This window comes from Bos taurus, chromosome 1 (assembly GCF_002263795.3).
Source record: "Bos taurus isolate L1 Dominette 01449 registration number 42190680 breed Hereford chromosome 1, ARS-UCD2.0, whole genome shotgun sequence".
NCBI classification, from domain to species: Eukaryota; Metazoa; Chordata; class Mammalia; order Artiodactyla; family Bovidae; genus Bos; species Bos taurus.
The window spans coordinates 117,654,953-117,799,131 of record NC_037328.1 but is presented as its reverse complement, the minus strand read 5'-3'; the positions used below and the strand labels follow the sequence as shown (position 1 = coordinate 117,799,131).

Sequence of the window (144,179 nt, the reverse complement as noted above, 5' to 3'; positions counted from 1 at the left end):
CGAATTTCATGTGTCAAAAGCATGGCATATCGCATATGTCACAACTGCTTTTAAATACACTGAAAGAAAAACAGAGGGAAATACACTCAAATGTTAACGGTGGTTCTCTTTGGGTGTTAAAATTATGAATAATTATTTTTTTTAACTCCCCCCTCCACATTTTCTTTAACAAGCAAGTAGTTCCTTTAAACAGAGAAGGCAATGACAATCCACTCCAGTGTTCTTGCCTGGAGAATCCAATGGACAGAGGAGCCTGGTAGGTTGCAGTCCATAGGGTCGCTAAGAGTCAGACACGACTGAGCAACTTCACTTTCACTTTTCACTTCCATGCATTGGAGAAGGAAATGGCACCCCACTCCAGTGTTCTTGCCTGGAGAATCCCAGGGACGGGGGAGCCTGGTGGGCTGCTGTCTATGGGGTCACACAGGGTCGGACACGACTGAGCAGCAGCAGCAGTTCCTTTAAATCAAAAAATGAACTTCAAAAAGTGTTTAGAAATAATGTGTTAGCTTTATATATATGTGTTTATATACATAAATACATGTATTCATTAATGCATGCAATGTACAGGAAACTAAAGGATTTAAAACTTCCCAAGATACTCAGTAAGAATATTTCATATGGCAGATATTACCAGGGTGATGTGAGAATAAGAGAATCAGTGACTCTCAGGTTTGAAATGGCCCAAGTATTGGTCATCTATTGCTGCATAACAAACTATCCCAAACTTAGCAGCTTAATCCAAGAAACACTTATTATTTCGCACAGTTTCTATGGGTTAGGCATCTGGGTGTGACTCAGCTGAGGGTTCTAGCTCAGGGTCTGTCATGAGGTTGCAGACAAGCTGTCAGCAGGGCCTGCAGTCATCTAAGGCTTAGGCAGGGCCAGAGGATCGACTTCCAAGATGGCTCGTTCATATGGCTATAGGCAGGAGGCCTCAGCACCTTGCCATATGATTCACAGGGCTGTCTGAGTGTCCTCACAAGCCAACAGCTTGTGTCCCTCAGAGGGAATGACCAGAGAGAGAGAGAAAGAGATCAAGAGGCAGAAGCCAGAATATCTTTATGATCTTGCCCAGCGAAGGACATACCATCACTTCTGCCAGATTCTTTGGTCACATAGGCCAATCCGGTTATAGCATGGGAGGGGAATACAGGGGGGCATAAATAACCTGGAGACAGAGAACACTAGGGGCCCTTTGTGCCCTCCCCATGGCGTCTTTGAGAGACTAGAAATGTCCAACTCAATGAGAAATATCAAAACTGTTAGAGTAATTTAAGCCTATCAGGGAAATAAGTGTCTTTCAGTCGCTCAATCGTGTCTGACTCTGAGACTCGGTGGACTGCAGCACACCAGGTTTCCCTGTCCTTCACCATCTCCTGGAGCTTGCTCAAACTCATGTCCATTGAATCGGTGATGCCATCCAACCATCTCCTCCTCTGTCATCCCCTTCTCCTCCTGTCTTCTACCTTTCGTAGCATCAGGGTCTTTCCGGGTCTGATCAGAAATGACTCTTTCAGGACTCCCCTGGTGGTCCAATGGTTAGGAGTCCGTCTGCCAATGCTGGGGACATGGGTTTGATCCCTGGTCCAGAAAGATTCTACATGAAGGGGCAACTAAGCCTACATGCCACAACTGTTGAAGCCTGCATGCTCTGCAACAAGAGAAGCCACCACCGTGAGAAGCCTGTGTACCACAACTAGAGAGTACCCCCGCCCCAACAGCTAGAGAAAGCCCACGCTCAGCAATGAGGACCCAGTGCAGCCAAGAATAAATTGAAAAAAAAGAGAAATGGCTCTTCTAAAAACTTACTATATTACTGGTAATAAGAGTAATGTGATTTTTAAACTTTTCATTGGCTTTCACTTCCTGGAAAGTTACAGAAGTTTTTCCCCCTCTCTTCAGAGAAGACTGGGTAGGACAAAATTGAGATTTTTTTAAATTTCTTTTGGTTGTATGGCTGTTAGTGAATTTTCTCAGAGGCAAAACCAACCAAACAATCCTATTGTGTGTTTTTTTTTAAGACTGTCTAGATGACTGTGTGCATGAGTGCTCCGTCCCTTCAGTCATATCTGACTGTTTACAACCCTTTGGACTGTAACTCCTCTGTCCATGGAATTCTCCAAGCAAGAATACTGGAGTGGGTTGCCATTTCCTTCTCCAGGGGATCTTTCCAACCCAGGGATCGAACCTGTGTCTCCTGCATTGCAGGGAGATTCTTTACCACTGAGCCCCTGGAGAAGCCCCATCTAGATGCCTAACTGATAAAAAATAATCCATCTACCTCAGCAGATCAAATCTCTAATACTATACATGGATTCCAACATGGAAGCTCATGAAATCAACACAGAAACCATATTGCTAAAAAACATTCAGAATGAAAGGTCTGTGACTTGGGGTTTTCTTTTCTAATGAATTAATTCATTTAGGTGAAAAAGTCTTATAAATAGCTAAAATTAAACGCCCTTGTCTACATTTAATGAACCACTTTTATTTAAAAGAGTAAAATGCTGTGAAATGGAAAATGCCTTGAAATTAGAGAGTTACAGAAACATGGGGCAGCACATCCCTCCTTCAGAACTGCTCCTCCTAATGGGAATGGGTACCTTTGGTCAGTATTTGAAATTATGTCCAGACTTCTTAAGAGGAAGAATTCTCCTGTATTCATCTTCAAATCCCAAATGCCCAGTAAAACGCCAGGCATAGAGAAGTCATGAAGTACTCGCTGAACGAATGAGGAAGAGAAAGCAATAAATGTTTGGGGGAACTGATACAACTACAAAGCCAGTTCTCACCCTAATTCCCATTCCCCACTTTGCCCGCTGTGTTCCCAACATCCCCTGACTTTAAAAAGAGTCCCCAGGAAGACAACTGGCCTTGGCATCAGTAAATCACCAGGTTCCCTGATGACTCCTGATTCGGCATTCCACCAAGTCCAGTGAATTCCCTGTTCAAATTGATATTTTAAATCCTCATCCACAGTACTAAAGGAAAATGAATCTTCCCAACTTCTTGTTTTGGCATCTATTTTCAACATATCCCATAATGTTCTCTGCATTTACTCTCTTCTGCTAGTATGAGAATGGAACATGGGTTCTTGAGTAGATGGATTCTGTTTCTTGCTTTTGTGTCCAGCTGGAAAGCTACTTAGTTCATCTTCTTTTAGTAACAGATTTTCTCCCAGGACTAAACTTCCCAGCAAGTTCAAAGGCACTCTCAGCTCCCCCAGATCTGCCAGTTAACTTACTGCAGCCACATAGTACTGCCTTTGATAATACAGCCCTGCTCAGAGTCAGGCTTGTCTCTATCTCAGGATAAAATAAGGTTTTATCATGCTGTCAAAGCCCTGGATTTTGGCATTGTTTCCAAAAGGGTGTTAAAACATTCCCAAAGGATGAACCCTCTTGAACTAAGGAATCACTGAGGGGAAAGGAATGCAAGCAGGTCTGACGGGCTCTGCAGCTCCCCCCTGATTTATTGCACGTTGCTTTATAGGGACAAAATGTTCTTTCTGCTGAGTTCAGTAAAGATGAGACACTCTCTGTGAATTGCGGGTTTCACCACGTGCAACTGGGTCATGTTTATCAAAACTCAGGTGTGCTCATCACTGAGTTAGTAGTCTCATTATTCACTTGCCTTCAGAATGTTTATCCCAGCACGTACTGTACCACTCCAGTGTTTTTTTCTTTTTAAAGCCGAGATTTTTATCAGCATTACATTTTCTGATGAGCTCTTTAGAGTTTAAAGTACATATTTTTTAAAAGTCAGAGCTCTACATCTGCAAGTACAAGCTGGTCCAGGATAAATCAGACCCACTCAAAATACAAGGATTATGGTTAATCTTTCTGTTATTGTTGTTGTTAGAAAAGTAGTTTCCCAAATTGCAGAAAGAAAAAAAGAGCAGAAGAAAAATACAAATTATTCTAGGCTGTTCTTTTGGTGTGTTTCTTTTTAGTCTTTTTTTTTTAATAAATAACATTTTGAATTTATTAACCTGTTATAAGTGTGCCCCCATTTTGCTACAGACTTGACTTTATTTATAACCATAGGTTTTATACAGGTGGCTTTTGACAAGGACAGGTTTTAGTGAACAAAATTACGCTAGGAATTACCAAAAAAAAGTAAAGAAAGAAATCCAGATCATCAACCATTTTTCATTACATTATTTTTCATCATTATAGTTCATCATCAAATTATTTTTCAAATGTATTTCAGAGTATTGCAGTTTCAAGCAACATTTGTTAGTACATTGTGTATATTCGAAGGGAAATTCTGAACTTGTTTTAAAGTTTATTTATTCAGCCAAATTTCAATGACTCTTTACCTTTTTTCTTAAAAACTAAAGAATCCAGTGAGAGCGAGGAGGGTGAACTCCCAGAATTCTGAGTTCTATGGGAAACTAGTTTGTTGGAATGTATTCCCCAAGGTATACAAACGTTTGGCCAGTCCCAATTTTTGTTTATTAAGATATAGTTGACTTACAATAGTATATGTTTCGGATGTACAACATAGTGAATCACAATTTTTAAAGGTTGACTCCATTTACAGTTATTATAAAATATTTGCTATATTCCCTGTACTGCACAATACATCCTTGTAGCTTATTTATTTTATACATAGTAGTTTGTATCTCTTAACCCCCTACCCCTATCTTACCCCTCCTTGCTTCCCTCTCCCCACGTTGGTAACCACTAGTTTGTTCTCTATATCTGTGAGTCTGTTTGTTTTCGGTTATATTCACTAATTTGTTTTATTTGTTAGATTCCACATATAAGGGGTATCATATAGTATTTGTCTTTTTCTGTATGACTTACTTCATTGAGCATAATACTCTCCATGATGTTGCAAATATCAAAATTTCATTCTTTTTTACAGCTGAGTAGCAGTCCATTGTCTTTGTGTGTGTACGTGTGTGAGTGTATGTGTGTGTTCCACATCTTCTTTATCCATTTATCTGTTGATGGACACTTAGCTTGGCTCCATATCTTGGCTATTATAAATAATACTGTTATGATCATTGGGGTCAGTTCAGTTCAGTTCAGTCGCTCAGTCGTGTCCGACTCCTTGTGACCCCATGAATCGCAGCATGCCAGGTCTCCCTGTCCATCACCAACTCCTGGAGTTCACTCAGACTCACGTCCATCGAGTCAGTGATGCCATCCAGCTATCTCATCCTCTGTCGTCCCCTTCTCCTCCTGCTCCCAACCCCTCCCAATATCAGAGTCCCTTTCCAATGAGTCAACTCTTCGCATGAGGTGGCCAAAGTACTGTAGCTTCAGCTTTAGCATCATTCCTTCCAAAGAAATCCCAGGGCTGTTCTCCTTCAGAATGGACTGGTTGGATCTCCTTGCAGTCCAAGGGACTCTCAAGAGTCTTCTCCAACACCACAGTTCAAAAGTATCAATTCTTCGGTGCTCAGCTTTCTTCACAGTCCAACTCTCACATCCATATGTGACCGCAGGAAAAACCATAGCCTTGACTAGATGGACCTTTGTTGGCAAAGTAATGTCTCTGCTTTTCAATATGCTATCTAGGTTGGTCATAACTTTACTTCCAAGGAGTAAGCGTCTTTTAATTTCATGGCTGCAGTCACCATCTGCAGTGATTTTGGAGCCCCCAAAAATAAAGTCTGACACTGTTTCCACTGTTTCCCCATCTATTTCCCATGAAGTGATGGGACCAGATGTCATGAACATTGGGGTGCATATATCTTACTGGGGTGCATATATCTTTTCAAATTGATGTTTTTTTCCTTCAAATTTATGCCCAGGAGTGGAATTGCTAGATCATATAGTTCTATTTTTAGTTTTTGTGGAACCTCCCTAATGTTTTCCACAGTGGCTACACCACTTTAAATTCCCACCAACAGTGTAACAAGGGTTTCCTTTTTCCCACACCCTCAGAAAAAGAAGATCTTATTAGAATCTAGTGAATGACACAATGCAGATAGCCTGTCCCAAGTCCCTTGTGCCCTCAAAATTCAAACGCAACATTCCACTTGCTCCACTTTAAAGTTTAAAGAAGAAAAATAAGGTGATATATTGGAAGATTTGGGAGAGTGAGCAAAGATGAAAGGAGCAGTGTTTTACGTTTGTGTTTCTTTTATATTTGATATCCTTCCATATTAAAGAGGGAAAGAAAACACACAAGAATATGAGGGGCAGTGTTTTTAATAAAACTTTGGCTGCTTTTCTGTAGGAATCAATGCAAGTAATTTTATCTCTTTGCGGGTCATTTCAAAGCAAGAGGGAAGAAATAAGTTGACAGGATCCCATAAGGTACTTGGAAAATGCACTCTTGTTGTGCCTTATTTAAGTCAGCTAGGAGAGAAAAGGAGGTGGCAACCCACTGCAGTGTTCTTGCCTGGAGAATCCCAGGGACGGGGGGAGCCTGGTGGGGCTGCTGTCTATGGGGTCGGACACAGAGTCGGACACGACTGAAGTGACTTAGCAGCAGCAGCAGCAGAAGCAGGAGAGAAAAAAAAAAAAAACTGAGTAAAAAGGCAAGATTCCACTCAGATCTAGTTCTGCTTCCTATTACTTTTAGGAAAGAGGGAAGGAAGGAAGTGAAGAAGAAAGGGAGGAAGGGAGGAGGGAGATGGGGGGAAAAAAAAAGAAACCCTCTCAAACCCCATACCCTGTATTACAGCATTCACAGTGGACTTCTAAAAGGGTAATAATATATCTCAGTATTTTTTTCAACTAACATTTGACTAATTGTACAAATTTGAGTTTCAGGTTTCTTTAGTGAAGAAAATTATAATTATAGTTTTCTGACATGATTTGAAAACTTAAGTCAGCATGGAGACCCTGCTGTCAAGCTGGGCTGCCATTTGAGCTCACAAGGAAGGAAATCATTGGAAAAGTATTTTATAGTCCTGCCCTCAGCAATTCAGCTGTGCTTCATTTCAAGATGCATTTCTGCCTCATGTGTCATAATAACCAGCTAAACTTCTTGCCCCTTGGAGGGGCACTTTTGGAAGATCAGTAGGAGAATGTACTTGGGCCACATTCTCTCCCAGGACAGCTACAAGGCAAGCTGCCATAGAAAAGGAAACAGGACACATTTGACTGGTTCTGGGTTTCCTCCTGAAAGCAGGATGTAGACAGAGCTTTCTGAAAGGGTCACAGAAGTTTGCAAAATCCTCTCTGCCCCTGGCTGATTGAGTGAAACAGAGCTCATTGCTCTGATTGGAAATCATGTGAAACTTATTTATGCCATTTTTTATTTTCTCTCTTTAACTTCCTATCAGACATTGAGCAGAGGTTGCATCTGAATCTGGAGCTAGTTACAATCATGCTGGAAGTAATATTCAATAGAGGGTGAGAAGCCAGGTGAACCGAAGTAAACACGGGTTCTTTGTGAACCAAATCACCACTGTACGCCCCTCTTTAAAGCCTATGAACTCCTGAGTAGTTCCCATAAATCCCAGCTGTGCTGAGAGGATTTGCGCCAAGCCTTCCACCAGTAGCTTGCATCCGCATGCATCGGATTCGGCTGTCTCTTAAATCTGCAAAGCGTTATCTGCCCCACCGTGCACAAACTACTGTCCCGGACTGTATTCAATCCAGATGGGCGGCTTTACGACTTCCTGACTTCCCTTCAATTGCAAGTATGAATATTTTGAAACCAGGCAACTAGGAGACCAGTATCCCAGCTAAATGGGAGGTGTATACTGTTCAGAGAAAGCTTTTTAAGTGGCCTCCTAAGAAATGAAAAAATGCCCCCTTTTCCTCCTGGATGTCTGGAATTTTCAACCCCTCAGAATGTCCACCAGATCACATTTACAAAATACATACTTTGGTAATGCTATGGGTCACACATACTTCTCAGTGAACCAGCTTGATCCCCATGCCTTTTGCTCTCACTCACAAAGGCAAATCAGAATGCAGATGAAGTTAATTGTCACAGGAATAAGCTCCAACCTATTTTTTAAAACAATTTACAAACACTGGCACTTCACTATTAGTAACAATAATTTACTTGTGACAGTTGATCAGGCTCAGAGATATTTAAACCCTGATCCACTCAGCCCACCACCACTCCCAGAAGTACCTCCAAATGGGCACATATCAATCAAATATAAGATAGCAGCTGGTTTCTGTGTCTACTTCTGCCCCAGGGATAGGGGCCAAGTCTTAACCATCACTTTGAACCAGTGATAGTCCAGTGCCCAGGCTGTAGCAAAGATTCAATAACAATTATGAAAACCAAAGGAAAGATACATTTATGCCTGGAATATCTCTAGAAAGATCCACAAAAGAAAAAACCTGATAATGGTGACTGTCTCTAAGCAAAGGAACTGGGAGACTGGGGATGAGAAACTTGCTTGTCACTGTTTATTATTTTACACTAATGGAAATTTTTACCCTGTATGTTGTATTTAATAGAGTAGATTCGGATAGATGTTTATTAAAGAAATAAACAATAGATGAATGAACAAGCTACAATCCAGAGTTGACGCCTGAATATTTTTAGCCGCAGCAACTTAATGGCAATGGCTTTTCCTAGCCCTGAGTTTCAGATCCTTCCAGTGACTCATGGTAAGCTGTGTGCCAGGTCAAGAGAATGCTGACACCCCGACTGACTCAGTGTCCAGACATTCTTGGCCGAGGAGGAGACAAAGAACTGTCACAAAGACTAGATTTCATTGGTCCCATTTTGATCCATTCAGCAGAAATGGAAATACTGTTTCTCTCAATATTAGATGTCCTTTGTCTGCAATGAACCGCTATAGTTAGTTCTTTAAAATAAAGCTCTAATCAAAGCTCAAGGAAACCTGGAACGCTTTAGGGAAGAAGCCCATTTGTTTCATGAGTTTGTGGCTCCTTTTAGCCCCCACAGAGGCATTTTTTAAAAACTTTTTATTTTATATTGGAGTTTAGCTGATTAACGGGGCTTCCCTGGTGGCTCAATGGTAAAGAAACTGCCTGCAGTGCAGAAGACCTGGGTTCAATCCCTGGATCATTAAGATTTCCTGGAAAAGTGCATGGCAACCCACTCCAGTATTCTTGCCTGGAGAATCCCCTGGACAGAGAAGTCTGGAGGCTACAGTTCCTGGGGTCGCAGAGTTGGACACAACTGAAGCGACTTCACATGCATACATAGCTGATTAACAATGTTTTGATAGTTTCAGGTGAACAACAAAGGGATTTAGCCATACGTAGACATGTGTCCATTTTCCCTCTAAACTCCCATCCCATCCAGGCTGCCACATAACATTGAGGTGAGTTCCCTGTGCTATACAGGAGGTCCTTGTTGGTTACCCATTTTAAATATAGCTATCCCACAGAGGCACTTGAATACAGTCAATCCAAAAGCACTGGCTTTGAGATCAAGTAGAACTTTCCTAACTGCCCGGGGCTCCAGAATCCTCAGTTTTATGTAAACTGGGAGACAATGATATCTATCTGACCAACTTCTATTAGGCCTAAATTAGCTAATGTGTTTAAAATCTAGGGACAGAGTGCTCCAAAAGTAGTCCCTATTATTTTTATCCTCACATAGTTCCATGGTCCCTTTTCCCCTTAAACTGGCTGGGATCAACGCCAGTCTTTGCTTTGAGACAAGCTCTGAGGCTCACCTCTGACATCCAACGATATTGCAAGTTGAAGAACAGGTCACTCCCTCCTCTAATGAACATACTGGGACTTGCCAGGTAGCACTAGTGGTAAAGAACCCACCTGCCAATGCAGGAGACATAAGAGATATGGGTTCCATCCCTGGGTCCAGAAGATCCCTAGAGGAAGGCCTGGCAACCAACTCCATTATTCTTGCCTGGAGAATCCTGTGGACAGAGGGGCCTGGCGGGCTACAGACATAGGGTTACAATGAGTTGGACACGACTGAAGCAACTTAACAGCACACACATAATGAATATACAGGAGTTTCCCTGGTGGCTCAGATGGTAAAGAATCTGCCTGCAATTCAGGAGACCTGGGTTCCATCCTTGGGTAGGGAAGATCCAGGAGATAGCAAAGGACAGCAAAGCCTGGCACGCTGCAGTCCATGGGGTCACAAAGAGTCAGACACAATTTAGTGACTGAACAACAATAACAACAATAATGAATATATGGGAAGCCTGGTGGCTCAGTGCTAAAGAATATGACTGCAATCCAGGAGATGCAGGTTTGATCCCCGGGTCAGGAAGGGCCCCTGGAGGAGAAAATGGCAACCCACTCCAGTATTCTTGCTGGGAAAGTCCCATGGACAGAAGAGCTTAGCAGGCTGCAGTCCACTGGGTCTCAAGGAATCAGACATAACTGAACAACTGACCACACACACACATAATGAATATATGTTGTGCATGGTGTTTTGACCTGTCACTGTTTTTTTCTTTGGCTGCACACTACAGCATGTGGAATCTTAGTTCCCCCACCAGGAGTGGAACCCACACCCCCCACACACCCTCACAGTGGAAGGTGGAGTCACAGCCACCACCAGGAAAGTCCCTGACATGTCACTTCTTTTGCCTAGAGTTGTAGAGTAGCAATACATCTGCTAGTTCTCATAACTCCCCATGTTATCTGTCTACCTATCATAATCCCCAATCAATCACCTTCCAGAGCGCCTCATTTTATTCAGCCGTGCCAAGATTATATAGTTTGGAAGGTGGAGCCGGGGGTGGGGGGGATTGAAAAAAAAAACAAAACAGAACTATATAGTTTGATGGCTGCCCCAGTACTGTTGGAAATTTGTCAGCTCTGCTGTTTGAAGGGTGTTAGAAAGATGTCAGCACTGGATCAGACTTTCTAGCAGTCTGTCGTGCCAAGAGCATTTTTAATGAGGGTTTTGTTTTGGGGGGGGTTTTGGAGTTGGGGGATAAGAGAACCGAGACTAGACTTTTCGAAACCACAATCCCAAATTCCTGAATGTTTGGCAAGTTTGCCAGGAGGTATAAGCTCTGCTCGAGCCTGTCTGGCCGCTGCTGTCATCTAGGCCATCTGATGACTGGCTGGGGCCACCAGGGGCCCTGCCTTTCCCAGCATGTAAGTGTGCAGCACTCCCCACACTCCCTTCCCTGACAATGCCAAGAATCAGAAACAAGGGCCCAGACTGTTAGCCGGCCCCGCATGAGTGGCAGCTTAGAGGGCCTTTATTGTGCCTGGTGCACCGAGAGCAGATTGTTATTCTGCAGGCATGGATTAGAGCCTGGGCAAAAGGCGCCACGCTCGCTGGTACCCAGGGCTGGGCCCTGTCCTGGGCCCTGTCCAGCTGCTTCTGGAGAGGGGAGGGGGCTGCTGTCCTACAGAAGTTCAGTGGGCCATGTTCCAAGAATTATCTCTAGAGAGCCCATTGGAAGGGGGAAACATTTGTTTTCTGAATTCAAAACACCCTCCAATTCCATTAGTCTGTTGTTTTCCCTCACCTTCCCTACCTCCCCTGCGGCAAAATAGCATCAACCCTATTTTAGTATAGTTATAGGCTCACTACTCCATTTATCATCACTTGAAACTTTATATTTTGCATGAAGCTTTATTAGATAAAGATTTCAGTTGGAAGCAGTTGTTCCCATTGTCTGTTGGATTGTCAGTGAGACAACACTCCCTGAAAGGTTAGCCCCTATAGATTTTAGCCCGGCTGCTGGAAGAATAAACATACTCTGTTTTTATGGTCCTTTTCCAGACTAGAGGATTCTGAGGCATCAGTCCATGAAATGACTCCCTCTTTCCTCCAGGTATTGAAATCCCTAGAGGAAGTTTGAAAGCTCTCTGTCGCTTTCTCATTGGCCTGAATGCCTAACAACTAGATTTGTGGAAAACTTTGAAGTCAGCTATGAAGGTCTACTGCAAAGTTAAATGATCACTGTTTTTAAAAATCTTCCTGATTTCTCTGCCAGCAGAGATGTGCTAGAATCAGCATCACACTTTTGGTGATGAGGTGCTGAAAGGCTTTGCAGCAATCAAAAAATGAAGGAAAACATCTGGGCAAAGTGAATGGCAGGACATGGTGACCAAGGAGATTGGCAGAAACCATTTTGGGGAAAAAAAATTGTAAAGGATTCCACATACACATATCACATCCTCTACTTCACCTGCCCCCCACCCTCTACCCTCATCCCCCCAAAATGGAATTCATCTCATTCATTGAAGGAACGGAAACATCAAGTGCAGAAGGATTGTTCAGGATGGAGTCTGCAGAATTTTCCACTTCTCTTCTCCCACTCACCCCCTTCTATCCTGAGCCTGGAATATCAAAGACACCAAAGGTCTTAACTCTCTTTTCCCACTGACTCAGCCTCACCATCGTGGGTGGGGACAGCAGGGAAGTGTGCATGAATTTTTCTAAGCCCTTTTGCTGGTTCAAGCAAAAGGCAAAGGAAGTGAAGGAATCTGTCTGATGCACAAAGCACAGACTATGATTCTCCTCTAAGACATGTGCTCGCAAGTAGGCTATCATTATTTGAGGCAACTGCGAGTGTAATTAAAAACCCTTCAGCACTCCAGTCATGTTTCCTGTCAGAAGGGCAAGATGACACACTGAGAACTGATCGAACTTAACTCTTTAGGCAATGCAAGCAGTGGGTCATGGAATGTGCACACACCCTCATACACATGCGTGTGTCAGCCAAGATGAACGCGCTTCACCCATTCTTGAAAACTATTACATTTTATTCAAATAATTTTTACAAGGAACAGAATTAGAGGGATGCAGAAACCTTTCATTCATTCATGCACTCACAATAAATATTTTTGATATATATAAAAGAGGGTGCATATTATTGAATAAATGAAACAAAGGTTTCTAGAACTCTTCGACTTTAGTCCTGAACTCATATACTTCAGTGGTACATTATTTTAGAATGATATTGAAAATCAGTCTCAGTTAAAGAGAATATAATGACAAGGTGGTAGGAAATGTAATCTCTAGGTAGGAGATTTTATTATTGTTCCCCTACTCAGCACAAGAAAAATTAACATGAATTAATAAAATAATAAAAATTAATATGAAGACTGGCGGGGGAGGGAAACTGTTCACTTCATGAAGCTTTTGCCTGGGAAGTCTGATGCCTGTTTTGGATAGTCTTCCCTCCAAAATAAGTTTGATAAAGGTACACGCTTCTGAGGAAAGCCGCTTTCTGGAGTTCCGATGCCTGAGCTTATAAAAGAAGAACATATCAGATGGAAGAGAATAGAAGAATGTGAGTAGGGGCACCAAGAGTCCAAAGCCCCTCTCCTCTTCTGCCAGTCTGGAATTCAACTCAAGACCAGCATGCCCATGCCCAGAGTGTCTTCTCTTCAACATATCAAAGTAAGATCTAGGAAATCTAGTTTTAAAAACAAATGAACTAATCACAGGTGAGATTTATTTATCCACCTCCAAAGTAAGGGGTAACAACAGTTCATTCCTTCAGAGTATGAAAAAGTGTATACAATTTTAAAAGGCCTCTTAGTTACCTCTTTTGTACTTCATCTAATTATTAGTGCCAAAACTTGTTAAATCTGGTAGCAAAGACTACTGCTGCTGTGTAATGTTCACTGAGCATTCAGTATTTTGCTAGCTGGAAATAGGATTTTTTAATTGAAATACAGATGATTTATAATGTTGTGTTAGTTTCTGATGTACAGCAAAGTGATTCAGATACACAGGTAATATATCCTTTTTTGCCATTATAGTTTATGAAAATATATTGAATATAGTTCCCTGTGCTATATTGTAGGTCCTTGTTATTTATTTTATATATAGTGGTGTGTATCTGCCAATTCCAAACTCCTAATTTATCCCTCTTTCACCCCCTTTCTCCTTTGGTAACAATACATTTGTTTTCTATGTGTGTGAGTCTGTTTGTATCTTGTAAATAAGTTCATTTGCGTCACATTTTTAGATTCCACATCTAAGTGACAGCATGTGGCATTTGTCTCTCCTTCTGACTCACTTCACTTAGTATGGTGATCTCTAGATCCATCCATGTTGCTGCAAATGGCATTAGGAAACAGCATTTTCAAAGCATGGCATCTACCTTGAGGAAGTTCACCTAATCAGGAAGAAAAAACTTTTGTTTGCTGTCTAGATGTGTGATTAATCACAATGACTCACTCTTCTATTTTGAGCTCTGCCAGTTTACCCTAGGCAGCCCTGGGAAAATCACTTAAATCTCTCCATGCATCAGTCTTCTCATCTGTAAAATAGAACTAAGAATACCAGTCTTCTACAGCCATTCAATGAGAAGTAATTAATATATGAGATCTTCAGATGAAAGACTCTCTGGATGTGCAGAGGGCTATACACAAACAATAAAACTGCACCTATACACAGCTGGGCTTGGTTCAAGTGAGAAGAGACAAATTCCTGTAAGTTCTACATTCCGTCAAGACCAGGATATATATCTACCTCTTGATGGTATAGGGCTTAGACTCTGTCCAGCAGAAATATAATGTGACCCACATATGTAATTTTAGATTTTCTAGTTGCCAAATTAAAAACATAAAATGGAATAATTATAATAAAAATAATTGTAATAATTTATTTGATTTCCCTTAATATATCCAAAATATCATTTCAACCTGTAATCCAGGTGAGCAAGTGCTAATGAGCTCTTTGACATACTTCTCCTTTTTTTTTAACTAAGTCACTGAAATCTGGTGTGTGTTTTGCATCTCTCGATTCAGATTAGCATAGTTTCAAGTGCTCATCAGTCACATGTGGCCAGTGGCTCCCATACTGGAGAGTTCGAGTCTAAGAGCTCCTGAAGCCCCAGGTTGTAAGTAATGTCCACTGATCCATGCAACTTTGGTTTCTCTTAGGTTATAGGTCAACACAAATATACTCCACTCTCTTCCTCTGTACTGTTGGGCTTCAGAGAGGTTGATGCTAGAACTTCTAGTAGCACTCAGGAGATTAGCAAGATGGTAGTGGAAGATGCTACAGAAAAAAGTAAATCCTTCCCACTTCTCCCATCCTCATATAAACGTGTCTTGAGACATTTGGGGGCAAGTTTCTTGTGTTTTCTATCATGATCGCCAAAATCATGGCATCCCACAGAGAGCACACAGAGTCACAGCATCATCTCTTCACCCCTAGTCTCAAAAGAACATTCAGAAATGATTCTCAGGATCATTGGGAATCATTTCGAAAATTGAAATGATTCCCAGTAAAGTTGATGAGAAGTTGAAGTGCAAAAAACAAAATCTGTTTTATTTTTGTTGTTGTTATTTCACATATTTGGAGGGAAATGACTATTGGATCTTTGGTTTCTTTGGTTCATATATATAAGAATAATCAACTAACCAAAGGAAGATACAAACTAATCGACCAAAGAGCGAGAGAGAATTGCATCAAATTATTAGGGACCTAAAACCATTACTGATTTTAAACTTGAAATATGTTTGTTTTAGATAAGTTCTAACTCAAAGGATTTTTCAGTCAATTTGAAACAACCAATCCACAATATAATACTACATAATGGCTTGAATAGTACAAAATGCTCAAGAAAAAAATATGTCTAATGTGGACATGTTAACCATTTCACTCTTTTCACTGATCTTTGGAAAACACTATCTTTTCTTTCTTATCTCCAAATATCATACTGAAACCTTTAGTTTCACCTAAACTCCAGTCTCGAATTTGCCCCAGGATTCTCCTTAGTACCCTGAGCACTAGCTCATTCTCTGTGACCCTCTTCATGCAAATTGCTGCCTGATCTTGAGTCTTTCCAAGCTGACCTCAAGTCATTAGATGTTTACTGAACATCTACCAGGGGTAAAACCTTGTGCAGGGCACTGCAGGGACCATAAATATGGCAGAGGACTTACTCAAGCTGCATATCTAAAAGAAGTAGTAGAAAACATACATTATTTCACCCATAGGAGAAATACAAAGAATCCTTTACACAAGAGTATTGTAATCAGCTCAGGCCGCATAACAAAATAGACTGAGTGGCTTAAACATTAAAAGTTTACTTTCTCACAATTCTGGAAGCTCTAAGTCCCAGATCAAGGTCTAGCAGGGTTGGTTTCTGGTGAGAGCTCTCTTCTTGTCTTGTAGACAGCTGTCTTGGCTCCCATGGCCTTTCCTGAGTACATGTGGAGACAGACAGCAAGCTACCGGGTATCTTTTCTTATAAGGGCACCAATTCCTCAGACCAGCACCCCACCTTCATGACCTCATCTAATCCTAATTACCTCTCAAAGGCCCCATCTGTAATACCATCACACTAAGGGGTTAGGACTTCTAGATATGAATGTTGAGGAGACATAAACATTCACTCCATAACAAGGGGTCTCAGAATAAAGAGACACTACCCGGTGGGTTGATCAGAAAAAGATTTTATAACGGAAGTTGCACCTGACATAGCTATCAAGGTGCCCTCCCTTCTGGGCACTAAAAAGTCATGCATCAGGGGTCAAGGGAATGAAATATCTTTTGTACATCAGTGCAGCTATTTCTGATTCATGGGTCTGTTACCCTGGATTCAGCTCATGTGGCCTTTACCCCTCCCTCTTGAGCTCCAGCCCTGGGTGTCCTTCTATTGTCTAGACATTTCTACCTTCTTGATCCATAAGTATCTAAAACTCAGCATCACCAAACCAGTATTCATTATCTTCTACAAAGGTCCGTCTAGTCAAGGCTATGGTTTTTCCTGTGGTCATGTATGGATGTGAGAGTTGGACTGTGAAGAAGGCTGAGCACTGAAGAATTGATGCTTTTGAACTGTGGTGTTGGAGAAGACTCTTGAGAGTCCCTTGGACTGCAAGGAGATCCAACCAGTCCATTCTGAAGGAGAGCAGCCCTGGGATTTCTTTGGAAGGAATGATGCTAAAGCTGAAACTCCAGTACTTTGGCCACCTCATGCGAAGAGTTGACTCATTGGAAAGGACTCTGATGCTGGGAGGGACTGGGGGCAGGAGGAGAAGGGGACGACAGAGGATGAGATGGCTGGATGGCATCACCGACTCGATGGACATGAATTTGACTGAACTCTGGGAGTTGGTGATGGACAGGGAGGCCTGGTGTGCTGCAATTCATGGAGTCGCAAAGAGTCGGACACAACTGAGCGACTGAACTGAACTGAACTGCACCACCCAACTTGTCCCTGCTCCTACCTTCCCCTACATTTTGGTTCCAACACCCTCCATTACATCATTCAGCTGTCAACCTCCCCCTTTCTTAACTAAAGTGTCATATCCACTGTCCCCCTTCTTATCTCTATCCCCTCCTCACAAATTCCACTGCCTATACTTTGGTTCAGACCATCATCATCTTTCTTATAAACTACTGAAGGACTGTCATTGTAATATTTTAATAATAATAGCTGCCATGAAGCAGGAGCTGTGCTTGCCCTTCTTTGCCAGGCATCACCACATGGTGAGCGGGCAGCCAAGGCAGGTGGCTTTGTATGTGCTGTTCATGGCTGTGATTGTAAAGTCTGGAGCTCTATCCAATACACAATAAAAACTCAATAAATATTTATTGAGGCCAAAAAAATAATAGCTGCCATGTATTGAGAGCTTTCTAGATGGCAGCTTCTGCCCTGAATACTTTATAGGTGTTGTTTCCTTTAAACTTCACAGCTATCACGATTTGCATTTTACAGATGAGGAAACCAGGTCAACAGAGAGGCCAAAAGAGCTTGCCCAAACACACAGCTGCTAAGATAGAAAGCAGGTGTTGGATCTCAGCAGTCTGAATCCAGAATTCTCTCTCTTATCATGACCCTAATGTATTAACATTCTACCTTCTCAGCAGTGAACCCCCTCCTTCCAGACTCTGCATGCGTGCTAAGTTGCTTCAGTAATGTCCAACTCTTTGCAATCCTATGCACCATAGCCTGCCAGGCTCCTCTGTCCATGGGATTCTGCAGGCAAGAATACTGGAATATGTTGCCACGCCCTTCTCCAGAGGATTTTCCCAACCCAGGGATCGAACTTGTGTCTCTTATGTCTCCGGCATTAGCAGGTGGGTTCTTTACCACTTCCCACCTGGGAAGCCCCCACCATCTGTTCTTCCTCTGTTGCCATAATGATCTGTCTAAAATACAAATCTAATGTTCTCATTCCTGGCTTCAAACCATTCAACAGCTTCTGTTTCCTATATGATAAAACTCCATGGAAACCCGAGGCCACAAAGCCCTCCAGACAGCGGCTCTTTCTTCCTCTCCAGCTCTGTCCACTCTTGCTTCCTCACCTCACTTCTAAATACTTACCATTCTCAGAAGATGTCTTTCCACTGCTTGCCTCCAAAAGGTCCCATGTACTGCTCCCTCTTCACAGGATATCTTTTTTCATCAATTCTCCAAGTTCCTTCCCCTTCAAGCTCCTATGCATTCTGAATAGAGCTTCCCCCTCAAGGAAGCGAGGCAGTTAGAAATCATTTGCCAAAAGGGAATTCCTGAATGATTACTCTGTCAAGTGACCAATTGACCAAATTTAACAAAAAATTTAAACTATTTAGAACGTTTACAACAATTTTATCTTGAATGGAATGGATTCTACACTTTTGAAGATTTCTGTGGAGTTATAGTTAGCCAGGTTAATCAACTGATCCAAGGACCCTGGCCTGCAGATTTTTTTTTTTCTTGTGTTGACTGATGCATGTTATTATGTTTGAGATCCCAGGAGACTGAGTGATTAGGGTCTGGCTATGTGTCTTTATCTCTTGTCCCTGTATCTAGTGGAGTGTGGAATATGCTAACACTTTAATAAATGCCATATTAAGCTGAATCTTATGTCATCAATAAGTGAGCACTTATAGGTACTACTATCATTAATCCATCAGAAAAGGTAATTGCTAAACAAAACAAATATACATCCTAGAAACTTTGAAGTCCTAGAATATGTATATTCAGGACTTTTCTTAACACGTTTGGGACCCACCTTGAGTACAAATGGAAGGCCACATACCTACCATATGCAGAATATTTTGATGTTATAAAAGCAAACACAAATATTAAATTAAATGTATTCTCTTTATCTAGAAAAAGGTAGCTTAAAAATTGTTTGGAACTCAGGATTGAATTCAGATTTGATTCAGATCCTTCCCATACCATTGATTGCCAATGGTAGTGTGGGGATATCCAACCCCAAATTCTGGCCCTTGGTACCTAGCCCCTGACCTGTGATCCATACCTCTTTCTGCTCTCTGCTCAGTTTCACATTGTGAAGTCTCACACACACACACACAAACACACACACACACTCACATGGACATCCAGCCACCTAAAACAACTGGCCCTGTGTCTACCTTATGATACCACAGTGGTGCAGCCCACTCCCCTCAGGAGATGAGGCCCTGGAGTGAGCTGACATCACTGGGGCAAGGAATTCCCAGTCCCATGGAGCTAGAATCCCCTTAGCTCACCATTATTAAATATTATGTTGGAAATGGAAACGTATCTATGGTATATTAAATTTCAAAAGTGGGGTTTGAAGCTTTTAAGACATCTGCTTGATAATCTATTTTTATAAAAATTATATATGTATATAAAGGCATAGTACATAAAAAAAATCTAAAGAAGTATACATCAAATTTATTATGGTTATTATTATCTCCAGATGCTGGGATCAAGTATGATATTATTTTATTATTGCTTACTTGGATTTTATGTTTTCACTATGAATATGCATGACATATGTCATTTTTTTAAATAATAAAAGTTAAAATCAAAAATATTAAAAAATAATTTACTTAACTTTGGGATCATTCCTACACTATTTAAGTGAAACATGGTATTTTTCAAAACCTCAGAAATTTAGTACTTCCTATCCAGTAATAGTAGAGGATTTATAAAACATACTGGAGAACCCACTGGCTGGTGAGCAAAATGCATGAGGCTATTGAGGGTCTCCTATTTATAGACATGTGCTCATGAGGCTATGAATGTATACATTTATACTAAGTCATAGAAAAATACTCAGAGTGTACAGTGCATACGTGTCCATCCTGGTACCCAGAATTCTTCGAACACAGAAGTACTCTGTTCTCCATAGAGCCTGTCACTAACTCACTGTCTGAATGTGGGAAAACTGCTGTGGGCCCCAAACAGTGGAGTCAAGCTATAAAACTAGTTGTTAGCAAGATGCTTGCAGAGTCTCATGGAATGATCATCCACCTGATTAATATTACTGCACTAACATGGAAGGGAAGGATATTATTTGTTAATAATCCAAATAATTTTAAGGAATGTTGTGTGTGTATGTGTGTGTTTGTGCTGGCACCCATGCACACACGCATGCACCATATCCCATATACATATGCAAACTGTAAATGGAGCATGGATGCTTATATGTCTGGCATTTCAATAACCTTAGATATTGTTGGGTATTTTTTTCCATTGAAAGTAACCTTTTGCCTAGAGATGGAATCAGAATAATCATATACATTTTCAACAGTTTCAGTGAATACAAGTTGACCCAAATATTCCCTCAAAGTGTTCAAGCTATAAATTAATTCTAAACTAAGCTTCTCTGAACTTATTTTTAAGAGTTAGTTTTAATTAGCATTTCCTGCCATTTGTAATGAAAAAGAGTGTCATATATAAACAAGAATGTGACAACATTTCTATTTTCAGGGTATTCTATCTAGACCAAAAATATTCACTTCAGGATAAACACCTGACGGGGAAAAAGTCCATTTCCAAAAGAACTGTTCTATTCCTTTCATATTCTAAAAAATTGATCTGTACAAAAATAAGAAAGTACTATACGTTCAGAAGTTTTATGATTGTATTTCTCACAGTACTAAAGTGGCAATGTAATTGCCTTCTTGAGCTATACTGATAGAAAGGAGAAAAAAAAATTATATTGTGAAAGAAAATGAAAAACATTGAACATATTGCCATAACAGGCCACATTCACAGTCAAATCTTGTATCTATTCATTGTATTTACTTGTCTAGGCAGCTCTCTGCTGATTGGAAGGATGCATCCCTTTGGGCTTTATGGAATGTGTGTGTGTGTGCGTGTGTACAATATTAAGCTTGGTACTTGGGTTTACAAGATAGCCTCAGAAGCCTATACCTAACCTAGAGCAGAATAGGCTAGTCTTGGAAATGCACCATGATTTATAATATTATTACCACAAGGAAATGAATTCTAAAACATAGCTCAGGAAATCATTTAACCATCCTCCTTCTCCACTTGCTTGCACTTTTAGACACAAGAAGAAAGAAGCACAGTGGCTGAGAATTGCTTCTGGCACCTCAGGGTTAGAGGTAGTCTGTGTCTCTGTTTGCTATTTGTTTATTAACTGTGTTTTGTTCTAATTATAAAAGAAATGTAGTCCATTATAAAAATTAACAAGGCGGAATATAGAACTTAAGAAACAAACACCCTATTTCTCAGCTATACCCACACTACCAGTTTGGTATAGTCTGGTGCTTCTCATATAGTTGTTTATGACTTGTGGTATCATACATAGTATTCTGCCAACAGGCCTGTGAAAAGACATTCAACATCATTAGCCGTTAAAAACTGAAAATCAAAATTACAGTGAAATACCACTTCATACTTATGAGTATAGCTATTACCAAAAAGACATAATAACAAGTAACATACTAGTATGGATGCAGAGAAGTTGGAACCCTTATACGCTGTTAGATGGAAGGCACATCCACTGTGGAAGATAGTCCGACAGTTTCTCCAAGTGTTGAAGTAGAGTTCTCATATGACATAGACATCTGTCTTACTGATGATCCCATTTATATGAAACGTCCAGAATTAGGGAAATTCAGATGGAAAGAAAGTAGAGATTAGCTGGGACAAGGAGGAATGAGGAGTGGAAGCTAATACGTACTGAATTTCCTTTGGGAGTGATGAAAAGGATCTAAAATCAGATATTAGAAGTTTATGACTCTGTGAATATACTAAAAACTACTGAACTATGTAGTTTAAAGAGCACACAATTTTTAATGAATTTTATGCTGTGTGAATTATATATCAATAATGTATTATTAAACCATATGTATTAGCTGTGTGACCTTATTTAATCTCTGAGTCTTAATTTCTTATCCCTGTAGGGTTATATGATGGTTTATATATATATAATTTACATATAAATTTAATAAATATTTATTTGTAATCATTCTTATATATGTAATCTGACGTTTATGCATATATATGGGTTTCTCCGATGGCTCAGTGGATAAAGAATCTGCCTGCAATGCAGGACACAGGAGACGCAGGTTTGATCCCTGGATTGGGAAGATTACCCAGAGTAGGAAATGGCAACCCACTCAAGTATTCTTGCCTGGGAAATCCCATGAACAGAGGAGCCTGGTGGGCTACAGTCTATGGGGTCACAAAGAGTCAGATATAAGCAACTAAGAACTCACTTACTCAAACATATATAATCACTATTTTAAGTTATATATATATATATACACACACACACACACACACACATATATATATACACATATATATAAATGTATATATATATATGTTTTATATATGCTTATACATAGAAAAGCAGAGACATTACTTTGTCAACAAAGGTCCATCTAGTCAAGGCTATGGTTTTTCCAGTGGTCATGTATGGATGTGAGAGTTGGACTATAAAGAAAGCTGAGCATAGAAGAATTGATGCTTTTGAACTGTGGTATTGAAGAAGACTCTTGAGAGTCCCTTGGACTGCAAGGAGATCCAACCAGTCCATCCTAAAGGAGATCAGTCCTGGGTGTTCTTTGGAAGGAATGATGCCAAAGCTGAAACTCCAATACTTTGGCTACCTGATGCAAAGAGCTGACTCATTGGAAAAGACCCTGATGCTGGGAAAGATTGAGGGCAGGAGGAGAAGGGGACAGAGGATGAGATGGTTGGATGGCATCACCAATTCAATGGACATGGATTTGGGTGAACTCCAGGAGTTGGTGATGGACAGGGAGGCCTGGCGTGCTGTGGTTCATGGGGTCGCAAAGAGTCAGACATGACTGAGCGACTGACCTGAACTATATATATACAGACATATAAATGTATATACATAGCTATACATCACTTAACACCTTGCTGGGCACAGAGCAGCCCCTTTGATAAAGATAGTTATTACATTAAATTCTTTATGTTACAGCAAATCTCCTTTGTAACATCAATTTTATGTATTTTCTCAATGTAAAATAGTTATCAAGTCTCCATATAATTTCTTCATCTTGTATTTGAAAATCCTAATTATTAAGCTACTCCTCAGTTCACCTCTCTTGTCAATGAGTAAATGGACATTTGTAACACTTACCTGACTGGTGATTTTACATTTATCTGCTTGATTTCATTAAAGTGTGTCTTGTACTAAACCATTCCAAGAAGGCAGGGCCCATGCCTGTTTTTGTTCAATCCTGAATCATCAGTGCTAGCCCAGGGCCAGACACATGTTAGAGCTTAAGAAATAGTTGTTGAATGAATGAATGGCTGGCTGGATGGATAGATATTATATCTGCTCAGTGAGTGGCCTTCCTGGAAATGGGTGGTTCTCAGCAAGAGTTGGGGTGTGGAGAGAAGGCAGGTTGTCATACAGGATACAGATTGTCATATCTGAATCACCTGGGGTGATTTTTTTGAAGTTACTGTCAGCTTCTCCCCAAGACATGCCATATCAGAGCTTACTGTGTGCTACTTCAGGGGCAGGAAGGCCCACTCCACCCAAGATATACCTCATACAGCCAGTCACTGGTGACAGAAATTTCTTTCATAGGATACAAAACCTTTCATTCATAATCAGAGATAAAGGTTAAGGTACAAACACCTTTGGCCTCTGTGCTATGATAGAAACACCACTGATTAGACATAAACACATCTGGTCTTAGGTTTGACTTGACTTTGGATATGAATATATGACAAGAAGGGCTTCTCAGGTGACTCAGTGATAAAGAATTCACCTGCCAATGCAGGAGACACAGGCTCAATCCCTGGGTTGGAAAGATCCCCTGAAGAAGGAAGTGGCAACCCACTCCAGAGAGAGGAGCTCCATGGAGAGAGGAGCCTGGTGGACTTCAGTACACAGGGTCACAGAAGAGTCGGACACAAACAACAATATAATGCACAAGTTTAAGACCTGCTTTGGCATCACCCAGTGATGCTTCTACACATAAGCTGCAAGAATAGTTTCTTGTCTACTTTATTCTTATTTTCCAACATGTGTTCATTTCTTTTAACGGAGCCCTAGTTGCTAGTTCATATTCACCTTTGATGCAGCCTTATTCCTAAGATCCTCTGCTGTACTCAAAGTCTGTTTTTACCTTTTTTAACTGTAAAATATAGCACCTATTTTGCATGGAACACAAATGTTTGGTTAAATGGATTATTATAAAGTCAACATCTGTATAACTAACATAAGTTTACATTATACATTACTTACATATATACATTATGCATATGTAAAGGGTTATATTAGTTTCATTAAATGTGAGTTAAACCGCAATAAGAATGATTTTTAAAGGAAAAGTAAAAAGAAATAATATACTATAAACACCTCAGAAAATCCCCACCCATGGTTCTTTTCTAATCACAACTCTTACATTCTTCACTAAAGAAAATTCTGACTCCTAAGGTATTTACTTTTTTTGCTTTTCTTAATGGATTTACCACTTAAATATGCATCTCTTAAAAATAGTTTAATTTTATCTACTTTTCAACTCTCCATAAATAGACTCATATAATCTGTGCTCCTTTTCATTATAGGGGACTGGAACGCAAAAGTAGAAAGTCAAGAATCACCTGGAGTAACAGGCAAATTTGGCCTTGGAGAACAGAATGAAGCAGGGCAACGGCTAATAGAGTCTTGCCAAGAGAACGCACTGGTCACAGCAAACACCCTCTTCCAACAACACAAGAGAAGACTCTACACATGGACATCACCAGATGGGCAACACCAAAACCAGATTGATTATATTCTTTGCAGCCAAAGGTGGAGAAGCTCTATACAGTCAGCAAAAACAAGACTGGGAGCTGACTGTGGCTCAGATCATGAACTCTTTATTTAACTCTTCTTAAATTGAAGAAAGTAGGGAAAACCACTAGACCATTCAGGTATGACCTAAATCAAATCCCTTATGATTATACAGTGGAAGTGAGAAACAGATTTAAGGGACTAGATCTGATAGATAGGGTGCCTGATGAACTATGGAATGAGGTTCGTGACATTGTACAGGAGACAGGGATCAAGACTATCCCCATGGAAAAGAAATGCAAAAAAGCAAAATGGCTGTCTGGGGAGGCCTTACAAATAGCTGTGAAAAGAAGAGAAGCAAAAAGCAAAGGAGAAAAGGAAAGATATAAGCATCTGAATGCAGAGTTCCAAAGAATAGCAAGAAGAGATAAGAAAGCCTTCTTCAGCGATCAATGCAAAGAAATAGAGGAAAACAACAGAATGGGAAAGACTAGAGATCTCTTCAAGAAAATTAGAGATACCAAGGGAACATTTCATGCAAAGATGGGCTCAATAAAGGACAGAAATGGTATGGACCTAACAGAAGCAGAAGATATTAAAAAGAGGTGGCAAGAATACACAGAAGAACTGTGCAAAAAAGATCTTCATGACCCAGATAATCACGATGGTGTGATCACTCACCTAGAGCCAGACATCCTGGAATGTGAAGTCAAATGGGCCTTAGAAAGCATCATCACGAACAAAGCTAGTGGAGGTGATGGAATTCCAGTGGAGCTCTTTCAAATCCTGAAAGATGATGCTGTGAAAGTGCTGCACTCAATACGCTAGCAAATTTGGAAAACTCAGCAGTGGCCACAGGACTGGAAAAGGTCAGTTTTCATTCCAATCCCAAAGAAAGGCAATGCCAAAGAATGCTCAAACTACCACACAATTGCACTCATCTCACATGCTAGTAAAGTAATGCTCAAAATTCTCCAAGCCAGGCTTCAGCAATATGTGAACCATGAACTTCCAGATGTTCAAGCTGGTTTTAGCAAAGGCAGAGGAACCAGAGACCAAATTGCCAACATCTGCTGGATCATCGAAAAAGCAAGAGAGTTCCAGAAAAACATCTATTTCTGCTTTATTGACTATGCCAAAGCTTTGTGTGGGTCACAATAAACTGTGGAAAATTCTGAAAGAGATGGGAATACCAGACCACCTGACCTGCCTCTTGAGAAATTTGTATGCAGGTCAGGAAGCAACAGTTAGAACTGGACATGGAACAACAGACTGGTTCCAAATAGGAAAAGGAGTCTGTCAAGGCTGTATATTGTCACCCTGCTTATTTAACTTATATGCAGAGTACATCATGAGAAACGCTGGGCTGGAAGAAGCACAAGCTGGAATCAAGATTGCTGGGAGAAATCTCAATAACCTCAGATATGCAGATGACACCACCCTTATGGCAGAAAGTGAAGAGGAACTCAAAAGCCTCTTGATGAAAGTGAAAGAGGAGAGTGAAAAAGTTGGCTTAAAGCTCAACATTCAGAAAACGAAGATCATGGCATCTGGTCCCAGCACTTCATGGGAAATAGATGGGGAAACAGTGGAAACAGTATCAGACTTTATTTTTGGGGGGCTCCAAAATCACTGCAGATGGTGAGTGCAGCCATGAAATTAAAAGACGCTTACTCCTTGGAAGGAAAGTTATGACAAACCTAGATAGCATATTGAAAAGCAGAGACATTACTTTGCCAACAAAGTTCTGTGTAGTCAGGGCTATGGTTTCTCCAGTGGTCACGTATGGATGTGAGAGTTGGACTGTGAAGAAAGCTAAGTGCCGAAGAATTGATGCTTTTGAACTGTGGTGTTGGAGAAGACTCTTGAGAGTCCCTTGGACTGCAAGGAGATCCAACCAGTCCATCCTAAAGGAGATCAGTCCTGGGTGTTCTTTGGAAGGAATGATGCCAAAGCTGAAACTCCAATACTTTGGCCACCTCATGCAAAGAGTTGACTCACTGGAAAAGACTCTGATGCTGGGAGGGATTTGGGGCAGGAGGAGAAGGGGATGACAGGGGATGAGATGGCTGGATGGCATCACGGACTCGATGGACGTGAGTCTGATTGAACTCCGGGAGATGGTGATGAACAGGGAGGTCTGGCGTGCTGCGATTCATGGGGTCGCAAAGAGTCGGACACGACTGAGCGACTGAAGTGAACTGAACTGAACTGAATCTGTGCTCCTTTGTGCTGGATCTCTTCCACTAGACATTGTTTTTTGGATTCAGTCACATTTTTGTCTGTAGATATAGTTTTTGATTTTTATTTATATCTAGTATTCTAGTGAATGAATGATGCATAATTTGTTTATATATTCTACTGTGAATGGATACTTGGGTTGTTTCCAGTTCCAGGCTATTATGAGTAATCCTGCTATTAACATTCGTGTACATGTCTTTCAGTATCCATGTGCACCTGTATCTTTTACATATATGTCTAGGAGTAGGATTATGATAACTTATCTGGTGGTATGTATATCTTCACCTTTATTAGATAATATAAAACTACTTTCTGAAATGACTATCAATGTACTTTATGACCAACAGTGTTTAATTCCCAATACCTGGCATTGTCAGACTTTAAAATTTTAGCTGATCTGGAGAGTGGTAGGCTTTCATTCCTATCCCATTTTGAGGGTATACTTTCTTTCCTAGTATTTACTCTTAACATTTTCTAATGATTTTTTCCTATCTACAAGCATGAATTCATCATTTACTTCTGTATAGCAACTTATACCCACAATTAGTGGCTTAAAACAAATACACTATCTCACACACACACATTTGTGTAGCTCAGGAAAGCAGAAGGGCCTTAGGATCTGACTTAGGGTCTCTTCTGTGGTTGTAGTCAAGAGGTCTACCAAGGCTGCAGTCATCTAAAGGCTTATCTGGGACCGGAGGATTCACTTCTAGGGTGCTCACTCATACTCCTTCCAAGTTAGTGCGGGCCATTGCAGAGGGCCTTGGTTCCTCTCCACATGGAGCCTCAATAGGGCAGCTTGAGTGCTTCACGACATGGCAGCTCACCTTCCCCAAAGCAAGTGATTCAAGAGAGTGAGAGCAGAGAGAAAATCACAGTGCATTTTACAAATTAGCCTTGGAAATCACCTCTGCCATTTTGTATTCATTGGAATAGAGGTGCTAAGAATACCCTACATACAAGAAGAGGGGAAGCAGGCTCCATTTCTTAAAGGATGAAATATCAAAAAACTTGTGGACATGTTTTAAAACCACCACACAACGCAATCTAAAATCTCTTGACTGTCACCTTTTGGCAAGCACTGGTTCAGTTGGTAAAGGATCTGCCTGTAATGCAGGAGACATGGGTTCAATGCCTGGGTCAGGAAGATCCCCTGGAGAAGGAAATAGCAACCCACTCCAGTATTCTTGCCTGGGAAATCCCATGGACAGAGGAACATGGCAGGCTACAGTCCATGGGGTCACAAGAGTCTGACATGACTTATCAACTAAACCACCGCCAAAGTTATTTGTTATTTTAGGCATCAAAAAAATGTTAAAATAACTGAAAGTATGATTAAGAAAACAAATAAGAGGGAGTTCCCTGGTGGTCTAGTGGTTTAGGATCTGGAACTTTCCCTGCCATGGCCCAGGTACAATCTCTGGTCAGGGAACTGAAATCCTGCAAGCTTTGTGGCATGGCAAAAAAACAACAACAAAAAAGAAATGTGTATAGTCTCAAAGTATCTTCTCATGAAACAACTTAATAATTACAAAGGGAATCATAATAACTTACAGTAGAAAGACTTAGCACTAACACGACCTTGACCAAGTTATCAGCACTAACATCATCAATAATGAGTCTCAATATCATGAGACTTCCAATATGAAGCACTTTCAGTGTTATTCTTGCCAAAAATGCATAACTTAGATTTAATAATGAGAGAACATCAGATAAGGTAAACCCAAGTTGGCAAACATTCTACAAAATAACTGGATAGTATTCTTCAGTAGTACCAAGGTCGTTAAAGACAAAGAAGGGCTGAAAAATTGTCCCAGATGAAAGGAAACTAAGGAAACATAACAACTAAAACCAAGGTGTGATTTTGAACCAGAAAAAAAAAAAAAAAACACTAACCAGAAAACTGGTGAAATTTGAACAAAGTTGGTAGACTAGTGTAAAGTGTTAGGTCAATGTTAATATCCTAATTTTGATATTTGCACTGTGGCTAAATAAAATGGTAACAGTTGCAAAAGCTGGATGAAGAGTATGTAAGAATTCCCTGTATTCATTTTTCAAACTTTTGGTAAATCTGAAATACTTCAAGATGAAAATAAAAATTTTTAATTATTATGAGAAAATATGTATCTAATTAAAGGATCAGTGAAAAACAATATGAATGACATAGTCGGTCAGAAGCTCACTAATCTTTAACAGGAGTAGCTACTGAAAAAGAACTAGTCATTTTCTTTATGGCCTCCATTTCTCCCTGCTTCTAGTTTTACTATGCCCGTTTGATGAAATCCTCAACAGCCACCTGTCTAAAACATGTATCTGATCATGTCAATTTCCTGCTTAAACTTTGTCAATAGCTTTCCATATCTTAGAATAAATCCATCTTTCCTAGCGAGGACTCCTCATACGAATGCTTGGCCAAAACTGTATGGAACTGAACACACTCCCTATGACATGACACAGGTCTCCCCACTCCAGGTCTTTGCATATGCCATTCCCTTTTCTTTGCTAGAAAAGTCCTGATTTTTCTGGTATATTAATCTCCAAATATCTGTTCGGAAAGCTTTTTGGACTCTTTTTCTCTTCAAATAGAGTTAATTGTTAATCTCCTCTTCCCTATGGCATTTGGTAAGGATCTCCCTTGCAGCATTGTGTTCTAAGTAGATGCTTACATATCTATTGTTATTGGCATTGCTGTGTTGTTTTTCTGAGAACTATGAGCTTCTAGAGGGCAAAAATTTAAGCCATCTTCATTCCCAGCAGAAACAAACAAATGGTAGGCTTATTAGTTATTTACTGCCATATAAAAAATTACTCTAAAAATTAGCATCTTAAAGTGACAGTTTCATACAGTTTCCAAGGGTCAGGAGTCCAAAAGCAGCTTAGATGAGTGGGTTCTGCCTGAGGGTCTCACAGGGCTCAAATCTAGGTGTCAGGCAGGGCTGCAGTCATCCAAAGACTTGACTGAGGCTGCTGAATCTTCCTCTCAGTTCAGTTCAGTTCAGTCACTCAGTCGTGTCCTACTCTTTGCGACCCCATGAATCACAGCACGCCAGGCCTCCCTGTCCATCACCAACTCCCAGAGTTCACTCAAACTCACGTCCATCGAGTCAGTGATGCCATCCAGCCATCTCATCCTCTGTCGTCCCCTTCTCCTCCTGCCCCCAATCCCTACCAGCATCAGAGTCTTTTCCAATGAGTCAACTCTTTGCATGAGGTGGCCAAAGTACTATAGCGTCAGCTTTAGCATCATTCCTTCCAAAGAAATCCCAGGGCTGTTCTCCTTCAGAATGGACTGGTTGGATCTCCTTGCAGTCCAAGGGACTCTCAAGAGTCTTCTCCAGCACCACAGTTCAAAAGCATCAATTCTTCGGCGCTCAGCCTTCTTCACAGTCCAACTCTCACATCCATACATGACCACAGGAAAAACCATAGCCTTGACTACATGAACCTTTGTTGGCAAAGTAATGTGTCTGCTTTTGAATATGCTATCTAGGTTGGTCATAACTTTCCTTCCAAGGAGTAAGCGTCTTTTAATTTCATGGCTGCAGTCACCATCTGCGGTGATTTTGGAGCCCCCCAAAAATAAAGTCTGACACTGTTTCCACTGTTTCCCCATCTATTTCCCATGAAGTGCTGGGACCAGATGCCATGATCTTCGTTTTCTGAATGTTGAGCTTTAAGCCAACTTTTTCACTCTCCTCTTTCACCTTCATCAAGAGGCTTTTGAGTTCCTCTTCACTTTCTGCCATAAGGGTGGTGTCATCTGCATATCTGAGGTTATTGAGATTTCTCCCAGCAATCTTGATTCCAGCTTGTGCTTCTTCCAGCCCAGCGTTTCTCATGATATACTCTGCATAGAAGTTAAATGAGCAGGATGACAATATACAGCTTTGACGTATTCCTTTTCCTATTTGGAACCAGTCTGTTGTTCCATGTCCAGTTCTAACTGTTGCTTCCTGACCTGCATACAAATTTCTCAAGAGGCAGGTCAGGTGGTCTGGTATTCCCATCTCTTTCAGAATTTTCCACAGTTTATTGTGATCCACACAGTCAAAGATAGATGACAGAAATAGATGTTTTTCTGGAACTCTCTTGCTTTTTCGATGATCCAGCAGATGTTGGCAATTTGGTCTCTGGTTCCTCTGCCTTTGCTAAAACCAGCTTAAACATCTGGAAGTTCATAGTTCATGTATTGCTGAAGCCTGGCTTGGAGAATTTTGAACATTACTTTACTAGCATGTGAGATGAGTGTAATTGTGCAGTAGTTTGAGCATTCTTTGGCATTGCTTTTCTTTGGGATTGGAATGAAAACTGACCTTTTCCAGTCCTGTGGCCACTGCTGAGTTTTCCAAACTTGCTGGCACATTGAGTGCAGCACTTTCACAGCATCATCTTTCAGGATTTGAAAGAGCTCAACTGGAATTCCATCACCTCCACTAGCTTTGTTCGTAGTGATGCTTTCTAAGGCCCACTTGACTTCACATTCCAGGATGTCTGGCTCTAGGTGAGTGATCACACCATCGTGATTATCTGGGTCGTGAAGGTCTTTTTTGTACAGTTCTTCTGTGTATTCTTGCCACCTCTTCTTAATATCTTCTGCTTCTGTTAGGTCCATACCATTTCTGTCCTTTATCGAGCCCGTCTTTGCATAAATGTTCCCCTGGTATCTCTAATTTTCTTGAAGAGATCTCTAGTCTTTCCCATTCTGTTGTTTTCCTCTATTTCTTTGCATTGATCGCTTAGAATCTTCCTCTAAGATGGCTTATTCACAAAACTGTGGATAGAAGATCTCAGTTCTTCTTCGGTTGTTGGCAGAGGGCCTCAGTTCCTCACATGGTCCTCTCCATAGAGTACTAACTATCCTCATAACGTGGCAAATGGCTTGCTTCAGAGAGAGTAGTCCAAGAGAGAAAGGAAGGCATATGTCACAACTTTTTTATAATCTATCTCAGAAGTGACATACCATTACTGTTGCTGTATTCTATTTGTCACAGAGAACAACCTTGGTAAATGTAGAAGAATCTATACAGGGCATGCATACCAAGATGCAGGGATCACTGGATTCCTTCTTAGAGGCTGACAGCCACAGTAGTACTTATTCAATGTCTAAAGGGATGAATCGATGAATGAATGAAGTGACCTCCTCTGGACTATATCCCAAAGTAATCGAAGAACCAAAATGAACTCATTTATCTTAAGGCAGTCTTAGCTATAATAAAGTCATCTCCAGATACTGACTAGGAACCACAAACAGCACTTGAAAAAGGTCCCCATGTGTAATTCACCCACTCTTTGAATAGAAGGACCTTGTCATATTTCAGGAAAATTAACTCAGACCAAAGAAGATGGGGTGATTGACCTGAGGTCACTGAGAAGGTCAGGAAGAGACTCCTTGTCTACTGAGAATAACCAGCATGAGTTTTAGAGGCTCACACATCTGAGTGTTGTCCAGTTGTTTAGAATACTGTGTTCTTTCTTCATTCAAAGGTGATTCATGGGTCCAAGAAATGGCCAACTCATAGCACATCGATATGTTAAAATTTTTCCTTTTTTAATTTTGTTATGAGACACACTTTCCCACTAAATCCTAATCTTTGATATAAAACCTACCATCTCTACAGATTTTTACAGAAGATTCTCACATTACTTAGAAGCTGTGTACCCTGAAGGAGGCCTAATGACCTTTTACCTTCATCTTATCCTTTTGTGTCACACCAGTTCCCTGTAGGGACTGTCCTTTCTTCAACTTCTCATATAAACTGATTGTAATTCTACCAGTTCTTCCAGTTTCAGCCAAAACTCTGCTCCTTCAAGAGGTTTCCCTGATTATTCTCATCTAGAGACTTCACTTCCTTATTGGACCAACCCTATCTGATAGTTTGTTTCACTATTTGTTTTATAAGTACTTAGATACATGCAGGACATGTCAGACATGCTGTTGTTCAATACACACACTTGATTTCCTTTAATAGAATACCATTTTTAAAAAGCCCTTTACCCTTAAAAACTCTGAGGTAAATATTTTTGCAGTATGCAAACTTTTTCAAACTTCTGTTGTTTTTTAGGTTGTTTGGTTTTTCTTTTTGTTGTGATTTCAGACTTTTTTCAAGTTATTATACTCTTGAATGCAGGACAGGTTACACGTGTGCAGTGTTGATACACTTCTCCTTTAACAAAATTGAACTCACTAATCACATTCATTTCTAAAGCCCTTTGAAAATGTGTGTCATGCTTATGAGTGGCCACATTCCAGAGAACTGAATATGTGCTGTGAAAGGAAAGGAGGCTGGGAGTGGGGAGGAAACCCTTACAAGGCAAGAGAACTGAGCATGTGCAAAGCTCTGTACAAAGAGAAGGGCAGAGAAGTGCAGTTTTGGAAACACTGAGGCTAATGGAAAGAGAAAGGGAATTTAAGGGAGAGAAGGGAGTTTGGCCACATTCAGGAGATCCCTCAGAACCCCCAAATGGAGAGAGTGCATTCAAGAAAGGGTACCTCTGACTGCCAGGCCCCTTCTGGCATCTCTTTATCAGTTCCCACCCATTGGGGATGCTCAGGCCCAGCTCTGGCTCCTCACCTTCAGTGACTCCTGAGATTCCAGCCTTTTCCCTGACATGTGATCTGTCACCCTGCATCAGACTTGCAGGTTTGAGTTTTGAGAGGTAGTGTGGGTTCTACCTTAGGGTCTCATGAAATTCAATGGACTTGGAAAACTCCTAGCTCTGCTATTTAGAAGCTGACAAGTTATGCAATCTCTTGTAGCCTCAATTTCCTCATCTATAAATTGGGGATAATAATACCTACAATACAGGTATTATTGTGGATCACAGGTCTTGCAGGATTATTGTGAAAATCACACATTAGTAGATAAATAGCAACAGTGAAAAGCAATGTAGCTTGGTGGTTAAAAGTTTGAAATTTGGATCTAGACTGTCTGGGTTTGAATTCTTGTTTCATTACCTACTCTCAGTGTGATTTATTTTCTCTATGCCTCAGTTAACAAATCTATCAAATGGGAATAATTTCTATCTGTGAGTTGATGAAAGGATATGGATAGTTATAATACAGTGCCTGTCACATCAAAAACATTCAGTTGATGGAAATAGTAGGAGCAGTTGTTTTGTTGTTGTTGTTATTATTATAAAAAATGCAGTGGAGGGCAACAGTTAAGACTGTGTCCTCTAGTGTTGAATGACCTGGGTTCGGATTATCATTCTGCTCTTTACCAGCTACACAATCCCATAGCCTTCATTCCCTCATCTGTAATTTGGGAATAATAGCATCTACTTCATAAGATGAAATAAATTCCTATATGCAAAATACATAGTGTTTATGCACCATAAAGAATAAATGAAGCCATCATTAGCATAAATTCCAGTAAGCCATAGATCCAGTTTTTATGCATGTCTGTGGGTAATATTAAAGCTGGATATTGTGTGCAATTTAATAGACAAAGTTTATGTGTTCTGTGGTGATTAACCTGAACTACTAGCTCCCTTGGAAATAAGCCAGGCTTTTCACTATCAAAGGTTTTCAACTGGATCCCAGCTGACCATCTTTTCAGCATCTATGTGTATAGCAGATGGTGAGCTGCATTTCTTTCAACTATTCCTCCCAAAGAGAAGACTGTAAAGTTCTCAGAAAAATTAAATGCCCTCATGACAAAAGCGTGCCAGGGTCTCAGTCCTCTCACTCCACTCTTTAGTGACTGGCACTGTGGAGTCTCACAGAAACGGACTACATCTCATAATTAGCCTTGTTGGAGAGTCTCCTCGTATGCTGCAGACTGTGCTTTTCAAAGAGACACCGAAAGCCTGCCACTTCAACTCACACTTTTTCTTTGCTCTCTGGCTGTACTGCAGTCACAGTACAAGTTGTTTGTTCAGATACCGGAAAGGCTGACAGTCCAGGAAACTTTTTTTTTTAATTCCTTCAGCCAATAATCTTGTAGCCTGGTGATGTCACTCAACAATTATGCAATATGACTTAACTGTTGGATAGGTGACAGGAATTCCACTGACACCAAGATCACAATGAAACTGCTTAGCTACTAAATTAGTCACATTGTATATTACCGATAAGTCACTTTTAAACTATGATTAACTGCCCTTTCAAACAGCACCATTGTCTAATGAGGGAAGTCAGGGGCCCATCACTCATAGTTTCAATGATTACATCCATTTATTTCAGCGTCTGAACAATGCAAATGAGGTGGTTATTAAACTCCACAAATTCAGAGGCTACTTAAAAAAGGAACATGTAAAAAGGAAACACTTTCTATCCTCTATTTTTAGGGGAAAATTTGTGCAATATTTCCTCAACTGTATTCTAAAGTTAGTCATTTCAATCTCTTGATTTCCCCAATCCAAATAGGATGAGAATAGGATCCTGTTTTTCGATGAAGACAGGAATTATTTACTGTTCTCTGTTCTAACACAAGTTGGCTTCTTTCCTACAATTCAGCTACACTATGAAAGCAGACTTTTTTACTGACCACAAGCCACAAGGTAGGCATCAGTTATTCTACAATATCAGTTGTTAAAATAATTTTAACAACTTTAAATTGTTAAATTTAATTCAATTTTCTCATTCAAAAAGTAGTAGATGCGTGTTAGAAAAAGTTTAGGAAATACTGAAAAATATAAAAAAAAGGAGACCCCACAATCTCACCCTCCCCCTAAAAAAAGCATAACTAAAACTCTAAATTTCTTCCAGTCTCAATAAAGAATGAATACAACAACCTAATGAACTCCTTGCCTGGCAGTGCGGTAGATGCTGAATGTAGAATGATACGTAAGATTCAATCCTTCTCCTTTAAGGGGCACACAACTTAATGTAATGAGGTATCTGAACACAAAAGAGGCATTGAGTGCAAGCTGGAGAGAACAGAATGTGGAGTGGAGGAGATGGAAGGGACTATCAGAACAGATTAGAAAAATTCTAGAGCAGAGCTACTCAAAATGTCGTCCACAAGGTAACACCAGATCTCACAAGCTACTTACAGAAAATAAGAGAAATCATGTGAAACTTTTAGAGCAATTTGACAGAGTGATTGTCTGATTTTAACCCAATAATAGTTTTTTAAATTGGACCTGTATTCTGTAGGTATTTTTTATTTCTCTTTTGTTGTATTTATTTTTGTTATATTTTTTAAAAATCAGTCCCTAAAATAGATAAGAAATTAAAAATGTATATCTCCTCTGGCACTATAAATAGTTTGAAAACCACTGTTCCCAGGGACACAATAGCTTAGCTAAGTATAGGGTAACCAACTGTCCTGGTTTGCACTAAACTTGGCAAAGCCCCAGGCATACCAGGTTGAGTTCACCACTTTATACAGGTTTAATTCCAAAAGTTAGCTCATGAGAGAATAGATGAAGGGGAAGCAATCATCAGAGAAACAAAAGAAGAAAATTTCTCTAGGGTGAGAGAAATTTTAGTCTTCAGGTCCAGAGGGTTCACTAATAGCCAGGTAAGATTATTGAAAATAGAATCACACTTAGCTACATCCTGTCACACTTTCTAAATTCCAAGGATCACAAGAAAAATCCTACAAGATTACATACACACAGCAAATTGAAATGAACAAAATAAATTAGTAAGGTGGCAAAACACAATATTTATATTACATTCCTTTAACAAAAAGATAGTTGCTTTAACTCCCTGGTCTAAAGAGAGAAAAGAAAGAATTGTCCTTTAAATACAAATATAACCCAAGGGTCACAAAATGGAAATAGAGAGCAATACCACAAAAGAGGAAAATGCAAACATGTTGACGTTATTAATATAATTTATTTGATTTGGCTCAAATTTGACTCTAAACTTCCTGGTTGGTGATGAGAAGGTCAGGAATTACAATCATTCAGATTGTTGTTATGATGACGAAGGAAGAAGCATATGAGTTTCTCAGCAAGTTTCTCAGTTTCTCAGCTGAAGCCTAAAACAAATTCTCTCAAATAGTTTAATATTGGAAGTATGAAGTAGGGTGGTAGACTGTATTTGACACTCAAGGACATTACTACAGCGAAAATAGGAGTGAATTTCACATACATGCTTCTTATAGGAATTCTCATTAAAGTCAATGAAAGACTTCAAGATATATAAATAGGGGATTTCCCTGGTGGTTCACTGGTTAAGACTCCACACTCTTGATGCAGGGGCACGTGTTCAATCCGTGGTTGGAGAACTAAGATCCCACAAGCTGCACACTGCAGCAAAAAAAAAAAAAGAGAGATACATAAATACATTATAGCCTAAAGATATTATTTGAGCCAAAGATAGAACTTTGAGTACTCTAGAGGAGAAGATGAATAGTATATTACTTACTGTTCTCTGAATATTATTTTTCTCAGCCAGACTAATGTAATAACATAATTTGAGGTTTCATAATGCCTGAAAAGAACTTAACTCTTGTGCTCTTCATTGCTGATTGAAGGTGTATAAAAATTGTAGTTTCAAAGGAAACATAGTTAGTTTTGTATACCCAATCCTTTCAGCACTGGTATTAGCATTGGACATCAAATTTGTGTGAGATTAGGCTATTGTGCTTCACATAATGAATGTTATTTCAGTGGATATAAATAGCATTAACACTCATTCATTTTACTCCTCCTCTGTCAGTCTTAATAAATTGAATATTGTAACACTTTCAGTAATGCAAATAGACGTGTTGATCAAAATATTGTTATAATAATAATAATTTTTCTATTAATTAAAATAGAAATTTTAATTAAATTTCCAGTCCTAATAATTTTAAGGTAAAGAAACTTCTTTCACATGCCATCTGTTGAGAGCAAAAATCAGGTTGCAAATCAACTATGTAATTATGATCACTTTTAATAAAATGTACATTTGTACAAATATAATATTTATAAATGCAGCTGCCCCTTGAACAACACAGGTTTGAATTGTGTGGGCCCACTTATATGCAGATTTTTTTCAATAGTAAATACTACGGTATTACACAATCCCAGGTTGTTTGAATCCATAGATGCAGAAGCTTCCATTGGGAGGGTGGACTGTCAAGTTACACATGGATTTTCAACTGCTCTGAGGGACGGGCCCCTAACCCCCAAGTTGTTAAAGATTAGCTGTACATAAGCACACAGAAAAGCATTAGAGAGATAAAAATATTAACTGTCAATCTCTGGGTGGCAGGATTTGGGTAACTATTTTTTTTTTTTTGCCCACGCCACTTAGCATGTGGGATCCTAGTTCTCCAACCAGGATGGAAACTGAGCTCCCTGCACTGGAAGCTCAGAATCTTAACCCCTGCACTGCCAGGAAAGTTCCTGGGTGACTTTTGTTTTCTTCTTTTTACTTTCCATAGGTGTGAATAACTTGTATTATCTTTGCAAGTAGAACAACAACAACAGCAAAACATTGTTGCTGTACTTAAGGCCAGGTAGAGGAGAAGCAAGTGATGTCTCTACTCACCCTTAAAGCACATCAGCCAGGTGACCTTTCTGTACCACCGTCTACATCTTGCATCATTAAAGTTGCCCTTTAAGGACTTACATGATGATTTTAAGGGTTGGCTAGTTTAAGAAGGGCTTCCCCAGTGGCTCAGTGGTAAAGAATCTGTCTGCAATGCAGGAGACACAGGTTCGATCCCTGGGTGGGAAAGTTACCTGGAGGAAGTAATGGTAACCCACTCCAGTATTCTTGCCTGGAAAAACCTATGGTCAGAGAAGCCTGGTGGGCTACAGTCCATGGGGTCACAAAGAGTCAGACGGGACTGAAGTGACTGAGTGCACACACAGTTTAAGAAGAGTGCAATTTGTATTGGAAACAATCTCCAACTTTACATCATAAGCAGCTATGTGACTTGGGGCAAATTTTCACACTTTTGATCTCTGGTTCCTCACCTTCAAAAGGGAGACTGGACTGTTGTGAGCACAAAATAAAATCACTGGGATGTAGTAAAGTGCCCGGAACAAAATAGGTGCTCAATAAATACTATATGCTAATTTGCTTGCCTCTGTCCTCAGAGAATTTATCCTGTTTCTACAGACACTATTTCTCTTCTCTGCAGTAATTTCACATGAACTTGGTTTCAGTTCAATAAAAGTGTTGGAAGAGTGAGGAAGTCTCTCTTTTCTCATGTTCACTAGTTGCTCAGATGCTGTCTGACTCTTTTACAACCCCGTGGATTGTAGTCCACCAGGCTCCTCTGCCCATTGGGTTTTCCAGGCCAGAATACTGGAGCGGGTTGCCATTTCCTACGCCAGCTCACTAGTTAGGGGTAGAGAAAATGAGAAAAAGGACGACTTACTGAGGATCTCCTGAGAATCAGGCACTATGTTGTCTGTGTTCCTTTGCTTAAGGAAGCCTTCACATTTTCCTAAATACTTGAACATCTGTGAAGTCTCAAGTTTCTCCCTTATTATTAATGCATTTGCCTCTTGAGAACTACTTATGTTATATCATCATTTACCCTAAAACAGCCTCTGTATTTCTATTTTAATCTTTCAGACTTCTAGTTGTGACACAGAACTTTGGTTGGTCACATTGTTATGACAGGTCATATTTTCAGAACATTTCATAGCATTTAAGATTCTAGAATTGTAAGTGATAATTTTCTATCACTTCACCTTGTGTCAAAATATCTCCAATTTTTATTTTTTACATTCATCAGTTTGTAAGCATCTCCTCTACTACATGTACAGCATACCTTACTTAAATGAGCCCTATTCTATAAGGCAAGGGTCCCCTACCTCTGGGTCATGGACCAGTACTGGTCAGTGGCATTTTAGGAGCCAGGCCACCTGGCAGGTGAGTGGCAGGTGAATGAGCAAATCTTCATCTAATACTTACCACATCTCCCCACTGCTTTCATTCCCCTCCATGGAAAAACTGTCTTCTGCAAAACTGGTCCCTGGTGCTAAAAAGGTTGGGGACCACTGCTACATGGAGAAAACAAGACCAAAAGATAATGGAATGCATGTGCAGTTGCTTCAGTCATGTCCGACTCTTTGTGACCCTATGGATTATAGTCCGCCATGCTCCTCTGTCCATGGGATTCTCCAGGCAAGAATCCTGGAGTGGATTGCCATTTCCTCCTCCAGGGGATCTTCCCCACCTAGGGGAAGAGTATCTCTAATCATCAGGCCCCAGTACTGAAAGTTTGATTAGCTTTATTCTTTTAAAAAGAACTGAATCTCATCACATTTTTGATGTAGAAGATTCCACAACAAGAATATTTCTGGGTCTATGACAACTTATTCTCTTCAACAAGAGAAGTTTTCTGCAATATTTCAGACAGAGACAGTTAAGCAATTGTAGAGAGGCCTGCAAGACTCGGGAATGGAGCCTCCTTCCTAATGATCTATTGCAGTTGTATTACCCAGGGATTGCACAATAAAGACTTCTATTTTCCTACTTTTTTTCTTTATCACATGCCAATTAAGCCTTCCCCCATCCCTTCACTCCCTTAAAGCCTCACCCTTTCTCATCTTTTACACTTCTGTTTTCCCTGATGTGAAAACTCTAAAAAGGCAAATTGCTAATTGCATTCCTTCAAAAACCCCACATATGTGTAACGAGCCAGGCAAACATGACCTGCATCTTTTCTCCTGAAAGATTTCCCAGCCATTGATCTACTAAAAACTCAAGTTTTCTCCAAACACATTTCCTAGGAAATGTCCCCAGATGGCATGTGATCTTTTCATTTTAGACAAGCTGCCTTGATCAGGTGTCACCCAACTGACTGGCTTTTCTCTACCTTTATTCTGAACACAATGTTGTCTCAACAGAGGATCCACTAAGTCCTGGTTTTTCTCCACTGAATTCCATTCTTACTTCTCTCTCTCCACCACACCGGCCACATGCAGTAGTTGCTAACATATCTTTGGTTATTCCCTCACCATTCTCACAGGGCCTCTGAGCAACCTTGACATTTTGTAACCATTTCCCCATTGTTTTCCTCCAATCTTTTGTCTGTATGGAGACTGCCTTCAGAAGGTTTTCATCTCAATTCTTTTTTTAGTTTCCAATTGGTTGGGAGCCAGCCCTCTGCTCTCTATCCTATGCTCACCTTGCAAGCTACCTAGCCAGGTCATCTGTATTCATATTTTTTCCTTTTCACTTATTTTTTGCCCATGCTGGGTCTTCACTGCAGCACAAGGGCTTCTCCACTTGTGGTGCTTGGCCTTCTCTTGTTGCAAAGCACGGACTCTAGAGCATGCAGGCTCAGTAGTTGAGGTTTGAGGGCTCTCTGGTTGTGGCACTCAGGCTTATATGCTCCACAGCGTGTGAGATCTTAGTTCCCCAACCAGGGATCAAGCCCACGTCCCTACACTGGAAGGTGGATTCTTAAGCACTGGACCACCAGGGAGGTCCTCATATTTCTTTCACTATTCAAAGGAGTAAATGCAACTCAAAGTGTTAAGCTGAGTAAAAGGGAAGAAATTAGTGAGAGCTCCTTGTAGATCACAGATCACAGAATGGAAAGGACTACAGATGTTGTCCAGTCCAATTCTGCCATTTCACAAATGACAGATCTGGGACCTCAGAGTCTAAAGTCACATATCATTCAAATGAATCACTACCAGAGCTGCCAGGAAGAGGATTTCCAAGTGGCTAAAACTGTTGACTTTGGAATCATATGGATCTGGGTTCAAATCCCAAGCCATGTGGCCTTGTACAAGTAATTTAAACACTCTAATACACAGTATCCTTACTATTAACATGGGGATGATAATACCTATTTTACTGGATTGTTGAGCTGGATATACGGTAACTATTAATTTTTAACTATAATCCTGCTCTGTTGACTTTTAGTCTAATGTTCCGTATAAGATAATGCTATTATGTTTCTAGTCCCAATCTTCCAAGATCCCACTTTTAATCTTGAATAATAGTGGTCTCTTTTGTTGACTATGATGGCTACTCCACTTCTTCTAATGGATTCTTGCCCACGGTAGTAGATATAATGGTCATCTGAGTTAAGTTCACCCATTCCAGTCCATTTCAGTTCGCTGATTCCTAGAATGTCAACGTTCACTCTTGCCATCTCCTATTTGACCACTTCCAATTTGCCTTGATTCATGGACCTGACATTCCAGGTTCCTATTTAATATTGCTCTTTACAGCATTGGACCTTGCTTCTATCACCAGTCACATCCACAACTGGGTGTTGTTTTTGCTTTGGCTCTATCCCTTCATTCTTTCTGGAGTTATTTTTCCACTGATCTCCAATAGCATATTGGGCACCTACCAACCTGGGGAGTTCCTCTTTCAGTGTCCTATCTTTTTGCCTTCTCTTACTGTTCATGGGGTTCTCAAGGCAAGAACACTGAAGTGGTTTGCCATTCCCTTCTCCAGTGGACCACATTCTGTCAGACCTCTCCACCATGACTCACCCGTCTTGGGTGGCCCCAAGTTAGAACTGGACATGGAACAACTGACTGGTTCCAAATAGGAAAAGGAGTAGGTCAAGGCTGTATATTGCCACCCTGCTTATTTAACTTATATGCAGAGTACATCATGAGAAACGCTGGGCTGGAGGAAGTACAAGCTGCAATCAAGATTGCCAGGAGAAATTACAATAACCTTAGATATGCAGATGACACCACCCTTATGGCAGAAAGTGAAGAAGAACTAAAGAGCCTCTTGATGAAAGTGAAAGAGGAGAGTGAAAAAGTTGGCTTAAGGCTCTACATTCAGAAAACTAAGATCATGGCATCCGGTCCCATCACTTCATGGGAAATAGATGGGGAAACAGTGGAAACAGTGTCAGACTTTATTTTTCTGGGCTCCAAAATCACTGCAGATGGTGACTGAAGCCATGAAATTAAAAGACGCTTACTCCTTGGCTGGAAAGTTATGACCAACCTAGACAGCATATTAAAAAGCAGAGACATTACTTTGTCAACAAAGGTCCATCTAGTCAAGGCTATGGTTTTTCCAGTGGTCATGTATGGATGTAAGAGTTGGACTGTGGAGAAAGCTGAGCGCTGAAGAATTGATGTTTTTGAACTGTGGTGTTGGAGAAGACTCTTGAGAGCTCCTTGGACTGCAAGGAGATCCAACCAGTTCATCCTAAAGGAGATCAGTCCTGGGTGTTCATTGGAAGGACTGATGTTGAAGCTGAAACTCCAATACTTTGGCCACCTGATGTGAAGAGCTGACTCATTGGAAAAGACCCTGATGCTGGGAAAGATTGAGGGCAGGAGGAGAAGAGGAAGACAGAGGATGAGATGGTTGGATGGCATCACCGACTCAGTGGACGTGGGTTTGGGTGGACTCCGGGAGTTGGTGATGGACAGGGAGGCCTGGCATGCTGTGGTTCATGGGGTCACAAAGAGTCAGACACGACTGAGCGACTGAACTGAACTGAATAGTGGTCTGACTTTGAACACCTTATTTACAAAGCTGTGCTTCGGTTGATTAATCCATAATGTAAAGCTAATCACAATGACTAGTGTACAAGTGGTTGTGTGGATTAAATAGATAATTCTTATAAATATAGCATTTCACACAGTATCTGCCATGTAGAAAACAATAAAATATTGAATGGGTCTATATAGTCCTAAATGCCCAGAATAATTGCATGAATGATCAGGATGATCTCTTGCCAATTGCTCTCAGGAACAAATTCAGGGTTGTATACTTGGTTTTCTTTGGCCCACAGTGTCAATATTCATTCATTCAAACTGAGCATTGAACAATAGGTAGCCTTAGATGTTGACGTATGGCAGAAATCAAACCAATATTATAAAGCAATTATTCTTCAAATAAAAATAAATAAATTTTTTTTTAATGTGACTATGAAAGAAAAAATGTTTTCCACCAAAGCAATAGCTATGAGCAAAAGAAGGAAAGGGCAACCTGTGTAGCAGGTCTCAAGTACTAATTAATTCTATTTGGTTTCTTTTATATATATATATATATATATATATAGTTATTTATTTACTTATTTATTTGGTTGCATCAGGTCTTAGTTGCATCATGTGGGATCTTTGTTGCAGCTCATGGGCTCAGTACTTGCAGCTCTTGGGTTTAGTTGCTCCAGCTTGTGAGATCTTAGTTCGTCAACCAGGGATTGAATCCACGTTCCCTGCATTGCAAGGCAGATTCTTAACCAGAGGACCACTAAGGAAGTCCCTCTATTTGGTTTCAAAGTGTTCCAACTGACCTCCCACCAGTGGCTTCATGCCTTCCTATCCATCAACCTCGCTGCTGCCAGAAATAAAACATTCATTCAAGCTTGATTATAATGTTTGCAATTTCACTATTGCACATCAAATTCAGAATAAAGATCCAACTCCTTAGCCCAACTTTCCAGTCGTGTTGTCACTTCTTCCTGCCATCTTTGTCAGCCTCAGTTCCCCGACTCTGCCAGTGGCCCTCCCTTAAACACGTGTACTTATCTGAATCATCTAACTCACTTTTGGCCCTTTGCATGGGCTATTTCCTTGGCTCAAAACAGTGATATGTCCTACTTGGCCTTTAAGATTCAGCTCAGCTGTTGCCTGTAAGAAGTCTTCTATGGCATGCTTTGCCCCTCTCACCACTGCTATCCAAGAGCAGAATTCCTTTTTGGAGGTCCCAGATCAGCCTATGTTTACCTCAAGCATGGTTGGTAGCACATGGGATTCCATATTTTGCCAACTTTCTCTTTAGAATGCGTGTTCCCTGACCTTGGGAAGAGGTCAGGCCCTTTCCAGGGTCCACTGTATATCAGGCACAATTGTAGGAACTGGGAACACAACGGACAAGAGAGAGAAACTCCCTGATATCTTGGGATTCCTGGTCCAGTGAGGTAAATCAAGCAGTTCACGAATACATAGGGTGTTCCCTGACAGCCCAGTGGTTAGGACTCCACACTTGCATTGCTGAGGGTGTGGGCGCCATCCCTTCTCAGGAAACCAACAGCCTGCAAGGACTGCAGCATGTCCAAAAAGTAATTTACATAAATGCATAAGTATTTTCAGATAATGACAGGTGCTATGAAGCCTAGGAAATGGCCTAATGTGCTGCATAGTGAGGAGGGAAGGGAAAGACAATATAAGAAAAAGTGGTCTAATCATGGTATTTGTGCAAAAAAAACTGATGAGGATCCAGTCATTCCTGGGAATATTGAGGGTAAGATTATTCCAGGTGGAGGGAAGAGTAAGAGCTTATAATCATTTTGTAGAAGAAAAGAAGGGATTGGTAGGGATCTACCTCAAGGATGTAAAGAGGACTCAAATTCCTCCCATATAGAAACCAGGATATACTAACTTTTTAGTACAGGAACAAAAGGCAAAAAAAGCATCAATATTATCACCTACAGCTTAGACAGGTTTTGTATTTTTTGTTGTTGTTGTTGATGAAGGGGTGGTAAGGGAGGAGTGATTAGGAGCTGGCTGAATTGGTGACCTTAGCATAAAGTAGGTCTCTATAAATCAACATTTCTGAAGAATGTTCCAGAAACATTGGACTAGATGCTGTAGTCAACCTAAAGTCACACTGAAGTCTCCAGTTTGGGAAACACTTTTCTTACACTGCTTCTCCCCACTCTCTACACCCCTACCACCTGGGCACTCACAATGCATGTTAGCACATTAAAGGCTCTGAAAAACTCAGCATTTGGAAAACTTGGTTAACTTTTGTTTCTCAAATTAATTTAACCACTATATCTGTTTTGTGGTTTTGTTTTAAGACAATACAAGTTAAATCCTGTGGACGAATATTTTGTAAAACAAATTCTGGGAAGCTCTGGTCTAAATCAGTCTCCACAACCCACAAGCCTTGCTGTGGTCATTCCTAGCTTCCAGTTTCATCCTGTTTAGTGGAAGCAGTAAATAAATAAAGGAATGTGATTTTTTAAAAGATACAACAGATAGTTCGGTTTACAAGTGTGAAAGTAAAAAATGCAAAAGTCTCAATTAATCTAATTTTACTACATTTATTTTAGAAAAGTCAGAGGAACCAGAGATCAAATTGCCAACATCCACTGGATCATGGAAAAAGCAAGAGAGTTCCAGAAAAACATCTATTTCTGCTTTATCGACTATGCCAAAGCCTTTGACTGTGTGGATCACAATAAACTGTGGAAAATTCTGAAAGAGATGGGAATACCAGACCACCTGACTTGCCTCTTGAGAAACCTGTATACAGGTCAGGAAGCAACAGTTAGAACTGGACATGGAACAAAAGACTGATTCCAAATAGGAAAAGGAGTATGTCAAGGCTGTGTGTGGTCACCCTGCTTATTTAACTTCTATGCAGAGTACATCATGAGAAACGCTGGGCTAGAGGAAGCACAGGCTGAAATCAAGATTGCCAGGAGAAATAGCAATAACCTTAGATATGCAGATGACACCACCCTTACGGCAGACAGTGAAGAACTAAAGAGCCTCTTGAAGAAAGTGAAAGAAGAGAGTGAAAAAGTTGGCTTAAAGTTCAACATTCAGAAAACTAAGATCATGGCATCTGGTCCCATCACTTCATGGCAAATAGATGGGGAAACAGTGTCTGACTTCATTTTTTGGGGCTCCAAAATCACTGCAGATGGTGATTGCAGCCATGAAATCAAAAGACGCTCACTCCTTGGAAGGAAAGTTATGACAAACCTAGACAGCATATTAAAAAACAGAGACATTACTTTGCCAACAAAGTTCTGTCTAGTCAAGGCTATGGTTTTTCCAGTGGTCATGTATAGATGTGAGAGTTGGACTATAAAGAAAGCTGAGCATAGAAGAATTGATGCTTTTGAACTGTGGTGTTGGAGAAGACTCTTGAGAGTCCCTTGGACTGCAAGGAGATCCAACCAGTCCATCCTAAAGGAGATCAGTCCTGGGTGTTCACTGGAAGGACTGATGTTGAAGCTGAAACTCCAATACTTTGGCCACCTGATGTGAAGAGCTGACTCATTGGAAAAGACCCTGATGCTGGAAAAGATTGAGGGCAGGAGGAGAAGGGGATGACAGAGGATAAGATGGTTGGATGGCATCACCGACTCAATCGACATGGTTTGGGTGGACTCCGGGAGTTGGTGATGGACAGGGAGGCCTGGCATGCTGCAGTTCATGGGGTCGCAAGGAGTCAGACATGACTGAGCAACTGGACTAAACTGAACGTTTATTTACCTTAAAATAATTTCAACAGAATTACAAATAGCTAATACATATAAATATAAATATGTGTGCTGCTGCTGCTGCTAAGTCGCTTCAGTTGTGTCCAACTCTGTGCGACCCCATAGACGGCAGCCCACCAGGCTCCTCTGTCCTTGGGATTCTCCAGGCAAGAATACTGGAGTGGGTTGCCATTCCTTCTCCAATGCATGAAAGTGAAAAGTAAAAGTGAAGTCGCTCAGTTGTGTCCAACTCTTAGCAACCCCATGGACTGTAGCCTACTATAAGTTTCATGAAAAATAAGAAGTTTAATTACTAAAGGTTAAAATCCGATTTGAATGCTCATTTATGCCCTGAGGCTGAGTAAGATGTTTTAAATTAAAATTAATTTCTGCTCAGCCAAGTGCAAAAAACATTAAGCCTATTCATCACAAATCCAACTTCCTTATTTTGATTACAACCATTTTAAATGACAGAATTATTAAGCATTTTAAGATTAATTTTTAAAAATCAAATACATCACACTTTATAATAATATAGATACTTAAAAGAGGGAGGGAAATTCCATATCAAAGGTTAATTAACAATGCTGACACTCTCTTGGTGGCTAAAAATAAGACTAATAGCATGTTTCTCTAATATCAGGCTGTATTATATTATATTTAAAGTCCATTTGGGAAACTGAATTTATATTTCCTGATTAGATTTATTCTAGTAAAGATAATTGTGTAAAATAATTATTACAAACATATGAAAATGTTAAATTTCAATCATACAGTTCACATATATATCATCAGAATATACAGAACCCACTTCCTATATATTATGGCTCTATTTGTCAAATAGCTTCTCGTTAAGTTTCCATTTTGTAATACCTTTAAAATTATGAGCTATCTCAAATAAAATGGAGACTTCAAAATAAGTCACTGAGGGAATGAATGCTAATAGTGTAATAACAATAAATATTAATAGTATAATTCCCTGGTGGCACAGTGGTAAAGAATCTGCCTGCCAATGCAGGAGATGTAAGAGACATGGGTTCAATTGCTGGATTGGGAAGATCCCCTGGAGTAGGAAAAGGCAACCCACTCCAGTATTATTGCCTGGGAAATTCCATGGACAGAGGAGCCTGGCAAGCTACAGTCCGTGGGGTCACAAAGAATTGGACGTGATTAATCACACACACACACACACATTCTCAAACTAAGTTTCCTCTGGTAAATATAAAATTTATTACATTCCCCAAACTGGTCTTCAAAATAATAAAAGAGAAGCTTAATTATTCAAAATAAGATCAGTACATTTTTAACTAAAATTAACCCAAGCCCCCGAAAATACTGATTTATACAAGCAGTCAAAATTCACTTTTTAAAGTTAACCTTTTATTGGCTCATAATGGTCAATTCAAAATTATAACTAAGAGATTTTAGCCATATTTTAACAAATGCTTGGCTGTTTTCAGCATCTTGATATTTTTTCTTTATAAGTACTCTAGCACTCACATCAGTATTTTTTTAAGTCACTCATGCTAAATATCAAGGAAGAATATGCAAGAAAATGCTCAATCAAAATGCTCTCCCAAGTGGTTAAATGGCATATTTAGATATGGCAGGCATGCTAAGCCACTTCAGTCATGTCTGACTCTGCAACCCTATGGACTGTAGCCCACCAGGCTCCTCTGTCCATGGATTCTCCAGGCAAGAATACTTGAGTGGGTTGCCATTTCCACCTCCAGAGGATCTTCCTGACCCAGAGACTGAACTCAGTTCTCTTATGTCTCCTGCACCAGCAGGCAAATTCTTTATCACTAGTGCCACCTGGGAAGTTCCTTGGCAGGCATGAACCCACGTAAAACTCACATTGTTTAGGGAAGGAACTGTACCTTCAATAAGGGACACTGGATGGATTAGATACATAGGTACATAATTATTTTTAAAAAGTCTTGATTCTCTACCTCAAACCACATGTAAAAATTACAGATGTAAATGTAAAGGTAGAATAATACAGCTTTTAGAAGAAAACATAAGAGAATATCTTCATGACCTTAAAATAGGCCAAGATTTCTCAAACAGAACACAGAAAGTACTAACCATAAAAGAAAAGATTGATAAATTGGATTATATTAAAGCTAAGGACTTCTATTCCATTAAAAAATCATCATTAAGAATGAAAAAGCAAGTCACAGAGAAGATATTTGTAGGACATATCAGCAAAGGACTCCTCCAAAGGTATAAGGAACTCCTAAAAGCCAACTTGAAAAAACAGACAACCCAAGAAAAAAGACAGGCAAAAGACTTGAACAATCATTTCACAAAACAGGGTATTCAAATGGCTGGTAAATATACGAAATGAAAATCAAAACTGCAGTAAGAGACTATTATCCACCCACCCAAGTGACCAAAATTTGCTTGGATTTCTTTAAGTGAACATATTGCCATTGTAATAATAATAATAATAAAATACTTATTGCTGTTATTGTTGTTCAGTTGCTACATTGTGTCTGACTCTGTGGCCCCATGGACGGCAGCACACCAGCCTCCCCTGTCCTTCACTGTCTCCTGCAGTTTGCTCAAATTCATGTCCATTGAGTCAGTGATGCTATCTATCTCATCCTCTGTTGCCCTCTTCTCCTTTTGCCTTCAATCTTTCCCAGCACCAGGGTCTTTTCCAATGAGTCAGCTCTTTGCATCAGGTGGCCAAAGTATTAGAACTTCAGCTTCACTGTCAGTTTTTCTAATGAATATTCAGGGTGGATTTCTTTCAGGATTGACTGGTTTGACCTCCTTGCCTTCCAAGGGAGGGACTCTATATGATTCTGGAGAATATACATAAAAAGAACAAATATATAGGCCTTATCTGTCTAGGCAAAAGAAGAGTTTCTAGTAATTAATTACCTTTGATGGCCTGGACTTTTTAAAATACCAAGTATTGGCAAGAATATGAAATAAGTGGACTCAGACATTACTGATGAGAGTGAAAAATTGAAAGTGCCACTTTGGAGAACTATTTGGCATTATCTAATAAAGCTAAACATATGCCTTACCTGTAAACCAACTATTTTTTTTTTTTTTGAGAGAAAAGAGTGCATATGTCACCTGTAGCTGTATACAAAGATGTTCAGAGCAACACTATTTATAATATCTCAGGAGGGGCAAATGCCCATCAAAAATAGAATGGGTCAATAAATTGTGGAATAGGCATACAAGGCAATACTATACAATAATTCAGATGTACATGTTACAGCCATACACAAAATGGAATAAATCTTGCAAGCATAATGATAAGAAAAGCTAGACAAAAACAAAAAAAGTACATACTGCAGTTCTTATAAATACTTTAAATATACCATATATTTTATAAATATATCATTTGTATAAAGTTCAAAAATGGGAGGGATGGGGAAGTCTATGTTTTAGCAGTCAAGATAGCAGTAACACTTGAGATGGAGCACAGTACTTGTAAGGGGGCTTTGAGAAGCTTTGGGGTGCTGGTATGTCCTGTTTCTGGGGTGCCTGTTGCATTCTGTTGGTTACATGGGTGTGTTCACTTTGTGAACATTCATCAAGCTGCACACTTACAATCTGTGAATTTTCTGCATGTTATACTGCAATAAAATTTATACTTTAAAAATCCTATAGTGTACATAGTAATGGGTCTGTGGTGTGTGTATATGTATGTATTTGTATGTGCTTAGTCATGTTCAACTCTTTGAGGCCTCATAAACTGTAGTCCACCAGGCTCCTATGTCCATGGAATTTTCCAGGCAAGAATACTGGAGGAAGGTAGCCCACTTTCTTTTCCAGGGGATATTCCTGACCCAAGGATCAAACCCATGTCTCCTGCATTGGCAGGCGGGTTCTTTACCACTGATCCACCTGGGCTGTGATGTAGTATTAAATAAAAAGAAGGGTTCAGAGTAGAACGATCACCATGATCCCTACTGGGGAAGAAAAGGAAAAGAAATACATATGTGGATAGAGCTGATTTGATGGATAAGCACCAAATACTAAGCAATTCTCTCTGAGGGTTGATCCTTGTTGGTTTTTTTTTTTTTTGGTAGTTTTTCTGAGTTTCCTTAAGTGAACGTATCATCAATGCAAAAAAAAAAAAAAAATATATATATATATATATATATATATATATATATAAATGTTATCTGTACACCCCTGCCTGGATTTATACAAAAAGAATAAATCAAATTTGTCAACACATAGACCTTGTCTATATAGGCAAAAGCAGGAGTCTTAGGCAACTGCTATTAAAAGCCTGGAAAATTGAGTCAAAACATCAATCTGATGGGAAATGTGTATTATATGAAATATATTATTGAGGAGTTTGGAAGTAAATGTGGATAAACGTAGTCAACAAATGACTGTCTCTTCAAAGTCAGGAACTTCTTGCGTTAGGGAGTATTTGAAAAATTGCCTCATTTTGCCCATAAACTCCTAGTATATCAATAGCTCCCCTACCATTTGGACATTTCAAATATCTCATCAGAGGTCCAGTGAAATGCATTTTTAATGCTGTAAGGCACAAGATAATTCAGCTTCATTCTAAAAGAAGAACTAAATGAAAGAGTAAATGTTTCCTCCTCCTCACCTTCTTCTTTCCCCTCCCCTACTGTCTCTTCTCCCATGGCCTGCTCCTTCTCTTCTCATTTTCCTGGGACTGCCTTGCAGTTTGGTCTCAGTCCTGGGGTGGGCGGGGGGCGGGGGGTGGGGAGTGTGCAAATGGGACTGACAGGTCCTAAGCTTTGTTATTCTAGTGTCCTTGAAATCCCAGCTGAATGGGAGATTTGCCTCTCCTCACTCTAAAATTGGAAGTGCAAAGAGAGAAGAGAAAGTGAACAATTATCAGTTTCTTCTCCCTCTCCCAGCTCCAGCCCTTCCCCCTCAGTTCCCCAACCCAGGCCCAGTATAAGGGGAGATGAATGCTGAGATGCTAGCTGTTCACACTGCCCAACACTTTTCACGTAGTAGGTCACGGGACATTAGGGGAAAGGGAAGTGGTGATGCAATATCCAATGGCCATGCTAGGGATGGGGGACCAGAAAGTTAAGAAGGAAATAAGATGCAGACAGTGGGATGGAGCGTGTACTCCAGTGGCTAAGAGTGGCGCTTCTCTGTATAGCAACAGAAAGTACAAAGCAGGTGCCCCGCACACTACAAAAACAAAGAACAGAAAAACAAACAAAAGACAATAGACACTCGTACATGTGAGATTACATATATCTAAGGTATTCAAAAAACCCTCCAAATATCAGGGATTCATTACAGTTATGAAAATAAATGCTTTAGGGACTTTCAGAGCAACTCATGTATTTAAAAAGAATATAAAAGCTCAGGAAAATAAATAGACATCCCAGAAATTCCCCCAGCAGAAACTATGAGAGCTGCCTCTAGACTTTCCATTTCACGGAGACAAGGAGTAGGGTGGTTTCCACTGGGCCTCAGAGAAAGGAACAGAAAGGTTGCCTCCTCCCAATCGGTAAATATCTGAAATCCCCCCGTGCAGGATTGTGATATGAGGCTGGAAGACACAGAGCCCACAGGGGAAGACTTCAGACCAGAGCCAAGAGATCAAGAATCCACTCACAGAAGACACAAGCAGAGCTACCTGATTGGCTCTGGTGTCACCCCAGCCAGGCAAGAAGAGAAAAATAGTAGAGAAAGATTGTGCTGTTGCCAGGCGGCCTGGCAAAACTAGGTGGTGGGGTGAGAAAATGACCTGAGGGCGCTGACTAGAGTGGAGGGAGTATTTGATGTCTGAGGCGGACTTGGGGTGAGGCAGAGAACCAAGTGATTTGATGGGAAAATCCTAAAGGCAGATGAAAAGGACAAGGTGGGAGTTAATGTTGTTTAGTCACTAAGTCCTGTCTGACTCTTTTGCGACCCCTTAGACTGTAGCCCACCAGGTTCCTCTGTCCACAGGATTTCCCAAGAAAGCATACTGGAGTGGGTTGTCATTTCCTTCTTCAGGGATCTTCCTGACCCAGGGATCAAACCCCCATCTTCTGCATTAGGAGGGGGATCCTCTACCACTGAGCCACCTTATTGTAGTTAAATATACTCTCATATTAGTTTAAAGCACATTCCATATACATTACATTGTTGTTCAGTCGCTAAGTCATCTCTGACTCTCTGCAACCCCATGGACTGCAGCACACCAGGCTTCTCTGTCCTCCACCATTTCCCTGGCGCTTGCTCAAACTCATGTCCATTGAGTCGGTGATGCCATCCAACCATCTCATCCTCTGTTGTCCCCTTCTCCTTTTGCCTTCAATTTTTCCCAGCATCAGGGTCTTTTCCAATGAGTTGGCTCTTCCTATCAAGTGGCCAAATTACTGGGGCTTCAGATTCAGCATCACTCCTTTCAATGAATATTCAGGATTGATTTCCTTTAGGATTGACTGGTTTGATCTTCTTGCAGTCCAAGGGACTTTCAAGATTACATACGTATCTCTAAAAAACAAAGATTCTTTTTATTCTTTTTAAATAACCACAATATCAATATATCTTAAAAACAATTCCCTAATATCAAGAGATATTTCGAAGGCATTTCTACATTAACATCTCTCCTGTTGCTGTATGTAAAGGCACTTGAGCATTTTAGAAGAGTTTAGAAGGACAAGAACAAGTTTTACCACAAGAAGGGACCAGGAAATGAAGTTGTAGCGGGAACTCTGGAAAGAGCTAAGATTCAGCAAGAGAAGACTGTGTTTGATAGGTTTTCATATAATACTGGCCTTTCTAGGCTATCAAGTAGGGGACAACCATCTTGCAGGACTTCATACATAGCTCTAGAAAACTCTGAAGCGATTGATAGACACATAAAAAACCAATATCTGAGCTGTTTCAGTGACCATAAAGAATCAAGAGACGTAAGTAATAGGGAAATGAGTCTTTTCTGTTCTGCCTATTTCTAAGGTTGTGAAGATTTTGATGGTACATCCCCAGACTTAAAAAAAAAAATTCTGTTGTATTAATATGTGCACCATAAAATATTTTTGAAACAGATTTTGTTAGAGGATGAGATTCAAAAATAAAGATAGAAGTTCTCATGTTTTCCCCATAGCCTAAGAAATCATCTCGGACTCCTCTCTTCTAGACCACTGCACTTGACTGTCAGTTTTCCCAGCAGCCATCTCTGAGCTGGTGATAAGGGAGTCAAGTTTAGCAGGTTAAAAATGAACCTGGAGATACCTGTACAAAGAAAAGTAGAAGTCAGTGGTCTCAACTCTGCTTATATTATTAGAGTGAGCCTGAGAGATTTTATGAAATGTGAACAGCCAGGCTCAACCCCATTCAGTAATTCTGGGGTGAAGTTTGTGTTTTTGTTTGTTCGTTTGTTTTAAGTACTCCAGGTGCTTTTCATGCACAGGCAGATCGAAAAACCACAGCTAAATATGTTTTTAAAAAGTTGCTTAATATGAGAATACTAACTGATTTTCAAGCATTCTATTCACTACTTCCCATTTCAAAGTGGGGGAAATATTTTACTCTACATTAAAGATTGGGTGCAGGATAGTGAGAAGAAAAGAAATGCAGAGAAATTTTAAAGTAAAAAACCATATCTAATAAAATAGCAGTAAGGTTCTCTCAGAAAAGGCTGGTTTCCGCTTCCATATCCCAGATTCTAATTTATTACATTTTAAACTGCTCCAAATTTGACAGACCTTATTTTCATTTAGCCCAAAAAACACTCATCCTATTAGATTAATAAAATTATCTAATGACTATTTCAAATTGCAATCACAGTTTTTCATATGTCAAAATTATTAATTCTGACTACTTAAATCTTTTCTGTTTAATCAAGTTTATCTCTCAATTGGGAAGGAAGAAAAAAACCTCTGACCTTAAAAAAAATAAAAAGACATTTTCTATCTCAGAGGAACTGACTTCATTGAATTATCCTGGAGGGAAAAGCAAGTACAAAAATGTGAACTACAGGCAGCTGGAAAGCAGAACTGTGTACAATGAATGACACACCAAATCCTGCAGGGAAATATGTACCACAATACATATTTCCTGTGGCTTCCTGCCTGAGGAGCACTGAAGAACAGTAAAAATTCTTCCAGAAATTTTTTCCTCAGCTGTCTCATTGATGGATTTAGCATAGGTGTTTGTCAAAATGTTAAATCATGGTCAGATCCAAATATGTATATTTACCAATGTTCATACATCTAATTACAAGGGCCAGTTGGTTCCTTAAAATGAAGGCTAAAAGAAACTTGAATTTCATTCTATCCCAAGTCTGGAATGCTGCAACAAGGCCATCAATTCATTCATCTGAGTGAAAAGCTTATAAAATCACAGGCCTTAACTTTTACCAATTACACAAAGTTCGCCATTTTACCAATTACACAAAGTTATACAGATATGATCATATGTGCTAGAAGTAAAATTAACTGTCTTCTGCAGGATCCTTAACAATCAAATAAGCAATCTAAGTTTATCTTAGGATGTTTAAAGAGACTAAAACGAGCTGGTTCCACACATAGCTTCCATGATAAACTCTGGGGAGTCAAGAGAGGACTGTTGGATGGTAGCACATACTTACTGTAGAAGGCATTGTGTATTAGATTGGTCACAGGAAATCTTCATTTAACTAGGGATAGCTTGTCACAACACATTCCTAGTTAGGACAGATAATAAATACCAATAATTAATATCTTTTTATAATATGACATAGTCTTTTACATTTTTAAAAATGTATTTATTTATTTGGCTGTATCAGGTCTTAGTTGCAGCATGTGGAATCTTTCTACAGTGCACAGATCCTTTAGTTGTGACATGCAGGCTCCAGAGCTTCCCGGCTTCAATTAATTGCAGCTCAGGGGCTTAGTTGCTCCAGCCAGGGATCAAACCCATGTCCCCTGCATTGCAAGGGGATTCTTTATCACTGGTCCACAGAGAAGTCCTAGTGCTTCACATTTTTAAATAACTTCTGATTCCTTACCATCCCCTCCTTGATAAATTTATTATCACACGTTCAAGAACTCTGTGTGTATCTCCCACTTGGGCAACCAACTACTCTCTTGCCTCACGCTAGCCCACCCTCATTGTCGTCAGTGTTTTCTTGACAATCCGTCTTGGAGCCTGTTACTCCTATTACATACTGTGGGATGTCCTACTTCTTATTTCTCCACCTCCCGTATTTACCTCCACCACCCTACCATATTTACTCCTTACCCTAACCACAAGGAGCCTCATGCCATTCCGCAAACACACTGTTTGGTTCTCGACTCTATTCCTTTCCCATATACCATTCTTTTGTCATCCTTAACAAATGTCTTCAGTCCCCTTTGCCTGACTGGCAAACTCGCCCAAAGCTTTCAGGACCAAACCAGAACTTCACCTCATCTGCGGGAGACTGTCTGAAAAGTCCCAGAGTTAGTCTGACTATTAATAGCTTTTGCGCTGTCTTAACCTTTGTATACAATTTTACAGTCATCATGGTCTATTTCCAAATCTAGGTTTCTCTGCCTCCACCATCATTCCTAAGTAGAAAATAAGACCTCCAGGCCAGCTACCTGTCACAGTCACCTGATGTCCCCAAAGTGTAGCAGGTGCTCAATTCAAGTGTGTTAGTTGCTCAGTCATGTCCAGCTCTTTGTGACCCCATGGACTGTAGCCCACCAGGCTCCTCTGTCTATGGGATTTTCCAGGCGAGAATAATGGAGTGGGTTGCCATTTCCTTCTCCAGGGGATATTCCTGACTCAGGGATCAAACCCAGCCCTCCTGCATTGCAGGCAGATTCTTTACAGTCTGAGCTACCAGGGAAGAATGGCTCCCAATTCAAGGGATTGATGAATCTAACTGATGAATGGTTAAAAGGAATTTTCTTTCTGTTTGAGGTAGGGAAAATGAAATAATACAATATAGAAACTCAATAATACAAAGTAGAAACTCTTTCACCTATATTAAAGGTGAGAAATCTATTTTACTGTGAGTCAATTCTGAAAAAATTAAAATAATTACTGGCTACATTTTAAAAATTTATTTCTTTATTGAATGGAAGCATTTCAATTGTGAAAATAGGCACTCCTATCATAGGCAGTGAGCTGTCAATATTTGTTAAGAGCACATTTGAGAGGCAGCAACAAAGAGATGGCTTTTGTTGTCATTTTTTAATCTTTTAACTGGAAGTCTATTTCAAGTGGAATCACAAAGCTGAGTAAGTGGCAAGTTGCTCTTCAACCAAGATCAGTTATTCTTGGCATCTAGATTATGGAGGACGACAGGACCACGTGGTCCTTATTCCTTAGGAAGACTTTTCTTCAAAGGCTGTCTTTTCTTTGCCATCCTCTCTCTGCAGTGGGCTTCTTCAGATTCTCTTTCGAAAGGGTTTCTTCTCCACCCTCCCTCCCCTGCCCTTGTGAGCCAGGTGCTAGAGTTAATACTTAGCAAGGAAAAAATAGTTGCTTTTTAGCTGCCTCACATAAATAATAGCCTAAGGAAAACACCTGTGTCTATGAATAGTTGTTTATAAACTCTGATTCACAGGGTCTCAAGGGGCTATACTGCAATTTGGGAGACTGGTTGGATGGGACATGTTTTGACTATTCCATCACCTACAGGCTGTCCTCTCACAGAACTAGGCCACATGCAACACATAAACACTCAAGTTGTATCTACAAGACATCAAAATGGGAACGTCCTCGGCAGTCCAGTGGTTAAGACTGTGCATCCAACGTGGCGGGTGCGAGTTTCATCCGTGGTCGGGGAACTAAAATCCCACATGTCATGCAGAGTGACCAAAAAAATTGAAAAAAAATTCAAGACATCAAAATAGCTATCTAATCTGAGCAAATCAGTTGTTTTCAAAGCATATTCATTCAGAGTGGGAGAACTAGTTTTTTTACATTATGTTAAAATTAAAACAAGCATATAGGCATAAAGGTAAAACAGAACACTGGCTTTGTAGACACACAGACCGGCTCAATCCTATGTTATTTATGTGACCTCAGAAGAAAAGTTACCTAACCTCTCTGAACTGTAATTTCCTCATCTGTAAAATGGGGCTATGTGATACCCACCTCAGCAGTGCTGAGTGATTAAATGAAATTATGTTTGTGAGGCACTTGGAAGATATTCAAAACATTTAAGTTCCTTCCTTTCAGAGGTAGTAATCTCCTCACAGATGCAGAGCAATAATAATTTGAATATTTGAGTGTGTGTATATATGTGTGTGTGTGTGTATATATATATACACACATACATATACATATACATACATATTTTTAAATTCTATTCTTGATTGTATGAGTTAAATAGATGCCATCATAATATGACTTAAATTACTATTGTTCTGTCCTTCACACCACACCTCTGCCAGAGGCCCACAGAGTTATAAGGAACCTAGAAGATGAGCCAAGGCAATGCAACTCGGACCTTACTCCATCACTGCATATAAGTCATGCCAGACCATTGAGTGTGGATTGTTAGTTCCATACAGCTCCAGGAAAGGAAACACCTCACTCATTTAGCAACTCCTTTAAATCAACCCTTACTAGAACAGAGCATTAGCCAAAATCTTAACTTCACAAATACAGCAACTAGTTACCACTCTAAGAAAACACGAATTTCCCCATATTTGGTAATATTATTAGGTAACTTCTTAACTATATTTTTATGTTAATGATTTTAATGTTAATTTGATTTCTTTTTTGGTTTGTTTTAATCCTCCAGGCAAGAATACTGGAGTGGGTAGCCATTTCCTTCTCCAAGGGATCTTCCCAACCCAGGGATCAAACTCTGGTCTCCTGTATTGCAGGCAGATTCTTTACCATCTGAGCCATCAGAGAAGCCAATCAAAATGATTGTTATTGTTCAGTTGTTAAGTTGTGTTCAACTCTTTGTGACCCCATGGACTGCAGCATGCCAGGCTTCCTGTCCTTCACTATCTTCCAAAGTTTGCTCAAACCCATGTCCATTGAGTTGGTGATGCCTTCCAACCATCTCATCCTCTGCCATCCTCTTCTCTTGGCTTCAATCTTGCCCAGCATCAGGGTCTTTTCCAATGAGTTGGCTCTTCTCATCAGGTGACCAAAATATTGGAGCTTCAGATTCAGCATCAGTTTTTCTAATGAATATTTAAGGTTGATTTCCTTTAGGATTGACTGGTTTGATCTCCTTGATGTCTAAGGGATTCTCAAGAGTCTTCTACAGCACCACAACTTGAAAACATCAGTTCTTTGGCACTCAGCCTTCTTTATGGTCCAATTCTCACATCTGTACATGACTACTGGAAAAACCATAGCTTTGACTATGTCGACCTTTGTTCGCAAAGTAATGTCTCTGCTTTTTAATATGCTATCTAGGTTTGTCATAGCTTTTTTTCCAAGGAGCAAGCATTTTTTTAATTTTGTGGCTGCAGTCACCATCTGCAGTGATTTTGGAGCCCAAGAAAATAAAATCTGCCACTGTTTCCACTTTTTATCCATCTAGTTGTCATGAAATGATGAGACTAGATGCCATGATCTTAGTTTTTTGAATGTTGAATTTTAAGCCAGCTTTTTCACTCTCCTCTTTCATCCTCACGTGCACATAATTTAAAGAATCCAATTTATATGTCTTGCTGTGAAAAACAGCAGTCCCTTTTGTGTCCCATCAATACCTTTCTCCTTACATTATATTCAATGTTTTTAGCTATTTTGTTTTATTTGTTTGAATTCATTGGTTGGTTGATGTTTTTGGTGTTTACTCCTACGATTTTGAGCTTCCCTGGTAGCTCAGTCGATAAAGAATCTGCCTGCAATGCAGGAGACTGGGGTTCAATCCCTGGGTTGGGAAGATCCCCTGGAGAAGGAAATGGCAACCCACTCCAGTATTCTTGCCTGGAAAATCCCATGGATAGAAGAGCCTGGAGGGCTACAGACCATGGGGTCGCAAGAGTTGGATATGACTTAGTGACTAAAACCACTGCCACCACCCACAATTTTAAGTATGCTATGACTGTCTATATGCAAATTTGATTTTTGAAGTGCAGGATTATGCTAAGACTTCTTACTGTGAAATCTAATGCAAAGCTTTCACCACCACCCTCTTCCTGACCATCACACACATTCTGCTCCTCATCTCTTCATCCACTCAATATCACCAGATCATAATCTTGGTTAGATTAATACTTAGTATCTATGTTAGTGTCAGTATGTAAGTGTTATTTTTATGTCAGTTTTGTCATCTATATACTATAATTCTTTCTTTTTGGCTCCAACTTGTTTCCTTGGAGTTGGTTTTTGTGTGTTTTGCCAAATATTCTGTGTACTATCACAAATTGAACCCCAAACTCTCCATCAGCTTGTTGAACTTTTTTTTTTTTGAAGATGTTCAAACAAGTTAGAAATTCTTTCATGTTTATCTTCTTAAAGAAGTCTTTCCTTGATCCTTGTAACCTGCATCAGTGAGAAGGATGGTCCTGGACCAAGTGCATACTGGCCACCCAGGCTGTCCCTTCCCTATCTTCTAGAAATTCCCTTTGCCTGTGTCCTGAATCCACTGTCTTCTCCTACCTTGATTCATCCCTTCATTTTGGTGAAGCACATCTGGAGAAGCTTCTGAGAGTGGGTTGTAAGGATGATACACATTTTTGAGAAATTACTTACATGACTAAAATTCAACTTGTTTTCTGTTTTTACATTTCTCAATTTCTAGTCTTTTGTTATTTTCTGTATCCTCTGAGTCTCATCCACCTTGTTAAAAAAAAATCTCTTCAACTGGTAGGCCCAAGACTGATGGGAGTATTCCAGTAATGGTCTGGAGAATGTAATGCAAGAATCACTTTGTGATTCCTGAATTTGTACTCTAAATTCCTTTCTGCCACAGTTGCACATTGCAGCTATTGTACATCTGTCTTTCCTACCTACATGTGTTCCTATTTAGGATTAACAACTCTCCATTTTGCCAAGGTCATTTGAATTCCATTCTTATAATCTGAAGTGTTAATAACCCTGTTTCTTAGCATCAACTATAAACTGAGCTTTGTAAATATCACCCATATTTATAACAAATAAAGTACACATAGTACTTCTAGACCTTCAAACTTGCAGCCATCTCTTCTAATGGCTAATTCCAAAAGATTTCTAAATAATTGGATTTGCCATCAACAATGGCAAAGTTTGATACATAATTGTTTCTTCATAAAGAATACTTTGAGGGTTGAGTTTTAAATCTGGGGGATTTGCAAGGGTATTCAGCTTCTGCTTTTCAAAGGAAATCTTCCCTTATTTAAAATATTAGGTGGTCCATGATTCTTTTTCCAGACCTGAAGCATTCATTCTGTTAATACTAAACAGATATAATTAAAGAGGTAGCAAGGCATAGTAAAAGAGTACTTACTTGAGGGAGAGGACTAATGTTACTAATGTTTCTCTACAATCCAATATTTGTTGGATATACTAATAATCCAGTATCTATTCATCCATCAAATGTGTACTGAGTACCTATTATGTTCAGGTACTATGGTAGGCACTGGAGCTGCAGAGAGAAAAGGACAGACATGGTCCCAGCCTCTGTTAAATAGAACCACAGATACTGAGCAAATAACATGTTGACCGTGACAATGACTTAATCTCCTTGAGACTCAGTCTCCTCATGAATAAAATAAAGATAATAATAGTACTACTTCACTAGTTCAAATGAGGTAATACTATAGAAAAACTTTATTAGCTCTCCTTTTCTCCAGACAAACTACAAATATCTACTAGTTATGATTTCCTAGGAGCAGGGAGTATATCTTACTCATCTACTCATCTTTGTAATGTTAGCAAGTAGGCAGCGCTCATTAAACGGGCAGGAAATCAACAGTGTGTGGAGCAAGCGACAATTCCGAAAGATGAATTTATATTTTCACACAATTTTAAGTCTTCTCATTTTCTTACCAAGGTTATCCACCCATTCATAAAATAACAAACTTTATGTCATTCAAAAGCAGAAGGTAATTTTATAGTAAAATGTTTCCATTTAGTATGTATTCATCATTAGTTACTGCTGCTAAGTTGCTTCAGTCGTGTCCGACTCTGTGCGACCCCATAGACGGCAGCCCACCAGGCTCCCGGTCCCTGGGATTCTCCAGGCAAGAACACTGGAGTGCGTTGCCACTTCCTTCTCCATCATTAAGGTATATATATTTGAATAACTAAAATAATATAACATTTAAATTTTCATTTTTTCCATTTGATAGAGCAAGAAATATTTCCTAAAATAATTTCTGAAGGTGCAGCACAGTTTTGGGAATGTTTGACAAAATTCTTTGAGATTTTAAAAGCACCTAAATAAGACACTCAAAACAAGTCAATTACATTTGAAATGTTAAAAAAAATTTTTTTTTTAATCTGACTCTATTCAGCCTACAGAAAAAAATGTTTAACTTCACTAAAACACATTCAAATAAGTGTATGGAAATGTCAACTGACCTGCTTCCCAGCAAGTCTTCAGGATTAATGGACTTTAAATCTTTGGACACTAAAATTTGTATAGCAGACAGAGATTTTTACCATGGAAGGTAATTCCTTCCATGTTGCTTTATTCCCCCAAAGGGACTAAGGGATAAACTGTGATTTCTGTTCTTTTCATGGAAACGCATGGAAGAAGCATAGGAAGGAGTTCTAGAAATTGTTCAGTTCAGTTCAGCCTACTTATTTTTCAGAGGAGGAAAAACAGAGGCCCAGAGAGGTAAGATGATTTGCCAGTTGCACAGCTGAGATTAGAACCAAAGTCTCCCCTTCTCCGGGACAGGAAGTAGCAGCAGCCTGCTGAAAACATTGCCTGGTATCCCGGGAATTTGCTTGTCTGCTGTGTGAGGATAGTCTGACCCTGGAGAGTCTAATTCCAAGACAGTTACACATACATTCCAGCTAAAGATGCATCTTCATTTTAATTGAAATAGAATGACAGACCAACACCTCCAGTTGTTTTGTTTAAGAATAGAAAAATAAAATTCTTTATCTGGTATCAGAAAAGCTCTACTCCTTAATATAACTGAACAGAAATAAGACATCTAGAGAGCTTTATTCAACCTCAGTATAGGTTCTCAACGCATCAGCCTAATTGACTGGCATACCCGAAAGCCTGTGCTGCTTCTTTCATTTGATAAGGAACTGCCTTCTCCCCACTTCCCTCCCCACTCAAGAACCTCACAACAGCAACCCTTCTCCTTAAATTCATCCGTAACAGATTTAACCACTTTCTCTTGGCCTCTTCCTTCACCATTATGAGATCTCCAAACAAAACAAAAATCCAGAAAGTAGTTTCTCTTCTCAAGTTTGGGAACATCTAATCTGGTGGTTGATAAATTATCAAATGGAGCCATGGCAAGAACATGGACCTGGGGGGCACTCAGATCCAGTTCAAATGTGGCTCTGATTCTAAACCCCTGAGGAAATCCTCAATCTCTCTCAGGCTCAACAGTTTCATCTCCGAACTAGAGGTGATAATGCTTATCCCATAGCGTTGTCGTAGAAATTCCATGAAGACACATTTAAGCATTTACCACACTGCCTGGCACATGCTAAAGACTTATTCTTTTCCATCTCTCTCTGTTCTCACTTTTTCTCCATTTTCAAGGAACCCTGCTAAATATGCAATTGTTGTCACTTGTTATATAATTCTTTCTACTTTTATATATACTGGAATTCTCCATTATAAAAAAGTTTTAAATAAAATAATTTAAAATGATCATTTGAGAATGTTAGCAATGTTTAGTAAATGCTAACAAGTAAATAATTTTTTAGGCCTGTAGTTTTGGGTAATAATATATTTTAAAGAGAATGATAATTTAGAAACTAGAGAATATCATATCATTCAAACTGAGACATAAATATCCAATGTTCTTAAGGGAGTTTTATTCCAATATGTAAACTCTTTGGTAAGGCTATACTCACAGATGAAGTTAACTATTACATATGAAATATTATTCTGATCATGTATATACAGACTGGTTCCAAATAGGAAAAGGAGTATGTCAAGGCTGTATATTGCCACCCTGCTTATTTAACTTATATGCAGAGTACATCATGAGAAACGCTGGGCTGGAGGAAGCACAAGCTGGAATCAAGATTGACTGGAAAAATATCAATAACCTCACATATGCAGAGGACACCACCCTTATGGCAGAAAGTAAAGAGGAGCTCAAAAGCCTCTTGATGAAAGTGAAAGAAGAGACTGAAAAAGTTGGCTTAAAGCTCAACACTCAGAAAACGAAGATCATGGCATCCGGTCCCATCACTTCATGGGAAATAGATGGGGAAACAGTAGAAACAGTGTCAGACTTTATTTTGGGGGGCTCCAAAATCACTGCAGATGGTGACTGCAGCCATGAAATTAAAAGACGCTTACTCCTTGGAAGAAAAGTTATGACCAAACTAGACAGCATATTGAAAAGCAGAGACATTAGTTTGTCAACAAAGTTCCATCTAGTCAAGGTTATGGTTTTTCCAGTGGTCATGTATGGATGTGAGAGTTGGACTATAAAGAGAGCTGAGCGCTGAAGATTTGATGCTTTTGAACTGTGGTGTTGGAGAAGACTCTTGAGAGTCCCTTGGACTGCAGGGAGATCCATCCAGTCCATCCTAAAGGAAATCAGTCCAGGGTGTTCATCGGAAGGACTGATGTTGAAGCCGAAACTCCAATTCTTTGGCCACCTGATGCAAAGAGCTGACTCACTTGAAAAGACCCTGTTGCTGGGAAAGATTGAGGGCAGGAGGAGAAGGGGATGACAGAGGATGAGATGGTTGGATGGCATCACTGACTCAATGGACATGGGTTTGGGTGGACTCCAGCATTTGGTGATGGACAGGGAGGCCTGGAATGCTGCAGTTCATGGGGTTGCAAAGAGTCAGACACAACTGAGCGACTGAACTTAACTGATATATATACATATTTGGAAAATACTATTTTTATCAAAAATATTACCTATTTCTCCTTTCAGTGTACGTAATTCAGAATAATTACAGGATAATTCTGTAATTATCTACAAATAATTTTGTCAGTGCTCAAATTGGGTATCTTTTCAAATAAATGGTTTTTTTTCCATACTTATTTTTAAAATTAATTTATTTATTTGGGTATGCAGGGTCTTAGGTGCAGAACACAGGATCTTTGCTCTTCATTGCAGCATGCAGGATCTAGGTCCCTGACCAGGGATCAAACCCAGGCCCCCTGCAGTGGGAGTGTGGAGTCTTAGTCACTGGACCACCAGGGAAGTCCCTCAAATAAACTGATTTTGTCATCAGCTGTCATATGTATGTAGCCTGAATGTTGATCAATAACTGATGAAATCATATTCAGTTTGATACATTTAAATAAAATTGGTTAGTTCATGGGTCAGAATAAGTATTTGTTTCTGTTTTTGGAAAGTACTATTTTCCACTTAAGAGCCAATATCTTGCCCTTTGTAATAAGAGCTCATGCTTTTTACCTAAGCTATAAAATATAAACATGTTAATCCTTGATTCTGTGTATTTCTTGGGACTAATGTGGTTAAATGCTTAAGGCCAACTCACTTGGTCTCTCTAAATTTTGGTTTCCCAAGTTAGATAAATAATATACTTTCCACTTATAATAGTACCTTTCTTTTAAAGGGTTCATAATGCATTGGACTATACTATTATTAATTCTGGAACATTCCTGTAGACTTAGTTAAGGATATCTATTAAATGCTGCCCATTTGGTAAAAACGGGAAGCATGGCCATAGGCTGAATGACTTGTCCCAAGTCATAGATATATGGTTATAAGGGTGAAATGATATGATACATGGCAAGAGTTTAACAACCATAAAGTGTAAAATGAGTGCAAGGTATGATCAGAGATGTGAACAGTTACACAATTAGTTCTTACAGTTATTGACTGCTATTCTCAATACTCTTTTCCCTTGATTTTCTAGCCAAAACTAAAATAATACTTGCCACCAAAAACCCTCTAAAACGGTAAGGAATACGGAGAAATGGGAAGTATACAAAACTCCTTGGGAATATGGTGCCATGTTATTTTTATGGATATTAATAGTGACCCTGCTATTGAAATAGCCTCCATGATTCATTATCCCCTGGTGGCTCAGACGGTAAAGCAACTGCCTACAATGCGGGAGACCGGGGTTTGATCCCTGGGCGGGGAAGATCCTCTGGAGAAGGGAATGGCAACCCACTCCAGTACTCTTGCCTGGAAAATCCCATGGGAGGAGCCTGGTCCATGGGGTCTCAAAGAGTCAGACACGACCGAACGACTTCACTTCAACTTCATTGAAATAGCCTCCATGATTTATCTACTTTTTTTTTTAAGACTAAAGCAATTCATATACTTCAACTTTTAAAAAAGAACAAAACAATTAAGTTTGGAATTCTGACCAAACTCTAACTTGGGACTTGACTTTCAGTACTTATTCTGAATGTCTCTTGCTGCATCTGCTCCATTTCCTACTTGACTAGAGAGTTACTGAGAAATCTCATAGTGCATTTTCAGTATTTGCTACGTGATGCCCTCTACACAGCTATAGAATATCAGCAAAACTTGTGGATTATTCTCTCTTATTCTCTGAACTGTTTCAGAGTATAATGAACTGCTTCAAAGAGATCTGAAGGCCTCTAATGAAAGGTGTTTAGGACATGCCAAATACCATGGTTGCTATGAAAATTATCAGCCAACTAGAAACATTAGCTATTTTATGCCCAAAACAGTGTTTTAACAATGATTCATTTTTGGTCATTACATGATTATTCTGAGTTCTCATTATGTTAAAACTATATTGGCACCGAGAAAAAGTGTTTTCAAATTTGCCTTCTTTTATGTGATGGTTCCATCTCTCGTGTACCAACCATAAATTCTTTGCCTCTGGGACTGCAAATGCTTCAAGATGTAATGGAAAGTTGGTATCACGTGGCAAGACATTTGTTCCCACTGCAGAGTGAGTCCAGCTCTGAAATTGAAACCCTAATGAGAACAAGTATGTAAATGAGAGCAGCCAAACCAAACATGAAGAAAACAAAGCCCAAGGAGTCTATAAAAAAGATATTTTTTTAGTCTAGGTATTCATTAATGCATAACACTTAGACTTTATGAATTCAAAATAGACTTGTTTTTCCAATGTTTGTTACTATAGTGACATATCTATAAGACCTATATTTTAAAAACTAAATAAGGTCTTTAACCCCTAGAGTGATTCTATTTATTAAATGTTCCTATGTAAAAGAAATGCTATTTAAACTAAACTATTACACAAAATATTTAAAATATTTCAATGTGCCTTGAGTTAAATATGATTAAGAATGACTAACGTCAAAGGAATGTGTATTCTTGATCAAAATTTCAACCTTCTGTTTTCTACAGAATACTACAGAATTCTCAAGGACTTCTACATATGATCCAATATATATAGCTTGCATATTTTCTGAAATTTCTGTAAAAATTAAAATTGCTTCAATAAAAATCTTTATCTAATTTAAATATTTTTTCTTTTAAAGATACATGTTACTGCAGTGAATTTCCCACTGTTCATGATTTTAGGCATATTGTTTTATTTTCATAATACTGAATGAAAATGTAGGATGTTATAAAAATGGAAAATTCATTTTTTATACACTATCTATTGAGAATCTAATATGTGCCAGGCTCTATTATAGATCTTGGAAATATAAGAATGAACAAGACAGGTTAAAAAGACTTTGCCCTCTCCCTTTTTAATTTTAGTGTGGGAAGATAGACAATAAATAAAAGAATAACATATTAGAAGGTAATAAGTACAATAGAGAAAAAGCAGGAAATAGGGATGGATGTGGGAGGAGCTTATGGTTTTAAATAGTCAGGGTAGTCACACTGAAAAGGTGATGTTTGAGCAAAGATTTGAAGAAGGTGAAGGAATTAGTCGTGCAAATATCTCAGAGAAGGAGCAGAAGGTACAGTAAGTGCAAAAGTCCTGATTCAGAAGGGTACCTTGAGGGAATCAGCCAATAACTAGCATATTCAAGTGTTCCCAAAGCTAAAGCACCCTTTAATGGATCATAGCCTTGTCTGAGCAAAGTGGCTCATGGAATTTAATAAAGTTATGAGCCATGCCATGCAGGGCCACACAGGACAGACAGGTCATAGTGAAGAGTTCTGACAAAATGTGGTCCACTGGAGGAGGGAATGGCAATCCACTCCAGTATTCTTGCCTGGAGAACACCATGAACAGTATGAAGAGGCAAAACATATGACATTGGAAGAGAAGTCCCCCAGGTCAGAAGGTGTCCAATATGCTACTGGCAAACAGCAGAGGGCAGTTACTGATAGCTCCAGAAAGAATGAATCGTATGGGCCAAAGCAGAAATGACGCTCGGTTGTGGGTGTGTCTGGTGGTAAAAAAGCAGAGAGACAGTGGAGGACAAAGGAACCTGGTGTGCTGCAGTCCACGGGATTGCAATGAGTCAGATACGACTTAGCAACTGAACAACAACACAAAAGCTAAAGCAAAAATGTTTTGTGGATCCATGTATATGTTGGCCGTTGCACGCAAAACCAAGGCTCCAATCTTGTTTTTTGGAAGTCTAGATTTATAAAATCTTAAAACCAAAAAGTCATCAAAACCATTCAACCATCAAAACTCTCATTCAACCTGATTATTTTACAGATAAAGAATATGAGACCCAAAGAGGTGATGACCTGTGCAAGGACACATAGCTAGACAGAAAGATAGCTGCAGTGCATACGATAACAAAGGTGTCCTGACACACCCGTTGTATTCAGCTTTACTTCTTGAATTTTAAATATTTTTCCATTCATGTCCTTTTAATTCCTTTTTGAATTCCTTTTTTATCTCGTAAGTTTGTTCTTTAAAATGTTTCTGCATTAATTTAATTCATCTGAAAAAGCACTAATCATTCCAACTATTATCTTCTGATGGCATTCAAATATATAGTGCTTATGACGGGCACTTTGTCTTTGGACAGCAATTATGAAGTGCCATCTAACACAAAAGTAAAATTGTAGTCTCATATCTTCTTATGACCTTTATGAAGTCTCTTTTGGTTTAGGTAGTGTGTGTGAATACATTTTAAAAATATGATACTAATACATTAGGTGAAAATTTTATGTGATCATTGCAGAAAATTTGGAAACTGTTTTTAAAAATTAAACAAAAAAGCCTATAATCTTATCACCCAGAGACAGTCACCAAGTGCAGATATATTTTCCCCCAAATTGTTATCCTATGTGTACATGTAATTTTATCCCAAAGATGAGATACAATTTTGTTTAATGTTTTTTAACTTGATTATTTTACCATCATTTTTTAAATATCAAATAATGCCAAATGTTCATCTTTAAATGTTTTTACGTCTCCTGCATTGGTAGACAGGTTATTAATCACCAGCTCCAGAAAACAACAAAATTCTGTAAAGCAATTATCCGTCAATTAAAAAATAAATAAATTTTTTAAATGGTTTTGATTTTTGGAAATAAAAGTAAACCAAACGTAAAATTCATTACTAGGGTAGGCTAAAGAGTCTGGGTGACTTTTTTCCACTAATAACACAGTGTTATTGTAGAGTAATTTGATCAATATGCAAGCTGGTTTTCGAAAAGGCAGAGGAACCAGAGATCAAATTGCCAACATCCGCTGGATCATGGAAAAAGCAAGAGAGTTCCAGAAAAAAACGTCTACTTCTGTTTTATTGACTATGCCAAAGCCTTTGACTGTGTGGATCACAATAAACTACGGAAAATTCTGAAAGAGATGGGAATACCAGACCACCTGACCTGACTCTTGAGAAACCTGTATGCAGGTCAGGAAGCAACAATTAGAACTGGACAGGGAACAACAGACTGGTTCCAAATAGGAAAAGGAGTATGTCAAGGCTGTATATTGTCACCCTGCTTATTTAACCTCTACGCAGAGTACATCATGAGAAACGCTGGGCTAGAGGAAGCCCAAGCTGGAATCAAGATTGCCGGGAGAAATATCAATAACCTCAGATATGCAGATGACACCACCCTTATGGCAGAAAGAACTAAAGAGCCTCCTGACAAAAGTGAAAGAAGAGAGTGAAAAAGTTGGCTTAAAGCTCAACATTCAGAAAACTAAGATCGTGGCATCTGGTCCCATCACTTCATGGCAAATAGATGGGGAAACAGTGGAAACAGTGGCTGACTTTATTTTTTTCGGCTCCAAAATCACTGCAGATGGTGATTGCAGCCATGAAATTAAAAGACACTTACTCCTTGGAAGGAAAGTTATGACCAACCTAGACCGCTTATTAAAAAGCAGAGACATTACTTCGCCAACAACAGTCCATCTAGTCAAGGCTATGGTTTTTCCAGTGGTCATGTATGGATGTGAGAGCTGCACTGTGAAGAAAGCTGAGCACCAAAGAATTGATGCTTTTGAACTGTGGTGCTGGAGAAGACTCTTGAGAGTCCCTTGGACTGCAAGGAGATCCAACGAGTCCATTCTAAAGGAGATCAGCCCTGGGTGTTCATTAGAAGCACTGATGCTAAAGCTGAAACTCCAATACTTTGGCCACCTCATGTGAAGAGTTGCCTCATTGGAAAAGACTCTGATGCTGGGAGAGATTGGGGGCAGGAGGAGAAGGGGACGACAGAGGATGAGATGGCTGGATGGCATCACCAACTCTATGGACATGAGTTTGAGTGAACTCTGGGAGTTGGTGATGGACAGGGAGGCCTGGCATGCTACGATTCATGGGGTCGCAAAGAGTTGGACACGGCTGAGCGACTGGACTGAACTGATGGTAAGAACTGGAGCATCCCAGGTGACGTTAGTGGTAGAGAACCCCCCTGCCAACAACACAGGAGATATAAGAGATGGGGGTGGGGTTAGCGGTGGGTTGGATCCCTGGACAGGAAGATCCCGTAGAAGAGGGCATGGCAACCCACTCCAGTATTCTTGCCTGGAGAATCCCATGGACAGAGAAGAGCCTGGAGGGCTACAGTTCATAACGTCGCAAAGAGTCAGACAAAACTGAAGCGATTTAGCACGCATGCATGCATAGTAAGGGGCTTCCCTTGTGGGTCAGCTGGTAAAGAATCAGTCTACGATGAGGAAGACCTGGGTTGGGAAGATCCCCTGGAGAAGGGAAAGGTTTACCTACTCCAGTATTCTGGCCTGGAGAATTCCATGGATTGTATAGTCCATGAGGTCGCAAAGAGTCGACACGACTGTGTAACTTTTCACATGCATGTAAGAATTAATTTAACCTTCTTACACAAAGGACTGGAATCAGGAGAAGACAAAGGAAGGGGTGAAGAAAGTGGCTAGGCCAGTTGTGGCCACTAATACACCAGAGTGAAACCTCTTTAAAGAATGCTATCTTAGTGTTCTCTTGCTAACAAAGAAATAGCCCATGAAACCAAGTAAAACTCCCGAAAGGGAAATTAGATAGTAATCTCGTAAAGAAAGTAAACCCAGCAATACCAAAATGTATGGCCTTGCCTCCTACCTCTTCCAGAACGGTTCCTCCTCTGTGGCTCTTTTACGACTCACTGAATGCTTCAAAGTGTCCCTAGATTTATCTATGGATATTTTTATCTCATTGGAAAAATGAGGCTCACTTCTGAGCCTCCCTAAAATTAGCTCTACTTGTTAGAAGTTCTTCTTGTCAGGGGGTTCTATCACACTCATCTAATGTTGCATTTAAGCAAAATGCAACTTTTTTCACCATTGTTTACAGGTTTCTTTTTCTTTATATGTGGCATTTTACATTCTTCTTGAGTAATCAAAATTACTGCAATTAAGTTAGTTAGGGTCTCATTGAGAAAAAGATTTATGAGTATTGATTTTGATTTAATCATTCATTTTGATTTTGATTTAACCTTTCATTTTGATATAAAGTTATTAAATCTCTATATAAGAACTGTCACATAGATTGTTAGATATTTCTACCACTTTGGTATGACACAATATGATAGCCCTATAAACTTGTCTTTGACTACATAATGAGAAGCTTAGCTTTGTCTAAACATAATACACAACATATTCTAAACTATGAGAGATTAAGAAAACAAAAAGGTTTCTTTTTAAATGTAAATCAGGTTACGTTAATCCTCTGCTTATAACCCTCCCGTGGCTTTCCATTATATTTAAAATAAAATACAAGTTTTTTTGCTTGGCCCCTGCTCCCTGCAGATGCTTCCAGCTCCCTCTCCACCACACACTGGTTTCCACCTCAGGGTCATTGTCTGCACCTGTCTCTCCTCCTTAAATGCTGGCTATTGACAATGAGCTTGCCCTTAACTCAAAAATGTCTTTCCATAGGCCCACCTGCCACACACCTAAGGTACCCTGCCTCCCATCTCCCATGATTGTTTTCTTTCTTCTTAACTCTTGTAAATATTTGAAATTACAACTTTTTTTTTTTTTGCTTTTCAGTGTCTGTTTCCCTATTAAAACATAAGACCTTTAGAACAAGGGACTTTCCTTTTCTAGTCTAATTCATAAGTGTTTTCCCAAGTCTAGAGAAGAGGCCAGCATATAGTGGGGCTTCTAAATATTTTTTGAATGAAGAAACAAATAGATATTTAAAGCTGTTTATTCAGGGATTTCCCTGGTGGTCCAAGGGTTAAGACTTCACCTTCCAATGCAGGGGGTGCAGGTTTCATCCCTGCTCAGGGAACTAAGATCCTACATGCCTAACAGCCATAAAAACCAAAACATAAGACAGAAGCAATGTTGCAACAAATTCACTGAAGGCTTTAAAAGATGGTCCACGTTAAAAAAAAAAATCTTTAAAGATGTTTGTTCAAAATATAAGGCTAATGTTACCAAGAGATTTTTTTCTTTCATCAAAACATAATATTTCCGATGAAAACGAAGTAAGCTGTAGTCAAGTTTTGATTTATGTTATTCACCTTTGTCTCTCTCTCTATAACATTCAGTAGTACCCTTAGCAATACACTTAGATGTTGTTAGATTATTCAATAATGCCAATAAAAATAAACAATAAGAATACAAAAAAAAAAAGCACAACTATTTAAGCATAGTAATTAAGCTGAAAGAAATTCAGTGGAGAATACTTGGATAATGTGAATGAATCATTACCACACAATTCCTCTTTCTTGGAAATATGCATTTTTGTGGAAAAGGTTGATTATCTTTTCTTTCAAGGGTAGAACTGCTGTATTGACAGAGTATCTATACAGCAAGTAAGAATGAAATTTTTATAAACAAAAAAATCTAGAATTAGATCAGTCAGTGAATGAACGTATGCAATATGCAAAAAAAGAAAAATTAGTATCAAAATCAAAAAAGACAGGCTGAAGATGGAGAAAATACCCTAAATGTTTGAAGATGAAAATATATTTGTAACTGGTCAATTTAGTTTAAAAATAGGTAAGTACCACAAAATGGATGCCACAATAATCACAATATGGTTATTCATTAGGGATTTGATGGCCATAACTGGAATGACCTTTCGGTTAGCATTTCACCTTAATTTTGCACTTTTCCCCTATTTCCCTTCTTTTCCAAAGATCCTAGGGAACAGATGGAAAGAGCAGTATTAATTTGCAGAGAAGCAGCTTGTTTCATGGACATTTTAAGTAACATACAAATCCTTGTACAAACATGGATCATGAGTTGAGCTTTTAATGAGAATGAATGCTGTCAGATTTGGATTTCAAGTATTCTAAAGTTAAATGCTAAAAGTGTTTTGTTCCCAATGACTAAAGAACTAGTTAGTTTTGAATTAAAACATAACTTCAAATACAAAGTAGTCAAGATTCCAGCTGTGCCTTTCAACTTTTTGTTCCTTTAAATTAAAAGTAGTCCCATCACCCAGGTTAGAATGACCATCAGATTATTAGCCAACCACACTTCAGTTCAGTTGCTTAGTCGTGTCCAACTCTTTGCGACCCTATGAACCACAGCATGCCAGTCCTCCCTGTCCATCACCAACTGCCAGAGTCTACCCAAAACCATGTCCATTGAGTCGGTGATGCCATCTAACCATCTCATCCTCTGTTGTCCCCTTCTCCTCCTGCCCTCAATCTTTCCCAGCATCAGGGTCATTTCCAACAAGTCAGCTCTTCATATCAGGTGGCCAAAGTATTGGAGTTTCAGCTTCAACGTCAGTCCTACCAATGAACACCCAGGACTCATCTGCTTTAGGATGGACTGGTTGGCTCTCCTTGCAGTCCAAGGGACTCTCAAGAGTCTTCTCCAACACCACAGTTCAAAAGCATCAATTCTTCGGCGCTCAGCTTTCTTTATAGTCCAACTCTCACATCCATACATGACCGCTGGAAACACTTAGACCATCCTTTACGTCCAAATAACATGTATATAAATTTCTACTCAAACATATTTAAAAAAAACTTTGTAAGATGATAATATTAACATACACAGGGAACTATAATCCAGAAGTCTAGAAACTGACAATGTCTTTCAATGTTCTTTTGTGAGTGCAAAGTCATAACTTAAAGTTATAGGTATATCATCACTTGAAATGATACATAATCACAACTGTGCGTATACCAACTTCATATACAAAGGACAGAATAGACAGTGATGATTCACATACCAAAGGATATGCTGTTAAATGTTTGTAAATAAATAGCTCATCTCTGACAGAATACGTCTTCTTCCTAAAATCATGTACACCTCATAACTTTGTTTTTAATTAACAAATTGTATTGAAAATTTTACTACCAATAGCATCACATTCCCAAAGATGCCAAAGATATTATCTTCCCAAAGATGCCAAAACAGTGCTACATGTATTATCTTTTTCCATCCATTCTTTCTCTGGGGTTGGAAGTTTAACACCCCTTTACCACAATGTTGTTTCTTTTTAGTAACAGGAAAACTGAGGGATTAATAAAGACTTGTCAGTGATCACAAAACAAAGTGATAGCAAAACTGGAGATGTAGATTAATTTTATTCCAAGTGGTAACATAATGTTTAAAAAAAATGGTGGGGGGGATATAGTCATTAATAGATTTTCTTATTTAAGCTAGATTTCAAAACCACAGAATTAATGTTTTGGATTCTAAATTAAGTTCCATAATAAAAGAAAGTAGGCTTTAATAGGATATTTATTATTTAGTTCAAGATGCACCCTTTTCTTTCATCAAATTGCTATATTTTGCCTGAACGTCAAAGATCTTTGGGACTCAAGGAAATCTTCAATATTAAAAAAGGACATCATTGTTTGCTAGTATATCACTTTAGAAGAGTATCTAATAGAACTTTTCTTAAATGTGAAAATTTTACATACTTTGTTCTCAAAGTTTGTACATCTCAATTATATTTTTCTTTATAAAAGTATTCATGGAATTTCACTAGCCTTAGTCCTTTTCTGTTACACTTCTTTCCCTTTTGGAAAATAGTATAAAATGGCTTCACTGTAAGGGGTTATTAATAAGACATTATTCCATAAATGAGACCAAAGGTAAATCATAGTAATAAATGAAGTACTTATTATTTAGACAACTGATATTTACTTCTAACAAATGCTCTTGGAACCTGAAAATTAGTCCTCCACTTTGTGTTTTTCTAACAATTTAGTGATAAAATTATAGAAAATAGGGACTTCCCTGGCAGTGCAGTAGTTAAGACTCCGTGCTTCCACTGTAGGAGGTGCAGGTTTGATCCCTAGTCAGGGAACTAAGGTATCACATGCTGCATGGTGCAGTCAAGAAAAAAAAAAAAACTTTTTTAGTATAGAAAATAAATACAAGTTATTTCTAAATTCCAGAAAAATTTCTTTGCTGGAATAAAAACCATCCAATTCCTAATTCACACAAGATAATGCTCAATAAATGTCACTGTCTGACTGGTAGTATTAATTCTAAAGAGTTACTTCTCTTTACCTAGGCAATTGCTTCATTTTTACTGAAAGTATAGCTTTCTTTTCTCTATCCCAGAGTGTTTAGATTATATACTATTACTATTTTAAATATCATATTCATTCATTGAGAAAAAAAAAAAAGTCAGGTTTTCTTGAGTATCTCTGGTTTACATCCCAGGATCTTGTGACTATAAAATAGTTTTCCATCTGGGAATCAATGCTTTCAAATTGTAGTGCTGGAGAAGACCCTTGAGAGTACCTTGGATTGGAAGGAGATCAAATCAGTCAATCCTAAAGGAAATCAACTCTGAATATTCATTGGAAGCATTCATGCTGAAGCTGAAACTCCAATACTTTGGCCACCTGATGTGAAGAGCCAATTCACTGGAAAAGACCCTGATGCTAGGAAAGACTGAAGGCAGGAGAAGAAGGGGATGACAGAGGATGAGATGGTTGGATGGCATCACTGATTCATTGGACATGAGTTTGAGCAAACTTGGGGAAACAGTGAAGGACAGGGAATCTTGGCATGCTGCAGTCCATGGGATCCCAAGGAGTCAGACATGACTTAGTGACTGAACAACAAATTGATAAGGGTAGATGATAACCTAGTAAAATTTGGGGGCATGATGCTCTCACGTGATGAAAAGATCTTTCTGCCATAATTGTTTTGTGTTTTGTTTTGTTTTTTCCCAATCAGTGGAAATATTCCTTAGTTTCTAAGTCATTTTTCCCCCTAAATTATGTCAGATTAAGTCTTTGAGGGAAGAATCAAGCACAGGACAGTCAAGTTGGAAGTGCTAGAGCAGTAACCAAGGAGTCCCACAGTTTCCACCTGCAGTTTCTGGGTCAGGCAAGAAACAAGGATAGTTGCCTTAATACAGCCAGCCTTGAGTTTTGGTACTCCAGGGAGCTTTCCAGTTCCAGTGAGTTATACTACCAAGTTACTTATTATGAACTTTATACACACACACACACACACACACACACACACACACACACACACACGTTGTTGTTTCTTCACTAAGTCGTGTCTGACTCTTTTGCAATCCAATGGACTGTAGCCCACCAGGCTCCTCTGTCCATGGGATTTCCCAAGCAAGAATACTAGATTGGTTTGCCATTTTCTTCTCCAGGGGATCTTCCCAAGCCAGGGATTGAACCCATGTGTCCTTCATTGGCAGGAAGATTCTTTACCACTGAGCCACTCAGGAAGCACCCCCCACCCCAACACACACATACATACTTGAATGTATATCCTGCTTTTAGTTACATGTTGGCTTTTAATTTTTTGTGGGCCAACCAGAAATTACATAGCTTTTTGTAGTTTCATCACAGTTATATGATTTTTTTGTTTGATATAAAATTTCAAACTTATTTACATAAAGCAAAGTTCTTATCATTTCTTAATAGAAATTTTATGCAATGAATTCCTTACATTTTTAAATAGAAAATGTATAAAAGAAGCTAGGGCCTTAAAAGCTTTTGAAAACTTACTTTCAAGATAACTATATTATTAGTTTAAACACACACAAATCCTTCAACAGATAAATAAAAATTCTAACTTTATAAATCTTATTTTTTGCTAAGATGCCTTTAACATCTTTAACTCTATCCTTACTAGAAGTATAGCCCATTACTGATGTCTTCTAAGTTACCTTTGTCATCACTTTCATTTCATAATATATCCTTTAAGGAGAAATAGTCTTATGGATTACTTAACATCTTAAATGTTTCCTTTAAATATAAGAGTAGCATAACAAGTAATCGAGAAATTGATGTGGGATTCCCCTGATGGTCCAGTGGTTAAGAATCCACCTTCCAATGCAGGGTACATGGGTTCAATCCCTGGTCCAGGAACTAAGAGTCTACATACCATGGGGCAACCAAGTCCAAGCACCACAACTAAGGCCTGACACAGCCAAATAAATAGTGGATCACAATAGACTGTGGAAAATTCTGAAGGAGATGGGAATACCAGACCACCTGACCTGCCTCTTGAGAAATCTGTATGCAGGTCAGGAAGCAACAGTTACAACTGGACATGGAACAACAGACTGGGTCCAAGTACGTCAAGGCTGTTAATTGTCACTCTGCTTATTTAACTTCTATGCAGAGTACATCATGAGAAATGCTGGGCTGGATGAAGCACAAGCTGGAATCAAGATTGCCAGGAGAAATATCAATAACCTCAGATATGCAGATGACACCACCCTTATGGCAGAAAGTGAAGAAGAACTAAAGAGCCTCTTGATGAAAGTGAAAGAGGAGAGTAAAAAAGTTGGCTTAAAGCTCAACATTCAGAAAACTAAGATCATGGCATCTGGTCCCATCACTTCATGGGAAATAGATGGAGAAACAGTGGAAACAGTGGCAGACCTTATTTTGGGGGGCTCCAAAATCACTGTAGATGGTGACTGAAGCCATGAAATTAAAAGACGCTTACTCCTTGGAAGGAAAGTTATGACCAACCTAGATAGCATATTAAAAAGCAGAGACATTACTTTGCCAACAAAGGTCCGTCTAGTCAAGGCTATGGTTTTTCCAGTGGTCATGTATGGATGTGAGAGTTGGACTATAAAGAAAGCTGAGCATAGAAGAATTGATGCTTTTGAACTGTGGTGTTGGAGAAGACTCTTGAGAGTCCCTTGGACTGCAAGGAGATCCAACCAGTCCATCCTAGAGGAGATCAGTCCTGAGTGTTCATTGGAAGGACTGATGTTGAAGCTGAAAATCCAATACTTTGGCCACCTGATGTGAAGAGCTGACTCACTTGAAAAAACCCTGAGGCTGGGAAAGACTGAAGGCGAGAGGAGAAGGGGACGACAGAGGATGAGATAGTGGGATGGCATCACCAACTCAATTGCCATGAGTCTGAATAAGCTCTGGGAGTTGGTGATGGACAGGGAGGCCTGGCATGCTGCAGTCCATGGGGTTGCAAAGGGTTGGACATGACTGAGTGACTGAACTGAAGTGACATATATGTATATATGAAGTTGATGTAATAATATAATGTAATTGGACAAGCAGGCATAAAATATTTATTTTCCAAAAGCTGCCCACATAATATCACCCATTGATCATCACTTTTAACAATCTAGTAAATCAATCCAAAATGAAGTTTTTATAAACTCATATTTGATGTAACCAGTTGATCTAACTTATTGATGGAAAACTGTCTCTAACAATTACTTAAATTACAGATTTAGTAATGAAACATTCCATTAGCTATTTTTGCCACAATAGCAGCATTATGTTACCCTTGGTTCCTTTACTCTCTCCCGCCCCCTTAAGAAGCAGGGATTTTATTATGTGGTCTTATTTCAAATCCTGACCTCAGTCATTTGGTTTGGAATACATAATTTCTCCTAAAGTTTAATGACATAGACATATCCTTGTATATTATTTTCAACTAATGACCTAAAAAGTTCTCTGAAATTTTAAATTATCAAAAGATCCTTTGGGATAAAAAATATTTCTATTCTTCAAAGATTAGAGAACTGAATACAATAATTACCTTGATTTATGTCAGTCATGATATGATTGCTAAAGCTGTAATAGATATTAAACTTTGAATTCCATCAAGACACTTTAGATTTTACCTAAACGATGTGTCAAAGAGCCACCTTCCTCTTTTTTTAAAAACTACTTAAAAGAACGACGTTACCATTTTCTTTTGCCAGAGAGTAACTAAATGATGGTAAATTCTCCAGTACTTGCATAGCTGCTTTCTGGACAGGAAAGAGTGCTTTCTAACTTGCTCTGATTGTTCATGGCCCAATCCAAGCCATCTAACACTCTGGCTCTAACTAAGAGTTTCAGAATAAACAGAAGAAAGAACTACAACTATTTAACGCAGTAGGTTCTACATTTATGGAGCCCATAAGCTGATTTCATGCTGAAAGTAAAAACAGTCTCAAGATGTTTAAACGAACTCTTCGATGCTGGAATCACAACAAACTCAGGAAAATTAGGAATATATTGGTAACCTCTAATCTTTTTTTAAACTGACCTCATCCTGGGCAAGTAACCATCTCCTGATGCCATTGTTGGAGACTAAAATTTCTGGCTGAAAGATCCTTTTTCTGACTCAATCTGGCTTGCTATTCTTGGTTAATCGTCCTCATTTCTCTCAATATTTCACTCTTCTGACTATAGTGGATAAAATTCATTTTCAGGAAAGGCTTTTTATAAGTGATTCGGTTCCTCCAGCCGTCTCCCTCTTTATCCTAGCTAAATCCCCCAACCTCCATTCCTATCGCCTTCTTTCACTAAGATTTTGCTAAACATTAGACACAGCAAGCACATGACCTCCAGTTTCCAATGTCTCCGAATAAACCGATATAAAAACCTTCAGTTGGCGCGGCTGTAAGTTTTCCTAGAGTTGGAATTTAAGAGTCTTTAGTTCTTCAACTCTTAAAGACGTACAGGGCAAAATTTAAATTTAAAAAATTTTTTAAATTAAAAAAAAAAAAACCGCTCCCCGTTTTAACCTTTAGCCCCGCCCACTACCCCCCAGCCTCCACGCGAAACTCTGCAGGAAACCGGAGGGGGCGGGGCGGTGACGTCACGACGCCGGTGCGTCACGGAACGGCGGCGGCTGCGGCGCTGGCGGTGGCTGCGGCAGCGGCGGCATTTTAGTCGGCAGCGGCGGCGGCAGCGGGGCTGCTGCTCCTCCCAGCATCCCTGGCGCGGCCATTTCAGCCCCATCTTGGCCGAGGGGAGGGAGCTGCAGCCGCCGCTTCAGCAGTTTGAATTTCAGTTTCTACACGGCCTGCGAACCGGGCGCACCGAGGAAGAGTGGAAGAAGCTACCGCAGCTACCTCACACAGCCGGCGCGCCGTCGCTTGCCGGCCTGCCGGCCGCCGCCCCTCACTCTCTCAGGAGCCGCGAGGGGAAGGCCGAGACCGCCGCCACCGCCCGCCCGCGGGGGTGGCTCCCCCTGTATAGGGGAGGACCGAGCCGGCTTTCCCCTCCCCCGGAGCAGGTTTCCGCCTGAGACAGTCGACATGTCCCTGGGACTGAGCTCCGGCTAGAGCCGGGGAGGGAGGGCCGCCCGCCCGCGCCGAAGCTCCGCCACCCGCCCGCAGCTCCTGGCTGAATCAGGAATCCCTGGCTCCGGACTCGCCACTCCTGCTTCCCTCGGCGTCCGAGAGCCCGGAGCTGACGCCGGCACTGGTTCGAAGAGCCGGAGCGGGGCAGCACCGCCCCTCACGCCGCCGCCGCCTCCCCTTCGCCCTCCCACTCCCACCCCCAGCCTAGGCCTGCTGACCGCGCGGAGCTGGATTGACCACGGCGGCCCGAAGACGCGAGGAGGAAGCAGCCGACCCGCCCCTGGGATAGTGCTCTCGCCGCCACGGGGGGGATTGAATTGAGGCGCCGCGACTGCGGGAGGCGAGAAGGAAGGAGGAGCCGCCGCACGAGTGAGACGGGGGCAGAGCCGTAGAGACCGACTCGGATAAGGAAACGGGAGGAGGATGTCTCACGGAGCGGCCGGCGCCCGGATCAGCCCGTGACTCTTAGAGCGGCGGGCCTCAGACCCCAGCACGGACGCGGACTTTGTCTTTGGGGGCCAGTGTTCTGCCCTTCCTGGTTTCTGGCAAGATCGCGGAGGAGCCGGGTGCCTCTCTGCCCTTCCAGCCTTCCTCACCATGTCCAAGATGCCGGCCAAGAAGAAGAGCTGCTTCCAGATCACCAGTGTCACTACGGCCCAGGTGGCTACTAGCATCACCGAGGACACCGAGAGCCTGGACGACCCGGATGAGTCACGCACGGAGGACGTTTCTTCCGAGATATTCGACGTTTCTCGGGCCACGGATTACGGCCCCGAGGAGGTCTGCGAGCGCAGCTCCTCCGAAGAGACGCTCAACAATGTTGGGGATGCGGAGACTCCCGGAACCGTCTCCCCCAACCTCCTCCTGGATGGACAGCTGGCGGCCGCTACAGCCGCTCCGGCGAACGGAGGAGGAGCCATTTCGGCCCGGAGCGTGGCCGGGGTGCTGGCCAGCACCCTGTCGCCGGCCGCCACCTCAGTCCCCTCCTCGGGGGCTCCCGGCGCCCCCCCGCTCACAGGGCCGTCCGCCACGCCAGGAACTGCCGCCTCATCACAGCCCCCCACCATTTGTAGTTCGCGTTTTCGCGTGATCAAGCTGGACCATGGCAGCGGGGAGCCTTATAGACGCGGCCGATGGACGTGTATGGAATACTATGAGCGGGATTCCGATAGCAGCGTCCTGACCCGGTCCGGGGATTGCATTAGGCACAGCAATACTTTTGACCAGACTGCGGAGCGAGACAGCGGCCTGGGCGCCACCGGAGGGTCGGTGGTGGTGGTGGTGGCCTCCGTGCCGGGCGCGCATGGGCCTGACTCGGGAACTGACAGCTCCTTGACTGCTGTGTCACAGCTACCCCAGTCGGAGAAAATGAGCCAACCCGCCCCGGCCCCGCCGCAGAGTTTTGGCGTTGGGCAGCCGCAGCCGCCGCCGCCGCCCGTAGGTGGGGCTGTGGCGCCAAGCTCGGCTTCGTTGCCGCTGTTCCCGGGAGCCGCGGCCGGGCCGCCGCAGAGGTTGGCAGCCCCGCCGCCCAGCCAGGCCCAGGGCGCCGGGCCCCCGGGGCCCAACGGACAGGGCCTGCCGCTGACGAATGTAACCCTGGCGCAGCCCGGCCTTGCCGTGGGCGCTGCCACCGCGCCCCCGCCCCAGCAGTTCGCGTATTCTCAGCCTCAGATGCCGCCGGGCCATCTGCTGCCCGTCCCGCCCGCCGCCCAGAGTGAGTACCTGCAGCCGCACGTGGCCGGCCTGCAGCCGCCCAGCCCGGCGCAGCCCTCTTCCGCGGGCGCAGCAGCGGGTCTCGCCGCGGTCGCCGGTCTCCCCGCGGGCACCGGCCAGAACGCCGCCTCCACTGGCGCGCAGGTGATGGGTGCGCCCTCCTTGCCCGGAGAAGCGGTGGCCCCTGGGCCGGGCCCCGCGACCGGAGGACCGGCCGCGCCGGGTCAGCAGGCCGGAGTGCCCGCGGCTGCCGTGGGAGGCACGGCGCCGTCGGGCCTGGTTCCCGCCGGGGTCGGGCAGCCGCAGGCCGCGCCTCCGCCGCAGATGAGTGGCAGCGGCGCGCCGTCGGTCGTGCCCAGCGGCCCTCTCGCCGTGGTGCCCGGAGTTGCCAACGTGCCTGCAGCCGCGCCCGCTCCCAGCGTGCCTAGTGTGTCGACGACTTCTGTTACTATGCCAAATGTTCCCGCGCCCCTGGGCCAGGCGCCGCAGCTTTGCAGCCAGCCTCCGGTCAGCAGGAGCGGCAGCAGCATCCAGCACGTGGGGCTGCCCTTAGTGCCCGGCACAGCCAGTGCCCCGACGAGTCTACCGCAGTCTGACCTGAGCCAGTTTCAGACTCAGACCCAGCCTTTAGTCGGGCAAGTTGACGATACTAGAAGAAAATCAGAACCCCTACCTCAACCACCACTTTCTCTCATTGCTGAAAATAAGCCTGTTGTGAAGCCTCCTGTTGCAGATGCCCTGGCAAACCCCCTTCAGTTAACACCCATGAACAGTCTCGCCACCTCTGTATTCAGCATAGCTATTCCTGTTGATGGTGATGAAGACAGGTATGGAAATCTTATTTGAAATATTTGATGGGAATGCTTGACCAAACATTGTAGTTTAGGATGCAATTGTGGGAGATTCTTTTGTTTCTTTTTTCCAATTTGAGGACCTTAACATTTCTAAATATAAAAGATAGTTTGTATTTAATAAAATTGATTTATCGGTTCTTGAAAAGACATTCGTTTTAAATTACTGATGTAAAAAATGGTAGAATTGATGTCATAGCTGTTTATAAGCACCAAAATGGATAGGAATGCAGCATTGTTGGTTCGAAAGGGTGGATATTAGTTTAATCTTCTCGTTTTGTAAGTGGTAGCTAGTAGGTTATGCCCCGTACGATTGTCCCTTTATTAGATGTCGATCACACTTGAACACTTAATGGCAGAGTGTTTTGTCAGTGTGAGTTTTGAGACTAAGACATAAAATGAGTTAAGACTCCCATTCTGGAAAACCAGGAGGCCCTGTAATAGAGAAATAACCATGTAAGATATCTCCAGTGTATCTGGAAAGGGTGGAGAGATAATGATGAAATGTCAAATTCGGCTTTGAAGATCCTGTCTTCGGCCCTTTAATAAAAGAGGACAGGCCAGGAGGCTTCCCAGTGACTTTTTTTAAGATGCCTTTTTTTTTTTTTTTAAAGGCAGAAAGTGTATTGAAAAGATGTTCTTATTTTCATCAATCTTTTTACTTTAGAAAGGGGAGATATGAGACTCTGACAGAAGGGAAAGCTGTAGTTCTTAAAAATTAGGGTGATTTTATAGTAAAAATACGAACGTTAACAACTGGTTCCCTCTAGGGGGGATGCTTTTTAAACAGTTCAAGGGCAGATTGGTGTACTGCCATACCAAGTCCACTACAGTTGATGTTTGGTTATGGTTTAATAAGGATTTCAAGTGGTTTTGAGGAAATGTCACATGAAAATTTGACGTAGTATGTATAATGCAAATTTTAAAAAACTAGCTTATTACCAAAAATTACATTTAAAAATCACAGAGAAAGTTTCAGGTACTTCACAGTTAGAAATTTATTTTCTGGGGTTTTTGTTTTGAGAAAGGTTTAATTTTATATGTGGTAAAGGATCAGAAGTACCTTTATAGATTTCTGGAGTAATTGGTATCTAGAATACGATGAGACCTGTTAAAACTTTTTCTTCTTATTTTCTTCTGAGTTTCTTCACATTCTTTTCATTTTGAATTACCCTTGTATTTTTGTTACATACTTCTGTAGGTTTGAAATGCTCACTGAAATTCATCCTCTCTTCAAAGTTCATCTTTTTTAATAGGAGATTTGCTTGTGGGGTGTCTTTATTTTGAGAACCCTTAGAGAATACCACATGTCCATAAATGAGCTCAGCTAGTCACTGAGAAATTTTATGTGGATGGGACTACCAAGTAAAGACTGATTCCACAAGCCACTCAGAAAAATCCTTCTCTACATTTTCTGCCATATTTCACTTTTCACACATTGGTGCACACCTGAAATGCCATATGAGTTTATTTGTTCACCTTTGGTAATAATCAGCATCTTCCCTTTTCTAGCTGCCAGAAACCAGTTTTTTTGATGAGTTGGTTAATAATCATTTGTTTACCTCTCTGTTCCTGTTGTACATCCCCCCACCTCATATCTCTTCAAGAAATAATGACTGGTTTCCCAGCCCCTCAGCACCCCAAAAAAACACATGCACACCTGTGAACTGAGTGTATTTTTCTGTCCTTCATACCTCTCAGTTTTTTTGCATTTATATTCGCCAGAACTTTAATGTGATGATATGGTATGAAGCAGAGAGATCTGTTGATAAATGGGAACTCTGGGTTGTATCCTTTAGGATATGACCTCAAGGATGCATTTATTTCTTCTCTTTATTAAAAGAGTTGGTAATTTCAAGAATTTGAAGAATCTTATTTCCAAACCTACCACTATCTGAATTACAGATACTACTGTATCAGAGTTCTTATCAATTTTAACAGTTAACCAGTGCTGGGGTTTTCCTGTGTGTATCCTCCTATTTTAAATGTGGCACTTCCCTCCCCCACCCAGTCTTTTAAAATCTTCATTGCTTATCAAATGTGCATTTCTAATTTTTGCTATAGTCTTTCATTGGTTTCTGATTTAACATGCCAGTTTCTAAGATGTAATCTTACACATTTGACTGTTTTGTCACTGGACCAACACACCTGGTGAAGGAATAAATCCATTAAGTAGAAATAGTTTTGGGGTCTTTTTATATTTGTTTTTTAATATGATTTTAAGTTGCCTTTAATTGAAATCTTCATACAGTTTTATTTGCAGTCATTCAGATGTAAACAAAATATTGGAGTGAGAGGTCTTGAGTAATTATTAATAGGTTGACAAATTTCAGATCCTTAAATATTTTTTTAAAAGATGTTTGCTTTTTAAAAAACCATTAAGATGTTAGTAAACACAATCTATTTCTTTGAGAAAAGGAAGGAAAATGGAAAATAAAAAGATTCAGGTGGTTTAAGTTGATATATTAAACACTCTATCTTGTAGATATTGGTTCTGTTACTTAATACAAGGATCTGTATTGGCTCATTTTGAGACCATTTATTTTAAAGAATCAGACCTTATGTACTATCCTATTTTTAAAGGGACTGATGGTTTTGTATGCCAAGTAAGAAAAGTCTTGAAGTTCTCAGTTAACATTGCCCATTGACCTTATATTGTTAATTAGCATAACATTTTATATCATTCTAGCTTAATGGTCAGTTGTTGAGATTATTTAAATTGATTTTGCGTAAACTGGAGGATGTAATAGTGGTTGAAAACATGATTCATAAAAAATACATAGACATTTCTACAGTAAAGGTTACAAAAAATTTTTAAACTACCTATAGGCTTAACAGACTCCAATTTGGTAAAAGGGGGTGGTGCAAAATCTTACTGGCCCTTTTGGAAAAGGAACACAGCACAGATCGTTTTCCATAGATAACTGACCAATGTGAACTCTGTAGGCCACATTCCAGAAACTCATGAATGGCTGCAATTGTGAACTGTCTACTGCAACCAGAAGACTGTTGAAAACCTGATTGTAAGGATCCTCTAGTGGCAGATATCTTTATATCTTGTTAATAGTTTTATTTGTGTAGTTTGCTAATGACTGCTGATAAAAGAGTATAAATTGTGAGTGTTAAGTGGTGTGTCCTGGTATGTGCTATAAACACAGATTTTGTTTGTATAGTTGTATACATAGATACGTGTATGAGATATACATATACTTTTTTAAATGAAGTTTTTTTTTTTTTACTTGACATTTAAGAGAATTACGTAAATGTGTATCAGGAGGCAAAACTGTCACTCTTACTGTGTTTTAAAAACCTGTAAGTAACTTTCCAGAGCTCTGAAAAAACTTAACTGCATTTAGTCTTTAAAAGTGAAAGCTCCTTACTTGAATCTGTATTTCTTTGGGAGCTTATGGTTCCTTATCGATATTGAATTTTGCCTTGTGGCTTTATAGTTGATGTTTAAACCACATACTAGATACCATCTTATGCCTAAGTACTCTTACTAAGGATTTTGTAGTCAAAGTTTGATTGACATCAAATGAGTGACATTGTTATTTAGTATAAAAACTGATATTGATGCATTCATCAGAGTGCCTCACTGGTATGCTTTAGTCATAAAACCTGGCTCTAAGTCAAGGACATTATCATACATTTCCAGAAAGGCCAATGATCAAAAAGTGTCTGAAATTCTTAAAACCAGGAATTGTATCAGCAGGCATATGGCCTTTTTTATTCACGGTGACACAGTTGTTTAAAATTTTCTGTGAACTAAATTGTATGGATTGAACATTGGTTAACTTCTTTGGAAAATATAAGGGCTTTTATGTGTGTGGGTAAGATACATTGCCAAGTTAACGAATTTATTAACAGTCTTTTTCTTGAAAGGGATGGAGGGTATTTTGAATTATAGTGAGAAGTTTTTCTTTTTTTTTTCAGTACTGGTAGTGGGGTATATATTTTCTCCCTTATGAGAATAAATGTAAGACCAGTCTGTTCTTTGGGAATTTTGATAGCACTAATTTGGAAATAATAAAACATGATACTAGATTTATGACCTGGTACTTGGTAATTCAGTTGGTAAAGAATCTGCCTGCAGTGCAGGAGACCTGGGTTCCATCCCTGGGTTGGGAAGATCCCCTGGAGAAGGAAATGGCAACCCACTCCAGTATCCTTGCCTGGAAAATCTCCTGGACAGAGGAGCCTGGTTGGCTGCAGTTCATGGGGTCGCAGAGAGTCGGGCATGACTGAGCACACTTAGTCTTTCTAAGCACCAGAAGTTGGAGGGCCTCTAGAGTCCTCTAGTAACAAAGAGCTGCCCCACCAATCAGATGGTAAAGAAATCAAAATGAATCTCTTTCCTGAGGAATGGTTTGATAGGGGAGTATAAAAGAACATTGACTTTTTTTTCCCTAAAATGGTAGATGCTGAGGGGTTTAGGGAGTAGGAAGTAATAGCAGATAACCAAGACAGAAGTAAATATAGTGAAATAATATGGAATATGGTCTCAAAAGGAATAGGAACCATACCATGTTACTAGTAAGGAACAATGGTCTAATTTCTTCTTTTAATAATTGTTTTAGACCAGTATGTATTTGCTTTTCCAGAAAGATACTATTTCTTAATTGAATTACTCTTTAAATAGAAGAGAGGCTTTACAAAAACAGGTATATCTGGTTAAATGTAGCCTGAATAATAATGTTCTAAGGAATCTTTTTATTAGTGGGAAGAGCAGATTTTTAATAAGTCTTAATTGTTGACAGTGTTGAAGGGATATGTGTAGCAAAATTTCTGAATTGTAATAAATCCCTTAAGTTTTTTTCTTTATACTAAATCAGTAGTCTTGTGATTTGAAGCTGTTCTTTTAAATCATGTAATACAAATTACTGCATCCACAAAGAATATGCATTCCTGAGTCATTTGTATAATTAGGTCTTTACCAGAATAATTCTTGAACATACCAGATGATTCAATATTTGTTATATTCTTAACCTGGCTTTGCTTAGGGTAAAAATTGGGACTCCTCTGTAAAGATTTAGGAACAGTAATTTGTATCATTCTTATACATTATTACATGATTTTTCATAATATATTTTAATGTATACTCTTCCGATTTTGACTGGTAACATTAAGGTATATTGATTATCTGCTCTACTTCTAAAAAGTATGTGATTGGTTCTCCTTTTAAATCAGGTGAATTAAATTTCATCTATGCTACTTTGGACTGCTTACCACTCAAATTTAAAGCATCAAGTCAGGTTAAAGTTTTTAGTTTTAGTTTTATGTCTTTGTACTCAAGCTACCTTTTGTTAAAAAAAAAAAACGAACTCATACTCTTTAAGTTGTACATTTATATATGACAGTTATGTGAAAATTTTGTAGATCATTGAGTTAATACTGTTCACCATGGACATAGACGATTAGTAAACGTCCTGATAATTAATACTCATCACAGTAGGCAAGACAAATAAGTGAAGTCTAAATGTTAAATTACTTAAAACGTCCTTTCCCATAAACTCTTACTAAAATCTGATTAAAGAATATAGATATCCAGAAGAGAAACTGATTAATTTGTCAATTATTGTAAATAATGCTAGTGTGTTTTAAATGTTATCTGTAAAGATTTAGGCTATCCATCTTCATTGTTACACAAGTAAATTGTTTAATCTGTGTATGAAGGATACTCAGTTTAAGGCTGACTAGTTTCTAAAATAGAACTAGAATTCAGTTTTAATAACTGGTATTATAAGTAAACCAAAACAAATCCATGTTATATGGTCTACCTAGCTTTTGAAAACAAAGGAGAGGGGGTTCTTGATCAAATAATCTATAGTGTGTTTAGTTATGTACCATACGGCATATCATGAGTGACCATTACAGATGATGGAATCAAGAGTCTTCGGTTTTGATCCAAAAATGAAATTGCATGGCATGGATATAATTAGAGAAAAGGAGACATTGGTTCGGGCCAGAAAAATTCATGATATAATAAGTGGTTCAGAAACTTGTGTTCTAATCCTGGCTTTTCCATCATTTAGCTGATTTATTTGGTCAAGTCATTTAATTTTCTTGGTTTTCCTCATTGGTAAAATTAAAATTTGAGCCTTTGGTCAGACTTTAAGATTCCCTAAGTCCATACATGAGAGAGCTGCCAACTTAAACCTTCCTCTTGGTAAAACCCTTTTCCTGCCCTTAGACTAGTGTGTGACCCCAAAAATGAAGTTTACAAATACTCTGTAAGCAGGTTGAATGCCCAGAAAAACATTTGAAGTGGCAGTATGTCAATCATTCAACTTTCTCTGCGTTCTCTGAGTAGTACAGACAGAGATACAGAAATAAGACTTATCTTCTCCTTTAAGATCTCAGGATTTATGGAAACAATTACCAATTGTATACTTCATTGTAGGCTGTGATGGAATATTTAAGTTATTAATGGGAACAATTTAGGACATCTAGTCAGATTTGTGTAGGGAGGGAATAGTTAGATTGATTTCTGTTTAAATTATTCTCTGCATAGGTAATACATTTACGCAGTTCAAAATTCAAAATATGCAAGTATAAATTGAAAGCCTTTCTGCCACCTCTGTCCTTCTACCCAATTTCTGTCCTCAGAAGCAACCCATTATTACTTTTGCATTCTATGGAAGCTAACTCTTGAACTGAATCTTAAAAGAGTCATTCAGGTTGGGTCACTGATGAAAGAAGCAGATGATTTTCCAAGTAGGAGGGCAGTTTTGTGTAACAATGTGGAAGAGTAAGACTGTCAGATGTGGAACATGATGTGATTAATTTGACAGTAACCAGAATGTTTAAGGGCTTAAATGTCACAGAAAGGAATTTAAGTTTGTGATTGCTGTTCTTGAAGTTTCTTAAAGCTTTTATTGTTTAAGTAGTATGTATCTTGGAACCATTCCAATACTCTTTATAGTGATTATTGTATTTTTAATTAAAATCTTGTGATAAAGTTGTATATAAGGAAATCCTGGGGGAGATCTGAATCCCAGAGGTAGAATTCTCCAATAGAATGGATTAAATAACTTGGTGTATACCTGGCTCCAGGTTCATGTATTCTGCTTGCCTTAAGTAGTCTGTTTGCCCCAGTAGTACCTTAATAATGGTAAAGTATTTGGTATATGTTAATATACTCTACCAAAAGTTGATTTTTATATAACACATTTAGAAATCATAACCCTGTATTAAACACAGACCAGGCTTAATTGTTTTAGAGCCTATGTATACATAATCTCATTTCATCTTTTCAGCAATTGTAGTGACTGTTTTTCTCCCCTTTTTTATGATTAAGGAAACTGAGGATTTGAGTCACATAGCTATTAAGTCAAACAAGGCACAAGGTCAGATTCAGGCTTTCTGACTCCACAGCCAGGGTTAATTTTATTACTTTCCTGGCTATGAGATAGGGTAAAGGAAAAGCATCTGTAGACACTGATCTGTTGTGTTGTAACCTTTTACCTAAAAGATGTTTTTTAAATCATTTAAAGTTTGTAGATGATAATGTTGGAGAGATGGCCCTTGTTCCTTTGCTTACTGTGTTTCCTTGGTTTCTATTTAGAGATTTCTGAAGTTGAGGTACATATGTTTTTTCTTGCTATTATAGTTGGCAACCCTACAGAGATAGTATCTTTAGCAGGTAGACATATGTCACATTTAACTTACTTTCTCAGGTATTACATTCATGTACTTGATAATTATCATGACAGACTATTCAGTATATAAACTCAGAGAATGTTTATTGTCTGCTGGTGTTGAAATTTTGTCTAGGAGCTGGCAAAATTTTTTTACAAATAGGAAAATAAATGTTTTCCTGTAGCAGGCTGAAATAAATTGAGAGTAAACCATACCTCAGTCTTTGAAGAAGTGCTTCTTTGGCTTTATATTTAAATGAATATCTTATATTTATATATAAATACTTTATATTTAGTTTACATTGACATCAAATATGTTAGAAAAGTGGTTTCAAATTTTATTTCTTGAGCAGAAGAGCATTTGTGTCCAAATCTCCATAAAATTCAGTATTTCTAACGAATTTTTAATATCAGTTGCTTCTTGATGCCTTCAAATATCATAGACTATAAACTTGAAATGCTCCCTATTAACAGTGTTTTCCTTGGACTCTTGATTTCCTCAATTTTACACCATTCCAAAACAAAAGTCTTTGATCTGGCCCTTCAGTATTTACAAATGGCCCTTTTGAAATTCGTGATCAACTAGTTTTCATAGACTTGACTCCTTTAATCTGTGCCTGCTAATCAGTGTTTTGAGATTAATTGTTGCTATTTGCTAAAAAGCTCTCCGTGTATGGATAACATCCCAGCTTAAGTATTCCAGAAACCAAAAAATTCATATTTTGAACACTATATAAATGTTTATCCCTGGAATCTCAACTATTTAAAAAATTTTATACTGCATAGATTGTATAACTCCATATGGCTTATATATTTTGAATATATATGTAAAAAGGAATTGTTAACTGCCAGCTCTTGCAACCCAAATGTTTAATTCCAGACTTACAGAGTAAGTTCTAAGTTTACTCTTTGTTATTTTCTTGTATTCACTACCTTCCTTTTTGTGTCACTTTGTTTATTTTAAACCCAAGGTCTCCAAACAGACCTGTGTGAATAGCAAACTTGTTCCCATATGATCTTGGGTGAGACTGCTAAAGAAAGCCAAATTGAGTTTTCAGTTGGTTTAGTTGGCTTTCATTTAATTTGGCAGACAGATTTTCTAAGTACAGTGGGAAAAAAAAAGCCATGGTAAATACATCTAGAGAGGGTACAAGTTGTTAAACGATAACAACCTCTTCTTTCTTTCTTGATAATTAGTCGGTCTAGTCAGTGCCTTCAGTTGCCTTGGACTTAGTCAAGAGAAAAGTGCAGGAGTAGTAGAATAGAAAGGAGTTGAAGTAGGGAAAGCAAAAAGAACACATACTGAAGACTCCTAATTAATCAAACAGTTGCACTGATGACATGCTGGCATCTAGTGTCTGTCTTTCTTAGTTTGGGATCATCTAAAAGGTACCTTCTGGTTAAAATTTAAAATGCCTTGTTTTTTTTTTTTTTAATTCAGTAGATAATATATCTTGAATTTTGTAATCATGGAATTCTATTGAGTGTTTTATTTGGTGATCAATGATACTTGTTGATATTTGGTTGTTATTCCAGTAGAACTTGGAAATAGTTTTCTTATTGTACTAGCAATACTGCAGACTCTCCTAAGGCACTAGTTAGGATCTCAGAATTTCCATGTTGTATCTGAAGTTCATTTTGATGATTAAGATAATGGCTGTCACTTACTGAGCATTGACAGAATGCCAGGAACTTTATATATAGTCTCAGTTCTTGAACCACCCTGCAAGGCTAACTGGTAATATCACCATTTAACTGATAAAGAGACAGACCTAGAAAGGTTAAAATTTAACTCTGCTGTATGCTTAGCATAGTAGTTTGAGTATAAATTCTGGGATCAGATTGCCACGTAATTAGCTTTGTGACATTCAGCAGGGTCTTCTCTCTGATCCAGTTCCTGTGTCCATGAAATGGGAATAATAATAGCACCTACCTCTTAAGACTGTTGTAGTATTGAGTTAATAAACGTAAAGCACTTAGAACAGAGTCTGGTAGGTAATCAGCACTTAGCTTGCTTAGTCTTGGCTTGCTGCTGTGACTCTGCTACAGCATGCATCAGGAATTATGGAAGTGGTATGGCAGGTGTGCAGGTTGGGAGCTGGGGGGACTGGAAATATGCTGGGGTGGCAGAGAAACTGGCAGTCACCTGAGAAACAACTTCTGAGATGCGAAGTGAAACAAGCATGCTGGGAGCTTGCCCGTCAAGATTCTATAGGATAGCCCTAGGGAGTATTTCTCCAGGGAATTCTTAGAACTGGATGGTGATAAAGGCGTATAAGCTCTTACCCCTTAAGGGGACACTCTACAAATGAGAGAAATTAGAAAGCTCCCCTCTAGTTGCAGCACCATTTTGTGAACACTATACCTGAGAACAGCTTTGTTAAACTGTTGACATGTGTAGGGATTTATAAAGGCATCTGATACAAAATAGTTGCTGATTAAGCTATGAGTTGATCACGCTCATAGGCATATAAACACACACACACACAACTGGATGCTAGTTAGTATTTAATTTTATCTGTATTACCCCATTCTTTTCCTGCATTGTTGTCGGGGTCTGCTGGATTTTGTCCAGTTTTTAAATTTCTTTTGAAATGTTTTTAATCAAGCTAATGGGTTTTTTTTTTTTAATTAAAGTGGTTGCACTGTGTTAGAAATCTAAAATATTCCTTCTTTTTTTGAAAAGTAGTGATTTTACTGTACTTTCTCAACTTCATTTCCATTTGATTCTTGGGTCTCACAGGAATCCTTCAACTGCTTTCTACCAAGCGTTCCATTTGAACACGGTTCAGGAATCAAAGAACCTCTGGGATAGGTATGAATATTTGCATATGAAATGCATACATGCAACAATGTATGCATGAATTGCTTTGCACAGTTTCTCATCGTTAAAACTGATCTTTATTATTTTGGGAGGGGGGGGAATCACATGGTATTTAGCATGAGACAAAGCAGCAAAATAAACCAAAAGGACAATATGTATTTTAAATAGAATATAAACATACTTTCTTTGCACTTTAAAGTATATTTTTGAAGGGCTTACTCTATTGGATTTTATTACATGAAATATCCCCTTACCCATGTGTGTTTAATATAAAAATATGTTCTATTAAAAAAAACCTACAGTTAACTTTGTGCTGTTTTATATAATTTCTCTCTAAAAAGCCTTAGTGACTCAAAGCAGAATGTTATTTCATGTTAAGAAATTGGGGAAGGGAAAAGACTAAGGTATCAAAGTAGCAATCGTTTAATTCTTAGCAAGAGAGTTTAACCTTAAGCTTGTTTGCTAGAATTCACTGTATCTGCATTACAGTTTTATAAACACCTGAAATAGTTTTTCTCACAGAAATGTTCTATAATTTTTTTTTTGTAACTTTTTAAAGTATAGACTGAAGTCTTGGACTTCGCATGTGGCAAAAGATACTTTGGTTTATCTTTCTGCTTAATACACATTTTAGATAGTATATGCTGTGTTCACTTATTTTGCTGAATATTTATTAGCACTCCATCAATCTGTGTCTAATTAACAGAAGTTGAGTGCAAACAATGTTTTTAAAATTCACACAAAGCTTTGTTAGATTCTTTTAACTCTGCCTGGCAGCGCATTTGTGTCCTTTGGCATAGTTTGGATAACACTCATGGACTGAACTCCATCTCATTAGAATAAAGTATTGCTGCGTGCATGTACATGTCATGCTAAGACATGGTCTGTAACAGTCTTTTAATTCTTAGGCTTGATTTACTGTATCACTCAGGATATTTTCTAACAAACTATCTTTTTGATAATGTGTTCCTTACTTAACTGGAAATGTTTTAAAATGGTTACTTGTAGAACAAGAAGTGTATAATGTATAGTGCTGTATTTATAGATTCAATTTTTAAATTGTACAGCTATAGCAATATCGAGACATAAATGTAAATTGTGGCATGAAACAGCATGAAGTTTTAATCATTCAGATGGCTTACCAGTGTAGCCAGGGTGAGTACTTTAGGGATGTACTTTATACTTTTCCCTTAGAGAAAGGAAAAATCACACTCTTCTTAGAAATGTTATAAAATGTTTGTTAGATATAAGATAATTTATTTGAAATAGCTAACTTTCATGAGCTACTATGATAGCAATATGAATAATACCTATTATTTTCATCAAAATGATTTAGAAAGGTTTGAACTTTACTTTTTATAATTTGGATCTAATTAAAAGATTTCTTTTCATTATAAAGCAGCCAGAGAAGTTGCCGCCTCATCACCCGTTACCACTAAATACATGTTTTCTTTTTTAGATCCTAGAAATATTTAAGGTATCAGAAGTGAGGCAAGTTGTTATATCTAGTTTCTCATGGGTTGAAAATATTTTCTCTTCTCCTTGGATCCTCTTTTGTCCAGAGCCAAAGAAGTATAACAGATACTTGGATAGTTGTCTATAGGGTATTAGTGCCAAAATATAATCAGAACTTTTATTCTAGATCAGCCATTCTTCACTGTAAATTGACATGTTGTTACCAAGATGAAAAACTCAACCCCATGGAAACTGACTAGTTGTTTCCTTTTAGCTTTTCATCTAGCTTAATTTTCAGTTGAGAAGAGGAGTAGTGGCTGGCTTTGTTAGTTCTAAGCATCTACAGCTTCAGTTGGCAGATATCTAATATATCTATTAGTAGTTTAATACCTGTAAAGTATTGTGGCACTGTTTATTCTTTTTCATTGCAGACAGAGGTTGAAGATTAATGTGTGTTAAGCTTTGAAAAATATCTCACCAAATTGCCTTATTCATTTTTGACTATTATAAATTTAAGCTTTTTTAGATATTACTAATTTGGCAAGTCAGTATTTTTTAAAGTGAAAGTGAAGTCTCTCAGTTGTGTCCGACTCTGCGACCCATGGACTGTAGCCCACCAAGCTCCTCCATCCATGGGATTCTCCAGGCAAGAATACTGGAGTGGGTTGCCATTTCCTTCTCCAACAGTATTTTTTAAGGATGATATTATTAAATAGACCCCATTAAAGGATTTAAGGGCCCTATACATTCCTTACATCATTTACTCACTAAGAGGTATAAATTTGTTTATTAGTGTGTATATATATGGTATTTCAGGCTCCTGTTTATGAAATCTTGGAAATCATTTTCGGTAGGGGCAGCTTTTAAGGCCTGTGCCAATTTTTATTAAACCTGCCCTAGATATCTGAAGATCCTTGGGTTTGCCTTACTCAAAAGACTGGAATCTTTTTTGCCTAGAATTCTTTTAGCAGACTATCTTTTAATCAAAATGTAGGTAACTGATATATCTTTCTCACATTGACTTAGAGCTATCTAATGGCCTTTTTGTTTTCTCTACTATTTAAATTAGAATTAGCAAGCTGAGAGACTTTGTGTCAGTCGGCCTCTGCCTATATTTAGATAGTTCCTCTTTCTGTTGATATCCAGTGCTTTATTCAGTTATTATACTAAAGTCGAAGCTCCTGTCAAGCCTTCCTTTCCCTTTTCCTGTAGGTGCCATCATGTTCTGTCTTCCCCATTTGTCATTTGCAGAGTCCTCAGGGAATCAGTGAGCTGAAACCATCACCAAATAAAGAGCAGTAGATTCTAATAGCTAAAATAATACAACTTTTTCTTAGGAAACCCAAATTAAGTGCATTGACTGTTTTATTAAAATGAATAATGTAGCTTCCAGGTTTCACTTTTTAAGCCCTGTGCCAGTGTTTAGTGATAGCCTCGCCTGTTGGCATTTCAGAACAGTAACTTGAGAATTTGACTTCCTATTTTTCTTCTTTAAAAAACCAACTTTCCAAACTTAATTCCTGGCATTGCTTTGTTGCATCACAGAATTAGTTTAGAAAGTTACCCTGATAATCACTAGGGGATAGGCTCTCACTGGGAGTCCTTTGTGTGCGTAAGCTAAGGGTAAGAATTTATAGCAAACAGCTTTTACCCTGTTGTAAATATCGAGTCAGGAAGATAAAGGAATACTAAAGGGAAAAGATTTTACCTCTTCCCTTTAGAGTAAAGAAAAAATCAGGTAGCTTGTAAGGATTTATCCTTACTGATAAACACTTAGAAATGTTTCTGCCTTAATGAAGAAAATACTTAAAATGTAGTTAAACAGTTAGAGTAACAGTGGCTAGGTACACCATCCGCTTGAGTCTTTTTGTCCTTCCCTATGACAGCACCAAAATTTAAAAGAGAAATGAATAAGGAAAGTAGTACACATGAATTATTAGCTTAAAGTGAATAAGTCTTTGGGTCTTTTACTCGGTTACTTGATGATTTCAATTAAGTCTTTATAGTGATTATTTACTTTTCTCTATTTATATTTGGTTTCTAAATTGTTGCATTAAAATGTTCTTATTAAATAACATCAAGTATTTTGTGTTAGGAGTATCCCAAGTGGCTCAGTGGGAAAGAATCTACCTGCCAAAGCAGGAGATGCAGGTTTGATCGCTGGATTGGAAGATTCCCTGGAGAAGGAAATGGCAACCACTCCAGTATTCTTGCCTGGGAAATCCCATGGACAGAAGAGCCTGGCGGCTACAGTTCATGGGTTGGCAAAAGAGTCTAATACAACTTAGCAGTGAAACAACAAGAACAAATTTTGTGTTAGAAAAGGTGTCCAACATTTCCTTTGGTTATGAGATTCCACTTTTGAAGTTAGAAGTAAATCAGAACTAAACCATGAGACTATTTGTTCTGTCCTCCTCCAGGAAGCTCGGATACATCATTAACGCCTACTTATTAACCCAAATGGAAAAAAATCAAGTTTCAAAGAATTAACCATGGTGGGCTACTTGTTAGAGATTGTAACTGGTTAGTGTGCTTTCTTGATAATTACACTGTTAAGTACTTTGAGGATATGAGCCCAAACTGTTGTGTAACCATACCAAATACATTTCTTAATAATTTGTACCTTAAGTACTTAAATAATTTGTTATCTGATTGTATTTTTGACCAATTCCAATTAAGGATATCTAGTAGAAAATAATCAGAGATGCTAAAAATTAGAGGAAGTTTTTAATGGCCAGTCATCTTTTTCCCAGGTGGCACTAGTGGTAAAGAACCCACCTGCCAGTGCAGGAAACGTAAGAGACATGGGCTCAGTCCTTGGGTTGAGAAGATCGTGGAGAAGGGAATGGCAGCCCACTCCAGTGTTCTTGCCTGGAGCGTCCCATGGACAGGGGAACGTGGCAGGCTGTAGTCCATGGGGGTCACAAAGAGTTGGACATGACTAAAGCGACTTAGCATGTCACCTTTTTTAGGACTGGATCTCAGAGTTAGATGAAAACCTAAGAACATGCTTATAAAATGTTCAAATGACATTAAAGGAGGAAGTCATAGCTATTATTGGATGATAGCATTTGTGAATTTAACCATCTAAAGTATGTGCAGAAATTCAGAAAGTGAAAGAACATGTATGTAAATTCAGGAAGGTTGAAACTTAGCTGAATAGGTAGAGTAAAAAGTACCGAGATACACTAGTTGGCTGCATTTTATAGTTACTGCTTAGCAAATGACAGGGCCTGCCACAAAAGCTAATGTAATGTGAGGCAATATTTATATAACTAGAATAAATAGGAAAAGATGATGACAGACCTACTGTACTTCATTTTTGTAGGTTGGTTCCTCTAAATACAAAGCTAACTAGAAAATCTAATTAATATTCCACCTGGACAGCCAGGTGGGTATTTCAGTAGGAAGACATGAGCTTATTTTTGAAAGAAAATGGGTCCTCTGGGAAATAGCCCTGCCATCACTAGAAATAATAAAGTGGTCTTCCTGGCTGTTAGGAATGTTTGAGGTTTAGAGCCAGTTACTTTTAAAATCCCTACTGTGCAGAGTATCACTGCGCTGCTTAGTTCTAAAGAAAGAAAGAAAAGAGGTAAGAGAAGTTTTGAAATTGATCTACTTCATTCTGTTTTGTCTTTGTTGCCCATTAGTTTTAGAAAACGTCGAGAGCTGTGTATTTGTTGAAGGAATGGAGGCTTAACAGACCTTTGGAGGGTTAATAAAATTCTTTCCCTATTAGGACAGATTTCCCACATCAGAGGCAATTAAGTTGTGGCCACAAACTGGGAAACCAGTGACTGGGTAGAATTCAGTTGTGCGCATGCTCAGTTGCTTCCTTCAGTCATGTCTGACTCTCTGCGACCCTATGGACTATGCAGCCTGCCAGGCTCCTCCAGGCAAGAATACTGGGGCGAGTTGCCATTTCCTTCTCAGGGGATCTTCCTGATATAGGGATCAAACCCTGGGTAGATCCTGCATTGAAGGGAAATCCTTTACCACTGAGTTACCTGGGAAGCCCCAGAATTTGGTCATGCAGAGTTAAAGGACTGAGAAGGCACATTCCGGTTAGAGGAAATACCGTGAACCACTGTGGACGTATATGGTAAGGATGGTTAAATTTGATTGGTGCGTAAAACATTTGAAGGTAACAGAGAAAAGATGGTAGATTCGTTAGAGACCAAAGATACTAGGAAGGTAATGAAGGTCTGAATTAGGCAATAGAGATGAACAAAGGGGCTTCCTAGGTGGCGTTAGCAGTAAAGAGCCTGCCTGCCAATGCCAGAGATATTAGAGACATAGGTTCGATCCCTGGGTTGGGAAGATTTCCTGGAGAATGTAATGGCATTCCACTCCAATATTCTTGCCTGGAGAATCCCATGGACAGAGGAGCCTGGTAGGCTACAGTCCATAGGGCTGCAAAGAGACAAAGCTGAAGTGACTTGGTGCGCTCGCACTTACGAAAGGAAAGGTTGATGAAAGAATGGTTATCAGAAGGTTAGAATTAAAGAATTCTGCTACTGATTAGGTATGACAGGGAAACAGTCAAATTTGACTTTGTCAGACCTAACTGAAGGAATAGTGGTACTATTACTAGTATTAGTGAAATAATTGGTTTGGGAAGAAGAAAATAGTAATGAGATTTTGCTTTGAGCTGAAGAGCCAGTGGAAGGTCAAAGTGGAAATATTCAGGGTACAGCCCTAGCTGCAAACCTGCAGATTGGTGGAGAAGTTAAAGCTAGAAGAGATTGAAGAATCTTTTATTTATTTGTTTCTTAGTTTATATTATTTTATTCTAGAATTCAGGCTTTAGGAAAGGCTCATGTTTTCTAGGAGCAGAGTAGTGGAAAGGGGGCAGGCCAGGAGGACAGGCCTTGGGCAACACTATATACATTTAGAGAACAAGGGAAACTTTGAAGATAAGTGGTCTTAGAGACTAAAAGATTGTAAGAATATTAATTCTTACCCAAAAAGAAGGGAAAATGTTTGAATCTCTACTTTGAAAAAATTTCAAGTTTACAGAAAAATTACAAGAATAATATTGTTGACCCTTAATGCAGATATAAAGGGGGTAACCAACCTTCTATGCATGAAAATTCCCATGTAACTTACAGTCAGCTCTCCATAGCCACAGAGTTCCTCCATATCTGTGGTTTTGTATACATGGATTCAACCAACCTTAGACTGTGTAGTGTTGTAGTATGACTATTGAAAAATCCACATACTAAGTGAACCCACACAGTTCAAATCCATATTGTTCAAGAGTCAGCTGTACAAAAGCATTTCAGTAATCTTAACAGATTTGACATTTGTTAGCATTTAGTCACACTTGCTTTATCACCCTAACATACTGTTTAGGAACCATTTAAGAGTAACTTGCAGATACCATGTTCATTAATCCCCATATACTTTAGCATATATTTCGTACTATGTAAAAATAGTATAGCTACCAAATTCAGATTTGTTAGACTTGCCTAATATGTAACATACAGTTCATGTACACATTCTGTTGGTTGTCCCAGTAATGTCCTTTATGACCATTTTTTACCTGATCAAAGAGCCTAAAAAGATTACAGATTACATTTAATTATGAAACATTTGTCTTTTTTCCTCCTGTCTTATGTAAATAAATGTTGTATCAGTCTTCTTTAAGATTGTTTAAATAGTCACTAAAAAAGGAAGTACCAGTGTTCTGCTTGAATAACAGGGGAAAATGCATCTGCCTTTTTACAGATGCGTGTCTTTTTACAGTCTTTGTTACAGGGGTTGGGAAGGAGAGAGATGAAAGGGTGTGCTGACTAGAATCCAGCTAAAACAACTACTGGGATTGGAGAAGTTTTTAAGAAGAATCGTATTTCTTAAAGTTCAGTAAGGAGTAGCAAAGGAAGAACATGCAGATATTAATGAGGGTATATCCCTTACAAGAGAAATTGAGGTATATTCATATACCAGTTTTTTCTGTACTATGTTTTTTATACATTAAGCTGGGATTTTAATTAAGTAGAGAAAAATAGTATAGTTTGAAGACATTTCTTACTCACCACTTCGGTTTACAAAATACGTGCTTGCTGTCCTTTATAGTCTGTTTTATCCTCCTAGTTTTATTGTGATAGTTGCCTAAGGTGGATTGTTTGCTGCCAGATTTTTAACCATAGATCTGTATCTCATTGTCTGAAGTGGTGTTTCAGTGGATCCTAAGTATTTGTTCTCCTGTCAGCTTTTCTGTGACTAACGGAAATGGGACACCTGACATGCTGATACTATTTTCAGCACGTGACTGGACTTCAGAATTGGTGATGAGAAATTATTAACTGCTCATCGATTATGATATGCTTCTTTGTGCATGTGCTTACCGCCTTCCTCTTTAGTTAGTAAATTTTCTCCATATAAGTCACCACAACCTACCTACTCTGAAAGGTCATGATAGTTATTCTTAGGATGAAACTTGAAAAGCAGTTTTAAAACATGGGAATAGTTGGTAAGGTCTCTTTATTATTGTTGATATTAATTGTTTAACTTTTCACCAAATAGATTTTAAGTAAATCAAACCCTTGAACAGAACAATGTGTGTGTAATTTGCTAAACCCATCTCTTTTTTTCCTACAGAATCTAGAACTCTGTAGCAAAGCTTTTTAAGAAAAGACTCTGACTGAATTTGTTCAGATGACAAGGAAATTCAAATATAGCCTGAAATTGTTGAACCAGATCAAACATACAACATCTGTTTGGAGGTTTTTTTCCATTCTAGTTCCTAAGAGTTTAAAGATATGAATTCATACCTCTTTTATGTACTGAAACCTGCAGATAGTTTTGGCAACCTATTGAGAAGAAAGAAATATTAAGTGGAATTACTTTAATATTTTTATTTTCAGCAAGATTTGGGTTTGTAGGTAGTTAGACAAGAGAAATGACTGATTCCATTCCAGCTGACATTCTTTGTGTGTGTGCATGTACTTGTACTAATATTCTAAATCATGCAGATCAGGAAATGTGTTAGATTTTTGTGATTGCCATAGATCATTTATATGCATTTGCTACCAGAAATTAGATTCTATGTTTAGGTTTTACTTGACGACTTCTAAAACATTTTCCACGTTTGACAAGTAAATTTAGATAGATGGTAATAATTTAGAATATGTATTCATTGATAGATATCCTCAAATAGCATTTTTATGCTGTTTTGTTTCCTGGTTATTGTCAAAGTGTAAAGATTTTAGTTATAAATAGGAAAAGATTTGGAGGGTCTGCATGGTATTTTTTTTAGTTTTTAATTTAATTGTGATATTTGGCATGGAAATAGTGATGGTGTAACCTATATCCTGGAAGCCAAAAACATCTTTCTACATGTCTACTTGGTGGTAATATCAAGGTAAAGAAGTATTCTCCTTCTAGCCCTGTGCACTATTAGAAGGAGAACAAGAAGGGAAAAAGAGTTGTTGTGTTTGACTAATCCCACTCCTGTTCACAGTGTCTATTAACCATTAATCTTCAGAAAATTTCTGTATTTACAGCAGCTGTTTCTTAGATATTACTAAGTTAGTCCAGAAAATGTTGCTAAATACATGTCTGGAATGGTCATAACATAGTTTGTTTCACAAAATTAGATGTTAACTCTTACACATAATGTGATGATATTTAAAATTTTAAGAACAGTTCTATTTGCTTTATGTTAACTGTTCTTAACAGTTAAGCTCAAAGTCAAATATGCAGCTTTCTGTTAACAAAGCCTGCAGAATGTTATTGCATATATTTGAGTAATACATTGCTGGCTTCCACTTACTTTGTTTTTCCATTTTTATCTTCTCCCACCCCCAATTTCAAATTTTTTTTTTTTTAAGGTGGCTTTCCTATCTCAAGTCACTGTTTCATCTTAAATGATGCCAGAAAATTTTGTCTTTATCAACCTCTGTGCTGTTTGTTACTGTATTTCAAAACTTCAAAAGAAAATAATGGTTAATAAGTATTCACACTTGTTTCTTTTCTTTTTTTTTTTTTTAAAGTCTAGAATTTCAATTTCAATTTTTTGGTTTTTTTTGGTATCCCGTATAAACTTTTTTTTTGAAAGAGAAGTATAAATCATTGTGAGTAAACATGATAGATCTGTCTGTCTATAACTGTCTTGTTAAAGCTTATTTTCCCAAAGCTATATTATTTTTATATGTTAATTTCTTGAAATACTGTCTTTCCAGTATTCTTATTCTACTAGGTACATTTGGACCGATTTTTTTCCCATAAGTTTATCTTTGATGTTTCTAGCCTGGTTTCTCTTATACATATGGAAAGTCCGTATGTAATTATCGGGCATGAGGGGTTGCTCCATATCCCCCCTTTCTCCATTAAAAAATAAGCATTTTTGACCTTTTAAAGAGAAGCAAGCATTGATTTTTATAATATGTAGGAAATCTCAGAACCGTGTAGTGAACTTTTTAAAGAATTGTTGTTTATACTTTAAAAGTGAAATTTTGTACCAAAAGAAGCTAAGCACATGCATTCAAATAGCAAGTTCCTTTAGGAACTCATATATAGATTTGTCTGATTTCACTTACAAGTTTTCAAATAATGACTTGGAAATTGCAAATGGTCTACCTCTTTGCCCCTATGCTCACTCTTTTATTCTGTTAATACAAGTTTGCCATAAAATTAGGTAAATGACTGTAAACTTTAGCCTGGTTCTTGCTGGGCTAAAAGAACATTTAATAGCTCATTCTCAGTTCAGTAGAAATTTTTTCCTCAAAAATTAAAGAATGAAGTGATAACTATAGGAAATACTCAAGATTTGTTTTTTATAGCAATCTTGCCAGAGATTCAAGCTTATGAATAACTTCTAAATATTCACTTTTAGAATTCTAAGTTAAATTTTAAAGGATATCTAATTAATCTTAACTCTTTTCATCTACAAGCACTTCATTTACTCAATTTTATTTCCAATTTTTAATAAGAATTTCCTACATGTTAGAATTTAGTGATTGAAACTCTTCAGTTGTGAGCCTTGTTCTTGGTAGGAACTAATTTTGAGAAAGCATGCTTGGGGAAAAATTGACACAGAAGTTTTATATATTTTTAATGTGTACAACTCTTACATCCTAAATTTCCCATACATTTGTATGGTGCACGCAACCTTAAAGTACCATTTTTATAACACAGTACAAATAATTAAATCTGCTTTATATGGCTGGTTTAATTCTATCTTTCAGAGATTTTTTTTCCAGGCATTTATCTTGACAGTGCTTTTTGTTGGTAGGTCCTTTACTAAAAGACCGAGTAGTCAGCCATTTAAATGACCAGTTCATCAAAGTCTTACAGACAAGCAGCTTACCAGCATTACTGATTATATAGTTCAGGAACCATTTACTTTGCTAAATATGTCTGTGTATTGTATCTTCTCATGGGACTTGTCCCTCAAAAGAGTAAATCATTAAAGTAACTTATTTTATTTTTTAAATTATGGTAGAATTTTGGTTGATAGGAGATGAGAGTTGCATAAAAACATTCTAAAAGCATTTTGATAGTAATGTTGATGAAATGACCACAACCTTCAACTATTATTTATCCTAATAAATATGGATTTTTGCCTTCACCAGGTGATTACATTGTAAGGCTGTCCTTTGAAAATAAAATCTTTGATTTTGTTGAAGTCAAATGTGTTGTCAGGTTACATTTGGAAAGGTTATATTTGTAAATTGAAAAAATTCAAGTAGACCTTCAGATTATATAGAAGACTTTTAAATGACCGTGTGTATTTAATAGAAAATTTAACATTAAAAGTTAAAATCTATAACAACGTAACTCCAGCCCCCTATATTTGGGTCAAATATCTCTGGAGATGGCTGCAGAGTTTCCTTTACAATGCTGTCTTTGAGTTTTTTATAACTTTGCACATCTAATCTTCCTCAATAAGGGCTTTCCTCTTTCCCCCTCCCCTTTACCTCATTATGCCATTTTATTTAGGGGTTTGATGTAGGCAGAAATGTGCCCATAAATGTGTGGGTTCCCTTTGAATGGATTACTGCTGACTAAAATTATAAATCAACATTCTTATCAAACAGAAAATTCAAGCAGAAAATGATAATATTACCTTCTAATGATTAAAACAGGTACCCAATTGAAAGCTTTTTTATAAACATGTAATAAATTTAAGATTATATTCTCAATGAAGTAATTTTTACAATTATTTAATCTTCCTATCCCCCTATTTTCTTCCATGCCCATAGGGACTTAGCAGCAGCAGCGGCATACACAGATGAGCAGTAGGATTACTTTCGAGTAGGATAGACTGTTATATCTATTACATAAAACACGTACTAAAATTTTATTCTTTCCATCGTGTTGTCTAATTTTAAAACTGGGGATGATAAAGATAGACTTGGATTTAGGTATTAAGTTGAATGCTGTCTAGAGCATTTAGTGATTCATATAGATATTACTGATCCAGCCACCTGTGCTGTGTAAGTCTAGAAACTGGTATGGTTGTGGACGAAACAGTATAACTCAAGTGCCATTCTGCAGAACTACAAAGCTATCTATACCAGGTTATGGTGTTAAATCATAATTTCTGGATCATGATCTTAAACCTTTGATGGGTTACATTTCTACTTGACTCTTTACTGACAAGTATTCCTGATGGCCTGAAAGTCCATGTTATTTAAAGCTTGAAGTATCCAGATCAAATATGAAATTATTTTACATTTAAAAAAAAAGTACAAAATATCAGTTGTGTAATCATGGTAGAACATAAACCTTTGCTATAAAAGATTTTTAAAGGCTATTTGATTAAAACACTTATTTACTTAAACTCTTTGCTAGAATTTTTTTTAGAATTCAGCATCGGAGGAGGAATGTGACATAATAATGATCGAAAGCCGAAAGTTTAAAAGTTGTGATGCCCTCACATGGTTGAAGGGTTATTCTAGCTTCTAAGGACTGAATGTTGTCCACAAGAGTGTCTCATCAGGTCATAAATTGGTAAGACTTAATGGATTAGATTTTATGTATTATACCTGATGTTATTGTATTGAGATGAATATTTATGAACAAACTGAGCACATTGTATAACGTAAGAGTATAGTATTAAATATATACGTTAAAACTTGGAATTTTTAATACTTGGAGTATGTAATCCTTTCAGGCTGTATCTTTGCAGTGGTATTTAATAGTTTAAAAAATAAAGTGACATCCTATATCATAGTATGATTATTTAAATATTGCTATCGCATCTGCTGTGGATGCTTACGATATAATTAGGGACCCCATATACCTTCTAGTTAATATCCCAAGAAATATTTGAGAAATACTGATCTTTTATAGAAGTTTTACATCCATCTTTTTCATAAACTATAATTTAATTACTTATAGGATTTTATTTTTCATAAAAAAGGCATTTTTCATGCTGTCACTAAAAATGAAAGCTGAAGAAACTCTCTCAGTTCTTGAGAATACCTAAGATGATAATATCAAATGAAAATAATATATCAGAAGTCATTATACATTATTTGTATACCCTGAAAAAACATTTCCTTTCAGAATTGTGTTCTGCTTAGAAAGCAGAAATTTGTAAACTTGTGTTACAATAGGTCTTCTAATTTTGCTTTGTTTTACATAGCTGTATTTTGTAGGGGAACTCTTAAAATAAAATGGTTTAGATTAGATAATACAGTTTAGATTTAGGATATCTTAATCCTCAACCTGATCATCATATTTTGCATATGAAGAAAAAGAATCTATGCTAAGATACATTTCCAAAGTTATACAGAAAATATTAGAATTAATATTTTTCATTAAAATATGGTACACACATTTTGCAAGCCTGTCAGATATTTGAAAAGCATCATCTAAATAGACTGTGGTATCTATTTCTAATCTTAATCAGAAGTATGTTATTCTTTTGTACACATTCATACTAATTCTTTTTAATTATATTCTAAATTGCTTCAGATAATAGTATTCCATGACTTCATTTTGATCAGATTTTGTATACAAACTTAAGTTTCTTAAACCAGTAATAGCAATCAGTGGTAGTCTGGAAGAAAATACAACAAACTAATAGCAGTTGTCCCTTATTCTATATATGTTTTTCATTTTATTTTTTAATAAGTTCTAATTTCTTTGGTAAGGTATCTATATTTAGTAGTCAGTGGGTAGGCTTCAGAGGGTCATGAAGCCTGTGGAATTTTGGATAGAACATTATGTATGTTTTCAGTGAAAGGTTCAGAGCATTTGCCAGGTTTTCAAAAATAGTTGGGTAACATTGCTAGTGAATGTTTGTGTCTAAGGAACAGGCCTTGTTAGACACCCAAATACATGACGTATGAAAGAAATTTTTAATGAGTACACCAATCTGTAACTCTTACTGATATTTATCCAAGGGTAGTTTATTATGAGTGATCATTAGACTGATGGAACAAATCAGAGCCTAATTGCTTTTAGTTTAGAGTATATCCTTTGAGTCTCTGTGATCAAGTGCTGATTGAATTTCTCCACAGAGTAGTTGTTTTTTTTTGCTACTTAGGGATTACTATATGTCAGGGACTGCTAAGTAAAAATATGCAACATGATATCATGCCAAGTATTTTTGACCTGTTACTTAATTTTCACAGCAGATGTATATATACTATCAATAGCCTCAGCTTATAGAGAAGGAAAGTGAAAACTTAGATTAAGGAACTTTCTCAGGTCACATAGCCATTAAGTGGTGAAACTAGGGTTCAGATCTAGCTTTCTAAGTGGAATCTGGGCTCTCAGTTGTATGCAGGTCTAGAGAGTAACCCTGGAAAACTTGAAGGATAAGATAAGGGAGAATATCATATTGTATGAAGATATGAATACATAATTTTGACTTCCTTTGAATTTAGTAGCAGGGGGTCATCCTCATTATAAAACCATCTTTTAAAGCACTTGCCAAAAAATAAATTTGTTAGGTTGCTTACTATCTAAAATTATTTATTGCATTGTAAAATAACATCCACTTAAATTTAATGCTTATAATTATAAACAAGTATATATGTATTAGAAAGTTTTAGTACTTACTGGAATAGTATTATACTAAGTGTAACCATTAAGGAGTTCATCCTTTAGTATTTAGGATCTATAAATAGGAAACACTATCAGCAGTTTAAAAGGCTACTTCAGACTGCAAATTTTGGGATGGGGAGATGAGTCAAATGTAAAACCCCTTACTAAGCTACATCACATTTGCCCTTAGTTGTGGATAACCATTAAGAAACCTATTTTATATTTACTTTTAAAATATTTATGTAACATTTATTTTTGGGGGGTCAGAAAAACAGGATTTTTTTTTGTTGAGCAACTACTTGGTGCAAGTCCTTTTCATTGGTTTAATTTTATCTTCAGATGAACTCCAAACCTTATAACCTTTAGCCTGTTTTTAAGTGTTTGTAACAGAGTTCCTGTGTCTAAATATGGCTTAATAAATCTATGATAATATTACTGCTTAAAGCAAAAACAAATGAAACTGTACCTTACTAATATAAATTATGTAGTTAACGTGTTAAGTATTTACCATGTGCCAGACACAAATGCATTATCTCACTGAATCCTAGCATCTGGTCCTATTTATTATCCTTTGGAGAGGCTAAATAATTGGTGTGAAGTCATACCGTAAAATCAAATGCGGATTCAAACCTGGGTATGACTTCAGAACAAAAACCTTTTATTTGGTACCACTTCTGAGTCTAGAATTATAAATCTGAGTTAGAAGGGAATGTAGTGGTCACTTAGTCAAACCACTTGTCTTATACTTGAATTATGTCTACCACATACCTTCCAAGTTGTCATCTAGCCTTTGAACACCTCCAGTGATGTTTATCTTAGCTTCCTGGTCTTCTTTCTTTTTCCATTTCATGTTTAAACCTTTATAAACCCTTGTATAGCAGAGACTCTAAAATGTGAAGCAGAAAAATACCTTGCCATCATTTAAAGATTTAGTAGAGAGGTTAGGTTCATGTAAAAATGTAAGCTGTACTACAATTTCTATGGAAACATTGAACTGAGAATATTCTGTAGTTCGTTCTGTTAGTTTTCATAGCAGCTGTAGTCAAGAATATGGGTTCCAGTTCATGGCCATGAGTCATGGTTTTTAGTTCTGAAGCTCTTTTTCAGTGGATAAGGAGACTTTGCTTAACATCTTAGAGATCGCAGGATGTTTCCTCTCTTCCTAATTGTTGATTCTAGAGGTGATACGAGGGTTTCATGGGACTCCTTTATATGTGCATTGATCCCCAGTATAAAAAGAGTGAAGTATATCTGAATTTCTTCAGAATCCTGGATCTACTTCACTTAGAACTTTTGCTTGTTCATGATACACACTTAAAGACATGACAGTTTGAGTTGTCAGCTTTCTCTGACCTGACCAAACCAGCAAGCTTTGAACTCCTCTTTCCACTTTCAGGATAGCCTTTGGTTTCGTTTTCTTCTTCCCGATGATTGAATTTTAAAGTCCAACTTTTTTCCCACAAAGTCTACTATGATTTTGTCATCTCCATAGAACTGCTAAATTTCACTGGCTTAATTTTGTCAGAAGTAACCTGAAAATCCATAGCGCTGACTTTTCCTCATACTTAGAGTTTCTCTACTTTGGTTGCCTATGTTATATAGAAACTGTTACACTTTCTTCCTTTTCAGTGAATAACAACCAGATGAAAGGAATATCAGAAAAAAGTTTATTGGCTTTTTATTTAAGCTGACTTTGTCAGGGAGGAAAAAAAATTCTAATGAAGCCTTCTCTTTATTATTATGTTCCTGTGATATCTTTAGTTTCTAACAGTTTAAGTATCTGGTTGATTTCTTAACTCTTTTTCCCAGCACAGTAAGCTCAACTTGCCATAAGTTCATGTTGAACTTACAACATATAATTAGATAATATATTAAATACTATATGTTTTATTCCATCCTTTATTCAGTTAAATGTTCAGTGTCAATTATATGCAGAGTGTTGTAATAAGTAGACCCTCGAGATAGACACAGTTCCTACCTTTAAGGTTTAATTCAAGGAAGAAGAACATTCAGTGAAGACAACAAAAACAGTTATTTATGGAAGAGTCAGAGGGATAAGGGCCTATTGGCAAGAAAGGAAGAGGGCAAAGATTATGTTGGTAAAGCATACCATTTCATTTTATTATCTCTAGAATTTAAATTGATTTAACAAATTTCAGGTCATGATGTAAGTCTAGAAACCATCATAAAAATTTTACATAAATTGATGTGTACAAACTATTGTAAAGTTCTGTCACTAGTCATGTCTATTTTATAGAATTGTTATTGCCTGTAATAATTCAGGATATGGATCTAGGTTGAAATGAGAAAAAGCAGGGAGTCCCTGGTTGGTCCAGTGGTTAGGACATGACAGTTTCACTGCCAACGGCCCAGATTAAAAAGAAGAAATGAGAAAAAGTAATTAGCTGTTAAAACTTTTGCCGCTGAAGATGTGCATTTTTTACTGCATTTCTCCATGAGTGAGAAAACCTTGTAACCCTTTAAATTTTATAATACTGCTACTTTATACTTTGCTTTATTGTCCCAGATCCCTTTTTGAGTTAAGTAATTCTAAAGCAGTGATTCTCAACTAAGGGAAATGTAGTTTAGAAGCAAAACAACACTTTATCCCACTCTTTTGAGTTTTTAGTAATATTTATTGTTGAAATGTCATGTAACATATTTTTGGTTAAACTGGTTTTTGGAAATTTTTATGTTGGATTAAACTGATTAAGTTATATTTTAGTGGCCTTTGGAAAAGTTTTTTACAGTAAGTTAAGATTATATATATCTAAACAATGAAACTTTAAGATCCTATCAAAGATCAAAGAATTTTACTGATGTTCAATTCACAGGAATGCTGTGCTTCATAAACATTGATGTGAGTTTAAATCTCAAGTCAAACAATTTTTATTAGCATATATTTTGTGACTGCATTGAATCTTTAACAAAGAGTACAAAATAATCAAAGAAGTACAAGAAATCAAGTAGATTGAAAGCATAACTAGCATGATTTGTCTTTGGGAAAGACCATAAAGGCTGTTTCTTAATATTAATCATAATTTTTGTTTATACCTTACTGCTTCATTTTTAATCCAAGATACACTTATAGATAGTAAACCTTAAACACTGTCAAAATCCAAATTGATCCAAACAATAGGAGGAACAAAAAAATTTTAAGTACTACTATTGTAAAAAGTCTCATATAATCCTTACAGCAATCCTTTATGGTAGGTACAAACCATGACCCATTTTACAGATGAGGAAACTGGTTTCAGTATGTTAACTTGGTAAGAGCACCTCATTAGTAAGTAGTGGAGTTGGGATTTTAAAACGAGCTTGTCTAATTCTAAAGCCTATGTTCTTAACCCCCTTTATTACTCTTGGAGAATTCAGCCTTTTGCTTAGGCAGCTACTAAGAAGTCAACTGTCTTACCCCAGAGTGAAGCAGAGAGCAAAAGACAGTTAAGCCAAACGGTAGTGAAGTGACAACCTAGACAGTTTTAAATATTCAGGGCATGCCTTCACAGTACTCTTCTTAGATTTGTTGAAGATGAGCAACTTAATTCTTTGCTCAAACCCAGGCCAACCTATATTTTTAAAACATCCCAAAATAATTGATTTATTAAAAGTAAAACAGACCAGATTTTTTTCCCCTGATACAGTATTCTCTTCACTTTATTGAAGGGTAATGACCATGCTTGGAGCTGTCCCTTTAGTCTAAGTCATAATGAAACAACGATCTCTTTAAAAACCTCATGATACTTTTACTTTTATTCTTCTGGGTTTATCCCTATTTTGAAACAGTTCCTTGATAACCTCCATTCTTATTTATTACTATTCTTGGACTTTGGGGACAATTAGGAAGGGATATAATATAGTAAAGAAAGGTTAATTATTAACCTGGGAACAAAAGCTGAGTTTTAGTCAGATAACCCTAATGGTTAACCTGATCAGTTTTACTTTGTCAAATATATTGTCCATAGAATTACGCTTTTTCTATAAAAGCTTTTTTAAATAACATCTCTGCAGGCATAAATGAAGAGATTAGCTGTAAGACAAGCAAAAATTATGATCTCTTCACTGGTATTTGACATTTGATATTCAAGGGGATAGTCTCATTTTGACTCATTTGGTTAGGCCTCATTGTGGAAATGGGATTGAGAGGATTTGTTCAAGAATAGCTGCGTAGTTTAAAAAATTAATATGTGGAATGCTTGAGAAAGAAGAGACAATTATGAGGCTATTCAGTGAAAGAAATAATTAGTTTTCTCAAGAAAGGGTAGTTTCTTCCCAGCCCTTCTTCTAGCTTTTTACCTGCTGATCTTCTCCAGTGTCCTGGCCCTATTTGTCTTCACTCTTTAACTAGGCTTATCTCTTACAGTTGGAGCTACCTACCACATTCTGACAACTCTCAAATCTAGACTCTTTGCCAGAGATTACTCTATGGAGTTCTACATACCTATTCCTAGTAACCTTATTTCTCAACTTTTGTTTCTCCATGGTGATCTATATCCTAGAGTCAGCAGTCCCAAATGTAGCTTAAAATGTCTCATTTCCATCTGCAAGTTTCTTTGCCACTCACTCTCCACCCCTCAAAAAATCTTAACAATCTTTCTTATGACTCATTAACTATCTCCCCACTCCTGAGTTGCTCCATACTAAAAATTGCAGTCATTGGTGTTTTCTATGTTATAGGTGACTCTCATTTTTATCATCCCTCTGATTTCTCAAAGATTCTCTGTGCTTGAGTTATAAAACTTTCGTTTTCCCTTGCTTAATCCCTGTGACCAAGCATTTTACAGTGTCTAGCTATTCCCTTTACTCCTTTACTTCCTTGGGTAACTTTTTTAAGACTTGAGTTGAATGTTACTATCCTTTCTTCTCACTGAATCTGCACCCCTCTTCCCTTCCCTCCCCTCCCATACCCATCCAAACACACACACCACCACATTGAAGTAGTTAGGGTATTTCGTAAGTCTCTAAAACTAAATGATGAAGGAAAAAAGCCCAATAAGAGTAACTTGCCTCTGGACATAGTAAACCTGAGGTGAGGCTAAGTTGCAATGTATATTTGCTAATTCCACATCTAGTGGTCTTCTCTGTGATGAACACTATCTAACTTCATGTTCTTCACCCAATATTTGTTGAGCGTTGTGTGTGTGCAGAGGAGACAGATTCGATTTTTATTTTTTTACAAAAGTGTCATCTAGAAAGGTAAATGTTACTGAGATTTGGCTGTTAGGAAATAAGAGGCAGAAGTTTGTTCAGGATTTATCACCTGTTACCACCAAAGGTATTTGAATTACCTAGGTGTATGGAGTATTTCATTAATATTAGCAAGAACGTATAGCAAGTTTAGTTTCAAATTGAAAATGAGAAATGAGAGTAAGGAATGTTTCCTCAATTATTTGTTTTGTGTTTGGTTAAAATAGTAGCGTTACCCAAGTTTATTAAATACCAAGGAATGTTGGAAAAGTTTTGTTGTTAAGTGTAGGAAATGATTTGGAGGTGATCCAGTACAGCTACTTTGTGTTACAACTTTACCGAAAAAAAGGCCCCAGAGTCAGCATAGCAGGTAAGGTATTCAGGACTCAAATTCCAAGTATACAGGTTTTGAGTCTTTAGTCGTATAGCATTGTTTATTAAATGTCTGCCAGCCCTATGGTAGATTGTTAGCGCTTTTGTGTGGTAGAAGATTGATGAAACTGTTAGAACACACCCTATATGCGGAGTGCTGCAAGTGTAGTGTGAAGCATGACTTACTGTATTACTTCTGGAAGAGTTACAGAAGGCTTTCCAGAAGAGAAAATATTTGCACAGAAAGCTCTAAAAGAATGGTAGAGTATTTAAAGAGTGAGAAGCAGTATCAACAAAGAGAATAAAAGTAAACCGCGGAGCATCTTAAGAAGTTTAGGCTTTTCAGTTCAAAAGCTGCAGGCATTTGGAATTGGGGGGAGGTGAGGTGGGATAATGTAAAGGTTAGCAGTAGAGATACATATAGTAAGCTAGTTCCTGATTCTTCCCCCACTTTTCCTGCCACACACACTTTGGCCCGTTTGTATGTGATTGCTGAAGAATTCGAAGTTACTTTAAAAATTGTAGATGAATTTAGCTACATAAAAAGATTGTTTTATAATAGGCCCACTGCTAGGTAAAAATTTATTCAATGCTTCTTGGCCTCTGAAATGAAATGTAAATCTTAAAGAACTTTACATTTTTGCTTTTATTGCCCTTGGCATTGTTTTTTTTTTTAATGTTCTTTCTCCAGTTTTGTTCATTTTCATATACTTACACCATGAAAATTGCCTTAGTTGGTGACAGTGTTATTATTTACTCATAGTCAAAGGGAAGGAATGCCATATTGTTAACCATTTAAAGGAGAATTGATCTTAACTACAAAATGGCTGTTAAACGTAGTCCTTTCCCTGAAAGTCTTTTTCTTAATCTTTATCCTTTTCCTAACACAGCTGGAAAAATTTGAGCTTTTATGTGTTTGTAATGTCTTCATTCATATTAAGAATTTTTATTGACTTTTTCTCTTCTACTGAAGTTTTGTTTTTTGTAGGAAAGATAGGTCTTAAAATCAGTATCAGAAACCATAGAACTTTTACTAGGTTAACCTATATGGTACTTTAATCTCCAAATTCTCATATTTTTAGATGTTGATTAACTATCAGCTTCTATCCCGGCAGACTAAAAGGAATGGCTTTAGAATATCTAAAATGAATATATGGAACTATATCCACTATGTTATTTTTCAGTATAACTAGGTTAAATAGGTTTTTGTTAGTTATTCTAAACATAAATTGGGAAAAATACCTTCCTAATCTCTCTCCTTCTTTTTTCACTCTCAGATACCAGTGTACATCTCAGTCTAGATAATTGTCGGTTGTATACTGTTTTCCCAGTCTCCAGGAAGTAAAGTTAGCCAGGACTGTAGTGTCAAATTTTAAATTTGGGCTTAAACACCTCTGTTATGTGTCCTTCACTCCCCTGTAATTACGCTATCACCAAATTACCAGTTGCTGCTTTGTAAACAGTAAAATGAAATCTCTTTCAAGAGAGTCTCCTTTAAATGTAAGCACTCCAACATTGGGGAAAATGCTACCCTCCTCCTACCCCTTTCTCACACCCTTCTTTTTTCAGTCTGACTCAGAGGAAGGAAATAACTTTTTCATTGTGTCAAACCTTGCCTTATGCTAGTCTAATAAGAAATAACAGTGCATAAGCTCATTTATCTTATGTAATTTATCTTATGTAGATATGATTTTTCATGTACTTACTACATTTAAGTATTTAACTTGAAGTAATAGAATGTTAAACTTTCTTAGTGTATTGGAATGTTTGGACTGTAATGGTAAAATTGCTATGCTGTCTTCCTTTTATATAAGTCTCGTGACTAAATCTTTATATCTTCCATCTTGACTGTTTTAACAGAAAAATAGTTTGGCTAGTTTTTAAGTTGTTTCCTTAGAGTAGCTCAGGAAAAATATCTATCTAATTATATCAGAATTTTACTATCAAATAATAATTCCTCCAAAATATCATAACTTTGAAGTGTAAAAAGTAAAAAAGATCTTACCAATGCTTTATTTGGAATTCATTTTTTAATGCAACACTGTGTAAGCTTATGTAGCCCGTTGTATCTTAGATACTTATCCGAGAGACTTTTATAATTTAGTTACCAGCATCACTTTTAAACAGAAATAACTATACTGGGAGTTATGTTTTTAAGTGATTTTAATTCACCCTAAGCCAAGGAAATAAATTTTGCAAATCACAAGTATCATGTATATTAATAGTTTCCTGTGTTAAACATAGTACCTAATATTTCAGAAAGAAAAAGTTCCAAAAGCAAGAGGAGTTGTTGGTCCTCTTCCCTCCTTTCTTCCTTTCTTGTTTCCTGTCTGCCATTTGGTCATGTCTTAAGTTCACACTGTAATAACTCCTTTATGAGTCATTTTCATTTTGGAAAATGTTTTTCAGTATTCTTCAAAGTGCGTGAAAGTAGCCTTCAATCCCTGTTCCCCTTGTGCCCGCCTTTACAAACAGATAACTTTCTTTGTGTGTGTTTCCAGTCTGTCTTCATATACATAATATGCAGTACATAATCTCCTTCTTCACATAAATGATAATACATACACATCATACAGTTTCCCAGTTTCCATCTCAGTACACAGAACAGCACCGTTGTGGGTTTTTTTTTTTTTTTTTTTTCCCTCTTACTAAATGACTAGTATTAAATGAATGGCTATACCATGATTTATTTAAGCCCTTTCCTATTGCTAGTCAGAAACTTTGCTATTACAAACAACGTTGTAATGAGTAGTTTTGTCAGTACATTTTTCCTATGTATGTAAAAATATCTGTTGGATAAATACCTACTTGTAGTATTGCTGACTTGAAGAGTGAGGGTGTGTATGTATGTGCAAAATTTATTAGATGTAACCAAATTGCTCTCTGTAAGGATTATACCATTATACCATTTTTCACCAGCACAGTAAGAGAAGGCCCATTTTCCCACAACCTCACTAATTTTGCGTTAAATTTTAATATGTTTGCCAGTGTGTTTAGGGAAATAATATCACATATTATAGTTTTAGTCTATATTTTTATTATGAGATATAGAGTATTTTTAATGTCTTGTTGAATGTTCATGTGTATTTTACCCATTTTTCTACTGGGGCTTCTTGTCTTACAGATTTATAGAAGTACTTCATATATTTTGAGGCCTATAGTTAGAAAGGCCTCTCCCACTCCAAAACAGTAAAGAATTCCTTCCTAAATGGACTTTTTTAAGGTCACTGATACATATATGTGGTTGACTTGGACAAAGGGAATCTGAGGTAGGAGAGGGACTTTATATTGATGGTATACCTTTTTGTGTGTACTCGCTGAGTTTATTGACTTGCCTGGCGGCTCAGATGGTAAAGCATCTGCCTACAATGTGGGAGACCCGGGTTCGATCCCTGGGTGGGGAAGATCCCCCGGAAAGGAAATTGCAACCCATTCCAGTTCTCTTGCCTGTAGAATCCCGTGGATGGAGGAACCTGGTTGGGGTGTCGCAAAGAGTTGGACATGACTGAGCGACTTCACTTTCACTTTCCTTTCACTGAATTTATTCTTTACCATGTACTAGTATCTCCTTTAAAACTTTTATTTGGAATACTTATAGATAAGTTGCTCAAAAAAAAAAAAAGAAGTGCAGGGAGGTCTCATGTAGCCCTTCATCCAGTTCTTCCCCCAATGGTAAAATTTTGCATGACTATAATATAAAACACCTGAAGTCCAGAAACTGACATTGGTATAATCCACAGTGTGTATCCTTTTTTCCTCTTTTTAAATATTCTCTTCTGGAAGAAAATTTCAGGATTTTGACCTGAAATTAATTAGATGAATGTAAAATATGCTAAGGGCATTGGTGAGCAAGGTATTTATTGATGCTAAAAACAAATATCAATCTTTGTATATTTAGCTGGGTTTTTAATATTTCCTTGGTAAAAAGCTTTTTTCACAGTATGATTGAGTACTTGATAACGTTTAGTTTTGTGAATAGCCATTTTACCTGCTTGCTTAGCATGATAATAGCTTTTATGGTCCACAGAAATCACTTATTTTGTGTTACTGAGAATAAAAATTTCCATGGGGTCTTTTGTCTATGTTTTTTAAGCCATGAAATTAAACAGATTGTTTTTACATTGGTAGAACTTATGGTTAATAATTAGGATACATACAATTTGAGTTCTTAGCTTAATTTTCTTATTTCTTCTTAATTCATATAGATAGAGACTATCTATATGAATTTTTATCTACGTAGGATCTTTTTTGGAAGGAGGATTATTTGCTCTTAATTGTGAGAAAATGTAAATATTTTTAAAATTCCTTTTACGGAAAGGGTGATAGTTTTTTGTTGTTTTTTTTTAACCTTGATAAGCTTGCTGAGCTGTAGATTCATTGGATTTCTTCTTTTGCAATCAGCTACTTAACAATTACTTTCTAAAAATAAAACACACATTTCTTTGAGAGGAGGCAAAGTGTAACCCAGGTTAGAATTAAAGCATTCCTAGCACTAATGATATAGTGCTTATTATGAGTGGCGGGCAAGGGGATGAAGATTGTAAATGATGTATTGGAAACAGTATGTGATTCCTGAGGACTGGCCTCCAAGAAAGACTATAGCTTCTACTTTTTAAAAAGAATTGATTTTACCTGGTTTGGGTAAAGGTGCTTGAACCTTAGTGTATGAGATTGCCAGTTCAGTCAAATAAGTTCTTATCACAAACATTTTATTTTGTGATTTGTGGAATTCCAGTTTTAATTGTATTGTGATTCAACAGAGAAGATTAGGAGGGTCTTTGAGTAAAGCAAGGTAATTTTTTAAATAATATTCTGCATATGGATCTATATAGTCTTAAGGTACCTTCAACTTTCTAACAAAAGAACATTTTAACCCTTAGCAGAGAATCAAACTATGCTGGTTGTCTAAAGATCACTGAGCAAGTACCTTTTCCTAGAAGCTACCTACCTTGTTTTCAGACCTGAACCTCTTCTAGGAATATGCTAAGATAAATGCCATGTTATGAACATAGTTGGATCCATGCTTAATGGTTTCACAACTAAGTTTAAGCACTTTTTACAATGCACACAACTCTGTATTTCCTTTAGGTCATTATAGATAGTTACTTTCTTCCTTTTACAGTCTGAATGTTGTGATAGGAAAAGCATGTGTTTTGATATTGATTAGGTTAGGTTTTAATCCTGTCCCTAGGGTTGTGTCTGGAGAAGGCAATGGCACCCCACTCCAGTACTCTTGCCTGGAAAATCCCACGGACGGAAGAGCCTGGTAGGCTGCAGTCCATGGGGTCGCTAAGAGTCGGACCCGACTGAGCGACTTCACTTTCACTTTTCACTTTCATGCATTGGAGAAGGAAATGGCAACCCACTCCAGTGTTCCTGCCTGGAGAATCCCAGGGATGGGGGAGCCTGGTGGGCTGCCGTCTACGGGGTCGCACAGAGTCAGACATGACTGAAGCAACTTAGCAGCAGCAGCAGCAGCAGCAGCAGGGTTGTGTCTGAGTAAGTTACTAGGCTTCAGTTTCCTCAACTGTAAAATGAGAGTATTACTCAGGCTGAAGTAAGAACTCACTAAAATGTGTGTGCTGCCATGAAGTGAGAAGTCATATGTGTTCCTTTCCTCTACCTTGTTGCTTTGTTAATAAGCATTTGTGGGACTTCCCTGGCAGTCCAGTGGTTTAGACTATGCTCTTCCACTACAGGGGTCACGGGTTCAGTTCCTAGTGGGGGAGCTAAAATCCCACATGCTGCACAGTGTGGCCAAAAAATAATTTTTTAAATGGCATTTCTATTGAGAAGAAAGACAACAGTAGTCAAAGTGTAATAGTGAAGAAATTTGCACTATTTTTATCTTAAACAGTAGTCATGATGTCTCTCTTCACATTAATAAAGAAAAATTTTGATTTCTCATAAGGAATTTTTCTTAAATATGAGATCAAGTTAAGCCTAACTTTGCCTTCACTGGTTTTAATTTTTAGAGAGGAAAGACGGGATGATTTGCAGTCACTGAGCTGAGAGCATGGATGAAAGAGTTAGCCTATTAAGAAGGATGCAAATGTAAGACACTTGTGAAGACGGAGCAGAGTCTCCTATCTGGCCCCTTGTCTTCTCAGTGAGGTTGCAAGTAATCTAATGTGATAAGAGTAAGCAGGCCTGTGGAGAAAAACTGTGGTGGGGAACCATTTGGGGTAAATTAGAAGATGAACAGCGTGGAAGTCCGTCCTACACTGATACTTAAGTTTTAATTTTCTCTTAAGGTTTACTTTTCTTATGAATGTGATTGTAATTTACTTTATTTAGAGCATTATCAAGCTCCTTTTGATTCCTTTGGGAGCCACAATTCCAAGAAATGAACATTCATTATATAAAAAAGTAATAGTCATTCTTGTGTTTTTTCTCACAGTTATATATTTCTGTCCATTCCATCAGTACCTACAATTTTTTATTCATCTAATAAATGCTAATCCACTTATGACTTTATTCTAAAAGAGTGACCCATAGGAAACAGAAAGTTTCTTTATGAAAATTATCCCCTTTTGTTTATCAGAATAGTTACAAAGTGTTAGGAAGCCTTCTCTTAAGGAACTTAAGTTCGGAAACTGGTTATTAATCGTCCAGTTATAGTGTAGTGAATGCAATAAGAAAGAAAGCAAGGCCTAATACTGTAACATTAGGTCAAGGAAGCAAATAAAAGAAAATTACTCATTCTTCTGCAGCTAATCATTCTCATTTTAAAAGATCGTAAACCCCAAACCACTATGTTGACTTTGAACACAACAGAAAACACCTTATTACCCTCATTGATCCCATGTTCTGGGATCATCAAATAGAATGCCCTCCTATTTGTTTTTATTTAAAACTACCATATTGGTGCTTGCTTGCCTAGTCACTATGTCCAACTCTTTTGAGCCACCAGGCTCCTCTGTCCACAAGATTTCCCAGGCAAGAATACTGGAGTGAGTTGCCATTTCCATGTCCAGGGGATTAAACCCAAGTCTCCTGTCATGCAGGCAGATTTTTTACCACTGAGCCACTTGGGAAGCCCATTTTGTATCTTTATTTTTAAAGCAGTAGTTCTCAAGCTTTAGTTTCTTTCATATCAGCTGCTGCTGCTGCTAAGTCACTTCAGTCATGTCCGACTCTGTGCGACCCCATAGACAGCAGCCCACCAGGCTCCCCCGTCCCTGGAATTCTCCAGGCAAGAGTACTGGAGTGGGGTGCCATTGCCTTCTCCGCATATCAGCTGGAGGAGTTATTAAAATAGATTTTTTGAATCCCACCTCAAAAGTAGATCTGAGTGGACCTGAATATTTGCATTTCTAACAAGTTCCTAGATTATGCTGATGATGCTCCTGGTCCAGGGACCACATGGAGAACTACTGATTTATTTAAACTCAAAAAAATATATGGCTTCCTAATATGAACCAGTAATTGTTTCTAATATATTCAGTAACTGTTGTCATATTGACTCTTTCTGTACACACCTGAGCTCCTATGTGCCAAGCACTGTTCTCTTCACAGAGGTGAAGATGATAATGAACCTCACTCAAAGAGCTCAAGTCTGATAGAGTTAACAGTGGTAGTATTTAAAGTCACTTAATCCTCACAGGAGTTTTGTGAATTGGGGTATAATCCTTGCTCCTTGCTTAGTCACCTCCGACTCTGCAACCCTGTGGACAGTAGCCCACCAGGCTCCTCTGTCCATGGGATTTCCCAGGCAAGAATCCTGAAGATACCATCCTTATTTTAGATTAAAAAAAAAAAAAAAAAATCTGAGATCTAGGAAGGTTAAATAATTTCCTAGAATTCACAGTGAGTATATAAAGGGGCCAGAATTTCATGGTTATGCACTGTAAAAAGTTTGTGATTATTTTAGTGAAACCACAAAAGGGATGGAATATTGGTTCACCTTAGGAAACTAGAAGGCATTCCAGAAGAGATGGCAGTGAGCATCTTAAGAAACAAGTAGAAAGAAAGCCAGGTGAATTGGAACTATGTGAAGATATATACATCAGGACTGGAGGTTATTTTATCAACAAAGAGTAGGATGCTAATTACTATTCCTTAGCTGAGGAAATGGCTTGAAAACTGATTAGGTTTTATTTTAATTATCAGAAAAGAAATCTTTTAAGAGTTTGAGATTTATTTAGATTTTTTGATTGCTCATTAGTATGTAAAACTGGTATTAAAGTTAGCATTTACAATATTCTATTTTAAACTGATATATTAAAAGAATTGATTGTATTTAAGTCATGAAATGATTTCAGTTATCCCTTGATACAGAATAAAAAAGTATAATCTAGGATTCTCAGGCAAATTCTAATCTAAATGCCTATTACCTTCTTTTTTGCCAAATTATGGCCAGTATTGGTGACTTTATCCATATGGTGTCTGAACTAAACTTTACACTGAAGTTTATATAGTTCTATAGTTTATAGTTACATGAAGCCATACTTGGTCTCTACAAGCTTTTAAAGCCTAACATATATAAGTATTAATGATCTATACATCCTTTCCAGTTATTAGGTATACAGAAGCTCCTTTTCATCTTAGCAATACCAGGAAGTGAAGTAGTATGCTGTAATTAATATTGTAAATGCTCAGATAAACAAGCTTAGTGTTTTCCATGCATTGACTCAGAGTTTAGAGGATTAAAAAGTTCAAAGATCACTGAGGCATAGATACCAACCCCTTCATTTTACAGATGAGGAAACTGAGGCCAGAGGAAGCTAAATAGATGATTTACTGATGGTAGGTAGTGAGTAACAAAACCAGGATTGTAACCATATCTACTTAGATTACAATATAAAATGCACCACTATATCAGATAGGATATTTCTGAGCCTCATAACATTAAGGATCCCCATCATCTAAAGTAAAATAGTCTTCAGATATATTAGCACCTAAATTTATCACTAAATACTAAATGAAGAATGTGTAGTAAAGTTTTACATAAAAATAATTTAAAGACATTTTTCTGTTTTGATACAGTAGATTAATATATCAGATTTATATTTGCAAGAAAAATCTAATAACTGTTCTTTAAAATTTACAAAAACACCAAGAAAAGGATATAGGTCCTTGCTATATACATAGGACAATATAAACTGCCAAAGAGGATAATTATTCAGCCTTCTGTGTCATTATCATATACATGCTACAATGATGCTTGAACTTGAGATGTACTTACCAGCTAGACTGTTCCCAATTGTTTCTAGGAAAAAACTGGGCTAAACCACATACCTTACTTGGTGATTTTTGCCAGGTACAAGATTTTTGCAAGCTACAAAGCATGTGGGTCTGCCAGATGGTTGAGTTCCTGGTTAACCAACCCTCCAAGTACTGTTTGCCCAAAAGCCCTCTGAATCATTTTTACAAGCCAGTTTTTAAAATGTAAAAACGAGATATTAAAAACATAAAAATCTATAGAAGAGGAGTAATCATCTGAATTTACTGCAATAAGTAACCACTGAAATTTTTGCATGAAAGTTAATTAGAATATATAGTTAGTAAATGAAGAGATGGGGAGCAGATACTGCTCATTTGAAATATATCTTAAGGTCACTGAATTGAGAACTCCTGAATAGAACTGGGAGTTAATTTTTAAAGTAGCATATATATTTCATAGGCAAGTTGGAAATTGTGAAACAACAAAGGATTTTTAGAAGTCACCTATTTGCTGAGATCCTCATTTTCAAAGTGAGAGCTCTGAGTATGAAATTCTGAAAATAGACTAATAGTCTATTTTAAATTACTATTTTGGTTTTAAGTAAAACAAAAATGTTTTTATTTACTTTAAGAGTTGGAAGGGAGCTTACATTTTTTTAGAATAATTTAATGAAATATTCTAATTTTTTCCAGTGCATCTGGGGGAGGTGGTGTAGCCATTGACAACAAAATAGAACAAGCAATGGTAAGTAAAAATTTATAGTCTTCTCATTTCATACATTCTTGGGTTTTATCAGTCCTAAAAAACAAGTATCTAATTTCTTTAAACCAAGATGACCAAAGTATATTTTTCAATAATAAGATTTAGTTGAAAATGCTAAAACATTGAGAATTTTTCGTCTAGAAATACCACTGGAGTTAATACTTTTCCTACTTGAACATCTTACATTTCATGTTATGCTATTGATAAGGACCATTTTGGGGGATATATATAATCAACATGCATTTGATCCCCTAAATATCTCAGCATCAAGAATAATTTAGAGACCTGGACTTCTCTGGTGCTCCAGTAGACAGAGAGTGTATTACTCAGCTTTTATAAATAGACTTGTTTCTATTGACTCTGATATTGATTTCTGCTGTTTTACTTTTTCTTAAAGATTTATACTCAACATTATTAAAAATATTTTGATTCAAGTTATTAAAACCATAAATAGGTTATAAATAAAGGCCATTAGTCTGCTTTTTTTTTAATCCTAAGATTTTGAAGTTGGAAATTGCAGGTCACTTTATTTCTTAAAGCTTTACTGTAACTAGTTTAATAGCAATTTAGTTTCCTTTGTTCTCTTCATCTGACATCTAAGTATATGATTTTAAGCTTTTTTTTAATTCTAAGCTTTATTAATAGACAATTTAAGGAGCTGATTTTTTTTTTAATCACTCCAGACTTTGAAAAGAAAATTCTGGACTTGCTGCCCCAGTTGGGAACTAGATTTTTTCCACCCCATCTTCCTCAGGGTTGGTCAGGAAACAGTAGAAACATAAAAAGCAAGAGCAGGAAAATTAGCATAAAATCGTCTTGTGTTTATAAGGCACAACACAATCGTCTTGTGTTATAAGGAGAACCAGATAGCAACTCCTTCCCATTTCACTCTTTTTGATATTCCTAATTTTGTTTTTCACAGGATCTGGTGAAAAGCCATTTGATGTATGCAGTAAGAGAAGAAGTGGAAGTTCTAAAGGAACAAATAAAAGAATTAGTTGAAAGAAACTCTTTACTTGAACGAGAAAATGCACTGTTAAAATCTCTTTCAAACAATGATCAATTATCCCAACTCCCAGCCCAACAGGCCAATCCTGGTAGCACTTCTCAACAGCAAGCAGTGATAGCACAGCCTCCGCAGCCAACGCAACCTCCACAGCAGCCGAATGTCTCCTCAGCATAAAGCTTTCTTGCCTCATTAAGAAAAACTGAAAGCAATCTATCCTTGTGTGCCACTGGTGTTCTTTCCACTTTATACGAAAGCAAGTAGCCATGCTTCAGTTGTGTGTTTGGCCCTTTCAGTATTAGACAATCATTCTACAAGAGCTTTTCCTCTCTTTGAGATGTCATGCAGCGCTGTTGGTGTCCAGTTTCTGTCCTTAGTACACAAGGAGAGTGATAGATGAGGTGTATTAAAGTGAGCAGAGTTTGCATTTTACCTGGTGCGCACGAGTGGGGTCTTTTCAGAGCTTTGGTGGCTCTCCCGTGTTTCCTATTACCCATGGATTTTCCCTGAGCCTTCCTATCACATTATAAATAACAGTTCATCTAAAGAGCCACTTTTCTTTCAATATCAGTAACATTTGCCTACATAAGTTTTCATTTATTTGTGTTTTATTTATTACAGGGCTGCTATTTTCATAATGTACATGAACAATGTCACAGAACTTTTTTAATTTTTTGGAATAATTATAAGTATCAGTAAAGGAATTGAAAGACAGGATTGCATTTAATAGATAAAATGTTTAGGCAATAATTGAACAAAAGAATCCTGGCATATTTCTAACACTAATGGCAATTTACCTTCGGTATTTATTTTCAGTAGTAAAGACCCAGCTTGAATGTAAATTTTGTATAGTGTAAGTATGAAGAACATAGTGCAACTGTACAGGTAGTCACCAGTTATTGTGATATAATAAATAATTGGGCTATTTTGATGAAGAAAACTTTGTTCATTTGTTTCTACTTTCTAATAGAGAAATTGCCACGATTCCTCTGCTTTTTGACATTTCGTATGACTTTTTTCGGGTGGGAATAAAAAGCTGTGAAATTGTTCAACCTACTTTGTAACCAAAGAAGCAAAGCTGTGTAATGGAGTTTTGTTTTTTTTTTTTTTTTTATAATGCACATTCTTTATGTATTTTTATTTAGTGTTTTCTCGGTCACAATTTTCTTTGCTGTCTAGCATGATCTGCATGACCTATAATCTTTGAACCACTTTCGTACCTCATGTTTTTATCCAGCACTCTTATTGTAATATGTACTAGTCTGTGAACAATGTCAAATAAAAAAGAACGAACAGGTAGTGTGGTGGAGCTGAGCTAGTGTATTATACACTAGTTGTAAAAATAAAAATGAAGTGAGCCATCTTTTGTTCATTTAAAATGGTGTTTTGAATTTCGTATGCAGAAAACGTTTTGTTACATTGCAGATTTTAATGTATTTAATAAATGCAACATGCAGATTAAGTGCAGTGTATACTGAGTATTTAAATTAAAATGTACATTTCATAAATACAGTTTCAAGAGAAAGCATCATTTTGTGTATACTAACACATTAAGTGTATGTCAGAAATTGATGTATAAATATATATTTTAACACATTTTCTGAAATTAAACTGCAGTTTTGTTGAAATATTTGGCTCTATATGTGTTCAAAATTTAATTTGATTAGATTTGTATTTTCACAGTTCCAAATATTCCTTCAATGAAAACCTGTTACTAATGACTTAAGGATGGTTCTTAAATCTTCAAGGTAAAATAACTTAAAGAATGCAAGAACAGTGAGCAATATTTGTACTCGATACTCATATTATGTCAATGACATTTAAGTAGGAAATCCTTGTCTACCAAAACTTTTACTTGAATTCAGAAAGGTGCCTGTAGAAATTAAGATGCTCTATATCTATAGCCAACTAGCTAATCAGGAGTTATTGAGAATCAATAATTAGCTCTCTGCATTAAAAGAAGATAAATGTTCTTTATTTAAAATAAAAACTTAAACCACAAACTCAATGCATAAAATCAGAGTGTACATGGAACTTCCAATTATTTTATATTCTAGTTATGCTGCAGGATAAATTCACTAAAAACAGAATTTTAATATTAATAGAAATAACTAAAGGAACTTAAGTCCTTAGACTTGAAGCAACCCGAAGATATGTGGAGTAAGATTGCTAAGTAGAGCTGTATCAGATGAGCTAGAAAGTGAAACTTCCTTGTTGGAATGTTTACCAAAAGGCTCTCCGGGTGTGCCCCTGAAGTGCAAACAGTATATTTAATATAGGTGGAGAAAAACTAGCATTAGAAAAAGTTGGGATTTTTCTGAAAATATCAATTTTGGTGTTGGGAGTAGAAAAACACTATAATTCCTAAGTAATAGTCACAAAGGAAATGATTCATATGTTTAAAATGGTAATTAAAAGCAATTATTACTATTACAGTTTTTAAAAATCACAGTAGAATACATGTATAGTTCACAGAAGAAATAACTGGCAGTTTCTAAGTGTTCAACCTCTAGTAATCTAAGAAATACAAATTAACATTTAACAAAATTATTTGTCTTTAAATAGCAGGACCTAATGTAGAAAGGCAAGCTTTCTGTGAATGTCTAAAAAGTAAGTTGGCAAAAATGTACTGAGCCTTAAATATTAACAAACTTTTCAGTTCAATGACATGAGAAGATAACTAATGGTGCCATGTTCAAAAATGCAAAACTATAGTCGTGCCTGTCGTTCGCTTCCCAACTCCCTGCCTTCCCTTTGGACCTGTGAAGGAAGCCTGTACCATCCATACCTACTCTCATGAGTCCCTCACTGCAAAGTCAGGGACAACTTAGGGTGGAAAAGCTTGTCTGCATCAGATAGACTGTATTTTAAGGTAACATCAACCATTCCTCCAATTGATTAAATCTTTAAATTTCAGTGTTACCTCTGATATTTAGGGTCTCCAGTTACACATAGCTGGAATATTAATTTAAGATGCCAGTTTAGGAGCACATTCTTTGTATGAATGCCATCTGTAATTTTCTCAGTGAAATGCTCATAGGCCAGGGTACCACAGAAGTTTTCTGTTTATTTACTTTAGCCAACTACAAAATCAGGACATTTTGTTTCTGATATGGCAATGTGTACAAACTTTATTGCCCCCCCTAAAAAATTAGGTAGCTACAATGTGATTTTATAGCTTACTATACCACCCCCCAAAAAAGGGGTTGTGAAATATAAAATACATGGTTATTTTAACTCATAATTTTTTGTCCAAAAATAGCTGGATATTGCCAAGTCTATTTCCAGTGTTCTGAACTAAGCATAACAAGTATAAAGACAGGAATGCTTTATCATCAAGCCCTCAATGATGGATAATTAAAACTCATTATTCTGTCATGGGTCAGAGATGAGGGTATTTCTCCAAGTTCCAAACACTAGTCACTAATGGACCTTTAAAAAAAAAATGGAAGGGGATAAAGGGGTGCAGTGTTAAGATTATACTTAAGATTATAGCAACCAAAATATCTGTTCATGAGAATTCTTTGTAGAACCAGAATTAAAATATCACTGGGTTTTAAGATGAAGTCTTTTTTTTTTTTTTTAAGGAAGTTCTAGCTCAATGGCAGGCACTTTAAGATGTGACTCAATTCTCTTTAATAATTGAATTCAATTGAAAAGGACAAAGCCCACCCCTCAACATTCAGAGTTTAAGGATATAGATACACCAAGAGATAAAATGACAATAATAAAGATCTGTTATGCACCATTAAGGATGGCTTTGTTAGGGAAGATTTCCTCTTAGAGATGACACCTGAGTCTTGAAGTTCACGAAAGTAAAACTGCTCAAAGCAGAGTATAAGCAAGGCTTGGGTAGCTACAGAACTGTTGTTTTCTAGGACGCAGGCAGTCAATGACTGCCTCACTCACCTGGGTAGTCTGGCATTGATTAGGAAAGCAGGAATGATTTAGTAAATTTAAGCAATGCGATTGTAATTAGAATTTCATTTCAGGAAAATTAATCATTCCAGCAGTACATAAGAGGTCATTGAGGGGTAAAACTAGAAGCTGACAGATAATTTAGGAAGGACAATAGTATTACGTAAAAGAAATGATGGATAGGCAAAATTACATAGGCAATCTTCTGACATTCGTGAAGGAAGTTGGTCGGGAGTCTTTGTATCATCTTTGCCTCCATGATGAACATTCCATTCCCATCATCAGGTGCCTCTTGCTCCAAGGAAAGATCAGAGAGAACTCTTAAGTCTTAGAAAGTTTGAGTAAGACTTGCTTCCCTGTATCTCTATGAAATGAAAGTCTTTGTTTCCTGTTTAAGGAATTTCAAGAATTTAAGTAAAGGGTAGGGGGGACTAGACGAGCCTTGGCTGTCTTTAATGCCTTTGTGTAAATCCAGTCCTAAAGGTAAGCCAAATTTAGCCCTTTTATAGTGACTAGGAATTAGAGTGGCCCAGAAGGATGAATTCAATGTCTGCCCCTCAGAGCTCTGTCTTCCTCCCCAGAAAGGATAATATGGGTTCTACCTCCATTGCAGACATTTGACAACCCAAATCAGAATGGGTTCTGCTAGGCTGTAGCCTTTGATTCTTTGACACAGTTCAGTTCAGGTTTCTTTCTGCCCTATGAGCCCCTGCCTAAGCAAAACTGGACATTTTCTTCCACCCTCCTGGCTGGTAATCCGTGTTTATATATTCTAGCAATACTAATAGTTTATTATTTAGAGATGTATATTTGCATCCTATTTTTTACCTTTTTGACTTTCCAGAATGCATTCCAGTTTCATTTATTTCTCTAGCAGGTCTCAGAATTTTTATGGTAAGATCAGCTGTTTATAAGCATGTATTCCTTTCATCAGTAGAGAGATTCTTATAAAAGTGCTTCTTAATGATTTCCTTAGTCTGCAATTGGACTGACATGTGTTCACAAATAATAATGCTAAGCGGGGCACTATACAAAGAAAGTTAAAGGTCTTAGATGTCCTTTTTGTTTTTAACAGAATCATCAAAAATAAAAGTAAGACAGCCTTTCAGGATTGATAATGGTAAAGTAAGAAGCTGCTGTTTTGCACTGGCACACTCTACTTGGCTCATAGAACTTGTTCAGCATTCTTGGATCATGTGAGTTAGATTTATTTTTCCTTCTCCTCATCAGGGAAACTGATAGATTAAATAGTTTCGGGAATTTTCCCAAGGTCTAATGTCTTACGTTGAGCTATTAAACAGAGCACTGAAGTTTATGAACTAAGGTATTACCCATGAGAGCCAAAGTTACTCCTCTGAAAGAAGGAAAAGGTGCTTTGATCATAAAAATAACTGAATTTTAAAATATAGCAAATGTAACACTTTTGCTTTCCCATAAAAAGTTGAATTTACCTTTTTAATTCATTCTTTGCATGCCTGATATATTTCTGTATAACAACCATAAAGTATGCTTGCCCACTTTAATTCAGAATGTTTTCCAGATCTCAGTTCTTGCTGTCATTTAGCAGGCAAGCAGTATATCTATAGATAGGTCATACCTGAGGCAGTCCATGAACAGCAAGGGAACATTTTTCTCACACTTGGGTGTGAACTGTCACACTAGAACTGAATTCTAGTGTTCCTACTTTAAGAAAACAATAAAAATTCACAAAATATATATAATTTAATCAGGTGGCAGATGGACAGAAAAAAATATGCATAACTTTGTTATGCCCCTAAATTTTTTTTTAGAAACTTGAGTTTTGTTTTTTTATTTTATAGGAACACTCTTGAAATGCAATTCAATTCTAGTTCAGTCAGGCACTGCCTACAACCTGAATGGAACGTTTGGGAGTAGAAAAATGAGGCATGATTTAAACACTTCAGGAGTTCATGGTCCAATGTAAAAAGCTAGAGCATCACATTGTTTTTCAAAGTATGTCTCATGATTTGTGGACCTCATTTCATTTGTGGAATGAAACATTCTTATAAATGAACAGTAATACTGCCATGCCATGTGAAACCCTTTGACATTACCAGCAAACAACTTGAAATCACCAAAAAGCTTTAACATCAAATACTTAGAAAAAGGGGGCCTGGCGAAAAGACCTTGCATTTCTATATTTAGCCTGCAAGGTATCCCCTAGGAAAGGAACTAGTCTGAAAGAGAAGTTTACACATTTCTTAATACTCTAGTTTGTAGATAACAGAATTGATTTAAATTAAAATAATTCTTGTATCATGAATTATATCATCTATTGTCATTATCTTAGCTGGCAAAATCAGCTACCATTCAGTGAACCAAGTTAATAATAACTCAGGTACCTAATACCAAAATTAAATCTGATAAAGCTGAGAATCCAGAAGGAAACACATTGAGTAAATGATAAAAGTGACATTTCAAATCAATAAGGGAAGAATGGATTATTCAGCAAATAGTACTAAGACAGCATAACCTTTTGGTAAAAAATAATTTTAGATCTCTAACTCACAAAAATTAATTCCAGCAGGACTCACGCTTTTTGGTCACATACACATATTTAGAAATATCCCTGTGAAAATGTATGTAAGCAAGAAGTTTTGCAAGTAGGTTGTGAAGAGATGCCCAACTTTAGACAAATAAGGGGAATGCACATTAAAACACGAGAGACTATCTCAGATCCAGTTGGCAAAATATTGAAAGTATAAATCAAGAGTGTGAGGAAACAGAATTCCTACCTTACCACGGAGCATATAAATTAGCACAGCCACTTCTAAAGACAACCTAATGCTATCCATTACAATTTTAAATTCACATGCCCCATGACCCAATATTTCTAATTTTTAATGAAACACATTTTACATACGTTTATTCATAATGTAGCTTCTACGGTGATGTCTGTTGTTCCTGTGGTTGTAACTATAAAACTGGAAAAACCAAAATATGCATCTAGGCAATGGAGCATGGTACGTGTTACACATGGTACATGTTATAGGTCACTAGGCGTCAGTGAAAAAGAATCAAGAGTCCTACATGCACTGACATGGAAAGATCTCTTAAGATACAATGTTAAGTTTTTTAAAAGTTTAGGGGAAAATAGAAGGATAATACATGAAATACACATGGTACCACTGATGTTAAAACACATACCACACCCATTCACACAAATACTGTATAGTGTACATCTGAAGTACCTAATTGTGTATTATAAAAATGTATAGAGAAGGTCTGGAAGGGTACTAACCAAACTGTTCACAGTAGTTTGGTGGAGTGCATTAGCTTTACCTGTAATGTTTGATGTTTTTGAGTATGCATTCATGTATTGTTTGTGTAATGGACCAATTAATAAATTAGAAATAAAATAAAATAGAAGATGTTTTCTTCTTGTCTGTTGCTAAAGTCTCTCCTGGTGCTTTGGATCTTATCCTTAGCCTTGCTCCCCACAATTGCTTTCCCCTCAGTTCTCTCCCATTTCTTTTCCTTGGCTCTCTGCTCTGGCTTCATGGCATCAATATTTACACAGGCTCAAACTGATAAACAAATGGTAAGTAACTCCTCTTCCCCAACTAGGAATGTGCCTCCTCCACTTGCCTTTCCTTCTGCCTTTCTACTTCTTTCTCTCCCATTGACTGCATGTCACACACAATCTGATTGAGTCCCCACTGTGACCCCAAACCATTTTTGTCACGATCACCAGTGGTCACTTTGCTACTAATTCCTTTCAGTGCATTTCATTCTTACCTTATTGAACTGTTTTACCTAATTTCAGCTTTTTATCATTTGTTTAGCCTAGTAGATAGTTTTCTATCTCTTCATTTTCCTCCTTTTCATTTTTTAGGGATTGCTCTTGTAATATGTGTGTGTGTGTGTGTGTGTATACAAAGTTGAATTTTTTTAACCCAATCTATCTTTTGGGTATGGTGGAAGGCAGCCCACTTGGCTTACAGGATCTTAGTTCCCGACCAGGGATTGAATCTGGGCTCTCTGCAGTGGAAATGAGGAGTCCTAACCACTGAAGCCCCAGGGAATTCCCCAATCTATATTTTAATAGATTAGTTAACTGTCTCCATCTATTATCATCACTGGCACTTTTAGGTATGTTTCTACCATCTTGTTTTGTGTTTTCTGCTTGAAATGTTTTTTAGATTCCCGCCCGCCCTTTTTCCCTTTTCTTGCCTTTTGTTTTCTTATTCATTTTTATCTCTTCTAAGGGTTGGGAAGTTATACATTCCATGTCCATTCTTCCAGGGGTTTATCTTACAGGTTTTATCATTTTGTTTTGGAAATTTTCAATTATGTACAAAAATAAACAGCATAATGCATTTCTATGTACCTATCATTCAGTTTAAACCATTATCTAATCTATTATTTACACTTGTGCCCCATTTCCCCCATGGACCTCTGAATTATACTGAAAGAAATTCAAGATACCATAACACTTAATGTATTTTTAAAATAAAACATCTTTAAAATATAAGGTTTCTTTTAAAAAATAACTGTACTATTATTCCACTACAAAAGTAACAATAATTCCTTCCTTAATATCATTAAAAAATAATCAATGTCTATGTTCCCCTGCTTATTTTAAATTTTTTTCATAGTGCATTTGTTTGAATTTGAATCAAACTAATGTCTATATGTTGCAATTGGTTGGCATGCTTCTTAAGTCTCTTTTAATCTATAGATTCCTCACTGCCCTCTTTTCCTCTTGAAATTAAAAATCAGAGTTGTTTGTCCAACAACTTTCCCAAGTTTTCCTGATTACATTCTTGTACAGTCACTGATCCCTGCATTTCCTGTAAATTAGTTAGATCTAGGAGCTTAATCAGATTTGGGTTCATATCTTGTCAAGATTAATTCATAAGTAGTAGTGTATACTTCCATCACATAAGGTCTGGGTATCCCTATTTTGTGATTTTGGCAACACTGATAAGCATTACCTAGACCCATTAACCTATTAACTCTCTCGTTCCTTCTCACTCATTAGCAAAACACTTTCTCTAGAGAGAAAATTACCCTTTTTAATAATTCAGTGACCTTGAAAAAGTGAAAGTGAAGTCTCTCAGTCGTGTCCAATTATTTGCAACCCCATGGAGTGTAGCCTACCAGGTTCCTCCATCCATGGGATTTTCCAGGCAAGAATACTGGAGTGGGTTGCCATTTCATTTCCTTCTCCAGGAGATCTTCCCAACCCAGGGACTGAACCCAGGTCTCCCGCATTGTAGGCAGACATTTTACCGTCTGAGCCACCAGGGAAGTCATGGTGACCTTGAGGTACAGTTCATATAAGGAGGTCAGGGACTTAATGCTTTACTTTAATTGCTCAGTTTTCAAAATAATGAGTATCTGGAAAGGAATAAAAAGTAAATGAGTGATTGAGGAAGACTTCCTTGATATTTTATTCTGAGAAACAGAATAAAGTGAGTTGATCTGGGATGGTCTGTTTCAGGGGCTGGTAGGGAGACACCAGGAAATAACTACTCCCAAAAAGCTGAGGTTGAGAAATGGCAACCTGAAAACTTCTCTTTACTGCTGAGTCTGGGAGTAACTTGTGAGTCAAGAGTACCTTGAGGGAATAGAGACAGGAAGCCCGTATCTGGGCAGCTTGGGGGCTGGGTCAGAGCAGCGTACACCACCGGAGAAAGCAGGTCAGGGTGCCCTGAGGACCCAGGGAGTGAAGAAGAGTTACACAAACGGAGTCCTGGAATATTGTGTGCTTAGTCTATGCCAAGTGGAGACTGGAAATACTCTCCTTACAAGCTGACAACAAGCCAGGAAGTTTCCTAAGAAACACAGCATGGATGGGTAACATTTAGCTTATGCCGCATTTCTTCTAGCAAGGCAATAAAATCAACGACACTGGTGCCCATGTGTTCTGTTTATTGCCTTTGTTAACCATGTCTTGACTCTTTACAAGGATCAATTTATTATTCTTATGGTCTTGCCCTGGACACAAGAAGAGACTTCAGTATTGAGACATGAGCTTAAGTACCTCCTAGTAACCACTCCTCTCATCCTCCTGTCTCTCGCTACCCTCTCGCCCTTTCCTCTCCCCTCTCCCCACCCCACTCTGCCCCTGTTGACTGTCCTTGGTAAACAAACGCTCTTCGGGAAAGATTGAGAAGGAACCTCTTCCCAGAAATACCAGCATCTTTTTAAAGGGGACTCTTGAAGGCTACCCCATCCCGCTCTCCAGAGAGAATGAGCAAGTAAAAATGGCACCAGCTGCAGAAACACGGCCAACCCCTGGCTTCCAGTGACCTTGAGTTCCAAACCTGTGAGTTTTGGCTTTTTTCCTGCCTTCAGCTTTCTGAACCCATCCAGCTCAGCATTAGGTAATCGCTGTGATGATGGCTGACTCATCTGGGAATGCAGTTTTCCTGGAGGTTTGCTTTGCTCAGATAATCACACCTTGGGGGGCGGGGAACAACAAAAACTGGTTAACAAAGGCTTCTACCCCTGGATATTCAAGAATGTTGCTGGCACAGGGTGGGGAATCTCAGGGGGAGAAAGAGAAAAGACATCCGTGTTCTGGAACCAACTTGTGGGATATAAAGTTGCTATTTAGTCGATAAGTGATGTCCAACTCTTTTGCAACCCCATGGACTGTATAGCCCGCCAAGCTCCTCTGCCCAGGGAGAATACTGGAGTGGATTGTTATTTCCTTCTCCAGGGGATCCTCCCAACCCAGGGATGGAACCAGAGTCTTCTACATTGGCGGGCAGATTATTTTTTACCACAGAGTCACCTGGGAAGCCCCGGACATAAGGTGAAGAATCCAAAAACCATGGGGCAGGAAGGTTACAATACTTAAAGCCAGAAGCTGAGTGGTATGGAACTGAAGGAGAGGACTTCCGTGCTGGTACAGTGGATGAGAGGCCACCTGCCAACACAGAGGACGCAGGTTCAGCCCCTGGGCCAGGAAGCTTTCACCTGCTAAAGGGGCAACTACTGAGTCCATGCTCCAGAGCCTTCCAGCTTCAGCTGCTGAGCCCATGTGCTGCAACTACTGAAGCCTGTGTGCTTAGAGCCCGTGCTCAGTAACAAGAGAAGCCACCTCGTGAGAAGCCCACACAACTCGGGAATAGCGCCCACCCGCCGCCACTAGAGAAAGTCCGCGCACACAGCAAAGAAGATCCAGTGCAACCAAAAATACAAATAGTAATAAATAAGTACTTTTTTAAAAAACAAAGAGAATCCCTCCTTTGCCATTCACAGCCGAGGACCTTCAAGCCAGATTGCCCTCAAAGGTAAGATCTGTGCGAGCAGGGACTCCATCTTAGTTGTACTTTTGGTACCTAATACTGTTACTAAATGGATAAATGAACAAGGGCTTGCACATAGGTTACGCATTCTTTATTTTGAGTGTTCTGATCTGTAAACATAGCCTGAGATAACAAGTCCTAGGCTTGTTGTGAGGATGAAACAAGGTGAAATACATGCATTGCTTAACTGGGACCTGGCCCATAGTGAGCACTTCTCGACCAAAAGCCCTAGGAAAAGATTGGGTGATTTTTAGGACCTGAGAATAGCACCCATGGTAATAGAGGTCACCTAGATAAGTTAAACCACCTGCTACAAAGTCTTTTTCCCCCTTTATCTCATTAAATCCTCACAACTATCCTAGTGAGTCTTGGGAAAGCAAATATTTTGCTCATTTGACAGATAGGGAAACAGGTGTAGAGAATCCAGAGAGAGATCTTATAATCTGTGTAAGATCTCCGATCTGCTGAGTGGTAGAACTAGATTCCAGGCTATGGAAAAAAACCACATCGCATGTTTTTGTTCCCATTGTACTTAAGTGAGTTAGAGGTCAAAGGAAGAAAAAGCTCCTTTTCTAGAACACATTACATTGAAGCTGTACACAAATTATTTCTATTCATTGATTCATCTATTTGATTTCATCGAGGCAGGTCTATGATTCAAAAGATGGCCATGTGGCAGCCTGAATGGGAGGGGAGTTTAAGGGAGAATGGATACATGTAAATGTATGGCTGAGTCCCTTTGCTGTCCACCTGAAACTGTCACAACGTTGATAACTAGCAGTACTCCAATATAAAATCTAAATCTCCTGACTCATCCTCAACCCTAGTCTGCAGAGTTAATCTCTGCTAACAGTTTTCTCTGCATATAATTAAGAAATACATGCATATACACATTTTGTGGTTTTTTTTTTTAACATAAATGGGATCATACTAAACATATTCTTCTTCACCTTGCTTTCTACAAATCTACAGTAATCATGGACATCCTTCCATAACAGTATAATCCAGACAATAAAATGCAACATAAACTATTTTAAATAAGAATTTGATGAGTTTTGACAAGTGTACACACTCGTATAACCACAACCACAGTCAAGATGAAGAGTAACTCTATCACCTTAACAATCCCCTCCTGCCCCTTTGAAGTTGAGTCCTACCCATTCCTGCCCTAGGCTGTTTTTTTCTGTTGTTCGGGTTTGCAGGAGGATTTTGTTTTCAGACTTTTTGCTTGAAATTTTAGGTTTCCTTTATCTTAAACTTCATATAAACTAAATTATGCAGAATTAATCTTCTGAACCTGGCTTCTTTTGCTCGTTGAAGTATTTTTGGACATTCATATTTGTCGCTCTATCAGTAATTCATTTCTTTGTATCCCTGATTAGCATTCCATCATAGAGTTCACCACAGTGCATCCATTCAGTGTCAGTGAATAACGGGCCGCTTCCTGTTTAGAATTGTTATGAATAAAGCTGTAGGAACATTTGTGTACAGATCTTTGTATGGATACATTGTTTTCTTTTCTCTTGGATAAATACCCAGGAATGATTCATACGGTAAATATATAGTTCAGTTGATTTTTTAAATGGCCGAAGTGTTTTCCAAAGTGTTTACATGTCTTTCTCACTGAGAGTTCCAGTTGCTCCACATTCTTGCCAGGACTTGGTATTGTCACTCTTTAATTTTAGACTTCAAAGAAGTATGTAGTGGTGTTTCTTTTTTATTTATTTATTTATTCTTTTCTAATTTTATTTTATTTTTAAACTTTACATAATTGTATTAGTTTTGCCAAATATCAAAATGAATCCGCCACAGGTATACATGTGTTCCCCATCCCAAACCCTCCTCCCTCCTCCCTCCCCATGTAGTGGTATTTCATTGTGACTTTTTTTTTCTTTTTTTGGCCACATGGCGGCATGTGTGATCTTAGTTCCTCAACCAGGTATCAAACCCATGTCCCCTGCAGTGGAAGCACGAAGTCCTGACCACTGAACCACCAGGGATGTCCCTCACTGTGATTTTTTTAATTTGCATTTCCTTTGTAACTGATGATGCTGAGCATCTTTTCATATGCTTATTGGCCATGACTATATCTTCTTTTGTGAAGTGTCTGCAAATCTTTTATCCATTTTTATTAGCTTATTTGGTTTCTTATTATTTAAGTTGTAAGATATCTTTATGTATTCTGTGCACCATCTTTCATTAGAGACAGGTATTAAAAATATTTTCTCTCCGCCTGTTTTCATTTTGAGTAGAACATTTTAATTTGATGAAATATAGTTTATCAAAATTTTCTGTTATAGTTTATGTTCTTTCAGTCTAATCTAAGAAATCTTTGCCTACTCCAAAGTCAAGATGGCTTTCTCCTTTGTTCTCTCCCAGAGTTTTTATGTATTTAGAGCTTTTATATTTAAGTCTGTGATCCGTTTTGAGTTAACTTGTGTATGTAGGATGGAATAAGAGGGCTCCCCAGGTGGCGCTAGTCGTAAAGAATCCGCCCGCTATGCGGGAGATGTAAGAGACATAGGTCCAATCCCTGGGTTTGATCCCTGGGTTGGGAAGATCCCCTAAAGGAGGGCGTGGCAACCTACTCCAGTATTCTTGCCTGGAGAATTCCATGGACAGAGGAGCCTGGAGGGCTATAGTGCATGGGGTCCAAAAGAGTCAGACACAACTGAAGCAAGTCAGCGTGCACACAAGATAAGAGCTTAAATTTACCCTTTTGCATATGGATTCCAACTGAAAATTACCCTTTCCCTATTGAATCTTAGAATCTTAGTAAAAAAGTGGTTGATTATAAATGTAAAACCCACACAATGTAAATATAACCCCATGGACTGTAACCTACCAGGCTCCTCCATCCATGGGATTCTCCAGGCAAGAATACTGGAGTGGGTTGCCATTTCCTTCTCCAGGGGATCTTCCCTACCCAGGGATTGAACCCGGGTCTCCCGCCTTGCAGGCAGACGCTTTAACCTCTGAGCCACCAGGGAAGCTAAATATAACCCCTAATTTTGTCAATTCTGTGCCATTGATCTACATGTGTATCTTTGTGTAAATACTATATGCTCAATTTCTGTAGCTTTATAGCACATTTTATTTTTTTTTTGAAAGGCCTTCCTTATTTTTTTATTGAAGTATAGTTGATTTACAATGTTGTGTTAATTACTGCTATATAGCAAAGTAATTCAGTTATGCATATATATATATTTAAATATATATATATGTATATATAAACCCTTTTCCATTATGGCTTATCATAGGATATGAATATAGTTCTCTGTGCTATTCAATAGGGCCTTGTTGTTTACAAGTTTTAAAATAGGATAGTTTAAGTCTTCAAATTTCTTCTTTTTTTTTTTTAATTAAGGGTGGTATGGACTATAGACTGTTTTGGTGAGTCTAAATTCTCTACATTTCCATTTAAAATTCAGGATCAGTTTATCAATTTCTACCCCCAAAAAAGGCTGATGATATTTTTATAGGGATTTATTGAAACTGTAGATCAATTTGGGGAGAAATACCATCTCAATATTGAGTCTTCTAATCCATGAACATAGAATTCCTGTCCATTTCTTTAAGTCTTTATCTTACCAATATTTTGTAATTCTCAGTGTATATTTCTTTTTTTGATAAAATTGCCATTAGACCCATTTATTTTTTGATTGATTTTTAGCTGCACTAGGTCTTTCTTGCTGCATGTGGGCTTTTTCTATTTGTGGCGAGCAGGAGCTACTCTTCATTGCAGTGCGCAGGCTTCTCATTAGAGTGGCTTCTGTGTTTTAGACCACGTGTTCCAGACCATGTGCTCCAGGTGCCCACTTCTGCAGTTGTGGAACACAGACACGGGCTCAGCAGTTGCAGCTCGTGGCCCCTGGAGCACTAGCTCAGTAGTTTTGGCACATGGGCTTAGTTGCCCCATGGCATGTGGAATTTTCCCGGACCAGGGATCAAACCCGTGTCCTCTTTACCACTGAGCCACCAGGGAAGCCCACCTTAACTTGATCACCTCTTTCTCCATGTAAGATGATATTACATCTTTGGTACTGGCTTACAGTAACATCCATCTCTGTTATTGTAAGCCATCAAGTTTGTGGCAATTTGTATGGCAGCCACAGGAAACTAGTGCACAGTTCTTTCACTTTTCTCCCCCCTTACTCAAGTACTTTACAGCAAGTGTTAGTCGCTTAGTCCTGTCCTACTCTTTGCAACCCTACAGACAGTAGCCCTCCAGATTCCTCTGTCCCTGGGATTCTCCAGACAAGAATACTGGAGTGGGTTGCCATGTGTTTCTCCAGGGGATCTTCTCGACCCAGGGATGGAACCCAGGTCTCTGCATTGCAGGCAGAGTCTTTACAATCTAAGCCACCAGGGAAGCCCATTTTTACAGCGAATCTCAGTTCAAATGTTATCATTTAACCTTTTCTTCTTTCTCCTCCCCTCCCCATTTCCTATAAGCAGGAGTGCACCTCTAGGGGCCTCCTTACATTCAAGTGCACGTTGTTGGCTAGAAGCTTCCTACCTGGTGCTCTGTGCCTCAAACTGCTTCACACTGGCAGACACAGTATCTGATTGTTCCTTAATGTATTTTTAATGAGGCCCCACATCTAAAATAATTTATGCAATCCCCTCTTAAAGACAATTTCCAAACTAATTTTAAACCTACATTTAAAATGTGTCTTCCAAGCCAGGCATAAAAACAGTGTTTCAAATAATATTTGATCTGAAAATATTTCACTATTCCCATTCACCCTTAATAAAATCATCCCCAACTTTCTGGCTTCTAATTCTAGACTAACTGCTGCTAAGCTTCTGTCTCCGGCTAGCACTGAATCACCTGTGCTGCAGTTCCCCTGAATGATCAAACAAAACAGGAAGAAAATAGACAACTGTCAAATAACTGTAGTTTTCCAAGAGGCATACAATATGCAGTTTTCCAATAGGGATCTTCACTTTTCCTCCTCAATTGCCCTGTAATGAGAATGTATTTATTTTTTCTGGTCCCTGTCTGTCTCTCCCCAGCCACTCTCTCTCTCTGAAAGTTTCTCCCTGAAACCTCAATCATACAAGAGTTTCTTCTTTCTCTGTCCTTCACCCTAGAATACTTTCCTACTGAAACTACCTAACAGACCGCACCAGGTTCAGAGTCCAGTAACTAAGGACCAGGTGTTATTATCAAAATAAGCATCCTTTGTGTTATAAGGGAATGTGCTAGACTGAGTCAAAGGACACAGTTCAAGTCCTGGCTCTGGTTTTGTATGTCTTAAATCTTTTTTAGGGAAGTTCACATGATGTAGGGTTGAGTTTTCCACCCTGTGAGATGACTTTGTGTAGACACTTGGCAAGAGGATCAAACCAGTCAATCCTAAAGGAAGACATTCCTGAATATTCACTGGAAGGACTGATGCTGAAGCTGAAACTCCAATATCTTGGCCACCTGATGTGAAGAACTGACTCATTGGAAAAGACCCTGATGCTGGGAAAGATTGAAGGCAGGAGAAGGGGACAACAGAGGATTAGATGGTTGGATGGCATTACCGACTCGATGAACATGAGTTTGAGCAAGCTCCAGGAGTTGATGATGGACAGGGAGGCCTGGTATGTTGCAGACCATGTGATCACAAAGAGTTGGACAGGACTGAGCAACTGAACTGAACTGAGACACTTATCTAGCAAAAAATTATATTCACTCACATAGAAAGTTATGCAAACTAATGTCCAGTTTGTGTGATTCAGTTCAGTTCAGTTTAGTTGCTCAGTCGTGTCTGACTCTTTGCGACCCCATGAATCGCAGCACACCAGGCCTCCCTGTCCATCACCAACTCACGGAGTTCACTCAGACTCACATCCATCGAGTCAGTGATGCCATCCAGCCATCTCATCCTCTGTCGTCCCCTTCTCCTCCTGCCCTCAATCCCTCCCAGCATCAGAGTCTTTTCCAATGAGTCAATTCTTTGCATGAGGTGGCCAAAGTACTGGAGTTTCAGCTTTAGCATTGTTCCTTCCAAATAATACCCAGGACTGATCTCCTTTAGAATGGACTGGTGGTTTGTGTGATTAGGTCACCTCCATTTTGTGTGACCTAATCACCTCTATTGTGCTTTTAACACCTCTCTTTTAACATTGTCTATTCATTTTTTTCCTTTTAATTGTGGTAAAATACACATTATAACATTTTCCATTTTGTTTTTTAAATATTTATTTACTTATATATCTATTTAACTGCATTGGGTCTTAGTTGTGGCACTTTGTGGATCTTCATTATGGCATAAGGACTCTAGCTGTGGCTCAAAGGCTTGGTTGCCCCACGGCACGTGGGATCTCAGTTCCCAGACCAGGGAAGGAACCCACATCCCCTGCATTGCAAGGCAGATTCTCACCCACTGGGCCACCAGTCAAGTCCCTTAACTGTTTAAGTGTATGGTTCAGTGGCATTAAGCTCATTCCCGTGGTTGTGCAACTATCACCACCATTCATCCACAGAATGATTTTCATATTGAAAAACTGAAACTTTACATTTTCTGTGACCCCAGACCCCTCTGGCAACCACTATTCTACTGTCTGTCTCTATGAATTTGACTACTCTAAGTACATCATATAATTGAAATCATTCACAGTATTTGTCTTTCTGGCGTGCTTCACTTAGCATAATATCCTCAAGATTGATTAGTGGTGTAGTTTAAAGTATGAATAATATTTCATTGTGTTTATACACCATATTTTATTTTTTTACTTATTCATTGATGAACACTCGGGTTTCTCCCTTTCGTCTATTGCCAAAATGCTGCTATGAACATGGGTGTCACATTGACTATTCTTCCTTTTCATAAAGAAATGGTGAGGCTCAAGCATCTTTTTTCTTGTGGGGCGGGTAGTTGTAGAAGGTCTTGTAGGTCGTCATAGAACTGTTCAACTTCAGCTTCTTCAGTGTTACTGGTCAGGGCATAGACTTGGATTACTGTGATATTGAATGGTTTGCCTTGGAAACGAACAGAGATCATTCTGTCATTTTTGAGATTGCATCCAACTACTGTATTTCGGACTCCCTAAGGGATTCTTGCCTGCTGTAGTAGATATAATGGTCATCTGAGCTAAATTCACCCATTCCAGTCCATTTTATTTCACTGATTCCTAAAATGTCAACGTTCACTCTTGCCATCTCCTGTTTGACCACTTTGAATTTACCTTGATTCATGGACCTAACATTCTAGGTTCCTATGCAATATTGTTCTTTACAGCTTTGGACTTTATTTCCATCACCACTCAACATCCACAACTGGGTGTTGTTTTTGCTTTGGCTCCGTCTCTTCATTTTTTCTGGAGTTATATATGGCTGGGGGTCAGGGAGAATGTAAAGTTTCCAGTAGCATATTGGGTACCTACTGACCTGGGGAGTTCATTTTCTAGTGTCCTATCTTTTTTCCTTTTCATACTGTTCATAGGGTTCTCAAGGCAAAAATACTGAAGCAGTTTGCCATTCCCTTCTCCAGAGGACCACGTTTTGTCAGTACTCTCCACTATAACCCATCCATCTTGGTTGGCCCTACACAGCATGGCTCATAGTGTCATTGAGTTAGACAAGGCCTGGTCCATGTGATCAGTTTGATTAGTTTTCTGTGATTGTGGTTTTCATTCTGTCTGCCCTCTGATGGATAAGGAAAAGAGGCTTATAGAAGCTTCCTGATGGGAGAGAACAACAGACTGGTTCCAAATAGGAAAAGGAGTACGTCAAGGCTGTATATTGTCACCCTGCTTATTTAACTTCTATGCAGAGTACATCATGAGAAACGCTGGGCTGGAAGAAGCACAAGCTGGAATCAAGATTGCCGAGAGAAATATCAATAACCTTAGATATGTAGATGATACCACCCTTATGGCAGAAAGTGAAGAGGAACTCAAAAGCCTCTTGATGAAAGTGAAAGAGGAGAGTGAAAAAGTTGGCTTAAAGCTCAACATTCAGAAAACTAAGATCACGGCATCTGGTCCCATCACTTCATGGGAAATAGATGGGGAAATAGTGTCAGACTTTATTTTTGGGGGCTCCAAAATCACTGCAGATGGTGA

At 38.3% G+C, this 144,179-nt stretch overlaps 1 protein-coding gene and 1 long non-coding RNA gene across 7 annotated transcripts; one reads left to right on the top strand and one right to left on the bottom strand.

The window, feature by feature from the left end:
• Nucleotides 1-36,820: 36,820 nt before the first annotated feature.
• On the bottom strand, nucleotides 36,821-62,223 carry LOC104971004 (uncharacterized). Of its 2 annotated transcripts, XR_804468.3 has the most exons (4): nucleotides 61,449-62,223; nucleotides 55,668-55,742; nucleotides 53,215-53,569; nucleotides 36,821-37,256 (listed from the first exon to the last, which is right to left on the bottom strand). It is a non-coding gene; the product is annotated as an uncharacterized lncRNA (long non-coding RNA). The 2 variants fall into 2 exon arrangements; XR_009495413.1 differs by lacking the exon at nucleotides 36,821-37,256 and having other exon boundaries at nucleotides 47,091-53,569; nucleotides 61,449-62,214.
• An 18,231-nt stretch (nucleotides 62,224-80,454) lies between these two features.
• TSC22D2 (TSC22 domain family member 2) lies at nucleotides 80,455-132,232 on the top strand. 5 transcript variants are annotated; one of them, XR_009494393.1, is made up of 6 exons: nucleotides 80,455-83,479; nucleotides 93,884-93,955; nucleotides 106,220-106,378; nucleotides 119,959-120,037; nucleotides 123,842-123,893; nucleotides 124,834-124,851. XR_009494393.1 is itself a non-coding variant. In NM_001144101.3 (4 exons), exons 1-4 carry the CDS (start codon nucleotides 81,537-81,539, stop codon nucleotides 125,092-125,094), a joined length of 2,328 nt encoding a protein of 775 aa, NP_001137573.1. In that variant the 5' UTR covers nucleotides 80,895-81,536; the 3' UTR covers nucleotides 125,095-126,547. The 5 variants fall into 5 exon arrangements, 2 of the variants coding, with proteins under 2 accessions (XP_005201876.1, NP_001137573.1); XR_804448.4 differs by lacking the exon at nucleotides 119,959-120,037 and having other exon boundaries at nucleotides 124,834-124,870; XR_804450.4 differs by lacking the exons at nucleotides 93,884-93,955; nucleotides 119,959-120,037 and having other exon boundaries at nucleotides 124,834-124,870.
• Nucleotides 132,233-144,179: the final 11,947 nt, after the last annotated feature.

Excerpts from the sequence above, each read along its gene's own strand:
- TSC22D2 (NM_001144101.3), top strand. The coding sequence starts at position 81,537 with ATGTCCAAGATGCCGGCCAAGAAGAAGAGCTGCTTCCAGATCACCAGT. Across the intron at positions 93,956-123,841 it reads TCAAAGAACCTCTGGGATAG|TGCATCTGGGGGAGGTGGTG; the intron begins GTATGAATATTT and ends AATTTTTTCCAG. Across the intron at positions 123,894-124,833 it reads ACAAAATAGAACAAGCAATG|GATCTGGTGAAAAGCCATTT; the intron begins GTAAGTAAAAAT and ends TGTTTTTCACAG.